General features: G+C 30.0%; 7 protein-coding genes and 3 long non-coding RNA genes across 17 annotated transcripts; 4 read left to right on the forward strand and 6 right to left on the reverse strand.

Annotated features, from left to right (window-relative positions):
- Positions 1-6,319: 6,319 nt before the first annotated feature.
- LOC114390663 (transcription factor TCP20-like) lies at positions 6,320-8,281 on the reverse strand. Its single transcript, XM_028351481.1, has 2 exons — positions 6,706-8,281; positions 6,320-6,596 (listed from the first exon to the last, which is right to left on the reverse strand). The coding sequence occupies exon 1, from the start codon at positions 7,987-7,989 to the stop codon at positions 6,952-6,954; it is 1,038 nt and encodes a 345-aa protein (XP_028207282.1). The 5' UTR covers positions 7,990-8,281; the 3' UTR covers positions 6,320-6,596; positions 6,706-6,951.
- Positions 8,282-29,237: 20,956 nt separating this feature from the next.
- LOC114389705 (probable metal-nicotianamine transporter YSL6) lies at positions 29,238-37,479 on the reverse strand. Its single transcript, XM_028350446.1, has 7 exons — positions 36,832-37,479; positions 35,310-35,482; positions 33,936-34,033; positions 33,579-33,716; positions 31,788-31,977; positions 31,020-31,146; positions 29,238-30,559 (listed from the first exon to the last, which is right to left on the reverse strand). The coding sequence occupies exons 1-7, from the start codon at positions 37,193-37,195 to the stop codon at positions 29,625-29,627; spliced, it is 2,025 nt and encodes a 674-aa protein (XP_028206247.1). The 5' UTR covers positions 37,196-37,479; the 3' UTR covers positions 29,238-29,624.
- Positions 37,480-46,838: 9,359 nt separating this feature from the next.
- Positions 46,839-57,896, reverse strand: LOC114391288. 6 transcript variants are annotated; one of them, XR_003662087.1, is made up of 8 exons: positions 57,679-57,855; positions 57,554-57,596; positions 57,333-57,434; positions 57,130-57,181; positions 56,878-57,011; positions 50,306-50,516; positions 48,472-48,552; positions 46,839-46,928 (listed from the first exon to the last, which is right to left on the reverse strand). It is a non-coding gene; the product is annotated as an uncharacterized LOC114391288 (long non-coding RNA). The 6 variants fall into 6 exon arrangements; XR_003662088.1 differs by lacking the exon at positions 46,839-46,928 and adding an exon at positions 53,134-54,561 and having other exon boundaries at positions 48,205-48,552; positions 57,679-57,896; XR_003662090.1 differs by lacking the exon at positions 46,839-46,928 and adding an exon at positions 50,948-51,071 and having other exon boundaries at positions 48,205-48,552; positions 57,679-57,857.
- Positions 51,988-55,584, forward strand: LOC114391287 (protein LAZY 1-like). The gene is made up of 5 exons (XM_028352374.1): positions 51,988-52,390; positions 52,470-52,536; positions 53,168-53,937; positions 54,299-54,584; positions 55,387-55,584. Exons 1-5 carry the CDS (start codon positions 52,385-52,387, stop codon positions 55,404-55,406), a joined length of 1,149 nt encoding a protein of 382 aa, XP_028208175.1. The 5' UTR covers positions 51,988-52,384; the 3' UTR covers positions 55,407-55,584.
- Positions 57,897-58,595: 699 nt separating the features above from the next.
- Positions 58,596-80,847, forward strand: LOC114391091 (WD repeat-containing protein 48 homolog). The gene is made up of 2 exons (XM_028352078.1): positions 58,596-58,700; positions 80,620-80,847. Exons 1-2 carry the CDS (start codon positions 58,596-58,598, stop codon positions 80,845-80,847), a joined length of 333 nt encoding a protein of 110 aa, XP_028207879.1.
- Positions 80,848-88,305: 7,458 nt separating this feature from the next.
- Positions 88,306-90,797, forward strand: LOC114389665 (probable WRKY transcription factor 75). The gene is made up of 2 exons (XM_028350392.1): positions 88,306-88,916; positions 90,348-90,797. Exons 1-2 carry the CDS (start codon positions 88,507-88,509, stop codon positions 90,523-90,525), a joined length of 588 nt encoding a protein of 195 aa, XP_028206193.1. The 5' UTR covers positions 88,306-88,506; the 3' UTR covers positions 90,526-90,797.
- Positions 90,798-107,842: 17,045 nt separating this feature from the next.
- On the forward strand, positions 107,843-111,772 carry LOC114390982 (teosinte glume architecture 1-like). Of its 3 annotated transcripts, none has more exons than XM_028351955.1 (4): positions 107,843-108,014; positions 108,475-108,900; positions 109,032-109,168; positions 110,904-111,772. In XM_028351955.1, exons 2-4 carry the CDS (start codon positions 108,539-108,541, stop codon positions 111,500-111,502), a joined length of 1,098 nt encoding a protein of 365 aa, XP_028207756.1. In that variant the 5' UTR covers positions 107,843-108,014; positions 108,475-108,538; the 3' UTR covers positions 111,503-111,772. The 3 variants fall into 3 exon arrangements, with proteins under 3 accessions (XP_028207756.1, XP_028207757.1, XP_028207755.1); XM_028351956.1 differs by lacking the exon at positions 107,843-108,014 and adding an exon at positions 108,067-108,174; XM_028351954.1 differs by lacking the exon at positions 107,843-108,014 and having other exon boundaries at positions 108,181-108,900.
- A 4,912-nt stretch (positions 111,773-116,684) lies between these two features.
- LOC114389406 lies at positions 116,685-120,709 on the reverse strand. The gene is made up of 2 exons (XM_028350074.1): positions 120,420-120,709; positions 116,685-116,954 (listed from the first exon to the last, which is right to left on the reverse strand). Exons 1-2 carry the CDS (start codon positions 120,569-120,571, stop codon positions 116,873-116,875), a joined length of 234 nt encoding a protein of 77 aa, XP_028205875.1. The 5' UTR covers positions 120,572-120,709; the 3' UTR covers positions 116,685-116,872.
- A 6,780-nt stretch (positions 120,710-127,489) lies between these two features.
- LOC114389183 lies at positions 127,490-127,913 on the reverse strand. The gene is made up of 2 exons (XR_003661717.1): positions 127,794-127,913; positions 127,490-127,658 (listed from the first exon to the last, which is right to left on the reverse strand). It is a non-coding gene; the product is annotated as an uncharacterized LOC114389183 (long non-coding RNA).
- Positions 127,914-140,035: 12,122 nt separating this feature from the next.
- LOC114389470 lies at positions 140,036-142,623 on the reverse strand. The gene is made up of 3 exons (XR_003661775.1): positions 142,502-142,623; positions 141,736-141,811; positions 140,036-140,519 (listed from the first exon to the last, which is right to left on the reverse strand). It is a non-coding gene; the product is annotated as an uncharacterized LOC114389470 (long non-coding RNA).
- Positions 142,624-144,179: the final 1,556 nt, after the last annotated feature.

The raw sequence follows: 144,179 nt of genomic DNA on the forward strand, positions 1-144,179 counted from the left end.
GTTTTTTAACCTTTTGGATTGATCATTTGAAAAACAAAACAGAAGTGTATGTTGAAATATAATTTTACATTTCAAATTGATCATTCCAAAAGGAAAAAATGGAAATGCAAGAAGTAATTGGGAAGTGCAAAAAGCAATAGTCTCAATTTTGCTGTATTTAGGTTAACTAAGAATGACCTAGGTAGAAATGTTCTTAATCCTCACATCTCAAGATGTTTCCCCGCATGCATAGGGATTCATGGTCGTAGTCAAATCCACGATGCCATTATCTCACCCACACAATCCTGATCACTTGTGGCCTTCCTATTGTAATGAATCAACAATAATTCTAAAAGTTAAAATTATTTAGTAAAGATACATAAATGATTTTATATTATATTTCTAATAACTCCTCTCACACCACATCAGAGTCCTTTAGACTTGAAGTGTGGGCAACTCACAAGCTACCATGCATGCATGTACTAAAATTTGACTTTTTTTATAAAAAAAAATGGGAAAAACAAAGGTTAAATTCTAAATCACTTAATTATAGAGGCTTGGATATTATGTTATGAATCAACAGTTCTAAAAGTTTAAGCTATTGGGTGAAAATAGATTAATGTTTTTATATCATACACTAGTATTTCTAATACATGACCATTAACCTGTAAGTATCCAACAATTATGAGGTAAAGGATTTCCAATCACTTAATTAACATTCTCATGAAAACCTTACTTGAATATCTGAGAGTCTTTGTAAGTACATCCACTTATCCACACTTTTTCCATCATCATCTCCATTGTAAATAAGTTCTCAACCATCAAGAATTTTATTCTTAATTTTTGTACTTATATCAACATGCAACATTAATTTAACAATGGAAGATAAAATTTGTAAATTTTTTAAAAGTTGGAGATAAAATGAAATCCTTAAAAAAAGATAAAATGGACTAAAATATTTTTTAAAGTAAAATTTGTGAAAAATAAAAAAAAAAAGATAAAAAGTGTCATTAAACTTTATTTCTATTTGATTTTCTAATAAATACCTTGAGTGTTGAGAACATCCATTAGCAAGATTCTTACGAAAATTGCAGAGAACGGTGAGAAAATGTGGTTAATGCAAACTACAATTTAGAATCATGATTGAGATTTTAAACATTTCATTCATATACCAATTAACGATGATTTAATTATTGGTTAACAAGGTGCCTCGTTGGTTATCAAACTAACACTTCTAGGCAATTGATTCTTAATTCGATAACCAACACGTATTCACACGGATGACTATTAATTTTCTCGTTGTTAATTGATGTATGGCAGGTGTCAATCTCATGTGTAACAAAACCAATAATAGAATCCCTTAGCGAGCAACCGTCACGAAAATTCTCTAACATTTAACGACTAGTTAAATAGCTGTAAATTGGGTGAAATTGTTTGCGGTTGGAACCTCTTCAATAATCTCTTTGAGGTGTATCTCCTCGCAGTCCTAACATATCATTGGTGTCTTGTCCTATAGTATTGAAAATGTCTTTCCGTTTTACCACATTTCGTTCAGAAAAAAGAAAACCTAAACCAATAATCTAGTTTCAAGTATCTTTTTTTTTTGTGCCTGGTCCTGTTCATGTTAGTGCTTCTGATTGACACATGGAATGAGAGAGAGATAAAAATTAAAAAACATCATCGGTTTCATTCCAAGCAGCATGCTTGTGTTTGTAGTCCAGCAGCAAAAACAGTGGTGAGCACTACTACTACTTTTTAACTTAATGCTGTAACTTCTTGTTCGCTTTTTGAGCGTGTGGAAATTAAATGATCTTCATTTTCACCACAATAATAATATAGCAGTTTCCTTTTAGATCAGTGGGTTTCACATGCTCTCAAAGTCGAACTCCACTCCACTCTAGCTCCATCTCTGTGCCATTGTTGGCTTTTCATTATATCCTCAACGCTGCATGTATTCTATACTGAATTTAAAGACGTGTCGCATTATGTTCAGAGATTGATATAGATGTTATCTTGTTACAATATTTGCAATTTTCAAACTTAATAATTCACTATGATCATGTGGTCTTTTTTTTTTTTTTCCTTCCCCCCACTTATTTGGTAAACCAATCATTTTTCAGAAGTGACAGATTAGTGGAACCTATAAGATAACATAGGATTGTTATCATTAGAATTTAGAGAATAAACCTAGGAATTTAATCCACGGAATTTTGTACATACCCTCCACTATAAGAACAAACTGAGTATTTTAAATTATGCCTAATTGTATATACTATAAAAAAAATAGAGAAAGATGATTGATATGTCCAATGAATTGCTTGATTTCCTTATCCTTAAGTTGCTCCATGTTTTTCTACCCAAAAATGGGAGAATTGCAGGACATGAGGGATTATATTAATATGCTTGTGTTAGATACAGATATGGCAAGATACAATGCAACCCACCCCATGCATGAAAGTGCATGAGTGTTTCAAAAGTTATGGGGCATTGGATGCCCCAATAAATGGGACATGAGAATATTGCAAGTTTTTTTTTTTGCAAGGGAATATTTTATTTCAGTTGAAATATGAAAATGATCGTGAACCAGAAAAATGAAATCAAATTCGATTTTGAATATCTTGTAAGATTCTGGGTCACTGTCAGACTCATACTTGATGTATCAACACATGAAATTAGATAGAGCGAGCTTTGGTCCAAATGCCCAATATGGCGATTTTTAGTATTAAAACAAATTGGCAAAAATATGCGTGTTTGTAAATTATTAATTTATTATTGTTGAAGATGAAGCACATACAATGCAGATCAGGGAGTGAGGAATTTTATCTGGGAGTAAACAACCACTTTTACTCCTAAAATTGGAAATTGGAAGGCGTTATTACATTAGTTCTTGAATTTTTTGTGTACCGGCGTTCTTGAATCAAAAACACATTTAAAAAGTCCTTAAAAATAAAAATCGATCATTATATTAGCTCAACATTAAAAAAAAAACTATAACTTAAACATATGTTCAGGAACCAAATTAATAACAAATAGTTAAATTTATAGACTTTGACATTTTCTTAATTTTAAAGACTAATGTCACAACGCCTTATAATTTCAAACTGTAAAGTGCTTGTTTACTCTGAATTCTGGTCATGGGAGAATAAGATCACAACAAGGGAGACACATTTAAAACGACGGCACGCCCAAAATAAAGAAACACCGTCAAAACTTAAACATCAAGTTCGGCAAACACTTTCTGTGCTGGCATGCAATGATATTGTCTGATGATTTTTTTATTTATTTTTGAATTTCCCCCTTTTCTCATATTGAATCTTCTCCATGAAGGATGGGTTTGCTATCCTCAAAAAATGATCAAGGTAAAGTATTTGTGTATAAAATTATTATATAATTTTAGGAAAGGGATTCACAAAAGTTCAAAATGTGATCTAGATGATTACATATGCCAAATTTTGGAAAAATAAAATATTCGTCAGTATGTAATTTTATAGTTGGCATATGCTTATATTTTAAGAATTTTATTATATGTTAAAGTGAAATTAAATGTTGGAATATTAACTAATTTTTAAATTATATGAAATATTATAAACTTAATATACTTAGTATGCGCTATTAATACAATGGTTGAAATATTGATAAGCTTTTCTCCCCTCCATAGGTATTTCTTTTTCAAAAACAAAATACTATCAGGTACTAAATATGTAAGCATCTTTACTAGCGAAGATTCAAATAAATATTGGTTTGTCACTTGTAAGAGACTAACTCTTTCCATTAAACCCAACCCTGTTGGTAATATTGATAGGCTTTACTAAAAAAAATCAAATAAAGTAGCTTAACACTTAATCTTAGAATAAGCAGATCCCACCTATTATACGAAAAACTCATTTTCAGATATTTCTTTCTCAGTTTTATGTATACAAAACAGATCTATACCGTTCTCGAAATGTAACTAAAAAAGCATTACCCCATTACAGGTTAAAACTTAGTAGCCTTAGTGATCCATGAGCATTTGGTTGGTAGCACAATATGGCTGGAGTAGTTTAGAAGGACTCATCTTAGGATGCAAAATGACAATTTAGAATGTGTAAGTGAAATTCTAATTCAGTCCTAGTAATCTTCAGTGGCTTCTAGCTGGCTCTTGGGATTACAATTTAGTATTTTTGTCAATTAGCCACTTTTGAATTGGGTCAATCCAGCATAAAGGTACTGAATTGAGAAATCTTGGGATTGAATTGATTGATGGGTACCTTTTTTCTTGTTTTCAAAAAGAAAAAAACTGTCCATGATGTGTTATTATTCAACAAAACAGGCTGTTCATTGGAAAAAATAATAAAAGAGTCGGTGGATGCATAAATGAAATGTAAAATAGAAGCAGCAAGGATTGGAGTGAGATGGCAAAGTCATGGCAGCGACTCATGGCCATGTTCAAGTTGACAAAATCAACATTGAAGACGTAAAGCCCCTCATGCCAATTTTTAAATTGCAACGAATTCAAATGACGGTGTTGGTTGAATAAATAACATCTAATTAGCCACTTCAAGAGAACAATTTGAAAATTCATAGATTGCACCCCAAAAGTGCTCACAGTCTAATACTTACAAGTTAAAAAAAAAAAAAAAAACTAGAAGAGATTCACACGTATTTTGTCAACATGGAGGGATGCCTCTAAAAATTGGCCTCACTAACCTTTCTTAAGTATAAAAATTGTAAGAAAGAGAAGGCCAAACTACCTATTACAAGGAATAATTATCACAGCCAAACCTTTTTCATGGAAATTGACAAAGAAGCTAAGATATATAGTAATACCATATAATGATCTATAATGAAAATTAGGTGTCATCCCCTCTCTTCTAAACTTCCAAGTTTTGTCCCCAATTAATATATTTCCACTACTGCTAGGCCTAATTATCATACCATGCAGAAAAAAGAGATGGAGAAGACTTAATAAATACAAATTCTTCATTTCTATCTAGTATTCTGATCATGTATAGGTGGCATAGCAAAAGTGCATATGTCCAAAGCTGACATTACTTATTCAACAAAATGAAGACCTATATTATTTATTTGCACCAAGCACAAACTGGTGTCATGTCATATACTGGCAACACCGCTTGAAGACTTGGAACACAAAACTCCACTTGCATTCAACAAGGTAAAGTGAGATCACAACTGCTCATGGCACATAGTGATGTCACATAAGCACTAGTTGGCATGAATTAGGCACCTTCTGGTGTCATGTAGTGATTTTAAAATTGGGATCTCAACAGCCAAAAATAAAAAGATGAGCTCATAGAAACTACCTTGCTATGGTTTTTAAAAAGCCATATGCAGATTTTGGCAGCTTGCCAGTAGTTTCAGGAGCCGCACTCTATCCTTAAAAACAAATTTGCTTGTGTAGCAAAGTATCACCTTCCCCAAGATAATTAATCCATTATGTATCAATCAGATCAACAATGATATCATTCATCTAACTATAAAATAATGATTTTTAATATACAATTAAGGCAGCCATGGTTTCGACTTCAACAGGGTTAACACATGGTTGAAAAATATACCTTATTACAATTTTATCTTGAGGAACATCAGGTTATTTAGGGTTTGAATCAATTAGTAGTGGTTAAAGGTTAAATAAGAGAATAGGATGATGCTCAAAAGTTCATGGCAGTCAAAAGTGAAGAATTTGGCAACCATACTTTTAGCAAAGATATAAGGGTCTTTCATTTTCCATGCTTCAAGGCAAATAAGAGAAAGACACTATTCTATGATCAATTATCTTAGACTCTTAGCCGCAAATAAATTTGTAGTTTAATTGGCATCCGTCTATGCCTCTAGATTTAAGTGTGATGTCGATTTGAGACGTTTAATCCTCTGCTAAGTAAGTCACTTTCCCCCCTCTCATATCGAATTGCTTGCACCTCCTAATATGTAACTAAAAATTATAGACCCTAAACCTCCACAGAAAGAAAATGGCAAAAGAATTTGGTTGATGCTGAAAGGAGGCTTAAATGTTAAAAGTTAAAGCAGTTGTATTTGATTATATTAAAGGCAATTCATGTAACTTCTCCAGCTAAGAGACCTTTAGCAAAAGTTCAGATGCAAAAATTTCAAGTGTAAACACTGCTAAATAAAGGAAATTTTAGTGCCTTTTATAATGAAGCAGAGCTTTAGATGTTAATACTTGAAATAAACAACTTTAGCTTCTTTAGAATTGCGTACCATTGTATTTGTATGAAGGTTGAAAAACAATTGTTTTTAAAAATGGAAAGATCCTCCCAAGTGATGAATTTTGAAGGAAAACAGAAAAGTTGTATGCTAAGAGATAGTAGTAAATCACAGATGATAAAGTACTAGTTGAAGGCTTCACAGATGTAACTCGCAAGTGCTGTTCCACACAAAGATTAAAATTTCCCAGATGACATAAAAGTACTAAATACCATATCCAATATGAAATTTAACAAATATGATTATGAAACTATATCTTCAAATTCACAAAACAAACCGATCAGCACTCCACCCTGACCTAGAGAAGAACAAAATAATCAACACACCTCTGAATTAAACAATAGTTTTTTAAGGCCAGACCAAAGCAGCCAAGCCATCTGGCCATGCAATTCCACCTGCAAGTTAACACCATCAAAACAACACACAATTATAACCCAAGAAAAACTTGCAAACCACAGATCAAAACTAAAAAAATCAACAACAAAAAAAGACTTATTGAAGAACCTGTATATGGAGACTTGAGTACTGGGGAGAAGAAACAATATGGGGGGGGTAAACCAAAGGGGTAAACCAAATCCAGCTTTCTATTGAATTCTCTGAGACACCTATTTTTTTTTTCCCTCACAGTCTCCCAATTATACAATACAAAAGCCATTGTAGAAACTAGAAACCTCAGCCAGCATCTAGACAATGATGCTACTTTCTTTTTCTTTTTCTTTCTTTCATCCAAATCCATAATTAAACACTCTACTACTGTCCTCCTGAGCCTTGAGAATCATCCTTAGCAGGAGTTTGCTGATGGTGTTGTTGCTGCTGATGATGCTGATGATGATGCTGATGCTGATGATGATGCACTCTACCAGCCTGATTCATCTGCTGATAAATCTGGTTCAAGGCCTGTTGATTCAACACCCCAATATGGCCATCCTGGGAAAGACCAAGCTCCAAGCCAGGCATATGCTGGGCCCCACCACCCCCACCTCCACCCAAAATTGAGGTGAAACTCATGTGACCCATCATGTTAGTGGCAGAAGTAGGCAAGTCAAAGCCAGGGAATGCAATTTTCTGAAGGTAATTGGAGCTCTCAGTGGCTAAGGTGGCATTAGATGGACCAGATGATGATGTTGTTGTTGTTGGTGTTGTTGTTGTTGGTGGTGTTTGAAATCCAAATCCACTGACATGAGGGGGCCATAGGCCTGCTGCTGTGGCCACACCCACACCCAAATGGGGTCTCCCCAAATTCCCCCCAACCATTTGCCAGCTGGCCCTACTACTACTCCCCCCTGACCCACCCAATTCATCAATCTTTTGTTGATGTTGGTGCAAGGATGATGAAAGAGAAGCAGCTTGTGGTGAGAGTGAGTTTCCAGCAGCAGCAAGAGCAGATGCTGGTATTGTGCCAGTCCCAGTGGCAGCTATGATGGATGGCTCAGCCTGCTGGAGGAGCCACTGGATGGTTTCCCCATCAGATTTGTGACCCAATTCCCTGGTCAACTGGAAGATTCTGGCTGCGCAGAGAGCAGGCATCCTTATCCTCCTTCCCCTGCCTTCAACCTTGGTGTGCCTGTCCTTGTTGGAACTCCTCTTTGGTGCCAACTGTTGCTGCTGTTTCTTGCTCTCTTCCTTGTTCTCAGCTACCACTATCTGGAAATCCTTCACCTCTGCAGGTTTGTTCTCTCCCATGTTGTTGTTGTTGGTATTCCCTTGTTGCTGTTGGGGGAGGCTGAGGAAGTTTGGTACCACCTCCTGTGATTGCTGTGGCTGCTGCTTTGAGCCCTTGGGATCCATCAACAGCACACACAAAGAAAGAAAGAAAAAAAATTAATAATAATAATTATAATAAGGGAAAGGAAATGATGGGTCCTCTTTGATTGAAGAAGGTGGTCTGAAAAGTCCTAAACTTTCGTGAGGCTTTCACTGTTTCTGGCAAGGATTGAGGGACAAAACCATAATAAAATATTGTAATCCCTATATGCCCCCCATGTCAAGTTTTTCACACCATGGTTTTGGTTTGGTTTGGTTTGGTTCTCTCTCTCTCCTTCCTCTCTTGTCCTTTCCCACCTCTTTCTCGGTGTGTAGTAGTAGTAGTGCGTTTTGACCAGCCAGATATGAATTTTGAAAGCAACTTTAACTGCCGGTTTCACCACCTTGGTGACTATAGGCAATAGACAATTCAGCTCCTTCATTATATCTTTCGTGTTCGTGCATCCCATAATTGCAACATTTCAATCTACCTATTCAACCTCCAACAAAAAAGAAAAAAAAAACTTAATTGCAATTTTAATTATCCCATTATATTCCAAATTCTTCTTACCATTTTAATTATATAATTTTAATTTATCGGTTATTTATTCTTCGATCTCCATTGGACAAAACCAATATCTAATTGAAAGTATATGCTATCAAACTTGAGACACAAAGAGATTGTATGCTCTTTAGTCTTCATTGGGTCAAGCACAATGGATCGAATCCATCGCATTGCCTAGTGGGTCGATTGTTAATTAACCCAACTCAACCTATCATGTAAGACTTGTTTTGTGTCATGAGCGTCCTATCTTATATCTCAAAATCAAGAGAATTTAATCTAATCAATCATGATCATATCTTATTCTCAATCCGGTCAAGGACAATGTAACACTCTCTTACATTGTTACATTGGTATTTTTGTTAAATATTAAACATCAAGTTAATAAATAATTTATAATTACTCAATTATAATGATAAAAGAATAAATCCGCTTGAAAAAAAAATAAGGAGATCAAAATTGAATTTTGACTACAATAAATGATAAATTAACAATAGAACAATATATTTTTGGAAAATTACAACTACCCAAGATGTAGATCATTCAATATGAAATTATAATAATTTAATTAGTTATTTTGGGTTTAAAATTAAATAAATGTAATTAAAGGTGGAACAAGGAAAAAACTAAAAAAATAATAAAAATATCTCATACAGGGGAAATCAATGGCACGAGGTCATTCATTTCACTCTAGTTGTCTAGGCCCCACTTCTTCAAGGACGTGTTACAAAAGAGAATAGAATCAAGAACAAAATTAAATAATGGGATCAGAAACCGTGAGTAATGGACACATTAAAGAGAGGTATGTTGTTGCAGTTTAGACACAAATTGAGGGGGAGGAGTGCATGACTTGTGTTGTGTTCAGTGACATAGATCCAAGGGGTGGGTCCTTGCCTCTTTAAATACTAAATACTACTACTGTTGTTGTTGCTTGCAGGGTATGTCCCAGTCCCATGTACAAGAATATCACTTCCTATGGACTTCCTAGTAAGACTTCTGTTGTGGTGAGCCCAGTTTCAGTTCAGACCAACAAAATGGGAAAAGAAAAAAAAAACAAATTAAAAAGAAATGTCCATTTGACATAAATTAAGTGGTGTGAGTTTTGTTTTGGAAAAGTGAAATCAGCATATTTTTAGATTCAATCGCGCGTTGTGCCAGTGTTTTGACTGCCAGTGAGGTGTGTTTTGTAACCTTCTATTTGTACTTCCCTTTTCCCGAAGAGTGTGTGTTTGTTCTCTTGCCAATATTGTTTTATGGCAATATCAATTGGTTTGAGAAAATAAAAATTATATTATCATCGTAAAGGAAAATAACTTCTGAAATATCAAATTCATGTTTTATTAGTAATTTTAAATTTTTTTATTGTTATAATGAAATTTTCAAAAAAAAAATTATTGATTACCATGCTCTATGTATTGTTATAATGAAATTTTTAAAAAATGATACATGTTTTCAATTTATTTTGAATTCAATTTAAGCCTTTACATGTATTTTCTTCGTTTCAAATTCAAACATCTTGTTTCGTAAAATTTATTTTTTCTACCCCCCTCCCCCCTCAAAATCCAAATCCTAAGTGTGAACAAGGGGTAACTCTTATTGGAGAATTAAAAATTAATTTCTTTCAAAACATGGAATTATATTGAAGTGAATTTCACTTTTTAGAGTTTTTTCGATATCTTTTTTTTATATATGATAAAAAATTGAACCTGATAAACATGTTTCAGACTTAATTAATAATGTTGAATTTTAAATAAATTCGGATTGGTCAAGAAAGCTAATTAATATTGGATATTTTTCTACATATATTTTCTATAAACTGTCAAGAGTTGTTGATTACATAGCATAGCATGGGTGCACCATTATAACAGAAATCAAATCCAATTAAAACAAATTGGCATGGATTGTGTGAGTTTAATTATGTCTACATGTTCCATAAATAAATTCATTTTTTCTTTTAAAAAAATAATTTGAAATTATCTTAAATATGATTTTTACACTAATTATAATAAAAGTTAATTAGTTTTAATTCTATTACAATAAATGATTGAATTATGGTATAACTTTTCTATACCATCGATATATTCTACTTATTATTTTTCTTCTTTTGTGCGTAATGGGATTCAATCGTCGTAATGGGATTGCATTGAAGCATTGATCATTATTGACAAACAATTAAATTGCATTGGATAAGTGATAAGGAGAATGCTTCATTGATTGGACAAACTTAGCAATTGATAGTGGCATGGTTTGGTTGGTGAAAGGTTATGGTGAGCTAGAACAATGACCCTTTTGGCTGGGATATTACTATTGCTATGCATGGTGGAGCTTTCAGGTGTTCAACAAAAATGGATTAGATTTTGGCAGATGCAGTGTGATGCAATTCTTGGACTGCACAGTGACTCACAAAATAGAGAATCGATGGATGATAGTTTTGGGACTGGGGGAACAGTCATAAATTGCGTTAGTAGCAAGTAAGGATAAAAATGGATTGGTCAGGTACAGTTCTACACTATTTGTTTGAGCTTGGTTTATTTTTTATTTTTTGATTAATGAAGAGAAGTAAAAAGCAGAATTATAAGTACATCTACGGTGCAGTTACACAGGGCAAAACATTATCTGGAAATTTTTTAGCAATGACACAATGGTGAAAGCTCTTTTCTTCGTAAGAATTTCATCGTAGACATTCACTTCCGGCACTGTAGATGATGCGAACCTCCCATTGGAGAGCCAAAAGTAACTCTCAATCATGTGGATAGTAGCTAAAGAGTTTGTCTCTACAATGATATGTCTAAACTCATTATTTGTTGTATGGTTCATCCCATTAAGAATAACAAAGAGCATAACATCCATGTTCGTAGTGTAAGCACAATAACCATAGAATTTGGAAAGCTTAGCTTGATTTATTTTTTAAATATTAGAATCAAAACTCTTTGGATAAATATCTTTATATGTATTTCTAGATAAAAAATTAAATTAAAAATATTTTTTTAAAAGATAAAATTAGTTGAACTTAGTGTTAAAAGCATTTTCTAATGTCATTCACACTATATAAACATATATATATATATGAGTGATCAAGACATAAACAACACAATAATAAAGAAAAGAAAACAATAATACTAAAATAACATTAAATAGATAGTGAAAATAATAGGTAAATTAGTACATCAAACTCAATAATTAAAGAGTATTTAATACATCAAACTCCTAATAATAGATAAATTAGTCTCTCATTGTCATGAGATGCATAAAAAAAATGAAAAATACAAGAAAAAGGGAAAAACCAAGGTACAAGATGAAAAATAATGAGAGAATGAGGGCTCGACCTCCACAACAAACCCCTTAGGTTGACCCCTTTGTCCCAAATGATAAATGTCTCAAATAGGGTGAGAATCACTCTGTCGTTTTCGCATAAAAGCACAACTTGCTAGCTACTCGTTGGGCGAATTCTCCTTAAATTCCAAAACTTTTCCATGCAAAACAGTTGCTCGTTGGGCTAGCAATACTAGTTGAACGAGCAACAATTAAATTCAATTCTTCCTTTGGTAGCAAGGTTTGCTCATTGAGCAAGCAATCTTCAAATTCAAAACCTTAGCTCCTCTTTCAAGTGCACTCAAACTCTGTAAAAATACATAAAAATCTAATAAAATTTCCTATAATTAACTATATGAAATTAAAAACCTGAAAGAGAGTAAATACTAATCAATTGGGATCAATGTAAGCAATAAATGAGACGAAAGATAGATAATTGTTGTGAAATTTAAGTAAAAATTAAGAATGCACAATAATTATCATCATGCACATAAAGTGTTAAACTTTTTTATACTATTATTTAATCACAAATTAATGCTGATATGACTTTTAAGATAATTATTGTAAAAGTCAACAAACTTAGTATATGTTATAGTTTGTGATTAAATGATAGTGTACAATTATTTTAAATTATTAGTGCAAAATCTTTTTTCTCTTAAAATTTAACATAATTCATTTCTCCTCGAAAGAGGAAGGTGCTTTAAAAAGAGGAAACATTGATATCATTATCAAATCTTAATTGCAAAAGGCTTAAAAATAAGGCTAAAATATATTTTAGGTCCATAATAAATTAGTATATTTTGTGTTTGTTTCCTGATAAATTTTTTCTTTGTTGAGTTTCTAATAAAATAATAATTTTATTTCTTGTCCTTGACATTTTTTTTAATCTTTGATAAATTAACTAATTTTGTGTTTGTTCTCTAACATTTTTTTTAATTTGTTATTAGTTCCTTTGAAAAATTATAATATTGCAAAAGCTATAATATTTTTTAGTCCATTTTTTTTTTCAAAATGGTCCCTAAAATGTTTTTCTAAGTGTTGATGGTAATCTTACATGCATGCTGATATGTCCTTAATTATGTGAGTCACACCAACACTTAAACAAAATTTAAGTAATGGCAAAGACCAAAACAAAAATTATAAAGATTAAAAAGAAAAAGAAATATATATATATATATATATATATATATATATATATATATATATATATATATATATATATATATATTATAGGATGAAAATGATGTTGATTAAGCTTGACTTTTTTTAAAGAAAACTTTCCTCCCTCTCAAATAGATGCAAATAATTTAATGGTATAATACTTTTTATACTTTTTTTAAGTTATTGTTTTTAGTTAAAAAATATTAACATCTTTAATAGTTCAATGAATTAATATAAAATCTCTAAACATATTTTTAATCAATTTTTTAAAGGCAAATAAATGGGCTCCTACCCAAATTCTATAAAGTATTTCTTGTTAAATGGTATCAACATTAACCAATGATCTGAAATCAATATCAACAAGTCATTCGTTTGAGTGGTATTAAATTTGATCAACTAAATAAATTCTCGAGTTTGAATTTTGTGGGTGAAAAAATATGATTAGGAGGAAAGAATCTCACTAAAAGTGACAAACCAAATTTTCAAATAAAAATTAGTCATCCACGAAGTCAGTGTGTGCTTCATTACAATAAAATGATAAAAAAATATAAAATCATTATTAAAAACATACATAAAAAGAATTAAATTACTTAGACAGTCATATTACACAAAAGTTATTTTCAAACCAAATAAAAAAAACAGTTATTTTAAAAAGAAATAGATAAAGTTCTTCTAGAACATTCTGTTACTTTGAAAAAATATACAGGACATAGGATAGGAGTAAACAATGATATAAAATACAATATGATGGATAAAGAGACAGAAGGTAATGCAAGCAAGGAAGCTACGAGGGGTGCACATTTGTCCATTGTCATGCGAAATTACATCACATGTTTGAGTGGAAGGCATGGCAATAACAGCTTCAAAATAGTGACAGGAAGATCCTATGAAAAAGTTGCACTATTTTTTAATTGAACTTCGAAAACGATATTCCATGTCCTCATTCCCATATTATAAAGTGTTAAATAGTAATACATATAATTGATTCATGGTGATCAAGGAATCGTGAGAAATGGTACGTACGTGTGGCAGGTTCCTCCTCGTGCATGATTTGTACGTTTATAATCCAATAATTGATCCATTTATCTAGGAATTTACTTCCTGCACCCCTGATGGACAAAACTACCCCTCATCTTGGTTGGATGGAGGGATGTTGTCATTCATTTGGGTTTTGGAGGTGTAGGAAGAAATTGCCATTTATATATGTTTTGTTGCCATGGGCTTAAGGCCCGATAAGTTTTCTTTTTCTCTTACTTTTTTGTACAAGGTATTTTTTATATGTTTTGCTTGATCCTACAACAAGAATACACTTTTGTTGAAGGGCGTGGCGAGTTACACAATGAAAGTGTATTTTCATTATGGGTCTTCGATAGATATACAATAAAAACACACTTTCAAAATGCAGAATTCATCACACACTACAACAAAAGTGTGTTTCTATTATGATTACATCCATATCATGATTTCATTTGTTGATCATAAAAAAAACTTGTGACAAAGTGCGTGCCTACTAAGTGAAGGGGAATGAGAACAAGGTGAAGGCAGAAGTGGAAAAGGGGAGGAGAAGAAGGTGAAGGGATGCAAGAAGGGGAATAGACGAGTGTGGGGGTGAGAAGAAGGATTGGGGTGCGGGGGAAAGTGATGGGGAAGAGGGTCGGGGGAAAGTGACTTATGGGAGTGTAGAGGTAAAACTTCGAGACAATGGTGTTTGGGACTTTAGGAAGTCCTTCTTTGTGTTTCTATTGACAAATCCTTACAACCCATATTTTGGTTTTGGAAAGTAAATTATACAATAAAGCATTATAACACTTTCAGAAAGTAGTTTACATAAGTATAATAATTTGAATACTTTCTAGAATTTAGTTTGTCCTCAACCTAGATTAATGGTTTGCTTATTGCAACACCATATTAATGGTCTTAGGTTCGAGTCATGGACAGATTCAAAATATAAAAAAATTTTAAAATTTAGTCTTTAGAAAGGGATAATTTTAAAAATAATAAAATAAAATTGCACAAGGAAGGTGCATTTAGTAAACAAGAGAGTGCATTTAGCAGTCCAAATATATTCCTTTCAACAATTTTTTGTTTCATATAGTAATAATAAAACTATAAACTTTTAACTCAAAGTGTTGATGTCCATGGTGTAAAACTCAACTGCATTCGTTTGAGTGAGAATGATTTATTTGATGAAAGAATTTATATTTAATTTTTATCGTGTGTAAAACTATTTGAGTCAATGATATCTAGTAAGTTGGAGGACACATGTATTCTTTAACCACAACAACAACAACGCCTTATCCCACTAGGTGGGGTCGGCTACATGGATCAACTTCCGCCATAATGTATTCGTTAACCCAAAATAAAAAAATAAGTCTTATACTTTTGTTCCAAAATTATAAAGCCATCACCTATAAAAATCAATGAATTACTAACTAAATTTAGTGATGTTATTTTTTTTCCTACTATTTATTTTATTTTATTGTAAAGAATAGGTTTTGGTTATCTCTCATGTTTGTATGTCTATAGGGAAGGAAACACTTGTGCAAACAAATTAGCTCATCATGGAACTTCGTCCTAAGTTCCCTTCCAATGGTAGGAATCTAAATACACTTCCAACTTACATGTTTTGCTAGCTTCTTCAATGGGTCTTGGCCTAGTTCCCCCGTTTATTCCTTTTGCTCATCTCAGTTTTCTCCCTTTTTAATGCATCGTGGGGTGTGTTGGTGACATGGATTTTGGGGGTGCCAACCAAGTTAGGATTTTCTATATATCCTCCCACTGTTTGCAACCTCAATTCATAAAAAGAAAAATTTAGCAATGAAATTTACAATTTAGTTATTAATATACAGTGGAGTAAAAAAAAATAGTAACAATTTTTTTTACAATTACATATAAATTATTTCCTTACTAATTTTAATTTTTCTTATAGTATAGACCCTTGCCTCAAAGTAACAATATGCATAAAGTTATTCAACGAGATTCACCTGTACATTTGATAAAGTTAGGTTACAAGTATTCATAAAATGGATATCGATAAACTAAATTTTAGTAGTTAAAATTCATACTTGGAATTGTAAGAAATTCATGATGTTCAGGTGCTAGCTAGAGATCGATGACTACAGCATCTGAAGGAGAGTAGACTCCTCTCCTTTAATTTATTTTACAGTACAATCTTTTTTTCATAAATATTAATTTTAATTTTGTTAAAAATATTACTTGAAGAGATTAATTTCCTTCCTCACTTTTTTTTTCCTCTTAAGACCAATCTTATATCTCAACATACATACATGTATGTACTTAATCTGATACATAAATTATCAAATTGTTATCATAGAAGTAATGAAATATTCCTCTTTTCTTGTTAAATGTTTATTTAATCTGGTATATTAATTTCCTCTTTTTAGTTTGAACAAATTGTGTTTGTCTAATATAATCTTAACGTGAAAGTTTTAAAGCTTATCAAGCCTCATTTGATTCTTAATTATATACAAGAATTTATTAACAGAAATTCCAATAATTGGTCCAAAGTTACTTTAATCATCAAATTTCAAAAGTATAAACAAGCTGATATATATATATATATATATATACAAAAGGGGAAGAGAATTAGTTGATTAGGTAATCTCTTTGCAAAACTAAATAAATAAATAAAACCATGCTATGTTAAAAACAATAATTTCCAAGCTTTCTCAAAGGTTATGAAACTCTTGAGGAAGAAAACAATCAATACAGTCAAATGATCCTCTCAATGTGATGGAAAAATATACATCACATATATGTTATATCATAGTGGGGGGCTAACGTTCCCTTACACATCTCTTGCTATTATTCGATGAACTAGATTACCTAGCTTTGGGTTACTTTTAAAAATCATGAATAGAAACCTATAGAAGTTCTTCTTCAATGATTTTTTAGCGTGTTTCAAAAGGGAGAATAAGCGTACTCTTTTTTTCTTTAAAATTTTATTAACCCTAAGTACATTGGTTAAAAAAACTAATAAATAAAAAGTGTTTCATTAATGATTACAATAAAAATACATTAAATATTACACTTTAATTTATATATTCTTATTTATAATTTTACTTAAATAAATAAATTTTATTTTGAATGTCTAATATATATTTTTTCGTTGTTTTGAGTCATCATATATTAAAATATTTTATTTTGAGTCTCTTTTGTTAGTTAAGTAATGAGATAATATCATCACAATCATTGATAATGTTGAAAAAAAATCAATTTATAAGATAACACATAATTAATTAACTAATAATAATAATTCAAAACAAAAATTTAATATATCCAAACTCAAAACAATAAAAAAAATATTTATAAAACCCAAAACAAAATTCAATTATTAGGTAGGTTACACATATTTAAAAGCCTTATAATTTCTTAATTAATATCCTTGTAGTATCAATCAGTATTCTTCTTAATTATTGAATCTAAAATTTTAGCTTGTGTGCTTTGATGTTGAATGATCAATTCCTCATCAGTTTGTGTGTGATAATAATAATGGTAGGTGTGGCTACTAGATGTGTGTTGGTGATTGCATTGCGGGTCACATGTGTCTCCCACCATGCAGACAAGGGAGCTGAGGCCCCTCTTTCAAAACTAGTAGCTGTTGAAATTTCATGCCCATTATCACAAGAGTTCAAATTTTGAATGGGAAAAGATCTTCCTTTTTCCGCTGGGTTTTCTATCTTTTGCTTTGATCTCTTCCTTTTTCATTTTTTAATTTTTATTCTTTTCATTTTTATTATGAGACTCACTTCCATATGGGATAAGCTTGAATCTAAGTTTGTCTTAATCACTTTAGTCATGATTGATGATTAATTATCATCTTCCGTCGTTTATAAGAATTAAAATTTTGGTATAGGAAGCATTGGAAGGAAAAATCTTATATAGGAATGTTATATCCACCGTGTAGGGGAATATTTTTTTTTATATCTTAAAAATCATAAAAACAATAATTTTTAATTAGTAAATAGTATAAAACTTGTGTTATCATTAAACTCATATAATAAAAAAATGAAATTTAAATATTTTATTTATATTTTTTTTGCTGAGTTTTATTTATAAATCATTATGTAGTTAATTTAGATTACTTAAATATAAATTATTAAAAATAAATTTACATAATTTGATAATTATATTTATGTAATTTTACTTAAATAGATATTACTAGAAATAATCTTTATATAAATATATTATTCAAAATAAATAAATAAAAGTTATATAACAATTTTATAAATATAATGAAAGATATCATAAAATTATAAATAAAAATATATAATAGTAAATGTTCAATTTAGATCGTATTAGATTAATTTCTAAAATCAAATCTAAAATCGAATCCAATTATTTTCTTATTTGTTTGACTCACTTCATTTAAACTTTTATTTTCTGAACTAGTTTTTTACTAGTAGATTAGATTATTTATGAACAACCTTAATCTAAAACCAGTATTGGCGTACAAACTTCAGAACTCGTGCTTATGACTTTTTGATTTTTGAGGTAACTCGTGCTTGTGACTAATTAACGCTTATCTATTAATAACATGCATTTTCTTGTGACTAATTTTTTTAACCAATTCTCATATATTTACTATTATCTGAGTATTGCATCACCCAACTAAAAGTATAATACGTAATATTGCATACATTAGATTAAAGATAAAATATCAAACCTTATCTGAACTCCAATAATATTGTCAGAATCTCTAACTTAGTTGTTGTTTTTGAAAAGAGGGACCTCATAATTATTCTCGTATCCGGTGGCCATCTATCTTATATCTTTTGCTTTCAATGTTCAATTTTGATATTTTTTAAGGTTAAATTATGTTTTTGTGCATCTTTTTATTGACATTATTTAATTTATTATTTTTTTATATTTTTTAAATGTCTAATTTAGAATGTGTTTAATTAAATATTTTAATTAATTTTTTTACTAACTGAAAAAATTATTTGATTATTTGATAAATAAGTTTTTTTTTATTAATTTCTAATATTTTTTGAAATATTATTTAAAGTAATATTTTTTTAAATACTAGCTTCTAAATTTTTTATTTATTTTTTTATCCATAAATATTTATTAGATTTTTTAATCTTTTCTATTTAGGTAAATTTTTATAAATTTATCTTTTATGTAATTTTATATTCATTTACTTTAACAAATAATTTTACTAAACATTTATAATTCAATAAAATAATTTTTGAACTTTTAACTATCAGATAGTTTTTTAATTTCTGACTAATTTTTCAACTAATTTTACTAAAAATAATCATAATCCTCTAAGTTAAAAAAAAAATCAATGTTATCCTTTCATACGATTTCATTAATATAGTTAGCGCCAATTTAAATAACGGTGTCTAATTAAAAAAATTAAATAAAGGTACAATGCTTTTTTATAAAAAAATTAGAGGATCAAATGAACATTTTAAAAATAGAGAAATAAAATTAAATAATATAGATTAAAAGAACAATATAACTTTTTATTTATTACCTTTTCATTTAACTAATTTATTATTTTCTATAATTTATAAATATTTGAATTTTCTTTTACCTATTTAATATTTACTTTTATTACATAAACCCTTCTTCTTCTCCTTTTGTGACCATTTTATTATTTTATATTTTTTGATAAAATATATTTGAGTCCTTTAAAAATTTGAAAAGTATTAATTTTATTTCTATAAAAAAAATATATTTATGTTGATCACAAATGATAATTCGTCTTGTCATGATAAAGGACTAGATCTTCCCCTTTTTAGGTTCAATTTTCTTATGGAATTATCACTTGGGATAAAAAAGATATATTTTATTTTTACATAGACTAAATTATATAATACAAAATTTTTTTATATAAATAAAAATAATATTTTTTAAATTTTATAATGATTCCAAACATATTTTGCCATATATTTTTTTTCTATTCCAAGTAAAAAAAAATGTTGTTTCTCATGATCATATTGTTAAGCTAATTACATTTTTTAATCTTTTTCAATTTTAAGCATTGTTTTAAAAATTTGATTGAATCAGTTGGTTCAACCAATTTGTCTAGAAACTAATCTGGTGATTGATCAAACCACTAACGGGTAAGAATCCGTCAAACCGATCAAAATTAAAATTGATAAAAAAACTAAAATAATTTAAAAAAAAACATTTTAATTTAATCTAAAATAATTTTAAAATAAATAAGACATTTATTTAAAGATTACACATAGTTATAATTTTTTTAATTATTATTCAATTCTATTCCTTTATATTTAAAATATTCAATTTGATTATCCAATTAAAAAATATGTTCAATGTTGTCCTTATGATCTCATAATTGCATTAATGTCACTAGTGTTAAATTGGACAAAAATACAACATTGAATTTTTTAAAAAAATAAGGATCAAATTGAATATATTGAAATTAAAAAATTAAATCAAATAAAAAAAAATTTCGTACCCCATTGTCAAGAAGCTCTTCACTATGCGAAGGTATGGGGAAGGATAAATAAAAAGGGATAAGAAAATATTTTTGAAAATAATATGTATCGAATACAAAGGTTTTCATTGACTTTAGCAATCTAAAGGTTTTCTCTCTCTTACACTTTCTTTGTACGTGGTACTAACTATGTCACAAATCTTAATTAGCTAACTATAATTTGAAGAACTGAAGGACAAAGAATTACAATAGTATAAAATATTCAATAACTCAAACTTATAAAATAGAAAAGGCAGGTATAAATGCATTCCATCATCATGAAAATTTATCGCCGTAATATAATTTGAGATAACCCACTATAAATGGTTGGGTTGTGTTGATCAATCCGTCACAAATGTGTTGAAAACGAATCTTATGGAAGTTAATGGGTTTACTATCCAAGATGTCACAATCTAATTGACAAATTTTCTAATTGTGACTTTGGGTTGGCTTAATGGTATTGGATTTTCTATTCGCAAAGAGAATCCAACATTATAATGGCAATGAAAATACTCAAGAACTAGATTCTCAAATTAAGTTAAATAACAAAAATGTCATTGTTTTGCTGAATGACTGATAAGTGTCTTATGGGTATATTGAATTAAGATTTTAAAAGATTTTTTTTTTATAAAAAATCTTATATTATTTAATTAGAATTTTTAAATGATATAAATAAGTTTTGTGGTATTTTATTAAGATTTTTAGAATTTTTTAAGGATTATAACAAAATTGATGGTATTCAATTATGAATTTTTTATAATTTTAAAAAAATTGATATTAAAATATATAAACTTCAATGAATTATTTTTTAAGATAAATTTCATGTGATTTTTTGGGATAAAATATTTATCAAATAATCTCACTCAAACCGTTGAAATTTCATTAAATTCTTTACAATTGCCTAAAAGTACTATTCTTTAATTCAATATGTGTTATATATATTTTTCATATTTTTTGAGACAAAAAAATATCAAATATACTTATTCCCTTTGCACTTATCTTTTTTATAATTTAAATTAATATTTGTCTTATGTATCAAGACTAATCATATTTTTCTTACATGGACTATCCCTACCACATGTTCAATACAATATTTTTGTGACTGTTATCTTTAATTTTGTCTTCCCAATAACTTACTAACTTGATATTTTTTTTATACCAAGTATATACTTATTATTGTACCTTATTTAAACATGTTATTGAATTTATTATTAAATAATTATATAATTGAATTTTTTTTAGAAAAATAATGTATAATTTGACATCTATCGTTCAAATTCAAAAGTAAAAATCAGAAGATGTTATTGCAAGAATGATTAATATTAAAGAACCTAAAATTAGAATAAAATTTAGTGTTGATTTTACTTTTTTTTTTTCTAAATCCAAATCTCATTATTTTTTATTAATTTTTTTCACTAACTCTTATAATTTTAAATATACTTTTAACAATTGATAAAGTTCTTTTAAATCTTATACATCTATAAAGTATTTTCAAATCCTTTAAATTCTTATGATATAAATTCATTAAAATTTAAACTATCATAAAAGTCTCTAAGATAAATCTAATAAGTTATAAAATTTTTACATCATTTTTAAAATTCACTTAACTTTTTTATACTAATATAATATTTTAAAATCCTAATTGAATTCATCCTTAATTACCGCCTTCTATTTTTCCTTTTCCTATCCATTCCTGTGAGAAACTGCAAAACCCTTTTCGGTTTTCACTCCCATGATAAAACATCCAAAAAGGTGATTCCAGTAGCAAACAGCAGTTGCTTTACAGCAAAAATAGCCAATCAATTTTCATGAATAGCTCATAAGGAATTCCATTAATGATTGACTTTTTGTTTCTTTGAAATAACTTTATGAGTTTAATAAATCTTTTTTATTCAATGATCATAGATAAGATCTATGCAATTTTACGGCGATATAATTTTAAAAAAAATCTACTTGTCCTCACTCCTCACAAAAGATTTTTTTTTAAAAAAAATCTACTTATCCTCACTCCTCACAAAAGACATGACCCATTTACTACAATAACCTAAGGCTTCAAGATACCCAAAGTCCTTAAAAAGTTGCACTGTTAATAAATTTCAAAACGTTGACTTAAATTATATTGACGAGGGTTACAATGTCTTTCATGTGATTTATGGTGCACCACAATATGTATTCCTCGGATTAATCTCACATTCTTACGGTGCACCCTTTATAGCATATACTTTTTTCCTACCAAATTTGCATAGCCACTTTCGTCTTCCGATTTTTTATGATCTTTGACTTTACGGTTTTCATGTTCTCCTTTCCTCACTTTTGTTCCATAGACACAATTTAGTGATTTTTAAAATTAATTACTATAATCAATTATTTTATTTTTAAAATCAATGTAAATATTTCAATTTTAAAATGATTTATAATAATTTATAAGCTCATATTTCATATAATAATATCTCATTATCTTTTCTATTATAGATAAAAATATTAAAAATTTATTTTTTATCCGAAATAAAGGTATCTATAAATAAATCTCATTCCTATTTCAACTTCAGTTATTTAACATTATATTCTCATAATAAAATATCATCATCTCTTTCCAAAAGATAATGACCAACTCACAAAATTACAAAAATATCATTTTAAAAAATTACCAATATATTTATTCATGCACAAGGACATAAACACACTTACAAGAAAATAACACAAGGTAACATCAATGTTTAAGTATATATATACTTTCCGTCACTCAAATTTTTCTTTACTACTCTTATTCAAATTTGAAAGCAATTTAACTTATGGATATATTATAATATAATTCATTATGGACCAAAAGCAGCTAGACATATACCTTGCATGCAATTCAAAGGAAAAATAACTTCTAGATGGAGTTATTTTTATTTTTCTAAATATGATCTTGTGAACAAAACAAAAAAACAATAAGCACCGTCAACTAAATTCTCGATGAAATTTAATGAAAAAGTCAGATTTATATCAAGAATACCAAAACACACATGCTTCAAGGCCTCTTGACACAAATAGTTAGAGTATTTTTATTATCTTTCTTCTTCTCTATCATTTGCCTCAGTAGAATTTTTCTATTTTCTTTATTTTTTTCAATCCTTGAACAATTCACTAATATAAAAAAAATTGTTTATGTTTGTGATTCTAGGAATAGAAACTGTCTATGCTTAAGCTTGGTACCTAATTTGAATTTTATTTAACCAACCTTTCTTTATCTTTTTATTTATTATCTTTACTTATTATTATTTAAAATGAATATAATTAACCATTTCTTTATTTTTTTTTCTAAAGGCTTACGTGAATTGTTCAATTACAGGCATTTCAAATTTAGCCATTTTTTTAATTCCTATTATTATTTATATTATCTTTAACCAATCAAATATATTATACTATCAACATTTTTTCAAAAATTATAACAATCTAATTTATTAAAACAATTTCATCTATTTTTTTTCTTTATTAAGAAATATATTTAAATAATTTTTATCTAAATAATTATTGGATAGATTTTGGAATGTTACAAGTGGGTAACTGCTCATCCCTTCTTGCATGTTGTTCTTGTTCTCTTGGCTGACCAAACTGAGGTAAACAAAGATAGTCCTTTGGGGTTGAGAAAGGAAGTTTTTGTTGAATTTGGGGTGTTTGGCTTTGCATCCCTGGGATGTCGCACAACTTCCTTATGGAATCACTTTTGTGTATACGTACAATTTTTGCCTGGGTGGAGATGGAGACCGATGATAAGGAGGCGTTGCACGACACCAATAATGAATGACAAAGACTAAGGGAATAAGGGAAGGGGATGAGGAGAGAGTTGAAGAAGGATAATACAATGTTGAGGGTTCAGATGGATAAAAATGGTGCATCATATAGACTACCTATAAAGGTGGTTCGAGTAGCATTCATCTAAATTATTATTAGGAAAATGTTATATATAGATACATATGAATATTCACATTTTAATAAATTTATATTCTATTTGTTACATTTAATAAATATATAATATTTAATAGTATTATTAAATTTAACTATACAATTATTTAATAAATGCAATAATCGTATTATTCTATTTATTACATTTAATGAATATATTACGCTAGAACTGTTCTCGCTTAAGCTAAAGTGCGTTTCGCCAAATCGCGACCCTCACGATTCTGCTTATCTATGGCCTCCTAACTTGTCCTAACATTCAAGATCAAACCTACAACACTTCCACTCAAGCTACTTGTGAGAATTCTTGGTGTTGGCTGTGGTCCCTTCCCATACCAAAAAAGATTTGTTTCTTTTTCTGGCTCGCTCTCCATGGAGCCATTCCAACTAACCATTTTCTTTGTTTTTGTCATCTTTCTCTAGACCCTTCTTTGCGATACAATCAAGTCTTCATTGTTATCCTCCCCTAATGCCCCCATCTAGCATTCTTGTTCAATGATGGGCTCCTCCTGAAGGGACTGTCAAAGTCAACACAAATGGTAGTTCTTTCAGGAATCCGGGTGCTTCAGGTTTTGGTGTCATTATTTGTGATGATCAAGGGCAATGAATCAAACGGTTTTCTGGTTCATGTGGCTTTACATTGGATCTTGGGTTCAAGAACATCATATGTGAGACTGATTCTCTTTCTTACATAGAGCTTATTTTGAAAGACAAGCAAAGCTTTCATCCCCATCATGCTCTTATTCGATGTGTCAGAGATTTGGTGGCCTTAGATTGGAATATCACTTTCAAGCACACTTTCAGAGAAGCAAACCAATGTGCAAATTGGCTGGCCAAAGATGGAGGTTCTTCATCCTCTACTTGTTGAGTTTGGGATACTTGTCCCCTACAACTCTCGGAATGTATTTAGCTGATGCCCTAGGAATCTATTTGTTAGATTCTAAATGTTTTCGTTGTCTTTAATTTCCTTCCACTGATAAAAAAAACCCTATAACACTTCTACATCAAAACCTAACTCTCAAACATGCATAAACACCCCCAATAAAGCTTAATCTATCCCAAAAATCATCAAAATCCCAACTCAGGGCTTGAAAGGGGCAAAAAGGGGAAAAGAGGTTCCAAGCACAAAATAGAGAACAAAGAAAGGTGAAACGGGAGCACTCCCATTAGGGGTCTAAGATCTGAGCTCTAGGCATTGGGTCTTTGATCTTTGCTCCATTTTATGCAATAGTAACAATAGACCAAAAACGGAATATCAAACATAGAGGGGACCATTTGTGTTCTCAAATAATCAATTTAGCAACAATTAGACAGTTTGAGTTTTATAAAATTAAGAAAGATTGTTTTGATCATTTTACTCTTTAACGAAAAGAAGAATAAAAGCAAAAGAACTTTGTGAGAAACTAATAATTGCCAAATATGCTTTAATTTTAAACATGATATGAGACGATTATCTAGCATTTTTGATACATTGAGCCTTGTTTTAATTCAAAATTATGATAGATTAGGAATTATCGTTTAAGCATGACTTGTTGTGCGCTTAAGCGAGGAGAGACAAAAGCTGAAATTTTTTAAGGCCTAGCTTAAGCAAGCACAGTTCACGCTTAAGCAAGGAAGTCGTGTTAGACCCAAGTCCATAAAAGTTTATAAAAACCTAGTGGGTGATTGAAGAGAGATCTCAATACGAATTGAAGCAGCTGTTCTGTGAAAGAGAGAAGATTATTTCTAGGCTTTTAGCTTGTTATTCATTACACTTTGTATGAATTCTTTCAAGGTTGGAACGATTTACCTAATTTCATGTAATTCTCCTTTTTAATACAATTGTTTATGTGTGTATTATTCTTCTTATATTCTTAATGTCTGTTCTAGATTGATCACCATTGCTTGATCATAGAAACCGCTAATTTAGTTGACAAACACTTTTTTGGTCCCTGAAACTGAGAAGAGTACATAATTAGGATTGTCGCTAGACATAGGTCAATACCAATTAGGCTCCATTAATTCTTAATCGATAACGCTAATTATTTAGATTAATTTGCCAAGACATTAGGGTTAAAATATATTTATGAATTGGGAATAATATGCATGAATGATTAGATTAATTGTGGTTATTAGATTGAAATAAGGAAAACCAAGTTCAACCCCAATTGTTCAAACCCCATAATTCTCAAAACAACATTGTGATCAATACTACTACTTCATTTCAATTTACTATTATTATTACAATTGCTGTTTATTTATTTTATTGTTCATTGGCCTTGAAATTGTTCCAGACAATCCTTTGAGAAAATAATTTTACAAAACCTTAGTTGTTTGATTAGAATTGCCTAGATAAACACTAGTCCTTTGGAAAACGACCCAAATGAAAGTCATGTTACTATTTCGAAGCTTGTTGTTTCACTTGACCATGTGGAAAATCCTTAACAAGAACAATTATAAAGAAAAACCTAGGATTATGAATTCGCGCATGCCCCTTTTCCCCCAATTTAATTCCAATAAACCCTTAATTAAATCACTCATTATTATTCTCCTAATTTAATTACTAGCCTTTGACCTAGGTCTAATAATGCTCATTATTCTAAATCAATATTCAACTGATCTAGAAATATTGATTTAGGTTTAGGGATAAATTCTTAATTTGCAGCCCCCAGGTATGATTACCAATCAAGTTAATCCACTAGAAACTTGATCATGCATGTTGGTGCAAAATAATCTCTTTCTAGGTCAATTAGCCACACACAGATGATCAATACAATGTAATCAAGAAGGTTTAAGACTGATCAAATCCAAATATAACAATAAAGAATGAGAAAAAAGATTTAATTGAATAACATCGAGGTATTTATTGAAATAAAAAAGGTACATGAGATTTGACTGCATCATATCCTAAACCAAAAGGGACTAGTCACTCATGTCACGAAAAAGTTAGAAATCATAAAGAAAGACATGAAACCAACACAAGAAAGAGAAATCCTTACAAGATCTGACCCTTTTTGTGATCTCCATGCTCCTTCGTAGCCATAAGTGCTCTCACGGTGCTCTTCTCCCTTGAAAATCTCAAAATCACGAATCACAAGAAAAATATAAGGACTTCTTTTTAAAATCCACTATTTATAAGGAAGATTTAAGTGTGTGCCAATGCCCCACAAACCACGACCATGGTGAAAAGAGTATGTCCATCATAAGAGAAATTCATAAAAATCAATAGTTAGCCATGGTCGACCACGACCATGATCAAGTCAATATGATCATGGTCAGGTGCCAATATCTCCATTTAAGTCAAAATATCCAATTTTTGTCTCTTTTTTCACTCTTTAGCTCCTAAGTACCCGTGTTGCTTAAACTAGCAACCAAACATGAGTTTTGTTAATAAGATATATCAAGAATGTAAGATTATGGCTAAAAAATCATAACTAAACACGGTCAAATACTAGTTTATCATTCTATTATCTTGATCTTATCAATTCTTAATTTAAGATATTATTATTCTTAATGCCTAAGGGTATATTTTAATTAATTAAATATAAATATTATGTCATAAAAGAGATCTTCACTTGTATTTATTTCTAATGTTAGTAATTTAGAGATATTATACTCGATGTTACATATCAAAATACAAGTCAATGAAAAATGCAAGAAGAGAACAAAACAAACCAAGTTGAATATACTTAATTCCAAAATGAGAAATGCTATTAAAATACTATCTAAACAATTTTTTTTACTATTAGTTATTTTTTAAATGACAAAATCAATATTGACATAATTCAATAAAGGACATAATTTTATTTTTTAAATAAATTTCAATCAATAATAAAGGGTATAAACCTTAAAAGAAGAGTGTATAATAACATCGTGTTTTATAATACATGTTTTTAAGAAACTCTTTATTATTGACTGATATTTATTAAAAATCCTAAAATTAGCATTTCTCATTTTGGAAATAATTATATGCAGTTTGGTTTCCTTTTTGTCACGTTCTTGCGTTTTGCTCCGTAGCGTCGAGTAAAAATCCTAATTTTTCATATCTCTCAGCCTCTGTAAAGATTGACAATGAAAGCCTTTCTCTTTATGACTATAAAACTGCAAAAATATTTTTTTTAATGAAATTAGTGGTCTAAAAGGAAGGATAAGAAAATGTGTTCATAACTGTTGTTGTTGTAATTCAGTCATTTAAAATATGCTCAATAGGAAAATAAAAAAAATAAAAATAAATGTGTTCATAATTTTGCATTAAATTAAAGCCATAAAATGTAAATCCAAAATGTGAGAAATCAAAAGTTAATATATACAGCTTATCGTTGGACATGGATATCGAGTGAGAAAATTTGACACACCTTGCTTCCAAACACGCATTTAGTGCTCATGGCGTGCAAAGATATGACAAATTAACCTATGGAATGAGGATTTATGATATGTATGATAGGAAGGAAAAAAAATAGAGAAAAAAATACAGATAATCTTGATATATTTTTTTTGTTTGGATTAATAGAAAGTGAAAAGAAAAGTTAGTTTATAAAAATATTTTTTTTTTTCCATTCACTTTCCTTCCAATTCAAATTTCAATTTTTTTTGTTTCCTCTCCCCTCTCTTTCCCTCATTCCAAACATAGGTTTATTAGTTCAGCCCTAATGGATATAGATATTCTCCACAAATATTTGCACAAGCCTAATAAGTAAGACAATATATGTTAAGCATTTTCAATTTAAGATTAATAATTTAGTAATGGATGATTCTTATTGTACCTTTTTTTCTTCACACCTATTTTCTTGTTCGTTATTTTATCCAAAATACCACCTATTTTAAAACATACTATTAGTGTAATCATCACAAACATTAACAATCTTACCCTACATAATATAACTCATTATTTGATGAATACAAATAATTTTTACACAGTCAATGCATTCTAATTTAACTTCTTAAACATACATTACTTTGGTTTTGAACTGAGACAACTTTAAGAAAAGAATGTGGAATACATTAATGCACCAAAAGGAAAATGGGATCAAGGTACCCCCTTCCCTCTTGGTGCTTTTCTTCTGTTTTCGGGTTCCCCTGAGACAGTTAAGGAACTGAACGATATCCCTAAATATTTAGGGACACATGCAAAGAGAAACAGAGGAAATGAAATGCCAGATATTGCCTGTGATGCTTACATCCCATATATTTACAGACACAAGGCAAATAAATAAACATTGCAGTTTTAAAGACAACTTAAAGTTGCTGGTTTCAGCTACTTGTGGAAGGGCCAAAGTACATACAGATGGGGGGATCAATCCTCATAATAGAAAGGATTGCAGAAGGAATTGTCCATATCCCGTCACCGCATATCAGTCCAGAAGCAACTGCTCCAGCATAGTCTTCTGCATCCTTTCTGTTCAACCTCTCCCATACAAACAATATCACAGTTCCAACAAACATATCAACTGCAAAGTAAGCACCAATGTAAAATGGAACTGCCATTGCCATTGGGATAGGTATGTACTGTGAGAATTTCTTAGGAGTCACATCCCTTAGAAGGTTGATAGCCAGGGCAGCCGCAAAGAAACCACCGCACATTTCAAGGCAGTACTTTGGAAGCTCTGAGAATCCCTGAACACCGAGTATGGCCATTTCCCTGAATATAACGGCATATGGTGCTTTGTAAGGGCCATCAGGTGAGCCAACATCAAAGGCAGTCCAAAACATCCAGAATGTGAGAGGAGCGATTACACAACCCATGGCTGTTCCAATCAATTGGCTCACAAACATGGACTTTGCCGATGAGAGGGTCAGGTAACCAGTCTTGAAATCTTGCATGAGATCAGCAGCAGTTGCGACGATTGACATCATCACAGCACAGGCTGCTACCCCTGCTATTACACCACCGTTTTGGCCTACTGCTGCAGCAATGATGAAAAGACCAATCTTCCCATAAGTGGATGCCAGACTCCAGTCTGTGAGGCCAGTACCGTAAGAGTTGCAGAAGGCAAGGGCAGGGGCGAGGATGTAAGAGCACAGAACCAAGTACCATTTGAGAGGAGGGAAGATAATTGGTATTGTTGCTATGGATATCGCAGCCAAGCCCACATATCCAGAAGCTGCAAACCAGGTGGGTATCCTGTCCTTCAAAAATACTTCTTCCCTCTTCTTTTCTTCTGATTGCAGTTGAGAATTCTCATCATCTGAAAACATGAACATGAAAATAGTTGACTTCTATAAATTATACACTTGCACTCAGATCCAGACCTGGCCAGGGCAGACAAGAGATGCAGATCTGAGTTATGGTTCCCTGTCATTGTCTATTGATGAAATCATGCTTATATGTGGTTTTACTAATAACCAGATGACAGATAAAACTATACAACATGGATTCATTTTCAAATAATAATGAATTATTGTGATGGCTAATTATTTGACTATGGATGGGGGAGAAAAATAGCAGTACTGAAGGTTAACATCAATGTATAATACCACTAGTTTCAATAGATGACTCTGGGAGTAGATAATCAAATATGATTTTCAGAAGATAATTAACTCCATTCAGTTCAGTCGTTTTCCACAATGCAACCAATTCTTTATTATCCATAGCCAAGATGCCGTACAGATCAAGATTCAATGTCACTATGAAAGTAACTAACTCACCTTGAACCTCTGTCACAACAGGAAGCTGTTTGGAGCTTGTCCTCCACATTTCCCTAATGGTTATCAGTATAATCTTTATCAGATTGTAAATACCATCCCCTAAAATCAGGGCAATAGATATGAATACCTGCACAAAACATTATATGTAACAAAAAAGCTTTACACAAAATTATAACAGAATAAAGCAACTAATCAATGAATATAAGAAATTATTAGAAGTACTTCACAAGAAAAAATGGCTTTGGATAAAGGATGTAAAGTTAAACTGATCAGACATGCAAACCTTTTTAAGAAATTAAAGCTTTTGAAAAACCCTAATTAAAGTTCAGGCTGGCTCAGCATGTTTCAGAGCAAATAAGGAAAAACTTATCTAGTCAAAACAATGACCACTACATAGAAAACAAAAACATGTACTGTGCTGAGTAAAATTTAAAACTGGAATGTTGATAACCATCTAATATTCCCCATTGTATGTAATTGACTATTTTCTTTTGTACTTGAAAGTTAAGATGCATAGAAGATAAATATCATGCATTACGTTTGATAGTTTAAATTGATAAATTGTAAGTGGCTCAAGCTTGGTTCTCCAGTTATGAGTAATCAAGACTTTCCAGCGTCAATTTCAAATTTACACTTGCACTTCAGATAAAAAACATCAAGGCATTGTTTTCTTTTATTCTTGGAATAGAGCTTCAAGTAGAGATCACAAGCACTGTTTTCATGAAGATACATAAGCGATGTCCTGCACGTATATTTGGTTAGCCATACCTTGTATCCATAAAGACCTTTGAAATCATTGCTACCAAGGTCAGCTGGATACCAGTCGCCAGCATGCTCAGAGACAAAAGGCCACAGAAAGCCCCATGATATAATAGCTCCAAGGAGAACAGAACAATTGACTAGGTGAGGACAGATAAGACCACATCCAACATAGGTTGGACTGAAGTCAAAATAGAATCTGCATAAAAGGGAAGAAGGCATGTTGCTATGTTAGTATCTAGACAATTACTTGAGTACTCAGAACCCTCCACATTCATTCCCCAGCATAGCAGTTACCAGTTAAGAATAAAATGTTAATCACTTATTTGATAACTATTAAAAAAAATTGAGAAGCTATTAATGAAAAAATATTTGTTTTAAGCTGCGTCATGAGGGGCAGTTAAGACTTAAGAAACACAAACCACCGCAAAGTAAAACCTAAAACATTTGTTAAAAAATTAAGAAAAATGATTAGGTTATTCGGGGAAGTTGTTGCCTCTTATAGTGTAATATCACCGTCAGTAAAGGTACAAGTGTCATAGTATAATTATATTATCACAATAAATAGACAATAGAGATGCTAGCCTTAATATATTATGCATGTCAGTCATTTATTTGTGTTATCTATTACATTGTACCCGAGGCTGATTAATAAAACTTTAACCAGTGCTGGAACAAGTGTTCAGGAGAGCCACAGCCAATCAATCAATAGCAGCAAGACCACAACACTAGAACTCTACAAACTAAAGGCTAAATTGCAAACCTAGAATGCAATTTCATTAGTCTATTTCTTTTTATCAATCCATTTGAGAAAATAGTCCACAGATTAATGTAATTATGCTCGTTTATATTAAAAGTATTTTTAACTTCTTAACTTGTGGCCACTTTCTCTATCTCTTTTTTTTCCTCTGAATTCAAAAAAAAAAAAAACAGCGAATTAACCAGTCTATGACAAGCCTAGGCATTGTCCAAAGTGTGTGTGTGTGTGCACCCCAGTGCAACTTTGGGTCAGTTGATATTTTCCTTAGTCTGTCATTACTACCTGCAATTATTCTCAAGCAATCATGCAGTTCCAGAAATTCAACTCACATATTAGTAGTTAAGGGTTAAGTTTATTATAGATCATAAATAGCACTAGTTGAAGCTTCTGACACAACCCCATTAGTTCATAAGAAGGTATTGGTATTCATAATCATAATTGAGTTTTGGCATTTCCCAAGTACAGGGAGATATTCAACTAACATGTTTGTAAAATGGAAGTTAAGGGTAGAGTTTATAGAAACAACTAGTTGAAGTTTGTGACACTACCCCATTAGTTTCTTAAGAAGATATAGGTATTCATAATCATGATTGAATTCTGGTATTTCCCAAGTACAGGGAGATATCCATCATGTGGTAAAGCATCTTTTTTATTTATTGAGTTCACTAAGTTGCAAGTTATAGACTTATAGTTTGTCACTAGCTCATGGACATCTATGAAATCCAAAAAGTTCCTGCTTGTAGTGTACCTTATGGCACAAGTGAAATCATAGAAATGACACTCACAAATATAAATACAAAAGTAGATCTATCTATGCTTTTCAAAAAACATTTATCACTTGTTGTTCACTATCTTCTCTTAATAGCAACATACTGCCTTAGGCCTATGTACAATGTAACTCTCAGACTGCCATAATAATCATTAGGTCTCATTAAACAGTATACATATGTGATACCCAAGAACAGCTTCTACATAATTTAAGGTGAGTGAGAAGTGAATTCAGCTAAATGTGAAGAAAATCAAAATTACAAGAGCCTTACGTGTTCTTAAATAGTGTCAAACCAAAGCTAGGGAAGTTGTCAAACCCACATGAATCCCCAATACCACTGAAGAACCACTTAAAGCAACTCCAGCAGAAACTTATGCTTAGATACTTCCCAAGCTGCCGAACTTGGTTCCTGTAAGATTCTCATAGGCAATAAATTAATAAATATTAAAAGGAAAGCAAATAGACACAAAATAATCTATGCATAAAAAAGTTAAGAGGGATTAAAAGGTTTAAGGTGTTTCCACAATGCTTTGATTAATAAGTAGAAAGGTTCGTGAACAATGTGTGCAATCAGTACTGGAATGAAAGATATAAAAATCTACAAATTAACATAATTTGTAATGTATACCCAGCAAGTTCTGCTCCAGTTTTTGTATGGAAACTGTTGATTAGCATTGCTGTAGCTGTCCCACTGGGATATGTAAGCTTATAATCCAAGACCATAACCTGAAATTGCATTCATGGATATCAGGATACAGTGGCAAGGGAAATGATATATCAAATAGGCAACAGATGGAAGTAAAGAGGCTCCAGCTACAGCTACATAGAGAAAGAGTAGAAAAGCCATAACCAAAATTTGCACCCCCTGTCTCCCTCCAGTTCCACTCTTATTATATTCACTTTTCTCATTATAGATGTACTACTAAATTGACACCATTTGATTTTTGTGGGATAAAAACCATTTGAAAAGTTGAGGGCATTAAATTAAATAATTCCTCTTTAAATAAACTTTTCTATTTAGTTTCTAACATGGACAGTCATATATTTACACAAACTTTATATCCCTCTCAACAGAGAAATCATTCATATCTTTGTGACTTTGCAACAAAATAAATAAATATTCATATAATTTGCACTACATATATGACTCCTTCAAAGTTTGTGCTTTCAGTCAAAGCAACAAAATCAACAGGATGATGGAAGCATTATTTTTAGTACATGGGAAAATAATACATCCTCTAAAAAGCTTTCGTATAGTTTTGACAAAAAATAAATAAATAAGCTTTTGATAGAATGTCAAACATTCGGCAATAAAATCACAAACATGGAAATTGATGAAGAAGGTACACTCATCATATCAATAGTTCAAAAAATAGTCAAAATTCCAAAAACCAAAGAACAATTGCTATAATGATTGACAGATCAAAGTTTGACCATGCTTTATCATTTGATCTCCACCAGATTACAAGAGACAAAATTCCTGCATTTCTTATTTCATTCTCCTGCTCGTGTTATATGATATCTCCTCTTATTTCATTCTCCAATGCACCTTTCAATGTCAACAAACTGCTAGAGGATGCTATATTCTTAATCTGGACGTGGCTAAGAAACTTGGAGAAAGATTTTACTATTCACTTTAATCAATGGTCGAGCCAAATCCGACAAGGTTTTATATATCAGTGGAGGGTAGTTTTTGCTTGCATTTCTAGCAGCTGTACTACTTATGTAGCCATAATATGGTTCCTAAACAAACTATATTAGTTTCTCTAAGGAACCATGTGTATGGTATCCTACCTATGTACATAGTACCTCTGGTACTTCTTTCTCATTCATATATATATATATATATATATATATATATATATATATATATATATATATATATATAATTATCTTTTGCTGATAAAAAAAAAATTCCATATGATAAAAAAGAAAAGGAAAAAAAAGAAAGAAATAGAATTCTAGAAAATCTAACACAATAATAACAAACCAAATAGATTACCTTACGAAGTGGCACAAGACTAAAAAGTCCAAGGAAACTGACAACAAACATGAAACCCATCATCCAACCCAAGCCAGGGTTTTTAACATCTTCAGCTCTATTACCAGGGTAATCAGGGCCTATGAGTTCATATGTTCTCTGATCCATGGCAATCAAGGATGAACCAAACCCCCCTGTCAACAACATCACAGTTTGCACGTTAGAGAAATTTATGTGAAAAAATCTCACTAATATAAGTAGCAACTTTCATGACCAAGGGATTTTAACATAAACCAGATTGCTTAACTAGAATTGAGACAGCAATAGAACAACAGAAAATCATGTCTAACAAAGTATTTTTACCTTGTACAATTAAGTAAATAACCACATTTCATTTCAACATTCACTACTTATTTTTTTTTCCCTTTGGCAGAGAGATTTTATCAGTGTTATAAAGCTTTTCAATAGATTTCATTACTAAGGTAATTAAATTAGATGAATTTGAACACAAATGAAATCTTGTTAGTTTATTATTACTATTATTCTGTTATGGTATAAGCCAAAGGTATCTTCTACGGAAAACAATCCTATTTAAGTCAGGTAACTATGGGAATAAAGGTCTTCCTCGAGGGTATTTAACGTAGTTGTATATCCAAAATACAATTTCAAGACCCCTGATTAAATTGAAACAACATTATGCCAGTTGATCCACGCTATTGATGGTAGTTTATTACTATTCTAAGAAAATAAAACTAAAAACATACAAATTAAATCTTCTAGAGTGCAGAAGGAAGCTATGTTCATTTCCTACTCCATAGTCAATTCACCTTATCTCTTCCACAAAACTCTCAAAGCCTTTAACCTTCACAAAACCAACTCCAAGCTGAGACATATCTTCCAACAAAGCACCACCAAGCTCATGCAGCACATAACACGTAAAGAAGACAGAAACACATCCAAATAGTAGAAAACAAACAAAGTCAACTTTTTTCAAGATTCGTGAAGTTCTAAGGTGAATTCAACAGCAACAAATCCACAGAAATTTCCCATCAAGGATTCACTTTCCAATCTTGATATTGCAGTAAAATTATGGACAAAGACTCTAAAAAGCCTTGACGATGTGGCAAATGTTAGTTTGTTAGCTTTTTGTTAGAAATGTCAGTTGGCGAGACTCAAACCCGTGACATCACCCCCCTCCCTTCTTCCTTCACCCTTCCTCAACCACTAAACCAACCTTATATCTCCCTTAATTGTTAATGTTAGCTTTTTAGTTTTTGTTAGTAGGAAGGATTCAAACCCATGACTTCTTCCTCCCTTTCTCCTTTCAACCACCAAGGCTTAACAATTGAATCCAAAACAATCAAGCAAGTAACTAATAGAGAGAGATGGGTTGGGTGGTTAAGGGAGAAGGGAAGATGGGAAAGGTCGCAGGTTCCATCCCCTTCGCTAACAAAAACTAACATTCTAACAAACTAACATTTTCCCATAAAAAAAAAAAAACTAATAGAGAGAGAGAGAGAGAGAGAGAGAGAGAGAGAGGTACCACTGAAGGCAAGGCCATAGCAAGCAACAACACAGGTCTGAATAACAGTGTTCTCTTGCCTAGTAAAGGGTTTGGTGAAAAAACCCATCTTGGTCAAGAACCCGGTCCAGGTCCTGACAAAGAAGAACCCCAACAAGCCAGCAGCCACATTAAGAGAAGGAATGATCCCAACGGTGAGGTTCAGCTTGTGGGTGATGATGCAGAACAAGGTCCCCAACACAGCACTCACCACCAACCCTCTTATTGTTATCTGCTCCTTCCATTCCGGAACCTCCTCGCGCAAATACTCCTCCTTTTCCTCGTTCCCGTGAGAATCCACGAGCAAGGGTTCAGAAATATCCACCGATGAGGTCTCTGTGCCCATTTTCGTGACCCCGAGAGGAACAAAGAGAGAGATTCGGGTTTTCCTGTTTTTCGTGAATCAGAATAATTATAACAGTATTTTGTGGATTCGGATGTGAACAAACAATGATTGGGTTGTCTTTGTTATGGGAAGGGGAATGGTATCTGGGGATTGATTTTGGCAGGGTTGGATTGATGTGTTCTTCTGGTTTTGCTCAGAGAGCAGTGACAGCAGGGACACGCAACTTGTTCAGATTAATCTTGGGACTCTAACCCAACACCCTGTCGGTCATATCATATTGCTTAGATTATTTATTGAACCAACTTGTTTACTAAAATTTCTAGTTCCTAGTCACAACATAAATTAAGGTTTTGGGGTGACGTCAGTCTCCAATTTTTTATTTTAAAATACATTTTCAAAATCAAAATGTGTTCATTAAAATTGGAGTTAGAGTTGGTTTTTTTATCATTTTGAAACACTTTTGAGATAATTTTCAAAATAAAAAAAAGAGAGATTTTATCCTTTCCTTTTATGTTTTGTCTATATGACACTTCTCATCCCTTCTCTTTATTTACGTTCTTTTCAATAAGGTGTCAATATTATCAGTTGTCGATGTCGAGATTACTTGCGAAGGACTTTCTCTTATCGTTGTCAGAGAATCTTTCGTTCGCACCATCTATCTCTTTCTGACAGTAGAATTAGGCGTCTCGTCTGCATGGTTGGATTTCTTGCTGAAGGTGGATCAACACGATGCTCCACCAGAGTGGAGGATCCCTCCTCAACAATTGCAGGTGAAGAAGAGTCAAACCATGGTCGCAAAACTCTTAATATCATGGCCTCACTTTCGGTGTATGTGATTTTGTGTGCAAAAGATGTGTGATTTTGTTAAAGGGAAACTTTGTAACACCCTGACGACAAATCACACTAGAAAGAAAGATCCAGAGATTATGCAGATTTAAGATTATGCAGTTAAGGATGACTTAAATGAATTAATTGATATTACCTATACTATCAAGACATATCTACTTTTTGATAATCTATCACTTAAGAACTTCATAGTTAAGCGTGTTTGACTTGGAATAATTATGAGATAAGTGACTTTTTATGAAGTTTTCCTGGAAAACATGTGAGTAAGGACAAAGTATACTCAAAAGTCTCGTGTTGGTTGTGGGGACAATTAATAATCCTGGAAGTAGTTGAAGCAGGTTTTTGAGGCCACGAAAAGGGCTACATACGAAAGATTCTCACGAGTGAAAGATTCTAACCAATGAGAAAGTTGAGTGAAGTATCACTATGTGAAACGTTGTAAAGTGTGAGTCATTGAGAATTCAACAATCACGACTATTAAAAGCTCCATGAGATCCACAACAAGTGGTGGTGCAGTTTTGGGTCCTGGGGTGGTGACGCAATTTCTGGTGGTACAGGGTGACGACACAACGATGATGGTGGTCAGGGAGGTGGGTGGTGCAATGATGTGGCAGCACGGTTCTAGTGGTGCAAGGTGGGCCTAATGCACAAATTTGGTTTGGGGTTGGTGGGAGGGCGCCACGGGTGAGTAGCAAATCCGGATCTGCACGAAACCAACATTACTCAAGTTGAATTTGATTGAAATGGTTGGTCGGTTTCGGGCTTTAGGTGGGATGAAGTGAAAATCTTGGTTAATAATGGATATGTTGGGCAGGTGTGGGTAGAAAAAATCAAACTCGTTGTAACCCGCACTCGACCGTGTTAGAAAGATAAAGACTACTTGCACGCATAATGAGCATTGTGCCATTGTGTCATAGTTGTATTCACAATCACATTTACCCAAGTTGAGTATTACTCTCTCTACTCCTCCATCGTTCAATTTGTTTTCCTTTCCTCTCCATCTTCCCCTTTCATCTTCGTGTTTCCCCCTTCATCGTCTTGCTTCCCCTTCATTGTCCAGCTTCATGCCATAAAGTGTAAACTTACTTTAGAGAGAAGGAAAAGCTATCACATTCTCTATCTTTCTATGTGTCAATGTTGAGTGACACCCTCATCGTACTTTCCAGGACCAACATCTTTTCGTTTCCAATAGCATGACTGGTGTTGTTCTTTAACGCGTTGGCAACTACGGGATGCACGTTTGAATGTCCAATATCTAGTTCTTCATCTTTGATTTCTAATTCCTTTTGTATTCTTCTTTTTCATCACCGTGTTTCTGATTTCAATGCCAACCTTCAATTTGTCTTTGTTGTCTTCAACCCGTTTCTATCCAGTGGACTAAGCCCATGAACCAAAAAATCCGAACCCGTCGTACCCAAAGCTTCTCACGGTCAGATTTGGGCCAAACCTTAGCATGTTTGGTTATGGTCAGATCAACCATTTTGGGTTTGAATCCAACCAATGCTCAGCCCTAGAAGGCACGACACATGCGTCAGAGAGAGAGGAGGTAAATGGCAGATTAAAGAAAAAGATAGAATTTAGGGTTTAATTTTTTAAAAACTAAAAAAATGTTTTAAACTGAAAATTCAAATTTAAAATTGGGTTTAATTTTTTAGGAATTCAAAACTACAAAGTAAAAAATCACCTCGAACGGGCCTAAGATTTTTAATTTGTATGGAGGAGCTACAATTTTTTTCTTATAATAATACATAAGTATAAATTATTTATCCTTTAAAAAAGTATAAATTACTTATTATAAGTTTAAAATATAATTTATATATTTAAAAATAGATTAAATTACACAAAAATGCTCTGACAAGGTTGTGTCCTAGACCCAAAATAGTTTCAACATTTCATTCCACAGACATCATTTGACTGTCTTTCTCTCTCTAACTGGTGGAGTGTGCCTACGTTGAAGGTTGCAAGGGTTTGGCAGTGGCAGTGCCCATCTCGACGATCTACTCTCGGTATGTAAAGGTATTGATTTTCGAGATCAATTTTTCCTGTAATATGAATCAGAAAAAAGGTTCTCTTGTTGTCGCAACTCGCTAGTTGTTCGAGGAGAGGTCGACGACGACACCAGAAAGGGAAGATGGCGACACCATAGTGGTCTTAATCTCAAAAACTTGTTGAAGCCTAAACGCAATGAAGGACCCCTGTTTCAAATTTTTAAAGTTAAATTAAATTCATTAACTAAAATTAAATCTGAAACGTTGATAAATTTTAATACACGTGTCTGTTATAGCTTTCAAGGAATGGCCAGAATTTGAACGCCTAAATAACCTATAGGTGGTTGGTCAACCCATGGAATATGCTTGCTTATTGAATGAGTTGATCTTAGGTTGGCCTTAGCTCACGGAACTTTGTGGGGTTTTTTTTTCTGTCTTTATGAATATGAAAAACATTTGAAATTTGTCTCTATAAGTTTTTTTATATATTTTTTTCCCACAAAATAAAAATGAGATATTTTTTTTGGTTCCGATTGATACAAGTTACAATATATTTGTGTCTGGTAATTGTGTACCAAATTTAGTTCATTAACTAATCAAACATCGACACGAGTTAAATTTCTAACCTAATCTCTCTCTTTCTTTTTGTGCATCATCACCACCACGACAAACTCCTCCATAACATACTCCCACCACCACCCTACATGCAACCCATCCAAACCATCATCACTCTCATTCACCTATTTTTTTACTACACGCTGCCACCTATCTCCCCTCTCTCCAGTGTGCCCCACCGCCCTGGAGGACCCACCAAATTCGTGTACGCACCCACCCATGTCCTCCTTCATGCACAACCTTTCTAGCCTCAGATATGTGCGTTGTGCCCTCCCACCATCAAGATCACATCATTGAGACACCCCACGTCCTTGACCACCACCGTCGTTACGCCACCACCCTGCATCACTGATCGTGCAACTGCGCCGCCACCCCAATAAATGCTTGCGACCACCCTTGGTGCAGTCTGTGTTGTGCGCGACCCTAACCCCAATGTGACTCAAATTTTATGGAAAAGGGGTTTGATTCATGGATTTTAGTTTGTGTTGTTTTTAGGTTTGATTGCTGGTCAGGGAGTGAGGTGGTGTGTGTTGTTCAATTGTCGGGTTTAGGTTTGATGAGGAACTTTAAACTGGTTATAATTATAAGCAATATAGAATAATGTTTTACACATATGCTATAATTGTAAGACTTAAATATATTTTTGGTTCCTGATATATATCAATTTTTTTGCATCTAGTCTCTAATAAATTTTTCCTTCAAACTAGATCCCTAATATTTTAAAAGTTTTCCTTCAAACTAGATCCCTAATATTTTAAAATTTTTGTCCGAGGTCGCTGCTATTTGTTGGAATCCGTTATCTACTTACCTAGCTGTTAACCGGATAGTAAGCATGCGGTGTGTTGTGCCACATGTAATCTTTGTTTGAGTCGGATTACACGTGGGATTTTTTTTTATAAAAAATGATGTCATTCTTCTCCTTCTTCTCCATCGTCTCCATAGTAATAACAACCACCTTCCTTTGTCACTTTGACCTCTGGGTCCTCGCCTACTAGAAGGTTTCCATCGACGACACCAGCTCCTACACCCCCACTCCTCCCTCAAGGACCTCCTTGCCCTATGCAATGCCGACCTCGATGCAAAATTCAAGTGGGGCTTGTCACATGCTTTTCCACGAACGAAACGTGCGCGTTCTGGAGTTGGAAGTATGAGACTTCGAAGGCAAAGACTACAACGTAGATCGAGGAGATCAGGGCACGAAACAAATAATATGGATCCCTGTAGCGACAAATATTGTGGCTCAAGAAAAAAATTGGCTTTTGCAGAGCCAATGGAAGTCCTAAACTCATTCGTGTGTCTTTTACCTATTAGGCTAAAGTAAGAGCTAGAAAGCATCAACGGTACTAGACATTTATTACACAACAATATAACCTCAGCCAATATGGAGGAAGAAGATGATGTTTGTTGTGGCTTGGAGAATGGGAAGAGATAAAGCGCATAGAGGCGACAGAAGCCACCGAGCATGAGGACCACGAATCATGGTTGTTGCTCCCTGCAGCCAATGTCTGCCCACTGCTTTGTGCAGATCAGTTCCTAGAGCCTCTCATCCCGTGTCGTCTTGTGCCACTACTTGTTCAGGCACCCTGACATCACCAGTGTCCACGCATCCACGTGCTTCAACACCTCGAACATAAAGTTGTTGTCAAAATGCGCTTGCCCCTCCATGTTGTTGTCATTTTCCACCGCCTTCACCTTCTTTTTCATCTTCATGTCCTTGACATCGCCATCGCTCATTGATGGTGACAATGGAGGCTTCATCACTGAGATCATTGAACGCAAATGCAAGCACCCTTTTGTTGTTTGGGTCTGGCGGTGTCAGAAAGTTAGGTGCTTGGTTTGTGACATCGGTGGTTGTTCCTATTGTGGAGAAGAAGGAGAAGAACAAAGTCATCTTTACTTCTTTTTTTAAAAAAAAAATTCCTATGTATAATCCCACTCAGACAAAGATTACACATGACACCACACGTCGCATGTCTATGTGTTCGATTAACGACCACGTAAGCAGATAATGGATTTCAACTAATGGCAGGGACCTCGAACAAAACTTTTAAAATGTCAGGAACTCGATTTGAAGGAAAAATTTATTAGGGATCAAATGCAAAAAACATGTATATATCAAGGACCAAAAATATATTTAAACCTAATTATAATCGATATAAAAAGTTGAAAAAAAACTAGCGCTTTCCACTTAGTGTACATGTAGGTTCGAAAGCGGGTTTGGGTTACTCAAACTTATGTTCAAGTAAAAAAATAACATTTTTAATTTGTGGAGACGAAAAAACATATCAAAATTTTTGCAAAGACAGACTCTAAACATTTCCATATTTACGAGGACGAAAAACATATTGTATCCTTATTTACATAAACTTTTTGGCTCTAGTATTTGTTTCTTATACTCTCATTGTTGAATCTTGTACCTCTTGTTATAATCCAAAAAAATCCATTTCGAAATGAACATTCTGAAATATAATGGAAGGTACAAGATTCAAATAAGAGAGTAAAAAAATTCAAATGCCTTTTGGCTCTGAGAGCATTTTTTTGGCTTGGTCCATGTTGACCTAGGTTAAGTGGATTGAGTTAGGCCATTTTCATATCAAGAATTGTTAGGTGCACCCAGCACAATTTCTTGTGCACCCAACATTTTAAGTGAAGTGGTGAAATTGTCTTTCACTTAAAATTTTAAAAAGCTTTCCCTCTTCCTACGATATGCTATTGTGCTTCCCTTTTTCGTTCATGCCTCCATTTGTGCATTGCCACCAGCCACCGCCATCGCCATCGCCTTCATCAAAAGTCCATCTTTTCCACTCCTTGATTGAAAATGGGATTGCATAGCCGATATATGTATTGAAAATCCATATTATGCATTTCGTATGCATTATACGTATTCCCAATTCGTATAATTTTTTTAATTTATTAATCAATAAAATAATAATTGAATAAATTATTATTATTTTAAAATAAATTAATATTTTTTGTTGTTATAATATTTATTTAATAAATACATATTGTTGTATATTTTTAATAAGTATTTATTTAATTAGTTATATTTGTTTTTTGAAGTTGGTTTTTAATAATTAATTAATTCAATAGTTAATTAATTTACGAATTTTGTTTATTTAAAAATGAATGTATAAATATTATTTTTATTTATTTATTTTTAAAATGTAATTAATTTAATTATATTTGATATTTAAAATAATTTTTATAAATTTTTTAAATATAAAAAATTACAATTTTTTATAAGTGTATATTGTACAATTTAGTTAAACAAGAAAATTTAATATTGTATATGAAATTTTTTTTATTGATATAGTCCTATAAATATTATTACACTAATAGTATTAAATATTTATATAAATAATGCTTGGAAGTATAAAATTAAAATTTTTTCGTTTGTTTATAAATATTTAAAAGTACTCAAATACTAATTTGTAAAAAAATAAATAGTCATTTATTAGAAATAAAAAACAAGCTTGTACTTAGATTTTCTTCATATATTTTAGTTTACCAGAATTAGTGATGTGAAGTCTACAAATTTTAAAAAAGAATTTTTGTATTGATTAATGAATATATAAAAGTATTAACAAAGTTATTTAAAAAATAATATAATATTTATTTATGAATTATTAAATACTAATTTATTAAATTTTTTAAATCAAATTTATTTATTATTCAATTTTTTAGTTAGTTTATGAAACTCAATTATTATTTGAACGATGACATTAATTAATTGTTATTGCTGTTTAAATTTATAGATTATGATCAGAACCAGAGGATTGCATCGTGCTTTGGGCATAGTTATAGGAAGAACCTTAGGGACACAAGTTAGTTGTGATGCGAAAGAAGCCCCTCAGCGTCGAAGGCCGATAACATCTGCACGTGGACAACGGGCAGCTGCAATTATTGCTGAGGATGTTGAGCATGTAAATAATTCAACTAACGAGGTTCATGAGCAAGCTTAAGAGCCAATTACTGATGATGTACGTGTTGATGCCCAAGGTTTTCCAGGCGAACCCCATGATACATCAATTTTGATAGATTATGTTTATCATGTGATAGCCACAGTTTGGGTAGGAGAGATAATTATTACTTGAATTATATAATATTTGAATAACTATTTTTCATTTAACCTGAAGTAACCAATTTAATTTTTTTCAGGAATGTCTTGAGTTGAAGTTGTCCTCTTATGGGAGAAAGGTACAAAAATTTGGAAGGCCTACACCAGATTGATGGCATAGTGGTGCCACAGGATTAAGTCCTCTGATTGCATGTTTCTTGGACACTGGAGGCAGAGGACTTATATCTGCTTTTGGGAGAAGTGGCACATTGTTTAGACGTTCTCCCTCTAAATAGGCAAAAACAGCTGAAAATGTCATCCCTATTGGTGTCACACCTACAATGTCAATAATGGCAACATGTACCTGTTTGTTTTGTAGGTACTATCTATGAGAAATATATCACGTACAACATCTTCATCCTTCAATCTATGTCAATGAATATACGAATCTTGTTCAAAAAGCTTCATTAGTTGTTGCATTTCAGTATTATTGGCTTTTATAGAAGAACGATATGCATATCTTGCATTGTATACTTACTGAATTATTGTAGAATTGTTGGCATTGTATTCCTTCAATTTTAGAAGAATATTTCTTAATTTGACCATTGACTTTTGTTGGACAAGTTGCCTCAATAACTTAAGAGGGGGTGAATTAAGTTTCAAAATTTCTCACTAACAAACTTTAACCCTTTTTTAAATGATAGACTCATAATGCAGAAGAAGAAGCAACAATCAATTTAATAATGTTCTTTAAACGTGCGACAAAATTGATTGCAATGAAATAAATAAGATAAGGGAAGAGAGAAATGCAAATTCGATTTATACTGGTTTGATCACTTCCTGTGCCTATGTCCAGTCCTCAAGCAACCCACTTGAGATTTTTCACTATCTCTGTAAATCATTTACAGACTTTGAACACACCTTGGGATCCTCATCTTTGTGTTCAAGATTCTCCAAGAAACAACCCATCTCTTGATTACAAGTCGCACAATCCAAGAGACAATCAATTTCTTGATTACAATTGTCTTTCTGAGATGAACAGAAAGATTTCTCTCTTTTAGAGTGGATGATACAAATTGAAAATCCTAGAATAATTTCTCTCTTTTAGAGATGATGATACATTTTGAAGTTCCTAGGTGAATTCTCAATAGATTTACAAGTATTTGCCCAAGAGTTGTTGAGAGAGCATTTGGCAATTAAGTTTTTTGTGAATAACTCTCTCTTACTTTTTGAAGTCAGATACATATATATATAAGTCCATCGTGCCTTTTCAAAATGGTTTAAAGATATGTGTCTTTTCAAAAAGATTTTTATGAAATTCTTCACTAGTAATCAATTACAGATTTCTGGTAATTAATTACACAGTTATATTTTGAAGGGTCATGACTTTTCAAATTGAATTTTAGGAGTTCCGTTACTGGTAATCAATTACACATCAATAACAATCGATTACATGATTCAAAATTCAAATTTAAAATCTTTTTTTAAAAGTTGATTTTCAAAATTGTCTTCTGGTAATTGATTACATTACCAGAGCCTTGGATGTTGGAAACAATGTATTTTGAGGAAAAAGCTTGATTAGCCAATGGAATTGTTTGAGGCCTTATATTTTTCTTGATTTTGTTTGCTTGACCTTGAATTAATCTTGAAGCAATGTTTAACCTTTAAATGTTTGTTGAAGCAACCTTGTATTAATATTTAAAACAATGATTAACCTTTGAATGTTTATTGAAGCAACCTTGTTCGATTCTACTTTGGCATCATCAAAATCCTGTATTCATAGATTCACATTCTCCCCCTTTTTGATGATGACAATCATTATCAAGTGAATTCTTTTTGGCATCATCAAAACCTGCATTATTCACATCAAAACGACTAAAATAAAATATAATTGTAAATTATTTAAAAATAAATATCACTTTCAAACTATAAAAAAAGTTACAAATTAAAAAAATATACGTATTTAAACATATTATAAAGAATAAAATTAATTATATTAAAAAAAACAATAAAACAAATTTTAAAATAATTTTTAAGAAAAAAATATAACTTTCCATATGAACCTTACGGATTGTCAATCTGTATGCTTCTTATGTTATACGGATTGCAAATTCGTATAAAACTATATTGAAGTTGCAAAAGAAAATCAACATACCTCTACCGGTAACAACCACACCAACCACCATCACAACCACCATTTACCAACGAACCACTATAACCAATGCGCCTTGACCAAAACGAACACAAGAATGAATGAGCACCTCTCACGAGAATGTAAGCAAAGAAAAAAATGGATGGTGCATGAAGAAGGAAAAGAAAGAAGAAGTGAGCAGGGGTAATTTTGGAATTTAAAAAAATTGCTAGGTGTACAACAAATATACTGGGTGCACAAAGAAATTCCCCTAATCATGGCTTTAGCTTCTATTAAAATGAAATTATCCAAAAGCTTTGAATGGATATTATATGTGAACGAAACACTTTGTACCAAAGACTCAATTTTACTTTTAAAAATTAAAATCTGACACACCTATTAATTCTTAAGGTATGCTTGACCTTTTTTTTTACTCAAAATTTTGAAGTTAAAAATAAAAACTTAAAAAATGAATAAAAGTTGCAAAGCAAATTTCATTTTCTTAAGCTGAAAAGATTTTTTTAAAACCAAAAGTTGTTCGATAAATTCTTTAAAGACTTTTGCTTTATTTAAATTTTTTTATTTCATCCAATGAAAAAATATATTTATAAAAGAAAAATATTTTTGTAAAATTAATTAACTTACATAAAATTATTTTTATAATATAAAAAAGTAAATATTAAATTACAAATTATAAATTTTTTTTATAAAAGGTCAAAATTCATTATTCTATAAAATTTTATTTTTAATTGTAATTCACAAATGATATATAATATTAATTTAATCGAATAAACTCTCACTGAGGGTGGTCACGTGGCAGCCTCGTTCAAGTTTATGAGACATTTTGATCCAAATCAATCAAAGTTAATCAATTTGTGTGGATCACTTAAAAAGTCATGAGTTATTTTAAAAGAAACTCATGACTTTGTGTGTTTAGATCTTGACCATTCAAAATAAGATCTAATGATCTAGTTTTGTTCCTCTCACATAAAAAAGGACATCTCTCTAGGAATGTGCTATCTTGTTTGGAATAAAACTTGAGACAATTCCAATCATAGTACAACAACACAATAATTTAGTAAAAAAATAAATATGACAAAATGAAAAGTTAAATGGGGCAGTACCAGTGTTGCTTAGAAAGAGAAAATTATTGACACCATTATAATAAATATTTGAAAAGTAGTCTCTCTTGCATATAAAGCAATTGTACAATAGGACAACTATTGCACTCCATGCATTACATGAAAACTTAACATTTATTTTGTCCTACAATCTTTAGTCACAACATTGGTCTTCTTTGAAACATTATATAAAGGAGTTAATTATTGATTATGGATAATTGAATAATATAGTGCTACACTTTTACAGAGATAAAAAAAAACATTTTTCAATAATTTTTCTTCATTCTAAACTTTTTTTGGGGATCCTTAATGTACTTATTTCTTAATACTTTGCATAGTCAAGAGATTGTTCCTAAAGTATCATTGTATATCTATATATCTTTTAGAAAGCATTAATTGTATTTGGAATAAGTCTAAAGAGATTTGTGTGAAGAATACTTGAATACAAGGAAATTGTTTTGTAGTCTTGGTGCATAGGGAAAAATCCTTGTGTATTAAGGACTGAATGTAATTCTCACCATTAGAGAATGAGTCGAAACAATTCCTCTTTGTGCACTTCCACCTTCCATCTCCTTTTGAGTTTCTAGTCTTGGGATTGCCTAGCAAAAAAAATTTCAAAGTATTTTTAACTCAATAATTTAAAAATTGTGTTTAGACCACCAAATACATAGATCAACTAGCGTGAAATTGTTATATCTTAACCAATAATCTCGATTTTGAATCCTGGGTAACTACGTTAAATACTTGGAGAGAAAACTTGTACCCATAGTGGTCTTATTTGACTTGAACATGATTGTCCCTAGTGGAGGATACATGTGATCTAGAACAACAAAAAAATTGTGTTTGAATATATCATATGAAATTCTAGACAACCCCCTTTTAAGACTTCAAGTCATTTAAACTTACTTCTAAATGATATTTGAACATTTGTTTTGAAGAAAAGCTTATTTTCTACAAAACTTTAGAAGAACAATTAAATTCTCCCTCCTATATGTTCAACTAATACAAGGAATTGACAATTTGACATCAAAGTTTGTAACAAAATCACATTACATATGTCGTGCTCATGCTTTAGGATTGATAGCAATAAGCATCAATTCAATTCGTGTGAAAAAAGATTCAACTTTAAAAGAAGATAAGAGATCAACTTACTCCAAAGAGTTGCTCTTCATTCTTACTATTCATTTTCTTGGAATCTAATAATAAAATTAGTGACTTATTACCACCATTAAATTTCAAGAAAATAAATGATAAGAAAGATGAGTAATTTTAAAAGAATACTCTTGAAGTAAGTTTATTCCTCCTCTTAAAAGAAATAGTGGTACCTTTTTACTATAGTAGTATAAATAACCTACAAACACTAGTAGGAAAAAAATAGCCGTATTAACTTGATAATTAATTCCACATTCAAAGCCTTTATCTCAAGCAATAATTTCCATTCCAAAAAAGGGGAAAGAGTTGTAGTTGAAAGAAGCTATTATTCAGTGGTTGTTAGAAAGACTAAGTTAGGTCATTATGTCAACCACATCCAATTTCCTTAATCGCATGGAACTCACATGGTCAGCATCTATCCTTTATATGGGTTACACCTATACCCTGCACCGTCTAAGAAGTGACCCATAATTCTGAGGACTTAGTGTTTGTTTTGGACATTACTTTTTGAATGGCTGATATGGCTTTGTCCTTACAAGCAAATCATGTAAATCCTCCAAATGTGGCAACTTTCATGTTAATCTGCCCGCGTGTTGCTAAACTTGAAGATGCCATAGCACCAAAAAGTTAAGCTCATTAGTGGGGTTTGTTTGAATCTCCTATAAGCCTATCTGACTTCTTAATAATTGGACTAGGACTTGGGACACATTCCCCTGTTGAAACATAGTGAATTTATGTCGTGATGCCAATCAATTGTTTCTAAAATGGGAATGTCCTCAAAGTTAGTCAAGTATTACGCCTTGTTGCACATGCAGAGTAAATAGAATATATTGGTTGTGTAAACCACTTGAAGGAAAAAATCAAGCACCAAAAGTTAAACAAGATTTGAAACCATATTCCGAGAAGCAGGTAAGCATATGACAAACAAATGCAGTTGATCCTGCAAGTGTGATGCTGACACTGCACACTTTTTATCAACCAATCCAAAAGGAGAATATATTTGGAATGACACATCAAAAGTAAGCCAGTCTTCTGTAGTGTACTATGTTGCCGAAAATTATTGGTTTATGCCTCAAAAATTGATTAGAAAGAAAGGTCCATCTTGAACCAAAGATGTTCTAATTAAGTATGTTCAATATATGGAGCTAATTCAATTACAAATTACCATCTAAGGAGAAACAATAGCTTAGGCATGTTTACCTTTGAAAGAGCCGCAACAATTATTTGTCCCTATGCAAAGAAAAGTACTCACAGTTACTGCAGCACATTCATGTATATCTTATAAATGAACATTGCTTAATAGTGTTCACGCCTGAGCTTTACTACAGCTTTCCCCTGGGAAATATTACTCCCATCGCTTTCTAGGCATGATGTTGAACCTTCAGGAACAGCAATTATCTCCTGCAACATGCTGTACGACAATAAAGGAAGTTCAGAAGGCATAACTACAATGAAAAATGGCTCAGACATAAATCCTAAAAGATTGAACCAAGGATATCATCAAACGGGAAGTGTTCCTTGATTAGTTGATTTAGAAAGATGCATGAAGTCAAGTTACATCAAGCAAAGTGCTGGGTGAGGGATTAACATCCCTTCCATGATCTCGTTCCCAAGTGTAAAACTGCAACGGGAAGAGGACCAAATCCATGATCCCTTAAAATCACATGGCAAACCATACAAACATTATTTTCCCTTTTCTAGAAGACTTTAACTTCACTTTTAACCAATCTGCAATGTGCTTTGGTGGAAGTGTGAGGAACTAGAAAGGTACGAAGAGTTTTATCTACAATTACCAGTGAGACATCACAGATAAAGTTTATAACAATTCAAAATTAACATAACTATAGTCAAAGAGCTTTTAGCTCAGTTGGCATTGGTCTTGATGTGATAATGATTGAAGGTTGGTCTTTCACTTGGCCATCTACCCCCCTTCTTTACCGAGGTACTTGCACCTCCTATCTAGTATCTACATAAAGATAACAACAACAATAACAACAATGATGTCGATAATAATAATATAAACACTTTAATATATTAGCATAAAACTTTCAGGCACATCCATCACCAAAAAGAGATTTCTTAATGCTTTAAGCACATCCAGTCCAGAAGCTTCGCACCCTAGCCTTGCAAAGAATAAAGTCTACCATTCTAATTCTAACTAACATTAGATGTGTCCACTCAAGTTCTCAAGGTTCACATAACACAGTGTCCGACAATTCAAAAAACTGTATTGGGAAAAACCCAAATCCCACATTGGCTAGAGATAAGGCCAATATAAAGTATATAAGTGAGGGGTAACCCTCATTCTTTGAACTAGCTTTTGGGGTTGAGTTAGGCCCAAACCCACATTCTTAAATGGTATCAAAGTCTATCCTAGATCCATTAAATGGGCCATCCACCATGTCATCCATACACCAAGCCCAAAAGTGCTAGGCGTGAGGGGGTGTATTGGAAAAAATCTAAGTCTCACATTGGCTAGAGATAAGGCCAATATAGATTATATAAGTGGGGGCAACCCTTACCGTTTGATCTAGCTTTTGGCGTTGAGTTAGGCCCAAACCCACATTCTCAAAAAACTGGGACTAGATTTTATAAGTTAAACTTAAGAAAAAGTTTATCAGTTAACAGTGAATACTTAAAGAAATATGGTTTGCACTTTGCACATGTAAAGTACAGAAAGTATTAACCGTTTGGTAGTAGGACTTCTGAATTGAACAGCAGTCTTTCCAACGATAGCACATCACAAAAAGCATGCCCGACTACTGCAAATTTAAATTTTCACTAATTGCTTCTGATTTCCTGAACAGATGGTTGTATATTATTAGGTATATTTGTATAGAGTATATTTTTCTGCAACAGTTAGAGTGCTTTAGCTGCATCATTCAAAATTGACAGTGTCTGGAATCAAAGATTATTTACATCCGAGAGTGATCTAACTCCATTAAGTTCATACAGAGACAAAAATATAGACATAGCATTTTGAAAAGAATAGCCAACCAATTCACAATTCACCCTCATGATTAGATTTTGAAAAGAATAGCCAACCACATTGTTGTATCTATCTAATTGTTTTTCTCTATGCACACATCTAACTTAGACTCTTCTAATATAAATCTACTTCCAACTCGTAATGAATCACAAAGAAAAGGTCTTTTGCCTTTTCACTTTATCCATCATATCCTCCCAATCCTAGAGATCTTTTTTCTTGCACATATATATCTGCCAGCATAATCAGTTAACTAAGAAATATTTGGTTATCAAACAAGAAAAGAGATCAAAATGAAGGTGAGTCTAAACTCTGCCCAATGACAATGAAAAATTTCTTCCAGTCCTTCAACTTCATCCCTGCCTTTCCTTATTGCAGCTATTTCAATGGGTGCATCGAAAACTTCGGCAGAATAGTATAGATCCTTTCAAGGGTTTCACACTTGGTATTGAGCTGTCCTTACTAACTTATCTCTTAGAATCCAATATTTCCTCTCTTTTTTCTTAATGGGAGTGAATGAAAATGGAACAGAAGGTTGGCAATGTAAATGGTCTTTAAGGAACTCAGTGAAGGCTAAAAACTGCCACCAGTCACACCTAGACACAACTAAATTGTGCAACTGACTGACTGGTTACTGTCAATCAATGCAATAGCACAATATGCGTATTACATTGATTTTTCTGAGCTCTAGATTCTGAATAAAAATCTAACCAAAATGTTAAGACTTTGGCTAAATTAAACATAAGGTGTTTTGCACTCTAGGCTTTTTAAACAGATCAAGACCACTACTGTGCTTGAAACATCTGCATGTAACTTTAACAGTTTGGCTGCAACCACTAACCTAATCTGCAGATAGAAAAATTGCACTTATATCACTCTCGAGGACCAGTGTCCACATTTAATTCATCTGATTATTGTCGTTTTTTTCTCATGTTCTGTATTCCTCTTTCCAGAGTACAAGGAGAGTAATAGCAAGAAATCAATGTTTCACTGAGTTATGTAGCATGTATTATGTATATCTATCATTAAATGATAATCTCACCAGTTTAGTAATTTCTTTTGGACTCCAATTTCAGGAAACCCTTGTACTTGCCTTACAGTGCAGCCAACACTTGACAATCAATACTCCCAGACAAAGCCAAGCTTCAGCTCCATAAATCAACCCAGTTTCTCAAAGCCACACCATCAGGAAAATCAAACATCTTACTCTGGGTTGGTCGACAGCAGAGAAGATAAGCCTCAAGAAGAAACACCTGCAATAGTCGCTGAGCTCTTTGAAGGTTTTCTAACAATTGGAACTCTTGGTGCAGAAACAGTCACCAATGAACCAGGAACACCAACATTTGCTATGCCTTCAGAAAACATAACATTGAGAAGTGAAGAGGTGACAGAAAATGAACTGAAGCTCATAAGTTATGAGCTTGAGAAATTTCTTGAGGCTGAAAAAGAAGAAAGTTCGTATGATTCATCAGGAAGAAACAGCTATGTTAGCATTATCACACTTTGTGGAAAGGAAATAGATGGACCCAAAGCTGAAGATTACAGAAACAAAGATGACTGTCCACTGCAAGGATATTTACTGGGGTCCTCATTTGAACTTCCAGAAACAAAACAAGAAAGGAAAGAAAGAGCATCACTTGCTGAGCTACTTTATAAGATAAAGGCAACAAGTCAAGATTGTATAGAGACAGGAATACAAGGAGAAACACAAGTCAAGAGAACTACTAAGTCTTCTGCCATGCATATTATGAGAAAGATATTGAAAAGGGTCCACAGTTCTTCAAAAAGCTGTAACACTTCCAGGGATGATGCTGATTCTGCTTCAACCAATAAAAAACTCCACAAGGTTGGTCTCTATTACTAGACCTTCTGAACCACATTTAACACCAAATCCCTTGGTTGTTGTATCACCCACTTTGATTATTACCTTATCATCTTAGCAACATATGGCCAATGAAAATCGAAACGTGTGTTTGTTTCTTTAGTCACACTGGAAATAATCTTAAAAAGGATGAAGCCAAACACAACCTACACAAACCAGATTGTGAGAATCACCTGCTTCTCAGATTTATTAGCCAAATATTATCGACGAGATAATAACATAAATTTATTGAGTGCTTGTTTTCAATACGAATGTCTTGAAAATATAGTGAATATTAACTATCATCTTATAATAAATTATTTAGTCCGTTCATCTGGATATGCAGGTTCTACGTATGTTTCACAGAAAAGTCTATCCTGAAAGCCCTGTAGATGGAAACGATTGCATTCAATCCCACAAAGGTAAGATAAAAAATGTCCCTCATGAATGCCTCCAGGAATATGATGATGGGAAGTTCACAAACCCAGACAAAGGCAAAAGATTTTATTCAGATACCAAATCAAGAAAGTGGTCCCAACACTGTATGACCAATTGGAACCCACCACAGCATGGGCTAATTTGCAGTAGCTCAACTGGAAACAATGAGCACTGGATCAAAACAGATGCAAAGTGTAAGTACTACATACATCTAGTTAGAATGCAATTCCTTTCACACACACACAAATTTTATAAATATCTTCCATTAGCATTATTTCAAGTATTCATAAAAAGTCTTATCTCAACAACACAGAATATATAGTACATATTGCAAAAATAAAGGAATGCCATGTTAATCCTATGATACCTTTGACGCATGTATATAAGACAAGAAAAGAGAGAGAGAGAGACAGAGAGAGAGAGAGAAAACCAAGGGAGTGTTGAATATTATTGTGCAACTGAGAGAGAAAAGGAAACTGTTAAATAAGAAGTGGGTGAGAAATTGTGGGGAGGCATAACAGAATTTTGGAGAGCGATTTGGTTGCTTAAGCCAGGGATGGCAGAGTCCGTGTGTCAGCTCTGATTGTATTCTCTTCTGCAGCATTTTTCTGCATTTCCTCTAAAGTGAATACTTTCAGCATTATTTCCAATTACTGTTCCCCAACAACTATTTACTTATCCAAAATATAAATTACATTAGAAATTTTTGTGCTTGGATACTTACAAAGATAAAAAGGATCTACCATCACTCCTCTTTCCCACCGCCTTTACACTGACCAGGACCCTACCAAACTAACAAATTATTCCCAAATACCCTATCAACAAGTATTGAGTAAAATGTTTTATAAGATGTAACATAACGCCAATCTGAAACTAATCCTCAGCAGGTTTCTAGATTTCAATGCAAATTAATATATCATGAATTATCATAATATGTGCGCCACTGAATTATAATTAGACTATTTATGTACTCATTAATGATTTTTGGCATTGTAGATTTGGTGCTGGAGCTGTAGCAACTTAAGTTAATCAGTACTAAAGTCATGATGAATTGAGCCTCTATAAGAGAGACTTGTCAAAACTAGTATTGGTAATTTGATATTATGATTATGTTATGCCTGTACTTGAAGTGATCATGTATTCAATAAATCTGTGAGTTTTGTGAAAGCTTAATAAATAGACATGTTTGGTTTACTTTTACTAGTCAGTTATAAATGCTTGAGAATCATTTTTGCTTCACAACTCAAGACCAACCCTAATTAAGGAGTTTGTTCAGCATTCAGCACAAATAATGTCAGCTGTCAAACTTGTTGAAGGTGAAATGGTGAATGTATCAATATCACTACTTTTAATTGTCATAGAAGAGTAGAGCACAAATGAAAATGAACAAATCACCCACAACAAAAGATATGCATCATTAACCACCAGAATTTGTTATCACTTATCAGGTCAATACAAACATTCTCCTCACTAGGGTTTAAGAGAGCATGCAACTGACCCTCTGATAGACCTTAATTGTAGCCTTAGGTTGGGTGTTTAGTTCCATGTTACCTTGATATATGACTTAAATAGAGCTTATAAAGTTAGGGTAATTCTCACCTTACAAGCCATTTTTGCGGGGTTGAAGCCCAAATTCTAAGAAAAAGACAAGAAGATGGTGAGCCAGTAAGTTAGTAATGTTGCTGCCTTGTGATCTAGGGGTCATGGATTCATGGTTCTTCTAGTTACAGAAAAAGCCTTTGTCCATTATTAGATTTTAGCTTAAAACCGATTGGTACTGAGTGAAGTTATCCAATAGATACATAAGTTGCACCTTAAAAACTGAGGCAGGCGGTGTGAGATTTCTTAACACAACCCCCTCCACAGATGCCTGCCAGAATAGGCGAGCCTACTAGAATAGGCAAGAACTAAGATGGGTTATAGGCTTTGATACCGTGTTAGATTTCAGCTAAAACCAATTGGCACTAGGTGAAGTTGCCCAACAAATATATAAGATACATCCCAAGAACTGAGGCAGGTAATGTGGAACTTCCTAACATATATAGGGGTGAGATTATGCAAATCTGACCCTCCCCAAGTCCCACAATGGTTGGAGCTACATGCATTGGGCAACCCATTTAGAAAGACAAGAAAGAAAGTAGAGACATATGGACGATAAGAAATTCTCCACAACAGACTAGAGAAGGACATCGAAAGTAGAAAAACAATAAAGAACATACATAAACGAAAGGTTCTGCAATCCCTCCACAAATATGGCAAAAAATTCAAGAGAAAGTCCATGTGCTAAACACCAACAAGAAGCTTGAAAAAAGAAAAACACATCTATCTCATAACAAAGGCTGACAGAAACCTGTCTTGAAAGCAAAACCAAGTCCCTCTTTGATCCTTCTTGATCCTCAAAATAATCAACAGAAATTGAATAAAACTCTGAGGGCACAACCATTTCACCAAAAACACAAAAGAACTGCAATTAGTTAATATTCGCACCTCTCGGGAAACTGGAAGACAATACCAACCCTTTCCGGCACCAAGGGCTCTGGAGGTTGACTCGGATTTCCATCACTCCCATATTTTTGGATGTGAATACATACCGAGGTTGGTTTGCTTATTCCTGCAAGAAGCTAAATGGAGAAATGCGAGCCCATTTGATGAGTGATAACAATAACCCAACTAGAAAAGCATCATGCACGAATATTCAAGAAAACCAGATTCACTAAATGGATAAAAAAAAAGTATGACCTGCAATAGAGTTGTTTTTCCACTTCCACTCTGTCCGAAAATTAGACCAAAACTGTTGCAATTGATAGAAATAAGCTGCCATAGATATCCAAAAAAGAACTAGCTAGGAAGATATATTATTGACAAAATTCATACTCAGAACAAATGACAATTGAAGTTATTAACACGATGAAATAAAGACACACACACAAACACTTAAGTACCTCTTCTCTGGAAGTGAAAAACTAACTGAATTCAGAAGTCTAAGCTGAGTCCCCGGGGCTTGAGCAAAAATATTACAATTATTTTAGTACATACATACATTCCTGAAATTTCCACCATATATAACATAAAGCAGCAATAAAGAAAGTAGCTAAATGTGAAACAAGACGTTAAAGCAAAATCAAAATGAATGGACAGTGTAAGTCGAGAGGAGCGTGCGTACTTCGAAAGAGGAGTAATTACAGTTGATTCTGGGAAGCTTGAACCTGCAATCGCGAGTATGGTTCAGCGTGGGTCAGAACAAAATGAAATTGAGGAGAGGAGAGTGAGAGGGAGAAAGAAACACACGATGTGGTAGAAGGGGAAAGCGGTGGTGGTTGGAGGAAGCGCAACCCAATCGGTGGCTTTAAAGCGGTGTATGTCGTCATACACGGTGGCTCCGGGTGGGTTCCGGGTTCAGCTACGGCTAACCGGCAGGGTGGGGTGATGGGAATATCTGCTTCAAACTACAGAAATTTTAACGACCGGAAGGGTAAAATATATTTTTATTTTCTCTAATTTTAGAATTAATTTTAGTTTTTATTTTTATAAATGGTCTTTCTCCATTCTCATTATTTATTGATGATATAATGTAGATGTATATGTTGATGTTTGAATTTAAATACATATTATATTATCACTAAATAATGATAGAGATTTTTTAAAAACATTTAAAATATATAAAACTAATAAAAAAACTTTAGATGACAAAAATTAAATTTAACTATTTTTATAAAAATTAAAATATATTTAAATTTTAAAAAACATTTCTTGAAAAATTTTAAGTTGTTTACAAATTGAGAGAAAAAGGAAAAAATGAGAAATAAATAATTAATTTGATTGATAATGAAATGTGATAAGATGAAATATAAAGAGAAAATGAAATTGTTGATTGAGTGTTTGAAATTTTTGGTTGTCAAAAACTATAATCACTCTTAAATCAAAACGTGAAATACAAAGGCTTAAAACCCATGATAGTCTATGGGATGTAACAAAGTTGAATACAATTCTTCCTTATGGGGGTGTGTGATCATATAAAAGCTATGATTCCTCCCAAACTAGCAAGACCGAAATATGAGGTGGTGTGGAAAGGCGATGTAAATGGTAAATTCTCTCTAGCATAAGCTTAACACAATGTCACGGGGCTCAATAATGACTAGGATCCTTTGTATAATGTCATCTGGAAGTGGAGGAGACCAGAAAGAATCCAAATTCATATGTGGAAAATGGCCAAGGGGGCTTTGTTTACTAATGTGCAAAGGTTCAAGAGGAAGCTCTGTGATGATAATAATTGCACCCAGTGCAATAATAGCAGTGAAAGTATTAGCCATGTTTGTAGAGAGTGCAAGGTGGCATGAGCAATTTGGAATGTCATTTCGAGCAATTCTTTGTCTGGTCAGCTTTTTACTACAAATATTTGGGAGTGGCTGCTGGAGAATTTTAATCCTGGGAAGGATCCCCATAACCATTGGGCACTGACTTTTGGCGTGACCTTGTCCATGCTTTGGAGAAATAGAAATGAATTCATATTTGAAATCAAGAGGCAAGATGTGGGGAGTCTGATATTCGAAATTTCGAATTCAGTCAACCAAATTGTTGCTTGCTGAGGAGCAGAGTTGAAGGTTGCAGGGAGTATTCACAACAATGCAGGTCAGGAGCTTATAGCTTGGAATCATCCTTCAGTGGAAAGCAATAAACAAAATTGTGACGTGTAGTAGATAAAAATGGCATGACAACTTGTGGGGGAGTGTTAAGAGACCATATTGGGATGATAGTGTTGGGTTTTTCTTTCAATATTGGTGCATGTTCCATTACCTAAGCTGAAGGTTGGACGATTATCATTGGCATGCAAGTAGCATGGGAGAGGGGCTTCAAGGATTTGTTCATTGAATCCGACTCAACCACAATAATTTCTCTTATCAATGATGGGTGTTCATCTGATCATGCTTTTAATCATGTGGTAGAAGCTATAAAGGATTTTGCTAGGAAAGACGACATTACGAATGGAGTCATATCCTTAGAGAAGCCAGCATGTGGTTGATGCTTTGGCAAAGTATGGTCTCTCCATTAATGAGGGTGTCAAAATTTTCGATTTTGTTCCATCTTTCTTGTATGGCCCTATTATGGCTGATATTTCAAGAACCTTGTTCCCATGTGGTTTTTAATCAAATTTTCTCTCCTGGGGTGTTTTAGCCCCATGGCAGCCACACAAAAAAAAAATACAAAGGTTTAAACATATTTTTAATCTCTCGAATGTAAGTCATTTTTGTTTTTGTCCTCCAAAGTTAAATTTACTTGTTTAGTTTTTGGAATTCGAAAAATACTTTTAACCGCTAGAATTTAATTTTCAATTTAAATTTTAAAACCTTAACAAAGAGTTTGTTTCCATTATGAGATCACACACTACTATTTCATTTTCTTGGAGCAAGTGCACTCACCAAGATCAAGAAAAAGATTCTCTATTAACACCAAGATCCTTGTGACTAGATAGTCAATTGCTCTCTCCCTTAGGTTTAAATCCCTTTTGATGTGCACACACTACTCACCATCCTTGGAAAATGACCTTTCACAGAGCAACGTCAACAAAGACTAGTAAGAGATAGTCATTCTAGAGAGAAAAAAAGAACAACAAAAGAAGAGAATGAAGGATAAACACAATTGATTAGGCTCTTGTGTGATTGATATAGACACATGAAGGAACTTGTGTTGCTTTGAACCATGCGTTGTGATGATTCTCCCACCATCGCTTCTCTGATTTTGAAAAAAAAAATCTTATGAAACTTTCTCACATTTTCATTGTAACTTGGATTTGAATTTCCTATTTTTCGATTTGAATTTTGCTGGTTATTGGTTGCATTGTTATTCAATTTGATATTTCTGAGAGCCTAAGGGGGATTTGAGATTTATTTTGGGTAAACACTCATTTTAGTCCTTCAATCGATGACATATAAGTTCCTGAAAGATAGAAAAATAAAATTTATTCCCTGAATGTGGAAAAATGCTGACAAATTATTTTTGTCATTAACTTTTCTCCGTTATCCCTAACATTAATGCTTATGTGGAAACTCGGGACTAAAATGTCATGAGAAAGAATGTCACTTAGGTTGTTAACTCGACAAGACTAATTTGTTGGTATGTAAGTTTTGCTTTTTTACTTGTTTGGTTTTTTTTTTATTTTCTCTTTCTCTCTTTCTTTTCCTAAATTACCTTTCTTTCTATAATATGTAGAAGCAAATAATACAAGAATGGAGGTTGAATTGTCTTTTAGAAATTTAGTTTTTCTTAAACTTGTAAAACACTTTTATTGTTTGATGAATATAAATCGATCAAACAATGAGAAAAACAGTTTTCTTTAAAAAGAAGATGTAAGATCTGAAAACAAATTCAAAAATCCTTTGTCAGTTAAACAAGAAAGCATACAAAGAATTTATACTAGTTCATCTCAAATTCAAGACTACATCCAATTCTTGGCAACCATCAAGTTTCCACTAACTTATCAAACATACAAGTATTGTTTACTATCACTTCTAGTTCTTACACTTGCCAGCTCTAACCCAAGCATGATTTAAAACCAGTATTCTTTGTCCTACCAAATCATTGTTGGCTCTAAACAAATCAACAAGATTTGTTGGAAGATTGCTCACTAACTAAAGTATGATCGTCTAACAAACAGATACATTACTTATCACTTATAGTATTTTCTCTCAAGATATACAAGGTGTTTTGAGAGCTTTTTATCTTTACAAGAATTCATAGAAAGTTTTTACAATAAAGAATGAAATAATTATTCGCGTAGATGATTCATATATTGTTTCTTCAAAACTCCTTCTATATATAATTTTCATCTTCAAGTATTTGTTGTCTTTCAATGGTTGGATTTTTCACTTTGTTTTTTGTCTAAGGTCTTGAGTCTAGTGAAGCATTTAATGGTTGCATTAAATGCATGTCCCTTCTTTATACAAAGTTTATGATGATAGCACAACATTAAATGCACATCTCTTCTTCATGCAAAATCCATGTTGATATGACGACGTGTCTTGTACTTCTGTAAGAAAGTCACTTCTTTTATCATAATAGGTCTGCAATAACAAAGGACGCATTTTGATGAGGATTAGTGTCTTCTAGATTGTGAACTTCTTTTATTCTTCATAAGACTTTAGCAGATCCTAAGAGAATTTTTTGCATGAAAAATCTCAAACATAGATATTAAATAAATGTCTTAAATACAATACTTAAATACTATATCAGACGTCTTATAAGTGCATCGTCTGAAAACTTCAAACGCACAAAGATAGATCATGCTCTGATAGCATATCAAACACAACTTTTGTCATTTGTATTTATTTGCATATAATCAAAATAATTAGGAGTCTTAATTCATTTTTAAGGCATAAATGTCTTTTGAATTAACACAATGCATTCCAGACCAAGTGCACCATTAGCATTGCGACCATTCCAAACCACGAGGAGCAGAGAACCACTATTATGGTTTCTTGACCAATTTCCACCACTACGATGATATCAACATCGAAATAACAACGACGATGACACCACCACAACCACTCAACCTCGGAGATGGTATCATGGAAAGTCTCGTGAAGCATGACTTGCATCCTATTTCACCTACAACATAAGTTTGTACAAATCCCTTTCGCATAAGATCAAAAAAACATATTAAAACACTAGCAAAAAGGATGATTTTGGCGATTTGAATTTGAGAAAGACACAGTGAAAAGGGTTTGCTTGTGTATAATTGCTAGTAAAATCTCACACAGTCTCATCCTTCTCGTTATTTTCCCCAATTCCATACCTTCACCCTTATTTCAAACCGCTTCCTACCAACATCATTGCTCGGAGGATTCGATTCACACCATTTCATACTTCATTGTCCCCGCTTCCTTCTATGATGATTTCTCTTTGTGCATTGAAAAGCCTCAATGAGAGGTGGAGCGGTGTTGCAATGGCGATGAAGAGCTTTGAGAAGTTTCTACCCTTAACAACAATTCCTTGGTGCCTATCTCCTTGGCTGCAAACACCCATGACCTCTTTGGCTTTCAACCGCACTGATAGGATGTGGTTGATGTGCCAGAAGTATTGTCGGACTTGAAGGATTTGATGTCATCGACATGGCTAAAGTTGTTGTCATCATTGTAGAAGTTGAGGGTCTCACAAGGATTTCATAACAGATGAGTGCGAGGAAGGAAAGATGAAAGAAAGGGTAATTGAGGAAAGGCATAAAGGGAAAAAAAATCCAACCATTGGTTTACAATTGATAAAAAGAAATTAGTTAATCCATATTTTGATGACAAATTGGTTCTGCAACCAATGTGACATTCTTTTCCCATGTCATTTGAGTCCTCAATAGCCATGTAAGCACTCACATTAAATATAATGGATGAAACTAACGACATGACTAATTTATTGTCATTTTTGCATATTTGAAGAGGGATTGATATGTCACTGAATTATATTTTTGGGAACGAAATTTGGTATTTATCCTTTATCTTTCTTACAATTTGTGACAGTTTATAACCTCTATAAATTGAACTTTAAAATATAAATTATAAAACCAAATTCTGAGATAAAAATTTGTTGAAAATAATAAATTCAATATTTTATGTTTGACTCACACTAATGCCATATAGAAAGAAAGGCTAAAAATATCATCGATCAAATTTGAAGGACTAATGAAACAAACTTTAATATGAAGGACTAAAAAATCATATTCCAATTTAAAGGACTAAAAATAAATTTAAATCAAATATAAATAATAGTTGGTTAGTGTAATTTAGTGATTAATGTTGTATGAATTTATTCTCAAAACTTAAGGTTTAATTTGGCCATCTATTCAACTTCGTTTAATTTAGTAAATGCATGACCCATCAAATAAGATAAAATAAAATAATTCAGGTCTTATTAAAGATTTTATAAAATATGTCCTAGTTTAACTAAAATATTCAATATTTAAATTGTACTTTAATTATACTTTAAAAAGGTCTTTTGAATTGTCCGACCGAGTAATAGGTTATGCCTTGAAATTTTGCATTTGATGCATTATAGATCATCGACAAAATAAGCACTTACACCTTTCAAGTGTGGCATTTAAGGGTTGTGAATTGTCCCATCAAGCAATCACCTATGTCTTTTAAGCTCGACGCTCGGGGTTGTGACTATTCGGTCGATAAAAAAATTGCGTACGCCAAACCAAGAAAAGGCTTTTATCAAGTCCAACATTTTCATGGATATGTGATATGCCGACCATCTAGTCTGGTTTTACACTTTCTTTCATCCATACACCTTGCCCCCAACAAAAGCCTCTTCCCCTATGCCTTAGCAGCATGCTACAGCAAACACCCAACAAAAGCCATTTCCCCCAAAGCCTCTCTCTCTCTCTCTCTCTCTCTCATTGTATAGTTGCATTGTACTTATATTATTTTTGGTAGACGATGTTTCTGGGCATCTCTCGGGATCTTTAGACCATATTGGATATGAGGAAAGTGACTCCTAGCATCAAGTTTTATGAGGATATAAAACAGGTACTGAGGCAGACACAAAGAAGGGTCAAAAGCATGCACACAACGGAGGAGGAAAACTTGTTGATGATTAGTGTTTTGAATTTAGTTATATATTTTGTATTTTATTTTTCTTACTGTTGTATTTTGTTATTGAATGTTGCGTTGTGTATCTATGATGAATTTAGTATAATTTCTTCTATATTCTCATACCATCTATGTTTATTAAGTTACTTTTAAAAAATAGTTTACCAAATTGTTTTAATTCAACTCCTTTAAAAATAAAAATGAATATAAAATTAAAAAGTAATATTTTTTTCTCAATTGTACAATGGAAACAAGTTTTCCTTTGCAAAAGAATATCACAGTTTCCAATGTGAGGTCAACATAAATAATACCAACTCCTAGGACAGTTAAATAGCAATGAGGGAGTTTCAATAACAAGGTTCATTGTTGGGTTAGCGGCAAGCTCACTGGGCTAACCCAATATGCTAGTTTTGGACGGTACTTTCTATTTACACCTCTAGTGCTAAGTACACCCTCATCCTCCTTTTTATATTTTAACTATCCATTGCACCATTTTTTCCTTATACGGTGTAATTTACGGTTATTAATTATATATATGTTTTGGATATATTGAGAAACAAACATTTCCCTGTGAAACATCCATGTGTTGGATGGGCAGAGGACAATGATATTAATTAACTGCATTATACAAACACCTAATCAAAGATAAATTTATATATATGACATATCATACAAGATAAAGATAACATATGAAAGTGAGATGATTAAATCTTAACCGTATAATCAAACATAAATGGTCAAAATTTAATATTATGTTATTACATAAAAAGTCATGTGACTTTTTGACATTAAATTTCAATCCTTCATATATGATTATATGGTTCAAATTTAATCATTTTATTCTAATATAAAATGTTTTCTCTCGTTATATATAGTTGGTGTCTAAATTGTATTTAAATTTTTTTATTTGATACTTGTGAAGTAGGATTTTTATATGAACATACTCAATGTCTTCTGTTATATTAACATGGCATTTTAACATTTTCTTCTTCTTTGTGATTTGGTTTGCACAAGTCAAATTAGCTTTTTGCGAGTGTAAATTATGGCGATGGCCGGGGGATTAAGCATGATTTAACGTTTGATTAGGATGTTGCGCGTCTTAATCCTACCTCTGGAATATTTATGGATCCCCACCTAACATCTGGTACTGGTTTACTTAGGCATATATATTTGGTCACCAAAAGCTTAACTATAGTCCATATACAAATATAGATCGGCTTAAGTTTAGTTAACTACTATTTACTATCTTTCATCAGACTTTACCATTATGAAAGTAGCTAGCCAATGTAAGCTGATATATCTAAGTGGTTACAAATTTAGAGTTAACTCTTTTTTATTTATATTTAACGGAACTCTTATATTTTCTATGAATGAGTTTGTTTCTTCTAGAAATGATTAAAATTATGCTTAGTGGAAAATCCTCCTCAGGTAAATCTCTTGACATACATGTCTTATTTGAGTAGATTTCACCGGATAACTTACTTACAGTTTAGGTATATGTGCAAAAATCCTTAGAAATATTGGAAGTGTTTATCAGTTCTACCATTTTTCTTCACACACACACACGAAAAAGTATATATAAAGCTAGGATATCTAATACGGTTGCTAAACATGAGATTCCCCCTTATATTTTTGGTGTAATTTATGTCTAAACTGAAAGAAAAGTTACATGTAATTAAGTATTACCTCCGTCCTTATGTAATGAGGCGTACTTTTTTTTCAAAAAAAAAAAAATTGCATATGAATTAAGAAAGTTGGTTATCTTTGTTAATAATTTTTATTATTTTTCAAGATTACCTTTAAGATTATTGAACTCATATAATCTCACTCATTTTTTTAACTACTTTTAACCTAAATTATTGATAAATATTAATTATTTTCTCCGATTCTCATGAACAACTTGAAGTTAATATCACATTCATTTATGTAATTTGTTCATAATTTATTGATTGAAATCTCCTTATATTTGACTTCTCGTAATTCTCCAATAATTAATCCTTAAAAATACTTTATATATATATATATATATATATATATGTATATATATATTGAGTATTTACAAACCCTAATTTTGTTCGGATTATTTTATTATGAAAACGAACGTTTTTTGGACGGTAATTCTAGAAAAAAAAAGGGCACTGTTTTCAATATATATAGGATTAATATATTCATTTATATACACATGGACAGCCTGTGGTCTTTATATAGAATAAACATAACGTCATATTACGTCATATTATATTGGTGCCGTTGTTCCTTGGCATTAAAACTCAGATGCTTGTAATTTTCCAACTTTGACTGGGGTTATCGCTAAAATTAACATTAATTTATAGTCAAATTTCTCCCCGTCGATGACTATTTCATGATTTTCATGGTTAGACATCAAAATGTCCACAATTATGATGATCCATGAATGCGTTGCTTACATATATATAACTCGTCTATATATATATATATCAGAGTTGCTATTTAGTACTATGAAAAAAATTGCGCAATATAATAAATGACGAAATAATTATTTGCTAAAAGCTATATGACTGCATAACCAATTAAACTGAAAGTTTTTTTTTTAACCAAGTAAAGTAAAAGTTTTGTTTCTACTAAAACGTTTACACATCATATTAGTTTTATTCTTGCTAACATTTTTGTACTGTTTATCATTTCTCTTTTTTTTCTTCCATTTTAGTAAATAATTTGAAGATTTTAATTATCCGTAAAATGCTTGAAAGATTTGGGAACAAAAGGTAAATTACACGTAAGATCAAGCTCCTATATGTCATATACTTCCTAACTACAATTATATAAACTTTTGCAAAATATAATAATCATAGTTAGCTACAAGAAATTGTTTTTTTAACCAAGAATGGTGATTTTATATTCAAATGTGTTTATAATATTGTAATTTTGTATAAGTTTTAAATTACGACAAATTTCTTTTTTTTATTATCCATGGCTTTGACAAATTATATGTGCTGCGAGTTAAATATATAATAAAAGTATCTTTTTGAAAAAACCGTATACAAAACATATAAAAATTCATAAGATTGGCTTAACAGTATAAGATTTTATTGTCTTCACATTCACATGTGGAGAAAAATCTATTTTATAGAAGAATCTATATTTAATTTTCATCATATATATATATATATATATATATATATATATATATATATATATATATATATATATATATATATATATAATTCTCTTAAACATGTAATAACACTAGAGACAAAATTAGTCTCATACCCAATAGGTTTAAAATGTTCTCTCACCAAAATCCAAACAAAAAGAATAACACAAATTTATTATCAATTTCGAAGAATTTTCATTAAACCTTTATAAATATAATTATTTTTTGAGAGACCGTGAATATCTAGAAAGTAGAAACTAATTTAGACAATATATGACTCAAGTATATATTGGTAAATCTAAACGAAATTATTCTAGTATATATATATATATATATATATATATATATATATATATATATATATATATATATATATATATATACATATTATTAGTTTAAAGTATATTTAATAAAAAAAATTATCTTATTGATTACTACATTATATCATTGAATAAAATGACATAATAAAATAGTTAAATCTTATATTAAATGTCTGTGTCCAAATATTTTTATTGAAAATATATATAAAATTAAAATTTATCCTTTTTAGTACATATGAATGTTACATCTTAATCAATAAAAAAAACATAGCAAATTAAATTTAAAATATAAGATAAATTTTCCTTTTACATATATTGACCTGGAGGCTAGAAGACAAGAACACCCAACACATGGTCAAAAGCACAGTTTCTTTTTAACAAATGGTCAAAAGCAGGGAGTATTCAGCAATGGAAAAACTGGTTTAATTTTCAAAGCTTACCACTAAGTCCGTACAAGGCTAATTACCAAACCAACACACTAAAAAACAATAGTTTGGTACGGTTCTAACAAAATGGAAAACATTGAATTTTTTTTCTTAACATTATTGATAAAAAGATGTTTTTGTGGAAACTAATAATTAATTTTTATTGGAGGTCATGAACATACATAAAATAAATATTTTTTTTAATATAATTTATTTCATACTTAAAAATTAATTAAAATTTAAATTATAAATGACTTGATTAAGAAATACAAGTCATCAATGCTTGTACTAATAGCTATTTATTAATAGTATGAAAAACATTTAATATAACTTGCAAAAGAAACACTCCCTCAAAAATTCAATTCCACCCTGAATGGTGGCATGCACACAGAACGCGAGGGGAGAAAAAGTGAACCATGCAAGGAAATTATAATTGTTCTTAATTTTGATGCCTTGGAATTTTCCAATCTCTTACGTAAGATTGGTGACAAATTCGGAGAAACTCGATTGTGATGTTTGAAAAGAAAAAATTGATGGGGTGTTAGGAATAATCATATATAGAGGATAATTGGGTCTTTTGTCACCTACAAAACTAGAAGAAGAAGAAGAACGTGGCAGCATCATGTGTTGTGACCATGCAACATTAATTTGACGTTTCAAATGAGTTTGAATAATCTTGCATAGTTTGAATTGAAAGCCTGTTTTTCAAAATTGTATTATGAGAGGAAGAAGAATAAGAGGCTGCGCGAACCTAACTCTCCTATTTGAATTTTAATCTCTGCCTCTCTGTTTTTCAAACTTCAAATCCACATGCTTCTCTTGTCCTTATCACCCCCCCACGTACTGTTTGCATCAACATGTGTGTGGGTCACTTACATAGGGCAAATCTTGCCATAACTTTTAATGCATCTTCCATTCCTACGAAGATAACAAGATCAATTTGAAAAAGATTTAAGATTAGGAATTATGTAGTTATAAGAATTTTATGAGACAAATGTTGCCATAACTTTTATTGCATCTTCCATTTCAGATTATTGAATATAATACGATACGTAAATTATTATAAATTTTTTACATTTATTTTCAATTCTTACGAATGAAACATACAGAAATACACACATGTACATGAGTGTATCAAGTGATAATAATTTTTTGTTTGACCGATAAAAAATGTGAGAATGATTTTCATTTTAAAAAATGTGAAAACTTTAAATTTCACCATACAATTATATATGACGGTCAAAATTAAAAGTTATTTAGGAATTATGATCATTTTTAAAAAAAAGAGTACTTTTTTAAAACTTTAACTATTTAACTAAAATTTAGTATAAATAGGTAGGTTTATATTTGTAATTTTTATTTATCATAATATGAAATGGTCTGATTAGATAAACTTCATGTCTATTTGTAGTTGTCTTAATATAATATATTCGTTTGTGGTTGTCAAAGAAAACATTGCAAGGAAATTAATTATTTAGTGAAAAAGATTGGAAAATTTTACCGTGGGCCCTTTTCGCCAATTCTTGACCAGTCTATGCTATGTTTGGCTTTTGTGAGTTAATGACAGATTTTAGTCACGCTCAATAACGAGTCAGCGTGTTCTAAAAGTATTCTTCAAACATGACCTCTCAAAGGAAGAAACCTCTAACCTCTCATTTATGTGTTTTCACTATTTTACACGTTACAAATCGGGCTTCAAATTGTTTAAAAAAGTTATGAGTGGTAAAAATATATGTTGTTGCAGCCACTGCGACCGAGTTGCTGTTACACAAACATTTAATTTTTTTGATAGTTGGAGATTGTGTAACGCAATTTGAAACCTGCATATTTTTTTATTGATAGAAATCGACGAAAATAGATCTCCAGCACCCACTTATTGACTAAATGAGCTACATTCATTTTGTTAACATTTCACTTTATAGTAATATATTCAATCGCTAGCTATCTTAACAACATAATTGGTCTCAAATTTAATACAAAATAAATTATTATTTTTACTGCCAAAATAATTTTTCAAAAAAACTTCTTTTGACAAAAATAATATTTACAAATTTTATTAATAATATTTTAATATAATTCAATACATCCAATAATGCATTATTTTTTTAGTATTTATTTCGGTACCTTTAGTAAAGAGAAAAAAAGGTCTGGGTCAAAAATTCACTCAAACTTAGTGTAAGGGTGTGTATTGAATTGCAATTTTAAAGAATTTAAAAGATTTTTTTTATATAAAAAAGTTGTGTAGTATTCAACCAGAATTTTTAAATGGTATAAATGAGCATTGTGATATTCAATTCAGATTTTTAGGATTTCTAAGGAGTGTAACAAAATTCAATGATATTCGAATAACTGACAAAAAATAATATTTTTCAAGATGTTTGTGTCATATATGTTTATCTTATTATTTTGGAACAAAAAAATGTTAAATATACTCTTTGTTTTTGTACTTTTTTGTTTGTTTTTAAATTAAATTAATGTTTATCTTATGTGTCAAGGCTAATCATGTTTTTCTTACATGGTCTATGTCCACAACATGCTAGACACAATATTTTTGTGACTGTTATATTTAATTTTATCATCTCCATAACTTAGTAATTCTCCTCCAAGTTTTTCACCGTCATCACTCTCTTTTAGTATATGTTTATTATTGCATCCAAATTAAACATGTTATTATATTTATTATTAAATAATTATAGTAATTGAAAAAAATCAAAAAAATATATTAATTTTAAATCTATTGTTCAAATCCAAAAACGAGAATGAGAAGATACTATTAGAAGAAGGGTTAGTATAAGAGGATCTAACACTAAACAATTTGACTATTAAAAGATTAAAAATTATATTGGTTTTAATTTTTTTTATCCAAACCTCATTATTTTGTTATTACGTTTTTCAGTAACTCTAGTAATTTTGAATTCTATAAAGTCATTTTAAATCTTTTAAATTCTAATGATATAAATTTATTAAAATCTAAATTATCATAAAAATCTTATAAAAAATCTGATAAATTATAACATTCTTACATAATCTTTAAAATCTACAAGATATTTTTATGTTAATATAATCTTTTAAAATCGTAATTCAATAGGTCTCTTAAATTCATTTTGAGAGTAACACTTTCTTTTCACTTCATCCTCTTTTGAAATTTTCAACTATTGAGTTTCAAATTAAAAAAAGTCATAGTGATTTCATATTTTAAGAATTGTTGAAATAATTAAGCTATAAATAAAAGACAAGATTTGATGTGTATAGTGTATACACACATGCAATATTCAAAACCAAAAGACTTTATTATTCTTTTACAAGAATAAAAAGAATTAATCTTTAATTCAATGTCTAGTATCATTATTATTATATATTTTCATCAAAATACTTTTTTATATATCATACTATTTTTTTATGAAATTTAATCTCTATATTCATTTCAATGTCATTTTTTTTTATTTGAGTTCAAAGTAAAAATCACAATTAAATAGTTTTCTCTATTTTTTAAATGAGTAATAAAACTTAAATAATTTACAAAAATATCTATGTATATATACATATTTTTAAATTGCATAGACTTAATAACAAATAACACCACATACTATGATGAAAATTTATCATCTAATCATTTAAGTTAATTTTTTTCAAGAAAATAAGAACTTAAGAGGGGCCTAAGGCTGTTGCCTCACTCGCCTAGTGACTTCCGGAACCTTGAATCTTACAAATATATTTTACTAATAAAATAAGAGTTAAATTTTCATGCAATGTTAGTATAAAAAAATTATATTGTCAACCAGCTAAAAATTATCTTAATTAAGTAAGATTTATAAAATAATTATTATAAATTTAATAATTTTATCATATGTAATAGTTTATGATTGAATGATAGTATAAAAAAATTATATGTGTATTTAAATTAAATTCATAAAATAATATGATGAAAATGCATGCATATTTTTATAGGCAATGTTATTACAGTTTACTTTTAATATATTATAAGGGTAAATATTTTTATCATGCCAATTAATATATTTGAAATAATCTTAAATATAATTTTAAATTAATTATTATAAAAATAAACAACTTTAAATAATAATCAATATATGCATTGTTGTGTAGAGATTTTCTTACATTAATGTCATTTAATTACAAACTATATTCTATGATAAGTTCATTAATTTTTATAATACTTATTTTATTCTCATAAGGATGTAGATTCGATTCTTGTTATCAATGTGAGAATTTTATTAATGAATAATTTGTAAACACATTTTGAGCTTTGAGACTTAATTAAATTTTTTAATAATTGAGAAATCTAATTGAATTTTTAATTATAATTAAGTCTAAATAATATTCAAATAACTACTAAATCAACACAATAAAGAATTATATTTGTAACGACTTATTTCCAATGGCAATTGAGTTGTTAACAAAGATAGACATTTGGTATATAGTGACATTTGATTGTCATTTCCTATAATTTTGTCAATATATGACTAGTAGCGTAGGAAAAATTATACTTATCCCAATAACAAAACTTGTTACGGCAAAAAGTGTTTTTTTTAATTTATTTTCATGTCAATGTATTTGTTGTCATAGAGAAAAGTAGTACTTCTTAATGTCAACAACATTCACTATCGTTGTGAATTTTATTTTTTTTATGCCAACACACGTGTTGTTGTTGAGAAAAATACTATTTAATGCCAATAGAATTCGCAGTCACGGTGAAAGATTGCTTTTCTATGCCAACACATCTGTTGTCGCTGAGAAAAACACTACTTAACGCCAACAACGTTCAAAAGGTGCTTCTCTATGCCAATTCATCTAATGCCATCGGAAACAAATGTTTTTCTTTGCAAACAAGTTTGGTGTGGCTGGAAAATGCATGGTGCTTTTCAGTGCCAATGTGTGTCTAATGTCATCGGGAAAAAGTATCTTTTTATGCCAGCGACATTTAATGTTACTAGAAAATGCTAAAGTTTTATATTTTTTTTTGGTAATATTAACCAATTCAAAATATATCCTAATAACATTATTTAATGCAGGAAAAACTATAAATAAATTGTTACTTAGAAAAAACATAATGTAAAACTTACCCTAATTACATATAATTTTTATTATTATTTATGATACTTGCATGTGAATAACTTATTTTGATTGAGATACAAATAGAAGTAAAAAAAAAAATATGGAAAGGAAGGAAGAAAGTGTTTGAAAATAGAAGCTAGAATCTATCCCGTTAAATAAATTTAAAGATTTGGATGACAAAGATAAGTTTTATCTAAAGAGATAAGAAGTTATTTAAATAAAAATAAGAGGTGGGGTTTGAGAAAATAGAAAATAGATATCTAAAACTTCATATTATAGACTTAAAACATTACTTACTTTAGACATTGTCTGACTAACAATATTTTTAATCCACTATATAAAATAGTTTTATGCAATCATTAAAATGATAATATCATCCAAATTAATTTTGTGGCTATCACTAAATGCCTTTGATCCTAACAGGGCCTTCAAGGAGAAGTGATCGAATCTAACCAATCTCTGTCTGTATTTATCAATTATTGAGCATATGCTTAATTTGATTAGTATATTCAAAGTTCTTTTATACTATCATCATTAATTTATGCTAGTTATTTTTATCTAATCTAATCTAAGTTAACTATTTTACAAATGAGACCACTCAACAGAAAGTGGACATGGACCAAGTCTTTTGTGCCACATGTATCAAAGAAATAGGTTGAAAAGTTTGTAGATTCACGTTCCTCACATACTTATGTTAAATTTAAAAGTTCTATCAATTATTTATAATTTTATTGTCCATCAATTTGTATTTGTCATGAATTTTAGGCACCTTATTACTTATTAGGTGAGGCTAAGTCCACTTCAGTTAGCCTTAAATTAAAAGGTTCTATCATTTTTTTTTCACAATAAAAAATGGCACTAGCTTTAAACACGACAAATTCAAAGTAGCAATCAGCTAGCACAATATCTTTAGTGTGGGTAAAGGCTCTGCAGGTAGGAAAAGAATGATGTATGTATCTATATAGACTTTAACAAAATGATTGAGTATATACGAAAGTTAAGGTTAAAAAATTTTAATACTATTTAAGTTTAATTTTTAACAAAAATAATTATTAATTAAACTTTATTTATTTTTTAATCAAACTTCAAATTAGTCAAAATCTTTTTTCCAAATAAATCAAAGGAATAATATATATATATACTTTAGTTCTAGGTGATACCAAAGATCCTCCTACCTGACTCACGAGCCAAGGGCTTCAATGAAATTCTCACAACACAATTAAAGAGATCAGTCAACAAAGCGTGAGAAGTTAAGACAATGCGTGAAGTCTAAGCCTCTAAGTAGATGGGGCGTTAGTTTCAAGAAATTCTTGACCAGATGGAACAAAACATTTACTAGTGTTTCAATAGTACTACTAGAGTTGTTGCCACTCACTTAATTTCAAATATGATATCGGAATAACATTTTCATGAATATTATTTTTAACAATATAATCAATTTTGTGAAACAAACACACACACATATATATAAAAGTCAAAAAACATTTATATCTTTCATTATTTATAAAATTTCTTTAGATAAGTGATAATCACACACCATGAATAAAATATTTGTAATAATAGAATAAAATAGAAGTCTGAGTGTCGAGTCTATAAAAACTTTGTTTGTACTTAAGTATGTGAATATATAATTTTCAAGAAATAAATAAATTGGTTTAAAAGATTGTGAAGAAAACAGAAATAAATTGACAGAAAACTAATTTAAATTAAACAAGAGAAAAAAACATAAAAGAGAATTAATTAATTAAAACAAAAAAGATGAGAGAAGTCAATATTATTGTAGAAGTTAATTCAGAGAATGAGAATGTTTGGGGCTTAGCCTACGAGAGTTACTTTTGATGTCATGTTAATGATTTTTCTCTATTTTTGTTTATTTCAATTTTCACATGAATCTACTTATATACTCTAACCATGATCCTTCAAGTGAAAGAGCCTAATTTATTTATTTTTTCTCTCAAATCCCTTTAAGAGGTAAAACAGTTAAATTACATTAAGAATAGAGATGTATAACAAACTAAACAAAATCAATCTATCCCTAGTGATGAATTATTTAGATATCATTTTCCAATTCTATTAGAGAATGACGCTTCCCAATGCTACCCCTAAAACTTACCATGCAAATGGGTGATCAAGCCACAAACAATAAAATTAAGCACATGAAAGGATAATGAAAAAGTAAAATTCATAAATAGATAAGCTCCCAACAAAAAAGGTTTAGTCTTTCATTGTCATAAGAGGTTTTACAATTGCAAGAGAATAATATTTAGAAAAGGGGAAATTTAGAAAGGGAATTGAGGAAAAGAATGACTCCTAATGATTGTTTCTCCTGCTCTTGATCTTTGTCTTCTGTAAAGAATTATGTTCTTTGAATTTTCTCTATGTTTTTTTCCTTCTTCTCTCTCTTTCTTTTATAGGTGCAGTTCAGCTTGATTTTCACACAACCTTAATGCTAAGCGCGATTGTCACACTTAGCGAGTATGATCGTATTCTCGTGCTTAGCACGTGACTTGCACTAAGCGTGCCTTCATGTTCTAGACTTCTCCATACTTTCTGGCACTAAGCGTGTTTTTTCCGCTAAGCGATTGCATCGTGTTGAGCGAGTAGCTTCAGATATTCAATTTTGCTTCTTTGAGTTTTACTTTATTTTTCTGCAGCATTTATTCTCCAAGCACTGTAGATTTACAAAATTTTGACATTTTCCGCACAAAAACTCAAATGATGTTAAAATTCTAATTATTCACATTATAAAGAAGAAATAAGAAAGAAAAATTAAAAATTCCTACATAATTTAATCTCAAAATATACCTATACACAGTGATTATCATTGACCCAAATAAAAAAAAGACATTTGTGTCTTAAAGACAAATCAAGACTCCTAATTATTTTGATGAGAAACAAATAAATACAAATGTTAAAAGTTGTGTATGATATGCTATCAGGTCGTGAATTGTATATATGCATTTGTATTTTCAGACGGTACATTCATAAAATGATCTGACATAATATTTAAGTAACACGATTAAGGTTTTCATTTAATATTCTATGTCTGAGATTCTTTTGTGTAGAAAATATTCTCCTAAGATCAGTCAAAGTCCTATAAAGAATAAATGAAATCCATAATCTAGAAGACGTCGATCCTTATCAAAAGGTGCACTCTATTGTTGCATATCTGCTATGATGAAAGAAGTGACTTCCCTGGTAAAATATAAAACACGCTAGCCTATTGACAAGGACTTTGCATGAAGAAGAAACATGCATTTAATGCAGGCATTAAATACTCCAACAGACTCAAGACTTTAGACGAATATGAGAGTGAAGAATCCAACCATTGTTAGACTACATATACTTGAAATGAATGTTATATATAGAAGAAGCTTTGAAGAAACAAGACACAAATCATATACACAAACATATTCTTTCATTCTTTCTTATAAATCTTTCTATAAATCCTTGTATAGATATTAAGCTCTCAAAACACTTTGTATATTTTGAGATAAAAGACTAAAAGTATTGAGTGATTTATTCGTCTATAAAACGATCACAAACTTAGTCAGTGTGCAAACTTCTAACAAATTTTGTTTATTTGTTTAGAGCCAACAATGACTTAGTAGAACAAAAAATATTGGATTTAAGTTAAGCTTAGGGTAGAGCTTGCATGAGGCTTGTAACTTTGACGGTTAGTGAAAACTTGATGGGTTGTCAAAAACTAGACACAATATTTGATTTGAGACAAACCAATATAATTTTTCGTGTGCCTTCTTTGATTGCTTAAACTAACAAAGTGTATAAATTTGTTTATAGATCTTACATCTTGTTTTGTTTTACAAAAAAAATTGTTCTTCGCATTGTTTTATAAATTTTTTATCAAAACTTCTTTATTTGTTTTTAAGTTTATCTGCATCAAGCGATAAACGTGTTTTTAGTTTTAGAAAAAGTTTTAAATTTCTAAAAATACAGTTAAATCCCCTTCTTATGTTATTTGTGTTTATATTTATTTATTTATTTTGACAATAGTTGATATCATGATTAAGGATACAAATTGATGTTCGGATTGGTAATGTTTAATATTTGGTAAAAAAAAATAAGTATTTTTTAAAAAAATATCTAGTATGTAATGATAAATTTTGAAAATCCATTGCAAACACTCATTACAGATAATCTTTAGGACTTCTAATTTGTATTTAGACTCATGGCATACCTTATGGTATTTAGTGCATGAATAAGTGCAATGGAACCACTAACTCTATTCCATTATAAATACCTTTTTTATCTTTGGTTCCACCCTTTGATGTGAACCCACGAGATATAAAGACCTCAGAATCTACAAGTAAATTTGATGTTTTACCCCCATTAAGAAAGAAGACTGCGACTCTTTAGTTAGGTAAGAACTTTGGTGTATTGAATTCAAGTCAAGATGGATAGTTTCATAGTACTTGTTCTTTTTTATTTTATTACTATTGATAATTTAGTTTAACCTTTTTTTATATTAATATGTCCTTGTGAGAATCTTGAATTTGAGTTAGAGTACTCCTTATAATATGTTTATCAATAATTTTTTTCTTATATAAAAAAGGCTTTGGTGTAGATCAACCATAACCTGTTGCTTAGTAAAGCAAGAACATTGATATATTACCGCCTTTTGTATTTTATCGAAGCATAAAAACGTGGAGGCAAAGATATATAGGAAAAAAAATGCGCATTAATTCAATGATGTCTTATAGCCACAAACCTTGATATAGTATTCCAAATAAGAAAAAAACTTCTCAAACAAATATATTGTAAAATGAAACCTAAAATATAAAAAGATTAACCAATAAGTTGGTAATCCGAATGATACAGAACTCAATCTTCTTACATTAGATTTGAGTTGTGCCTGAAAAAAATATGCATAAAAAAATATCACATTAAAAGTGATTAATCAAATTCTTCATCAAAAATTAATTAATAATAAAATAGATAAATATTTTGATACTAATGTCATGATAAAAAAAAAAAAAACTCTATTAACAATTAATGTTGACAATTAAGTTCACGGGGTCATAAGGAATAAAGAAAACTTGACTTTCATATAATTTTTTTCTTTAAAAAAATCATACCAATTTTGCTTAAGTAGCAAGTTCAATCTTATTTATGTATGATTTGTAATATCTAAGTAAAAATGAAACTAAAAAAAATTAAATACCAATAATACCTACTTGTAATCTTACTTGAATAAATTCAAATAAAATCCTTAAAATCTTAATCAGATTTTTAAATAGAATCTATAAAATCTCAACTAGATTTTAAAATAAATATATAAAAATACTAATCAGAATTTGATAAAATCTTAATCAAATATTAAAATAATCCTAACAAAATTATTAAATAAAAAATATAAAATAGTAATAAAACTAATGCCTAAATGTATATAAATTATAAAAGTATTGATAATATTTTTATAAAATCTTCATAAAATACGTTGTAAAGAGTATGTATGTTGGTACCACTTCTTTTAAGAGGCCGCATTTTTTAATTTATATTTTTTTTAGGTGAAGCAAGGTATCCTTGTCCCTTCTAAGGTATTGAGATTCATTTAAAAAATTAAATTCTAACCAGGTATTTTTTTATTATGCATAGGTTAGATATTGGACGCATAACAATTTGTTTAAGAGATAAAATTATTAATCAAACATGTCACACCATGTTTTGATTATTTTTTTATACAAAAAAAATTAATATTTTAGTTTATTAATCATAAATATTTCCCTCTCAACAAAATTTATTTCATCCATGAATCAATCAGAATTCAAATCATAAATTATTTGATTAAGAAATATAAATCATTATAATTTGTGTTAATCATTATTGTTAGAGCATATGCAAAGAGACTGTTTTCGGATTCGAACCTATGACCAACAAGTTACCAAGACAAAACTTTACCGCTGCACCATATATATATATATATATATATATATATATATATATATATGAAATGAAAAACGAGATAAACTGGTTTCAGTTTCAGTAGATCATACTCCCGTTTTACAATCATGGATCAAGGACTAGTTTTTACGACATCTGGAACTCGTGTTTCACTCATGATGACTAAAACTGTGGACGCCATGAAATTCCAAAAAAGTCAATGTCCGTGGTTCTGGAGTGACTTTCTCGTGAAAACCCTAGATTTATGATTGTTAATTTGAGCATGAATGTGCATATATACATACATATCCACTTGTCAAACAAGCTAGTCCCACCATAGTTTAATAAATTTGAAGAAAATACTCGCTCACTCACGTTAAGCAGTATTCGCTGATATTCTAAATATTAGGCAAAGCCTATAAAAAAGCAAATGGAAAGCTACTTGACGGCTAGCTACTAGTTAATGGTTTTGAACAAAAGTCAATTTCTTTTTAATTTTAAATAAATGATCAATTTAGTTCCGAATTTATATCTTATTGTTAGTTTAGTCTCTAAAATTAAGAAAACTCAGATAACTTCCTAAAATTATTAGGAGTTCATTTAAGTTCCTGAATTTTTTTTTTATTATTTTGATTCCTATACTCATTATCATCGTCACTTAAGTCCTCATATTGGAGACCAAAGTGAAAAAATATTAATTTTAGGAACTAAAATATAATATTAAATAATTTCAAGAACTTTTTTTAGTTTTTCTTAATTTTAGAAACTAAAAAGATAATGAGATGCAAGAACTATATTGATTATTTACTCATTAATTTTAAAGATTCTTAGTAAACATTTAAAGGATAACAAAACAAATATCAGAAACTGCGTGTTTCTTTATTCTCTTTATATATATAACTAGTACTGTACCCAAAAATATAACTAGTAATTTTGTGGCACATACTCAATTATTACTGTTAATAATAAGAAATTAACAATTGTAACAGGGAAGATATCACACTCTTTGTATCGGTGAGTACTTCTGCTAATAATCTTCTTTAACAAATTTCTTTGTTGGATCAAAGGATGTTTTTATTTTTATTTGTAAATCAAATATAAATATAAAAAATTTATAATAATTCAGACACCTTATTCAATCAATTGAATTAGACTCTAGATAAAAGGTGGGATCAGCAGGAAAGTTATTTAAATAATAATAAATAAATAAAAATAGAACAAAACGATTATACTCAATGTGAAAAGTTGAAAAGTACTTAGTTGTGGATTTAAATTTAATATTTGGTAAATATTATATTGAGGCACAGTAGGAGTCTATTTTTTCTATACTTTGAGCCTCAATTCACTTGTTTCCCTTTATATATATATAACTATTTTTTTTAATGTTAGGCATATGTGCCACATAGTATAGTAAGAGATTAAGCATATGTGCCTCAATTCTCCATTTTTTATTTATTTTTATGCTTAAATATGGGATTTTTTATGTTAGGCATATCATATGTGTCCCAATTCTCCATATTTTATTGGATTATATCAATATGTTGCATTAATCTATGAATAAAAAAGTCATAATAATATTCTATACATATTTCAGTGTTAATATTACGGGAATTTTTTTAGGCATAATTATGTTTTGAAACCCTTAATTTAGAGGTGGTTTTCTCATTTTGAGTTTTCAAATTTTTAAAAATAACAATTAATTTTTAGTTTTAGTTTCAAAAAAAATTTAAATCAGGTTTTAAAATATGATTAGTTTTAAATAAACTCATTTTAAAAGTTTCATATTGTATTAAAGATAGTTTAAAAATGTCTTGTGTGGTGATAACGACAATAATGATGATAATGATATCAACAACAACGATAGAAATATCAATAGTGACAATGAAGCTGACATTGGTGGTTGTGACAATGGAACTAGTGTCGACAATGATGATGTGGTGGTGGTGGCAGCCAATGATGGTGACATTGACAGTGATGGAGGCGATATTAGTGATGATGATGGTGGAGATGGTGACAACAAGTGGTAGCAATGGTAGTTGTGGGGACGGTGACAAAGGTGGTGTTGTTGGTAGCAATAGTAGTAGTAATAACAATATTGATGACAATGATTGTGGCATTAAGTGGTGGCGATGGTGATGATTGTGATAATATTAATGATGGTGGTGATGATAATGATGATAGTAGTGACACTAATGGTGGTAATAATGTTGGTGATGTCGGTGACAATGATGACAGTAGTGATGATGGTGGTGGTGGTGGTGACAATTAGTTATGGCGGTGACAACGATAGAGATGGTGGCAGCGATGTGGTAGTGACAACGACATAAGTGATATTGGTGGTGGTGACGATGACATGGTAATAGTGATAGTGGTGGTGATAGTTGTGCCAGTTGTGACAGTGGTGACAACAAAAAATGTCATTATTAAATGTGAGAAATGTGTGTTTTTTTTAACTAAAAACCAAATTCATGATTTTTTTTTTGGTTTTGAAAATGAGTATAAAAAGTTTAAAAAATGATTTAAAAATTATTTCAGCTCTATTTTTGCTAAACATGTTTTGTTTTAAAATTTGTATTTGAAACCCAAAAATAAAAAACTCACAACCACCCCCAAAGCAGCCTTAAGGAAGTATGTTATTTTGTTCTCCAAATGAAAATTTACATTTTTAGTTCTTCAAATTAAAAAAAAATATTGTTTTTAGTCCCCTTGTTAGAATTCAAGGGACTAAAAGATTTAAACTTTTATTTGATAGAAGGATTAAAAATAACATTTTTTGAATTTGAGAAACTAAAATATACAATTTTTTATATGGGGACTAACAAATTAGACCGCTACTCTAAGTAACTAAAAACATAATTAAGTTTTTTAGGCTAAAATATATTTTTCATCCCTATAAATATCAAAATATTCGGTATCTGTCCCAACAAAATTTCAAATATATTTTTCATCTTCGCAAAATATAAATGTGTCATATTTTGGCTCAAAGTTGGATTTGAGTGATCTGATTCTATGTGTTAATGTTAGATAGTTAACATGTCAAATTCTAATTGACACGTGATAATGATCTAGCATTGACATGTAGGATTGAATTTCCTGAATTCAGTTTCAAGACAAAATATCATATATTTACATTTTGCGATGATGAAAAACATACTCAAAATTTCGTATGAACGAATCTCGAACATTTTGATATTTATAGGAAAAAAAACATATTTTTGATGTTTTTTTATAAGTAATATTACCATATCGTAGCCATTAGCCTCTTGTACGTCATACTGTACATATAAATGATATCAATTTGATATAATTAGTGAGATTATAAATTACTCCATTCTTTTACACATAAATTTGTCAAACATGTCGAAAACTATAAAATGCTGGAAAAGATTCTCATTAATTCAATATAATTGTCAACTAAAAACAATATTTGACCAATGGGATAGATAGTTAATTGATTTAATTGCAATGTTTTAAGAAAGTTTAATGCGCTAAATACATACACAATTGCTAAGATATGTAATACGTCAAATTAAAGTACATAAATAGCAAGAGGTGGAAAAAGTTTGAGTGTAGAATAAGGTTTTGCTACTCAGAAAAAAAAAAGGTTTTGTTTAAATAGACACGAGGCTTGTTTAAAAAAAAAATCAAGACTTAAATTTGATCTTTTATATCATCTATCATTAGTTTTTTAGGCAAGATCATATATTTTTGTCAGCTTTTTACCAAGATATGTAATATTTTTAATTGAATCTCTTGTGTGTTATGTATATTTTTTCTTTGAGGATGATTCTCATCACCTCTTTTTATCTTAAGCCTGATGACAAACAGAATTCGCAACGCAATTTATGCATGGCTCAATTTTTTTAACGGTTTTGTCGAATGATATTTTTTGTTATCATTTTATATAGTTTTAGGTCTCTTTTCAAAAAGAAAAAAGTTGCATTCTATTTGTCATGTTTTTCTTTGGAATGCTAAGTATCATCTATTTAGATTATGTGTAACAATGTTGTGTTTTTAGGATATCCTTTGACTTCACTGTTCTTTCGGAATTGATAAAAATCAGATCATGGATGTGATACAAGGATAAGAGAACAGTATTATTCAATGCTCTTTTTTATATTATTGGTTTTCTTATCATTGTAGTTTGTCAGTATTTATTATCTACTTTTTGTTTATAATAATGTTGTACCTATCTTTAAATAGATTATTCGACTAATTAATTGGGAAAAATGTATGTAAAACTAAATATAAACTATGAAAACTAAAATGATGCTACTTAATACATGAGACAAAGATAAAAATAGGAGGAAAAGAATTTATAAAAGCAAAGTCTAACTAGAGTTTATGATCAATCTAATCCGACTTTCATATGACAACTTATTTAAAAATGAGACTGCTAAATATGGTATAAATTTATCCTTCAATAACTTATAGATTTCACTTTTTTATGTAGGTCAATATATGCTTAATAAATAAAAAGTAAGTAAATATATGATTTTTATACACTAAAAACATTTAGAATATATATATATATATATATATATTAATACTAACTAAAATATTATTTAGGTTAAATATATTTTTAATTATTATAAATATAATAATTTTTTATATTATTTTTTCAATTTTTTATTAATGCGATCATCATAAATTAAATTTTTTAAATGATTTGATTATTATTTAATAATGATGTGATGTATTTAGACATGTAACATCATTTTACTCTCATGGAATGTAACATTATATATAATTGTATGTTATGTGACATCGTTACTAAATAATAATGAGATATTCTAAAAATTCAAAATAACCTTTCTAATTTTATAAATAGTATGATTTTTATCGACAAAAAGAATATATATATATATATATATATATATATATGATTGAGTATAAGTAATACCCATCCAAAATTCAGATTTACAAATACCAACTCCTCATCCGAAGGTCATAATAAACAAATTAATTCTAATAAAGGTTATAACATAAATATAAAATACTAATTAATAACCTTTTGCATCATAGAACCCCACCTTAATAATCTCTGTCAGCACAAACTTTGGTACACGTTATAGTTTTAGTAGCAGCCCTCCCATTGTGCTTTCTCCCATCCACCAAATCCCATCACCCCACTTAACACACCACATATATAAAGAGGATATTCACTTAAATTATTAAGCTTGTTTTTTTTATTATTCATAAATGATAAGTATTAGTTGTTAATTTTTGTTAGTATATAAAAAACTTTGAAATTATGAATTTTTTTCTTTTCCTGTTTTTCACTAAATCAATTTTATAACTTCTTAATCTATTTCTTAAACCTAGTAGACTTTTTAAATAACAAAAAAGTGATAATTTTAACCAAATTAATAAATTTTTATTGAAAACCTTGCCTTAACTTATTTCATAAAGAAGCTTACAATTAAGGATATAATGTAATATTTAAATTGCAAAAATATAAATGATTAGAACTACTCATTTTAGTTGAGAAATATGACTCGATCGAGTACATATATGTTCAATCATGTAAAACGTTTTACTTCTCATTATCAATTTCATAACGTTGTGTTTGATTTCACAGATGAAAATAATACATGGAGAAAGAAAATAATTTTATATGTTTGGTGGGAAAAAATGAGGAGAAAAAAATTTAAAAATAATGGGTCTTGTTTGTACTCTTTCTTATTTATTTTCATTCATCTCTTTATCTTTCCTCATCTTTTTTATATTTTCTCTTCAACCAAAAACTTTACTTATCACTTTATTTCTTACTTATTTGTACTTTGTTTTTTTATTTCAATCTATTATATTTTTCTCATCTCTACTAAATAAAGTTTAACTCTTTTTGTCCTGTTTCTTGCGGGGATTATCATGAGTCTTTACAAGGAAAAAAATGTGAAGCGTAGAAATTACCAATTTGACGAAAATATCTAATTGTCCTTCTATTGGCTGTCAAGTTCGTAATTTCTGGAATCAAATCAAACATACGAACCAAATCAATTACAGTATTCTATTTTTTTTTCTAGGATTTGAGAGATTTTCCTCCTCTTAGCAATTATATTGTAATTGATATTCTAAATTCAAGGGTTATTATTAAAAATATATATATATGATAAATTTATGATTTTTTTCACATTTTATAAATTAGCAATTTAAAAATTATATATGTTACTAATTCAATGACCTCAATATGGACCTCTCAAATCAATTGATTTAATTTATTCAAACTTTTTATTCCTTTAAATCGAACTGAAGTACCGAACAGACCCATAGACAATAAGAAAATAAAAATAAAAAGGAATTTAAGTGCCGAAAATTTATATATTTATTTAATAAAATAATAGGTACTTATGTACAATATATATAAAAATAAAATGAAAGTAAAAACCCATGTACACCAATACATCGTAAAATTAACAACCACTCAAGAGATTCAATTATGTCTATAAATACAGAATGCATAATTCATACACCATTCAGCTAATATATAAACAAGGGCCTTTATTGGACTTAATTAGTTATAAACCATCTCCAAGACAACCTTTATCCTGCAAACTTGCACGAAAGATAAATTGCGTGAAAGGAAATTGAAGAAATTTTTTAAACTTGCATTAATTTACGGGAAGAAATTAAGCGTACTCGCAATGTAATGTACATGAAAATATATTAATAGATATGAAAAACTCAAGATTAACAATCGACAAATGAACTTGAAATAAACAAATTTGATTTATTGGCTACTTCTACAATACATGATCACACACACACGGGCACAATGCAATAGTGTACGTAATTCAACTGCCAGTAAGTAGCTAAAGATAATTAATTAGTATACCACCAACACCAAGGGTAATTGCTGCTTAACTTTATCAAATGATTCTTGAGTTATTGAATCATGTATTAAAAAAACTGTTTATCTATTGTCATGGATTCTTCTTATCAATATTTGTATTCGCACACGCTTCTCTTTGTTTGAACATTTTATTCTTCCTTTGTTGACTGACGTAATTACACACATGCAAACAAATATTTTAAGTTGCTCCATATATATGTATGTATGCATGCATGGCTTACATAAATATTGAGTACATGAGAATTCGGTGTGAAATTTTATGTGGCCTCAGCTTTTGCATTCTCATTAATTATTGGTTTTACTTGATAAACTTCACATGGAAGCTTCTGATTAAAGAGATTCTCAACAACAAGCAAATATTTCATTATGGTAAATACATATTATACATGGTCGCTATAATTATTTTAATTTTTAACTAAGTCACTAAATTGTTGTTTAATTTGCAAATGACCACATGGGTGAAAATAATAATACCGCCTCAACATTTGTTTAGTTTATCGGATGATCTTAAAGTGCTCAGTTGCAAACAAAAAAGAGTATATCGATTAAAATAAATTAAAAATCAATACAACTTATAACAAATAACATCAAAATTCATTTAAACCCATACACAAATAAAAAGTTCACACCTATAACACATTATTAAAATTACAATTTTACCAAAAAAAAATATTACAATTATCAATGAAAAGAAGTTAATACATGAATGTTATTACATACGACTTTAGTTGTATTCTTTTATATCCGTTCTTTTCTTTATTTTATATAGTAACATGTTATTTATTTATTGATTTTATTGATAATTAATTTATCAAAAAATCTAACTGATAATTTTTTTAAATTATATTTTTTTTCACCCACAAGTTCCAACTTAAGATAAGAGAATCTGAATCCAATATTACTTTGGTAATGTTTTTTGGTTACATAAAAATAGCAAAATATCTATATCTTTCATTTAATGTTCATCCACCTAGCTAAATGACTTGAGTTAAATCTAGATGAACTCCTATACATATAGTGGAGGCAACCTTCAGATTTTCTAGAGTTGGCGCAATTATCGATTCGTCTAGCTGCTAGTTATTTCATGGAAGCTGCGATGTTCAAAACTTTACACCCACCCATTCTTCCTCGCTGACCAAAAACTTTAATTATTTCATTAAATTACTTGTCTTAAACACGTGTGAACTGTGACCATAACCTAGAATTTTTTTAAAAGTCCAAATAGAACTGATTCTATTCTTGGCCGACTACCACGAACAAAACAAAAACCACAACTTTCACTAACGATGACCAATTTCCGTCACCTGCAGAGATTTGAAATCTCAATTAATTTATTCACTTTATCTTACTAATCCCACTGGCCACTACGCAGACACATTCTTCCTCTTACATGAATTCAAACCACATATGTTTTCTTTCTCAGTGTTATTATTCGAAAATTAAATAAACTGATGACATCATATATATATATATATAATTATTTTATTTCATTTATATATCTTGTATACACAAATTTGTATAAAATAATTCAAAAAAAAGGGACAACAATATACGTGCTAATAAAGTACTCCAATAATTTTTGTAAAATTTATTTTGAGAAAATATGGTGTGTTTATTAATTTTTTGTAAAACACTACAAAATCACAAGGGAGTAATATTTTTGAGAAAATATAATAGTTTTATATAATCATGCAATAAATAATTTCTATAAATGGTATGTTTATTATTTATTATAAAAATTATTTTAAAAGTCATTTTTTTATGATTTTTTATTGATTGTCAATGTAAAAATCTTTTTAGACTATCAATACATAATAATCAAACTCAATATTTATTGGTTTTTAATTTTTTTCATCAAAGCTTATTTGAATACAAAAATATGAAATGAAGAAATTATTTTATTAATTTTTTTTGTACACAAGTTTCTCGAAAATACTTCTCCAAAATTCTAAGCTCCGACTAAAAGAAAATACTACGGGCGTGCTGGCAAAATTATATTTTAATTTAGTAGCTGATTTGTTTATCAAATCAACGTTTTTTTAATTGAGAAACAGTAATTAAATAGAACAGGTGATTTGATTTTCTCTTATTTACACGCACATATATTGAAATTCCAAACGATAGATAATCTAGATATCCAATTGGCTATATATGCTATAATTATCTGAAATCTGAAATACTACTATACAACAAACAAACAATTAATACACAGTAATGTCTTTTTCCTAATGATGGAGCCGCCTCCACAATTCCACCTTAGACTCCCCCTCTTAATACTCCAATTAATCTACGCTGCTGATCATAATAAATAAAACTCAATTTTCACGACACTCACTCTTGGAGAATTTTCGTGCTGTTTACGACACCATGGCCACTATATACTGTGTTACAATTTTCTTTCTTTATTTCATACCACCTTAAGATCTTAAATTCTTTAATGGTATCAAAAATATTTTTACAAGTTTCAATTTTTTATTTAATTATAAAACTAATTTTTAATTTAGTTCAAATTCAAATCTCTTCCACAAATTTAATTTAACGCGTATTATCAATTAATTTACACTAATTAAATATATACTGTGTTCCTATATGTTAATGCTATGTATTTATATATATTCCTTTGGACTTTCTTTTCTCTTTCCTCGATTCGGCGTATGTATCCCTTATATTGGCCACGTTAACATTAAGCGTCGCCCCCACCATTTATATTTGCTCTCAATCTTTTTTACCACTTCCATTTTTCTTTTCCAAAACCTCTTCATACACACACCTTCTTTTTCTTTTTTCTTTCTATATATAGTAACAAACAAAATTGGAGTAGGGTTTGATTTCGATGGAGAATTATTCTATGTTGTTCCCTATTTCCAATTCCTCGAGCTACCCAATTTCAACGAGTGGTGTTGGAAGCTCTCAAATCGGCTATAATGGTCAAAGCTCCAATGCGTTTCTTGGTCTAAGGCCTAGTAATGAATTATTAGGTAGTGATGATCATGACAACGGAGGCGAAGGTGGTGGTGATGGAGATGGCAACATGTTAATGTCTCAGATAAGTGGTGGTAGTAATACTAATGTGAGTGATGAGTTAGGTGGTTCCGGAAATAGTAACAATAAAAAGAAAGGAGAGAAGAAGGTTAAAAAGCCTAGATATGCTTTTCAAACTAGGAGCCAGGTTGATATTCTTGATGATGGTTATCGATGGAGGAAGTATGGCCAAAAAGCTGTTAAAAACAACAAATTTCCAAGGTTAGTAGTTTCAACTTTATTTCATGTTGGTGTTGTTTTCTTAGTTTGATTGAAGAAAAGATAAGTTGAAATTCGATAGATACAAAAGACTTTATAATAATTCATACACTTTATTAAATCAATTGAATTAGATTTTCTTAATTGATTTCATGTTGTTGCTGTAGTTTAGTTTTCTCTTTTGCTGCTGCTTCTTCATCTCTAGCTTGTTTAATTTCTTTTTTTCTTTTTTCTTATGGCAGCGACGCCTGCTAAGTTTGACTTGAAAAATTGATACGTGTGTAAATTGTACTAAGTATATATATGACAAGACCCCACCATGGTTCTTATCACTTTGAATTTTGAATTAATTAAGAAGAATAGAAACAAACGAGGTTAATTCTTGTTGAGTGCATACTGGGCAATAATCAATATTTGAAAACACTGTTCTAGTTGCGCAGTTTTGCTTTCATTCAATTGTTTTTGTTTGTTTTGGATCAATATTTTCTAAAGGGGAAATGAAAGTTATTTATTATTTGATCTTCTTTTTGTGCTCTTTGTTGCCGCGGTTTTCTTCTTCATTCCTATATATCATTTTCTCTACCTGTCTTTTCTTCGGTCAAATCAAAAGAAAATGAATAGAAGAAGAACCAAATTAACCTGTGTATGCATCCCTGCGTGCAATCAATCAATCAATATATATATATATATATATATATATATATATATATATATATATATATATATATATATATATATATATATAATAACTCGATAATTGAAAGAGAAATTGTACTTATACATTATGCTTGTATAGTTTTCTGTATAACAAAGAGAGATAGAAGAATAAAAGGATAAAATAAGATGAGTGATGTGATGAAGAAAGATAAAAGTAGCAATATTAAAGAAAATAATGCCATAATAATTCATATAATTCTTCTAATTAATTAAAGGGGTTCATAAGAGATAACTGGATATATGCAAATGCTAAGTTCCTTTAAATTTTCTGGAAACTATTGTTTTTTATTTATAAATCCAGTCCAAAGTCGAATAAACTACATGGTGGATGAAATCATCAACAAATCTATAAACTTTCGTCTGCATATGCAGAATATCTAGACGATGATCTTGTCATAGCAGCATATCTGATTTTCCCCCAACATTAGGATAATTTGTGTTTTTTCATTAATTGCCTCAATCTCTTGCATTCAAAACTGAAACTGAATGATTCCATTATGTATTTCAAGGCTATAGTCTGTAATTCACACGACCTTGTTGGTTGTTCAATGTCAAAAACAAGTTTTGAACTGGAATTATGCTTATGATATTAGTTATTCAATTAATCCAGCGAATTAATTACCAACAAAAATTCTCATTCTTCTTCATCTAGGTAGTTATATTAATTAATATGTAGTGAAATACATGAACTGATTAAACAAATGTGATGATTTACAGGAGCTACTACAGGTGCACGCATCAAGGGTGCAATGTGAAGAAGCAAGTGCAACGGCTAACCAAAGACGAAGGGGTAGTGGTGACCACTTATGAGGGAGTGCACACACACCCAATTGAAAAGACAACAGATAACTTTGAGCACATTTTGAGTCAGATGAAAATATACACTCCCTTTTAAACCTTCTTCTCCACAAACAGTGTACCTCAATTGGGAACTACTTGTAGTACTTTTGTTCCCCCCTTTGATACAAAAATAAAACTGTGTCAATAGAAGTAATTAAGATCTAGTTTATTGCATAAACTCTTCTTAGACAATCTTCTTTCTTTCTTTCCATTTGTTTTTTTTAAAAAAAAATTGGATTATTATTAGGTTATGTAAATTCAGCTGTCAAGTTCAGTACTGCTGAGAATATATACAGGTGAATATCCTTTAACTTATTATTCCTTTTATTGTGGTGGTTATTAATTATTATGTAATTGGAATACAAGCTTGTAGAAAATTTAACTCTGACTATGTGCATTGAGGAGGTTGAGATCAAATTTAAAATCTAAGAAGCTAACTTATTTTTTTACTAAATAAAACAAGTCCTGACGGTGCAGGATCTGATCAATGACAGTGAAAGAATTTCTGTTAAATTCAATGTATATTGGGCACACGTTTGCCTTTATTCATAATTTTCAAAATTATCGACAGTACTATTTTCAGGAAAAAAGCCATAGTACGGTAGCCTAGAAGCCATAGTACGTACTATTTTCAATGCATATTTCACGTATATTATTGACCAAATTCTAGCAGTTGCATAGCAAACCAAATGTACAAAAAAGAGAGTTAGTTTTACAATATATATATGTATATATATGTATGTATAATCGAACTTTTGAAAAATAGTTTGCAATTTTAGAATATGATAATAACGTTTTAAGTCATGCTATATATACCAAAATTATTGGTCTCATGATTCCCTTGTTATTTTATGAACCTTTATTTCTTTCTCAATTATATAGTTTATGTATGCGAAGATTTACCAACACTATCTAATAAACCCAGCTGGATTCAGATTTTCTGTCAGAAATTGAAATTATATTCGTAATATTGTAATTTTAAGAATGATAATTAACTTCTATTATGTTTACTACTGTGTGTTACGTCTATGCGAATACTCATTGCGTTTTTGTTCATATACAGTGAAAAAAAATATTATCATGACTTTAAAAGTTACTAGCATATTCTTTCTAGAAGTTAATTGTTTATGAATCGTTCGAGTTATTGATGTAAAGAATGCAAATACAATAGAACATGCATGTGATCGCAAAGGAAGAAGAAAAAGAAAGAGTATAAAGGGAGATGAAGAGATTCAGCTTTATGCAAAGTTTGAGTTACAAAAGAAATAAAGTAAAAATATAAAAACAACAAATAATAAAACAAAACTATCCTCACATATAAGTGAAATAACAATAATACACATACTATTTAACAATTGATATAATAATCGCGTATCTAATTACTCCTGTCAATCTCATAAATGCCATTTTTTTATAATATGTTACGTATTTGTAACGACAAAGTTGGGAATGTTGCCCATCTGAATGTTGGCCTCGAATGAGATGCCATGTTTGAGAATGTTGCTTGAGCAACAAAAGCAAAGAAAATTTGCATCTCTGCAAAATGTTTTGAAAGGACTTTGCAAGCTTAAGAATGTTCGTGTGTGTCTAGTTTAACGTTTTGAATAATAGATCCACTTCCAATCTGAAACGTGTATATACATAGCTTTTACGTTTTTATATTAATTTGACTCAAAAATTGGAAAGTATGTGCACTTAGGGTGTGTTTAGCCCAGCTTATTTCCAGTTTTTTTTTTCTCCATAAAAGGAGAAGTTGGGTCAAACAATATTTATCCAAAAGTTCCTAAATTTTAAGTAGCTTATCGTATAGTATAAACTTGATAAAGAATAGCTTTTATAAAAAGCTCCATAGAGCAACTTATTGCTGGCTTATGCGGAGCTTCTTATGCCGCGACTCACCTTCAATTCATGCAGTTGGTTGTTTTCCTCATATTTTCTAACAAAACTCTCAATTTGCTTATCATTTTTCTTGTGCTGTGCTTCCTTTGCCAAGACACCTGACTCATGATTGATTGATTTTATTCCCACGAGAATCTTGTCCCTTTTTTTTCTATTTTTTTAATCAAACAAAACCTAAAACAATGATCAAAATACGGTATAAAAAAATCATTATAATAAATTTTTATTATTTTTCTATTAAAGAATATTAATTAAAGAAATTTTTGGAATGTAATAAAATTAAAAACTTTACATACTTGTACTTTAATATTTTTATTATCATTAAATAAGTTTATGTAAATTCAATTAATTTTTCATCATATTTTTTATTTTTAATATAAATATATTCATTTTACTAATATTATTTTTTAAAAATTTATCAAACAACTTTCAGCTTTAAAAAAACTTTAAGATAAAAAACTGAAATTTGACAAATAATTTATATTTATTTTTTAAGCTCTAATTTTTAAATTTAATTTAAAAGTAACTTTTAAACAAAAAAAAATCCGAGTCAGATACACCCTAATTAATAGGTGAATCCAAAGTCCAAACACACGGTTCATCTACACATCATGAGTGGTGAATTTGAATTCTTACACCTGAAAGAATGTAAATCTAACATCGACTATTTCACAAGAGCGTTGTTGATTATTAATGAACTAAAGTAATGTTAAAATTTTGATGATGTGCATGGCGTCGAGAAAATAATATTTGTTTGCTAGATTAAAAAATTTATCTTCTTGTTTAATAGTCCTACATGTTTCTCTATAGCAAAAGATTTTAAAGACTCAACTTGGAGATCGACCATGATCGTGACCATTGATGAGTTTGAAAGATCTTTGAAATCTTGTGAAGAAGAAATTGAAGAAGAGCAACACAAACCCAAGACCAAGCTCTTTGATAGTTGGCTAAGAGCAATAGCCTATTATTAGTTTACAAGGAAGACATCATTTTTTTTTTCCTATTTAACATGCCATGAAATTATAAATCTTATTTCACTAATATTAGAAGTACTCTCATCTAGAAGCATATATAAGCACAGTTTACACCGAATTAATTAAATGGACCGTAGCTAACAAAGTTGTTTCGTGCAAAATGTAATGGGGCTAAACACGAATTAATTAAAATCAAAATCAAGACCAAGACATTACCTTGACGAGGTCCAAGGTACGAAACATACAATCAAATGGACCAAATAACAAAAGACCATATTAACATCCAAATCTTTTTTATCTTTTTCCCTTTCTACCAAACTCTATGTTTGAAAAAAAAAAAAAACCTTGTTATCTAAAGTCACCATTGTTTGAATTCCCAGCAAGCATACACTCCAACCCAAACCTAAACATTGAAGTTACAAGCTAAGTAAAAATAAATGAATATATAGTGGGCTATTCGTCAGCTTCGAACATAAATCCCAGAGATTGATTGGCCATGAGAAGTGAGCATGCATGTTTCTCCTTCATAGATTTTGTTTAGTTGACACTCTCTATCAAAGAATGGCTCCCAATGCAAGCAAGGTTATCAAATAAAGATTTGAATCCCCAATCGTTGAGCAAATTTTTGAATTATATGAATCATAATTTTCTTCCAATTATAAGATTGAGAGAACGTAAAATTACTTCAAATATACCATAGTATTCAATGTAAATTTTTTTAATTAGAAATAGATAAAAGATAACATGACTAGAAGTCTTATAAAATAAAATTGTTAGTTATATTTGAGTTTGTAAAGCCTTTATTTCATAATAATGAAAACGAAACAATTAAATAGTCAAACAGAATACATCCATTGAATGGATGAGTAACAAATAAAATCGTGGAATGATCGAATAACATAAGTTAAAAAGTGTCTTTTCATTTAAACTTAAATATGACTTTTCAAAAATAAGTTCCACGAGAATTGGTGACTGAAAAATTAAAAAATAGAAAAATAACAAATCATGTTATTCGTATCGATGATAATAATTGTACAGATTCAATCACGTATTGTAAAATATAAAATTATTTAAGATTATTCATCTTATGATATAAATTGGTAAGTAACCAAATTATATTGAATCATTAAATTCGAATTGTGAATCGTAAGAGTTTTATAACTATGCTCCCAAATAAAAACCACAACGTTTGTTGAAGGAATTGAATTCCAAATCTCCATGAACAATGCATCTCCAACAATCTGATTTGGCTATTTAATCAAATACAAATAATGTAGAAGAAAATTATATGTAGTTATATTTTATATAGGCCTTAGCTCCATCTCCCATCATCATCCTTACCAAATTTCAGTTTGCAAAATTCTGAGTATTATACTCTTCAGTTTTGCCACTTCTTCCAACCAATGATCACTACCAAAGGTCTAAAGTTATCAACAAATTAAAGCATTATGATCTTCAGAAATATAATAGAATCTATATTAAATTTTCTGCAAAGCTTAGCATTTCCAACCCAAAAAAGCTTTCAAAACGAAGACCCTTCTTCCATCACCAATTTGCTTTCTCAATCCTGATCAACTAAATTAACCATCCCACCGGATCAATTCTACTCTTTCGATGCTACAATGGTCACTCCAACACATACAAGGAAGAGGTTCATGTCATGAAGTAAGTGATAATCATGATTAGAATAAAAAAAATGATAAATCTAATATTCAATTTTATATACTAAGGGGTACAAGAGGTGGTACCCCAACCCTTAACAAAATATTTAAACATGTCAGCCATGTATATACCCGAATACATAAATTATAACACAAACTTTCCAATCCATACACTCTAATCTTCCAAACCCAAATATCAAAAGCAACAATGCCGACAACCCTGTCCCATGTAAGGCCACATCTCTCACTGAACTGATGAGTCCCTATCAAACCCTAAGTCAAATCTCATTGTCAATAAGCTTAAACGCACTTCACCACCACCCAATCCAAGCCACCGTATCACCCACCGCATGAAAAACCATTTCCTGCAAGCGTCTTCATCAAATCACCACTAACTTTGTGCAGTCCTTCACCTCTGTCGTGTGCGTGATTACAATGTTGTCGTTGTGTGGTGGTCGCATTCCACTCTATATGGGTGTTTTGGATCGATGAGGGGAAGGCAATGAAGGAGGGTGGTGGTGGTCTTGGGCTTGGTAGAGGTCCCATGTTGGTTGATGGGGAGCTGGAGGTGTTGCGCAGGGGAGGGAAAGGGGTGTCGACCATCATCTAAAGAAGGGTAGTTTTGTCATTTAGTTATTATTGTGGGATGTAGAAAGCAAAATAGAGGTGCAGGAAGTAATGTCCTATGGTTCGGCATCTCAAGAATGTATGTGGGCTAGTTAAAAAAATATATATGTGGACTTAGCATGTAAGGAGATAGCCCATCAAGTAAGATTAGGTCTAGAATAAGCCCAAATAAAAATAAGTTTAGACCAAGCAATAACGTGTTAAACAATCTAAAGAAAGACGAAAGGTGATTGCTACTTACTTTCTCCTTTTTTAATAATATATTTTTATAATATTGTTTTTCAAAAGGCCTTCTTTCTGGAAATTAAGTTTGGGAAACTAATATTCAGAAGATATTGGAATCGTCGTCCTATACATAGTCGTGTTGGGCTTCAACTTTCGCCATGGAATCGCGAAGTTTGCCGCCTACAATATCTAAAGGAGAACTCAGAGTGATTGACGTTGATTCCATACTGATACGTTTTATATATTAATATACTTAATATACTATCTTAAGACTTGAAGAAAGGATGTTTGTACTAACAAGTTTTTCACCCTATTTGAATAACTAGTATATTATGAAATGTGTTTCCCACCTTATTTTACAAAAATAAGTTCTTTTTCCTATGCTATCGAGTCATTATCATACCGCTATGTTTAGTTCTTATATAGTAGAAATCTTACATTGACTAATAATATGAATAAAATACTATATAAATAAGAAATAACGTTACAAGTTAATTTTATAAAATTAAATTAGATTTAGTATCATTATATATAAAATTCTTAGATGGATAACTCATTTTTAAATTTGTCCCGATTTTTCTTAAACTGATACATACAACAAATTAATTAATAAAATCATAATCTGAAATGAAATTAACACAGTATGTCATGATTGATAGATAACTGAATTTCTTAAACACGTGATCATTAGGGAGTGTTAGAATTTTCTTATGAATTTATGTGAGCTATAATTAATTGTAATATTTTTTTTCAAAAATAGATTAATATTATCATTCATTTGATGATACTTAAATTCATTAATAATGTGATTAATTGTTCACGGATTTAGACACTTAATCAGTATGAAAAATAATATGGATTAATCACTAAGTTTATAATAGGAAGTGACTAATGTTAATAAATAATGAGACTAAATTTTCTTTTTGATCATGACATTCAATTGTGCTCTAGGATTTGTTCTATTAACAATCTTAGAATAGCTTATGATTATGCAAATGAATATTTGACTTCTCGACTTGAAGGATATGTGTAATGCACACAATACTAATACATTTAATCATGTCTTCAATTTCTCTTATAACTTAAACTCAATTGTATGTAGTATAAATTTTATTTGATTTGATGTGTGGGGGACACTACAAATTTGATATTCAATTCCCGCTTTGAAATCTTAATTAGATACTACTATTTGGTTTGTGTAACATCATCTAGAAATAAAAGTAGCTAGGCTTCTGGTTTCTCTCATATATAAACCATTAACACTCAAGAAAGTGGGTCGGATAATAAATTTAATTAACCGATGCCAAATTAAGGAAAAAGTAAACTTTCCTGCTGCCTTGTAACTTGATTAAAAATAGTAGGAGTGACTATATTTGGGAATATGACATATTCAAGTTAAAGTGAAAAACTTTTTGAAGCATATTGTTTACCGCCACATTTATATTTAATATTAGTATATATTCAGTATATGATGATTTTGCTTTAAAAATGAAAGTGGATCCTTATCAGATAAGAACTGTCGGTTCCCACTATTCTGCAAACACTCATATTAGAGAATACAGCGTCTCTGAGTCAAGGAATAAGACCCGGATATTTATTTTATATGATAAATTATATGATGAAGACCGTCTTTTATCATACACTTGATAAATATATAGGAGCTTAATTTTAAAATGAAATGTTTAATATCTAACTAGTGGTTTCATAGACAACTTATTTTAATCAGTTTTCTTAAATATTACATCACATACTTGACACCGGTAACTTATTAAAGTAAACGTTTATCCATAAGACCATAACTAACATATGTATGTATAAAACTTGTGCTTGATGATTGATGAACTAGTCATGTTACATTCGTTATAATATATTAATTAGAAACAATGTGCGGATAGCATAAACTACCTGTAATTTGAGTGAGTCATGACATGGTGAATGATGCCATTTCTATGTGTTAAATATCGTATTTAAATACGTTCACGTACTCAAATAAGTTATTGCTTTTTGATAGATTTGTTGGGGTTGTATTGTATGAGGAAAATCCAGTCTCTCAGTTCCTTAAAATGATAAAATGCCTTTGATATTGCGAGATTTTTTTAACATATGTGGTCAACGAGATTAGAATTCACGATCGTGAATATTTTTTAAAAATCTTGTCTATAAGACTCTAAACTGTGACACTATTATCACATCAACCATCAAATTAACCAAGACAATCAAGCATCAAACTGAAATCTTGAGAGATTGAATCTGTGTAGATAAGTTTATCCCGAAATATTTTTACAAAATAAAAATAAGAAGAAGAAAAAGATTATTTTTTTAAGTTAAAATTAGTTTATACATAAGTTAAAAATTAATCATCTTAAAGAAGTTATACATAAAAGCTTCTATAAATTAGCTTGATTTTAGATAGTCGACTCATCATCTAGGTCATCAAAAGAGTTACACAAGTTTCATGACTTCTTCATGTTTATATTTGATATCAAAGCAATAAAGTATAGGACTTTGATATCAATTGTTAGAAATAATAACACATGAAAACATAAATTAAGAGGAAGTGAATTGGTTTCAAATCGATTTTAGACCCAAATGAAAAATTTTCGCAATTAGCTTCCTTAATTTAATTCAGTTGAATCAAGGGATTTATGTGTATTACAAATACCTTTTGATTTCTTAAACACAATTAAAGATTTACGCAATGATACCAAACAAATATAAAAAAAAACCAAAATTAAGAAACTTAAGCAAGAAGAAATTACAAGATAAGGGTTAGAGATCGAAAAGATACAAACTAATGGTTTGATTTCAAAGAAATTTATATTCAAGTTATCCACAGTAATCTTATTTGGATATTTGCACTATATTTTGACAACCAAACCTACATGCACATGCAATCTCATATACAACAACCCTTGAAAAACTATCAAAAATTACAAACTTACATGTAAAAACCCATTATATGAACACAATTCAGTAACACACTTAATATATACAAAATTTAATCACAAATTAAGGAAATATTTCACATGAGTGAAAGATTTAAAAATTAAAAAATACTTATCATGCAATACCAATTTCTCTTCATGATTCCATGCAAAGATTCATTGATTCTCAATATAAAAAGAAGTTTATCATCATAATAGGATCAAAAGGATGATAACACTCAAAGTTTCTAAGATTCTCTCAATTAATGAAAAACACAATAAAAATATGAGAATGTGTCACACATGAGCTCCTTTGAAAAATTCATTTTATAGCATCAGAACAAATATATAAAAGCTAATTTTAACTTATGTAAGTCAATTTGTATAAACTTATTTGTTAGAAAAACTATTTTTTAAAATAAATTAAACAATTTTATGTTTTTGATGTATTTGTTTAAATTATTTTTATTAAAAATATAATATTCTGCTTATTTTAAATAATAAATCTGCTTATGAAAAAAATTAATTTCTGAAAAAACTTTTTTTTTTAATTTTAAATAAACTGGTCCTATATCATGTTTTTCTTATATATTTTATTTTTCTAGAATTGCATCCGGAAAAGTTTATTCAAATGACCTATACATGTATAGGTCTTTGGCGATAAACACAAGAACTGAGATTTTGGATACTGCATTCATTCTACAAGTATAACTACATTTGCATTCTTGCAGAGCTCGCGAAAGCCCTAACACATGCAACTGCCAAGAAAAGCTTTCTAGATGTTTCTGAAAAAGCTAAGCGGTGCCCATTTTGGCTTCTTCCTTTAAAACTTAAATCTGTGTTTGAAGTTTGAACGCAAAAGCTAGAAATCTGAAGTTGATTCAATGTGAAACAATCTTGAAAGAATCCACTAGCACCCCTTGGCCCTTACCTATAGGATCTGGAGGTGTTTGTTTTAACGGAATTGTACTGAATTTCCAGAAATATAGAGATGGAAATATTTTTTATTTTATTTTGTTAGAATGTAATAAAATAATATTACTAGATATAATTCATTACGAGGAATTTATACTACACATATTTCTTCATCTTCATATTTTCATGTAAAAGGAGGAGAATCTTATATTTTTAAAAAAATCATTTTTCTCTTATTCTCTTATTTATTATTTTTGTTTTCAAATTAAAATAAATTTAAAAATATTCCTAGAAATTAAAAGTAATTACCAAACATCTTTGATGATGGAAATAACATTCACAATAATAATATTTCCATCAATATTATTTTCCGAAATATAATCAAATCCATCAAATAAATGCTCCCTAATAGTTATATCCAATTTAAAAATTAATATTACTTGATCTTGTACATTTATGATAAATTATTAATATTTAAAATATTTGTAATTTATTTTTATAAATTATTAAAATAAGGCTTAATACTTAATTTGCTTCTCTATTCGATTTAATATGATATTTTAATTTTTTTAATTAGATCTTACAATTTTAAAAAAATACATCAATCAATTTAATCCTTTGCGTAAAATTGGAATAATGCCGTCAAGCTACAAGTGCTCGGAGTTTTAAAATACCAATTGTGGTGGTTTTTAATCTTTCTATATTTTTTTATGTTTTTAAATTAAAAAAATAATAAAATAAATAAGATTAAATAACTGATGGGATAGCCATCAGGGTCAACTTTTCAAATTAAAAAACATAAAAACTTGATGGCAACTTCTTCAGATGAGATTATATTCTCATGTTTGTTATATATATATATATATATATATATATATATATATATATATATATATATATATATATATATATATATATATATATATATATATATATATATAATATAATTCATTTTAAGATTTCATATTACACATTTTTTTCATCTTTTTATTCTCATAAAGGATGGCATTCTCAGAAATTATAAATATTTATCAAATATTTTTTATTAAAATAACATTTTTAATAATAATATTCCCTAAAATATTATTTCTTAAAATATAATCATGAAACCAACGTTCACTTAGAGATAATTTCGGGAGTGGTCGGCGATGCAGTATTTTTCCACTTCCCCGCGTTAAAATCCACCAAGATAATGCTTGCTTACACATATTGTTTAAAGTTTATTGGTAATCATAGAAAGTGGGTTATGTAAAATTAATTAGAGAAACAAGTCAACAACTCAATTTATTGTGCAGCCTCTTAAGAAATAAAAACAACTAGCAAAAGGCCAAAGTAAGTGGATAAAATATAGTTAGAGAGAAGGTGAGTGAAAAATAAATGATATACTTGGATAAATTTATACTTAAACATTCTTCTTAATATTATTTTAACTTTTTTTCCTCAATGATTGATCATATTGTGCTTTTTATATTGCATCTAGTTTATGCGGGTATATTTAACTGCATTATACAGTGGTAGGTTTTGAGCATATGCGCTTAGATATTTATTTTATAAGTGTACACGGGGAGTCAAGCTCGAATATCGGTGGAGTATATATTTATTTTATAAGAGAATAAGTATATTTTTTTATTTAAAAGGATATTTATTATAAGAAAATAAAATAATATTTTTCCTAATTATACAATCCATGAGAGAGACTGAGATTAAGGATCTAATTTTCACCTTTATAAGAGGATTTATCACAATCATGCAAACTAACTTCAATTTAATCTATAATATTTTCTCTTACCTCTATATTTTACTAAAGTGAGCACTAGAATGTTTTTGGAGGTACCCCTCACTGTCCGATCATGGAAGAACATCACCGTGAGGAGGTTTTCTCAAATTTTGTAAAAAATTATAAATAAATTAAAATAAAAGAAATGTGAGTTCTTTGTGGAGATATTTTATGCAACGGACATAATCTTGTTTTAGTTCTTATTTCAACTGACATAATATTATTTATTTGATTTTAAAAAAAATTGGAGTACAAGAGCTCACTTCAAATATATAAAAATTAAAAGAAGAAAGGAACAAAAACATGGGAGACTAAACTAAAATCCATGACAAACTGCATAAACCCCTAAATAGGAAGAGTATTCATCTTACATACAAACTCTTCCTTAAAAAAAAGAGAAACTAAATCCCACCAAGTACAGTCAACCTTTGAGATTGTGCCAAAGTTAACTAATTTATCTGCAACTGTTTCCTTCTCTATAGACATGACAGTAAATAAAACTAAAACCTTTACAAAGAGTTAATGCATTAATTTCCCGAGACTTCTAATCTTGCAAGGAACCATATTGTGATTCTTGATGGCCAAAATAGTTAATTGGGACTCACCCTCCAGCCACAAATTTGTCCAACCTTTGTTGCTAACAATTTTCAGAGCAAGCATAACAGCGAAATAGGGGGAAAAAAAGAAGCTTATTGAATACCGAAGTAGATCAAAAAGCATCCAAGAATGGCGCCACTAGAGTCATGAAAAATCCTTTCGCTGCCTGCGTGACCAGGTGAGCCATCCGTGTTACACTTAATAGTGCCACAGTTAGGAGGAATCCAACAAACTCTAATGGGAATTTTTATTTTATTTTGGAGATGCCAAAGTCTTTAAGGATTTGAGATTCTTTCATGGAATGAGCCATTTGACCTTTTAACAAATTACTTGAAATAGTTGTAGGCATTTAGCTGAAGTAACTAAAGAGAAAGTCGTTCTCAAGCTGACAATAGCATTTTTAAAACGCGCCTTTGATTTCTACAAAACCGGATTACCCGATTATTAGTAATTGCAGCAAGGATTACATCATGAAGTTGGCTACTCCATCATCCCCTTTTTATAACATAAAAGATGGAAGAGGTAGATCGCAGGTCCAAAGTAGATTGTAGAGTATTATGAAGCCAATTCCAAATAGCACCAAAAAGCTACATTGAAGGAATGAGTGATCTTACAACTCATAATTGTAGTTATGCAACCTCGAGTATGAAGATTTTCATCTGTCGACATCTTATGATGAAAAAGTCGTCAGATCAAGAAGGATTTAGAAGGAGGAATAGATTGCCCTAATTCAAAGCAGGACCTAGTGGGGAAAAAACTAAGTCGCTTTTTTCAAAGAGAAATCACCATCTTCTTCAGGAAGCCAAATTGGGAGATTTTTTGTTCCTTCCTGAATGCAATTTTTTTGAACAATATTAGCTAAGTTAGGCATCTTTTGAAGAATGAAAGGTAGAATATTCCAAGTGTTATTTTCCCAAAAATGATACACAAAAGCTTGGAGACTATCAGTAAGAGATAAATGCAGGTTTCTAACTTCAGCAATAGATTTGTTCGAGAAATTGACTTTGCTGCATGAGCCAATCAACCAACCCGTGTCTGAGAAGACATGCATGATATAAGTGGTGTTTAATAGCTAGCCACAAAGATGATTTTTTTGTAGTAAGAAATCAGGCTATTAGATATGACGAACCTAGCACGAAGAAATGCAACCCATTGGTCCTTAGAGTGGACAAAGTTTCAACATAGCTTGAGAGTGGCAGCTTCATTGATAGCCACAGTTGATTTAAGCCCAAGTCCTCCCTAGAGAGTTGGAAAGAAAACTTTTTTATAGGCAACATTGACAATTTTGCGGGTGTGAATGCCCTAGACCAATGCTTTGGGCCAAGCATATATGCGGAAACTATTGAGGATCATCCCATTTATCACCTAGTTAATCAGTTGAACCCTTTCCATTATAGACAGAAGAGATCCCTTCAAGGAAGCAAGCTTATGTTTAATTTTGTCCGCTACTGGTTTCAACAGAGAAGCTTAGATTTATTTGAATTTGACTTGATATAAACTCAATAATATTTGAGAGAGAATCAACATGATCCAATTTGTTAATATAGGATGCACTTGTTTTGCTAAATTTCATATTGTAAAACACAAAAATATTTATCTATTTTTTATTTTAAATTATAGTTAATGGATAACACAAAATAAGAGAAATAGAACTCAACAAAAAATTAATATTTTGTAACTTTTTCTAAGTTACATGACAACTTTTTTGTCTATCCCTCAAAATACTCACAAACAAAAAAAGTTCCCATTTTCTTTCCCAATTCCCACTCTCTCGCTCCCCACGTCTCTCTCTCCATTATCTTTTTTTTTTTTTTTTCTCTTTTCAAGATCGAATGGGTATTCCAAAAAATTGAATTGTTTTAATTTTGTTTTACTGCGTGCATTTCTTTCCAAATGATAGTTATTGATTTTCTTCAAACCAATTTGTTTTTTTTTAAGAATACAAAGGAGAAAACAAAACAATTAAAAGCAAAGTAACACTAATTTAGCCTAGGAAATTATACTCCTGCAACACTGACAAAGAGGAGCAAGGACTTTGCAAATATTTGCAAGGTGTCCTCCATAGCCTCACCTATCTTGACCGTCAAATCTACACAGTGGTTTCTTTGCGCAATGATTATATATAAAAATTTTAATAATTATTATTTTAATATTATATAGGATACTATAGTAATTTTGATATTATTGTATTTGTGTTGTGTACTGTTCATCAAAAAAATGCACATAACAAAAAGTTGTTTTAAACTTTAAACATTTTTCATGTCTTGGTTTCTTTGTTTTGTACTCTTTTTTTTGAATCCGAGTATTTTTTATCGAGAGTCAATGATTAATCTCTTAAGATACGGAGATCCAAGAAATTTATCTCTCCCAAAATATATACCATGCTTACAAGGGATAATGTTTTCCGTGAATTATGTCCCACCATGTTCATTTTTTATTTTGTACATTGATGTGTTTCAAACACGCTCATAATATATCAATCTTAATATTATATAAAATTAATAATAAAATTAAAGAATTGTAAAATTAAAACAATTTAGTTAACCTTAAAGTCCTTATAAATTTTTTTAAATCTTTTTGTTCTATACTAAATTTTTCGTTTCATTCTTGTCATATGATAATCTTTTTGCATGTGATCTATGCCCTCAGTTTGTAAGTGTTAAATGATATTACTAATGGAGGTCCAACTCAATGTTGCCTTGTCTAATGACTCATAATGTTTTTCCAAGTAAACAAATAGGGGTAGAAACTAAACTCAAATAAATTATAGGGAGAAAAAAGGGAAAATAAACATTCCAAGGAAAAAAAATAGAGAAAAAATATACGAGGATTAACTTATTTTAACAGATGAGATTTAGTGTAAGTGTTAAGACTTACATCTGGTGTAAATAGATCCTATAATGCAAAAAAAAATATTTTCTTACAAATTTTAAGATTAATACTTTTTTTTCAAAATTAAAGAAAGATAGAATCATGAGTGCAATGTTAAACAATGGAAATTGAAACTTTTGGATAAAGACAAACCATAGGGGAAGATAATTTGTATTAAAAAAAGGATAATGCAGTCTTTTTATATATTATTAGATTTAACTACGAAGCGCTACAAGTTTAAAGAATAATGTTAGGAGAAAATCTTCACCTCATTAGAGGCAATCTACTCCCAAGAACCCCTTCCCAACTTCACTTGATAATAGAAGGCTTGAAAATATTAAGGATTTCGTGACAAAATCAATTAAATACATTAACCTAGAAGAAGAAATCAAAGCAGGATAGGAACAAAATATCACAAAGTGATGAAGCATGGGATCTAGAACAAAATTTGTTGATAACATTCAAGCACAAATCACGGGATTCACCCATAGACATTTCACACCCTTCATCACTTAAGAATAACTATCATATATAGACTATGAGAGAATAGTTAAAATAGGCCATAAAAAGACCTTGGGTATACTCTCTAGTTTCTACACTCTTGACCTCATCTTGTAGATACTAACTTGAGCGACGAAATGCTATAGGTAGATCATCAAAGTTCAGCTCGTGTAGACCAAAAGGATATTTCATCCAAATATTTCTCCCTCTTTGGACTGGTTCTAAATAAGAAAAATAGTCAATATTTTTTTTTTCAATTATTTAAAATCTACCTTAAGTTATGCAAAATTCGTTGCAAATGTAAACGAGTTCATTTTAAACACCCGTGATAAAGCATCAAGAATATTGTATACGCTAAAGCCATAAACAAGATGTTTATTTTATAAATGAAACAAACATTATTTAATTAGTGTCTCAATTGTTATTGTTAAACTAAATCGATAGCTTAACAAAATACATAAGTGATTTAATAGGTGACAACATTTTACGGTGAAGTCCACCAAAAAAGACAATTTACGGTGAAGTCAAGTTAATTTTAAAATTAAAGTCAACTGGGTCACAACATACTGCTTGGGGAAATTTATTTACTCTTTTTTTTTTCAGATTCGGTAAATTCAATTTATTTAGTATACAGCCCACTCCGGCATTTGTCTTTTTCCTTCCAACTATCACTTGTTTATTTCTATTTTTAGAGTAGGCATATACCATTTGTCTTTTTGGAAACTAAAAATAATTAGCATTTATTTATCATATAGTTACACACACACACAAGACTTGTATATTATGAAATTGCTTTATTACAATTCCATTTGCAATATTTATTTTCGGTAAAGAAACTTTCAAAGAGATTACATAAGAAGAAAGTGGGGAATCAACATTTATTCGTTATCTTAAACCAGCACCAAAATCAAAAGGTATACCAATTAACCAATCCAAGAGTATGCACTAATCATTTCAGATGAGAGGAGACATTGGTGTTCAATTAAGCTTAACGTGAGTGAGTCTATTCAAGTCCAATTCTATATAATTTTTTTAATATTATGTTTAATTTTTATAAATAAATAAAAAATTCCAATTCTACCTTACACACAACTCAAAGTAGTAACAATAACTCACAACTGGCTTAGCTGCCACGCAGTCACTCTCTATGTCTCTTTTGTCGTTCATACTTTTTCATTTGTTACTGTTGTTAATTATCTGGAAAGTTGCATGCACAGTCCAAAGTTGCAGTCACTTTCTCCACCTTACTATTTCCATTTGCCCACAACCACTATTCATCCTAGATGCATTCTTTTGAGGAGTGTTAACTCATTCTAAAATTATTGATTAAAAATATAAAATTACAAGTAGAATTTACAAAATAAAAGTGAGATTTATTAAATTTATATTTTTAATAAATTCCTTTAAAAAATAAATTTTAATAAATAATAAAAATATTTTTAAAAGAATATATAAAGAAATATATTTTTAAAGTTTATATTTCTATCATTGTAAAATAAATATTGTATAAAAGTCTACGTGATTTAAATTTAAGGAATTCTTGAGGTCTTTAGACTCTTTGAAAAGAAATGGTAGGTATTTAGATTCAATGCTTATAAAAATACTTATAAATTATTTTGATCAATAAAATTTTCATATTCATATTGACAATGCATTCAAATTCATATTTTATAAGACGGATAAATAAAAACAAGTTTATCTTTATCTTTATGCAATATAAAATTTTGATCGAATTATTTATTTAAACTTAAACTTGACCTGTATATGACCCTAAATATATGGGACAAGAGGGTCAATCCAATATTTTAACATAATATATCAATATAAACATTATTTATAGGTAAATCGTAGAATAAAAGAAATATAAACTTAAATTAAGGTATATTTTATAATAAATAATATCATTATGAATACAATATCAGGTTAAACAAAATATATAATTGTTCAAAAAAAATATACCTTTTAAAAATTGAAACAACTCAATATAATTTGAATTCATCCTAAAAAATTTACCGAATCTATTTTTTTTATTGACCATAATATTGATATAAAAAAATTATCATTGTAAATAAGTTGTGATTAATTTCGGTTAGGAATCATAAGCGCACAGGCTAAAAGTGGGAATTCTCTTTAATTTTAAAACTCAAAATCATTCAAATTAACTTAAACATCCTTTATTACCATCTATACTCCTATTTCTATCATTACTTTAACCAAGAATGACCTAAAAAAAAGGAAGTCAAAATGAAAGCAGAGGGGAACTTGCTGCCGGTAAGAAAAAACAGGGTAAAAAACAAAAGGAAAAAGAAAAAGAAAAGTGTTTTGCATAATTTTTTTTTGTTGAGTAAAGGTAATTGGTTCCTATTGATTCAGTTTCTGCCTCTTACTCCACATCTAGAGCTCAATGAATTATTAGTTGGTGACCTACTTTTTTACTCGAACAAGTTCTTTCTCCTCTCAGAGAGAAACATCAAAATGGGGCTTGCACCTTCTATGCCCATTTTCTTGGAGGCTTTATCCGCAGCTATCAGAATTTAAGAGATTCAAGATTAGTACATAACTATGTGTGTTAGGTGAAGCTTCTTTCTTATTTTATCATTATTATTTTTTTATGTGAAAGACTTGTGTTTTCTTTTTTTTTTTTGTTCTCTTACAGAAAACAACAAAAGTTCTTGAATTGACATTAATTTCTTTTCAACCCCTTTGAGGGCCAAGTTGCTTTGAGGGGATGAGGTGACGTTCATGTCTATAATCTTTCAGGATATCTTCCAATATCCATTTCTTTTTTATTTATTTTCTTTCAATTTTGATGCAATCTTCTTTAAAAATTGATGCATTTATTATTTTGGCTTCCTCTCAGAACCCAATTCTGATTTCCCTCTTGTGTGTTGAATTGATTGATCTCCCCTTTATCCTGTTTTTTGGTTCCCAACAAGTCAAAGTCTTCTTCAGCTTCTTTGTGGTGAAAAACAACACAAAGGGGATTCAATTTCAAATTCAAGTTCTGATTCCTGTGTTGAGTGCCTTACACAGGTTTAGGTTTGGCTTTGGCATCTTAAAAGGGACATAAAGCAAACCATAGTTTTGTTGGTTGGTTATGGATTGGGATGGGAAAGAGTTTGCTTGGGATCCACGTGGGTTGGAGCTGGCTAATGGTGAAGGCCAGAAGAGTGAAGCAGCTTCAGTGGATTTGAGGCTTGGTGAGGAAAAAACAGCCCCAGATGTTGTTGCTAAGGACACAAAAGACTCAAAAACCGTGTCATCGCCATCCGGGTCGTCGAAAAGATCCCGCCTTCAGAATGGATTACAGAACATGTGTTGTTCTGTTGATGGATGCAATTCTGATCTCAGTGATTGCAGAGAGTATCATAGGCGCCATAGGGTCTGCGAAAAGCACTCCAAAACCCCGGTTGTGATGGTGGGGGGGAAACAACAGAGGTTCTGCCAGCAATGCAGCAGGTAGGGATTGGAGTTTGGTTATGTGTGTGTTGGAGATTTGGGGATTGGAATTTGTTCCATTCTGTTGTTTGGTTAGATACTTGATGTGTTTTGTGACATGGGCGGTGCCAATTGTTGTTGTTGTTGTGTAGGTTTCATTCGCTTGGGGAGTTTGATGAGGTTAAGAGGAGTTGTAGGAAACGGCTTGACGGGCATAACAGGCGCCGGAGGAAACCTCAGCCACCCTCTCTTTTCATGGCTGCTGAGAAGTTCATGTACAATTACAAAGGTAGGTTTGTGTCAAGATAGTTTTTTTTTTTTTTTTTGTCTATTATTGTTAAATTGGATCTCAATTGTGTGAAAAGATAACCCCCAATTGGAAAGAAACAAGTAAACCCTGTCACCAAACAATGCCCCCTTTATAGTTTTAAGCTTGCTAGTGATATGAAGCTGTGTGAATTAGAATTAGAACTTTGCTTAAGATTATTTCAAATTTTTATAGTAAATTGAATTCTAAGCCAAGATTAGAATTAGCCATAACTATTTGGATTGATGTCATGATAAAGCTGAGTGATTATCTATCTTGACTTTTACTAGAAACTTAGTGTTGGAATATGAATTTAGGTTATACATGCTTCCCATTTGGTTCAATTGTACATTCTGTCTGTTGAAGGGAAAAAAAGATATGTAGAAGAGGATTTCTATTTCTCAAAACTTTTGATATAAGAGTAGAGACATTTGTTTATACAATAGTTGGGGTGACCGTTAGGCTACCAATCTAATGCTTCCATAGCAATATTCAATGCTTTGAGCTACTTTCAAAAATTAAATGCTAAGTGCATGACATTTCATAAAACAAGAAGTGACTCTTAATTCTATATGCATGACTAGTAAATACAAAATGCTAATTAGTTCCTCAAAGGCATTAGTTAAGGAATTAAAAGTAGAAATGCACTATGAGAAAGTGTAACATTTAATGTTACAATGTACTATCCCACTATGACTTCCAATAAAAATCTTTTATTTATTGATGAGTAATGTTTATTCTCCAAATTTTCTTACAAATCCTCATAATACTTTATAAAGAAGGTATTAACTGAAACAGTGAATGCATTTAATGTATTCGAAGCATAAAAAACATTCAATACTTGCCATGCAAAGCAAGTAAGAGGATTGGTTGGAGAATGTTGTAGGAAGATTTAGAATTGGACCAAACTTAGATGCAGTTTCGTAGGTGCTTTTGGTGTTGTTCTGCAGTTAGAATTGAAGTTTCACTCTGGTAATTTGCATAATAAAGGTTTGCATTAAAAGTCAACATATTATGAAGGTGAAACTCTAATTTTGACTGGATTTTTTGTTTACAACGGTAGCACTGAGGTTAGAATCTAAGACCTCATACAAACTATCTAAAGTCCGTGCCACTAGGCAAACCCTAGTGGGTTACCAAAAGAATCTATTGAATTGCATTTAAATTTTGACCTTCAGAATTATTATTTATTGATTCCTTAGGGTTCTATGAATATTTGTTAACTAGACCTTTAATTAAATTATGAGTAATATTATATTTTCCTACAAATCCCCCTACTATCTGGTAAAGAAAGGATTAAATGAAAAAGTAAATGCATTTAATGTCTTTCTTGAAAATATAAAATGCATTCAATACATACCATAGAAGGGAAGTAGCAGGTTGTTGTTGAAGGATTTAAAATTATTCTTAAATTATTGGTTTTAGACTGATGTTAAAGATACAAAAGTGAATTTTTTAGGGGAAAATAAAACATTTATTACATTTGAAATACCTAAACATAAGTCATTTATTTCCTTTCTTTCCCAGTAACAACTGCCTATTTTTGTATCTTTAGCATCAACCCTATGGGCTGATGAGGGCTAATATTAACAAATCTGCTAAAATAGTCTAACAGTCTTTGCTAATAGTTACTGCTAAAATCTATTTTTTCTTATCATTATTTCTTGTCTTCCACAGTGATTAATATGCACTTTTGCACTTCCTTTCTACAATTTAGGACCTAGAATCCTACACTTTGGTAGCCCTGAGGCTTATGCCAACCCTATTATGAGAGACATGTGGCCTGCTGCTGCCAAAACTGGAGCTGAATCTGGTCATGATTCTCCTCGACTTTTATACAGAATTGACAAGCATAAGCAAGATAAGGGACATCCTCTTTGGCAAGAAAATGACCCTAAAGTAGGCAGTGGTGATGAAGCAATGCCGGGAACTCCCATTTGTCAGCCTATTCATGGCACCATCGCCCCATCAATGGGTGGAAAGAGCAACCGAAAGCTCTCTACAGATGCAAAACCTGGATCCTTTGACTCAGGTTGTGCTCTCTATCTTCTGTCAACACTTCAATCACAAAGTCCAGAGTTGAGTATGGTGCAATCTAGCATCACCTGCCCTGTGCAATCTCCATCAGGATCTGTGCATTTTGATGCTGTGAATGAGTATGCATGCTCAGAAACGGAAAGAGATAAGCCTAGTGGTCAAGTATTGGTTTTCGATGCAAAAACAACCAACCTTCATTACAACGGAATGCTGCAAATGGATCTCGATGGATTTGTTGAAAATGAGGACCCACTAGCACTTCCTTTCTTGTGGGAGTAGGTAGCTAACTAAGTGGTTATGTCTTTGTTGGGAAATTATGGATTCAAAACCTTGTGTGTGTACTGTGTACTCCAATGATTAAAGCTTAAACTTGTTGAAGCTTTCAATAAGGGTCCTTTGTTGCTGTCAATCTTGTTGTGGTAGCACAATTGATTATGCTGCGGAGGATGAAATGGATTGTATGCGAACTATGTTCTTTCAGTTGTCATGAGATCAGTTTGAACAGTTCAGAAGTTATTTTCTTTGATGAAAGATTTTTAATTTCATTGAGATTTTGCTTCATGATTAGATAAATTACCCATGATAGATAATCCCACCTAATAAGACAAGGCTTGATTGTTTTTATTTTGATTGAGCCTATCATTTTAATCAACAATTTGAACTTGAGCAGATAGAAGTGTATATTAGTTTAAGTCGATTTATTAATTAGTGTTTGACTTAAGCAAGATGGTTATTACCTACCTTTGATATATTAAAACACAATAAAGAGGTTTTGGGAGTGGGGATAATTGAAATGTTACAAATTGCGTGCTTAAGATAGAAGAGACTAGAGAAGCAGCATGAAATCCACGAGGAAATGAAATATCTAGACCTTCATACTATGCATTAATTGCTTGGATATTATTGACCAAAGAAGTAATATGCACGAAAAAATCAACCAAGTTGAAGTAGGGTCAACACCTTTTTTTGTGTTGGGTGGATGAAAGGTGGCAAATGGTGTCCACTTTTAGAAAGAAATCAGAACCAGATGGCCATTCAAATAGCCTTTGTCTCCTTAACATGATGGAGTTTGAAGAAAAGTTAGTGGTAACACTGTATGTCCAATAACAGTGGTGTTTTGAATTCACAAAATAATTCCAGCTCTTTTATCTCCTCTGAAGTGCCTTTGAATCATCCCTCACTATTCTTTAAAGTCACTCTAAATATATTCACAGCATGTCTTAATTTTTCCTTGATGAGTCTGGAAAACAGGATGCTGCAAGCTAGGACAAGGACCAACAGCTAGAAAATGGATGATTTGACATATTTCACTCTCATGCCTGTCTGAATTGTAATGTTTCATTTTGCTTTATATATGTGGCCAGCAATCATTGTTGCTGGGAGCAGGATCTGCATTGGCTATTGTAGCTTCCAGCAATACAGGTTATAATTAATGAGTAGTTGTCTAAGAGAGAGAAAAAATATCATTATTAACTGTAACACCAAAATTATTTTATAGTTTACTTTTTAAAAAATATATTTTATAGTCTTTGGTTGTTTGCTTCAAGATTAGATGGCTGAAGGTGATTAGATTAGTTCGAATCGAATTGTTAAATTTCTTATAAAAAATACTAAAATGTTCCAAACCAAGTAACATTGATCAGTTTTAATTAAAATATTCATTATACTCGAAACAATCCGACTCGTGATCAATCTTAATTTCCAAGAATATAAATTATTCACATTTATTATTTTACTTATTCTCACGGTGAAAGATATCTTACATTTTTATGAAAATAGAAATTATTTCTACGATTACTTATCTGCACTCCGATTTTCCATATATTTTTCCACTTTTATTTTACAATTTCTTAAAAACTCATGGAAATAGAACTCATTTTCTATATTAACTATTTATCTTTACTTTATTCTTCCACGTTTTTTTTCAATTTTTTAATTAAATAAATTTTATTTTTTAAAATTACTAAATGTCAATCAAATATATTTATGAAAATAATATTTTCAAACATAATATTTCTAGAAATGTGATTTCTAAAAATGTATGAGTGCTAATAATATATTATTTAACATATTTTATCAATGGTTATAATTTATTGAAAATTATAAATTATGTGAGTCTTATAAAGTAAAAATTAAGACCCACAAAATATGTTTTTTTTAATAAATTTCAATCGATAATAAAATATGTTTAAAAGAATATATTAAAACAAATAGTGTAATATTAGTTTCAAGATTTAATATTTTATTAAGAAATACTAGATACAGACTCCTTCTCCTAACTTGCAGTATTGTTAAGTCACTCTAATGTTTCAAGGTATAATTTTTTTTTATCGATTTTTTATTGGTTAAAATTTATTGAAAAATATAAATTTGTGAGTCCTATTTTTTACTTAATGAGTGTCTCTCTTGTGAAAAAGAGTTAACGAGTTTCTCTACTAATTTTATAATTTTTAATTAATTAATATATATTAAAAAAACTAACACTTACTTTTAAAATTATTACGAAAGAAGAGAATAACCATTGTCATTTGCTTCTATTATGTCGTGGCTAAAATACGAAAGACTAGTTGTCTTTATCTATTTGTTTCTTTCTTTCTTTCTTTGGAACAATGTTAGTTAGGTTCTCTATTCAGGGGGTAAGAGTGACCACAAAAAGGGAAATAATGATTAAAGTGTCCTATATATTTTTTTTTTTTCAAATTTCAATCAATTTGGTCAAATTAACAGTTGTTATTAACTTATGTCAACTTTTTTATATAGATTGACATAGACTTATCCTTCGTTTACGACCTCACAATAGTCAATACTAAGAGAGAAACAAGAAACCGATAAAAAAAAAATTACAGTTTTTCTTTTCGATAATTAAAACTTTTTTTTTTAATATCAGGATTAACACTGTTTAATTATATGTAGATAGGGGGCGAAACTAGCCTATTTTACTTGGGAAGATAGAGAGAAATATTCACTTTTTAAGTAATCGAATTAACTATATATAATAATCACGTGCACTGTAAATTTTAAAATCCCCGTCAATTACAATGATCCTTTGGAACATTTTTTTAAAATGACCTACTACAATTCTTAACATTGTTAAAATTTGTGCTTCTAATAATTAATTTTATGAAAAAATATCCTATGCATTTGAAAATAACAGATAATTAAAACCGATCAAATTTAATGTTTACGTAAAAATATAATGCCCTCGAATTAATAATTATCATATTATTTAATAAATTCAACATGCCATATAATTATTGATATAATCAAACCATTAACTAATGAGTGCAACATTAAAATTAAACTAAAACACAGTCCTGTTCCGACAATAAAGTCACAATAAGTATAGATTAGAACGTATGAATAATTGAAAGCATATTCCCATTCCTATTTGGTCATATTCAAAAAGTCAAGACCTATCCAATTAGAGCTAGATAAAATCTCCATGTCCTTCTCATGTCCAAATGACGCATTTTTTAATCCTAGACGTAAACAAATCGGTTACATAATTGCATACTCCCTTTGTCTCATTATAACAACATTTCAACTCATTCACCTCCCTTAAAAAAATTAATTTAATTACTTACATTCATTAAAAAAATAATTAATTTAATTATTTATATTATATATGTTAATTATTTGTATTATCATTTTAAAATTATTTTTTTATCTCTCTATTCACTTAATTGTTTATCATTAATGTTTGAAAAAATAATAATTAATGCCTTTAGAAATTAAAAAAGTATCTTATAAAAAAAACAATTTTTAAAAAGAAAAATCTTATCATTAGATCCAGAGAAAATACATTTTGTAAGCGGGTTTACTAAAGCCTCCATGCCACGGAGGTTGAACAATTTATCAAGACGTGAACCAACAATAGAAAAAAATTAAGACCACCAACTTAATGATGTTAAGTATGGGACACAACCTAACCCACTCATAAAACAGCATGCAAGGATAAAGGATGGTCAAAGATAGGGAAATTACAACCACAAAAAGATTGGGAAAAAAAAGTTATAAAAATACATTATGGGTAGGTTTGAAACAAATGTAAATGATAAAAATGAACTCAACACATCACAGGATATATATATATAAACAAATCCATGCCAAGGGGTCGTAACTCACGTGGTAAAATGGTGGGAATTGTGATCTCCAACTCAGCCTATTTTCCTTTCCTTAGGTCCTTGTATTGCATAAATCAATTCTCAAATCCTAACACTATTCCTAACCCATAAGCCAATAAATAATAACCATAAGCCCTAAACCCATTACATAAGTCAACAAGTCTATTTACAATTCATCACCATCTACTGACTTTTCTCCAAAATTCAGTAGAATCCTTGAATTTTATGGGGAGGTTGATCACTTTCCATTTGAGCCCACAAATAAAAAATTTTCTTTTCAAAATAGTTACTTTGAAGAAAAAATTAAATAGAATGAAGACATCTCAAGAATCATAAAGGTTAAACTCTGTTATGTCCCTGTATGAGAAAATTCAAAATAGGTCCAAATAGTATATTTTCTTAACAATGTCTCTATGGTTTCAATTCAATAATAAAACAATTAGGCCTCTAATTTTTATCATAAATAATTAGGACCTCATTAAAAAATTTAAACAAAAAACCTATTTTAATTTTTCTATATAAAAAAAACACGCACAAACCTACATAGATATAACAAGAGAACAGATGGATTTGACTTCTGCTCCCCATCGATCAAACGTTGAATTATAACTACATTACATAGATTGAGTCGAAATTAAACAGCGATATGAATAATTTGATTGATATATAATTTTATAGATATAATAAGACTAAACTGTATTTTGTTTTACCCCCAATGTTTCACAATGTCACAAATAGTCTACCAAATGCTTTTTTTTCACGAATTTTGCCCCCCACTTAAAAAGTCATCACAATTATGATATTTTGTGACAACTTTTCTTTGAAAACGTCACAATTAAGATTATTTTGTGATGATTTTTTCATTAATTGTGACAGTTTTTTTTACTTGGGAGCAAAATTCACAATGTTTTGCAAATTAGGAGGAAAAATATTTTGAGAGCAAAATTCACGATATTTTAAAACTTTAGGAACACAAAGTGCAATTAAGCCTATAATCAATGTAAAAAAATGGCCAGAGAGGATTTGCGGGTTGACCCAAATCACTAAAGAGCTTGTCTCAAATCTTTGTCATCACCCCCACCCCCATTCTACCATAGCAAAAGAAAAATAGAGGATAAAATAAGACATAAATTTAGATATGGGCCAGAGAAAAAAGATTTTCCTTAAACAATCTGAGCTTTCAGTTAAAATATAAATCACCTTGCAGTAGTGGCAAAAAAAGTTGCAATCCAAAGTGAACATTTTGAAGTCCAAGAAAAGTTACAGCCAAATAGTTCTCAGCAGTCAAATCATGCATAATATGCAAAAAAAAAAAAAAAAAAAACTGGAATGCGGTATAACCAAAATTGTCATCCGTCATATTATTGCTAAATATATATGTACTAATACAAGGGTCATTCAAGAGTAATATGAACAGACAGTGATCAAGAATTCATTCTAGTAAAGACACAAAAACATGTATCCATTCAAAAACAATAAGAGAAACACAATTACTGCAGTAACATCTGCATCACCTGTATAAACATTAATGTTTTTTGTCCTCCTTAGGAATGTCTTTCGGAGGAACCTTTGATTCAAATTCTTTGGGAGTGGACTTTTCCATTGTCCTGAAAGATGGCACAAAAATCTATGAATTTATCTACTTAAAACATAAGCATCATGATGCCCTTACTAGCGCAACTAGATTATTTTATTAGGCAAAGTGCATGGGATTATTTCTAAGATTTCTCTAACCTTAAGAAGATTAACAAAATACACACAAAACACGGGTGAGAATACATTCAAATATCCAATTCTCAGTAAGGAAGAGTTTATAACAGTAAATTTTATGGTAACATTTCAATAATCCAAGTGGGGCATAAATTTCAATCAGCACAAACATCTCTGTCAGTTTAGCATTCCATTTTCATTATAACATAAAATCTGCATATTTCACTGAATCATAAACCAATAAATATTAGATAACTTGTCTATGGGCCCAGTAGCTAATCCATTGATCAATCCTCTTATCATATCCACTTCAAGGGGGGTTTACAATCTGGTCAGTTTAGTCAGGGATAGCTCTGCCCGGCCAGCATCAGTCATTGGTTACAGATAGTGACCCTTAGCCCAAATAACACCAGTATATAATCAAAATGCACATAAATAATCATGTGACTGTGCATTGAGACTATATCTCCAAGGACCAAAAAGTCTGCCCTTCTCAATTCTTGCAATGCATGACTCAACCCTCATTCCATTACTCATCAAACACATCTTGACATTTTACAATTCATCAAAAGTAACTTGTCAAACATGGCAATGTAAGTATCCACATATACCAAAATGAATAACTCATTCAAGCAAACACATGCCTCTCATATTAAATGGGAATCATCCCAAGCAGGTTCTTTCATTAATATTAAAACATCACATTCTAGTGTGTGTGTGTGTGTGTAAATATAATTAACCCAAGGCATGCTAGTTGGGGATCTATTATAAAAAATTCTATTTTTCTTATTTGAAATTTCTTCTACATCTTAAAATAATAGGATATGGGGTATCCTTTTGTTATAATATGGATGAAACACTATGGGGTTCTTTGAATAAGATCTAATTTCATACTCTTCCTGAAAAGCATGTGCAAAGTCTTTGCCTTCCATTTTAGGTTATTCCACTTTAATCTTACCGAATTTATACAAAATAGAGCCTTTAAAACAATAAGTCAACATGTGTACACTGCAATCAACTCAAGGATCCTAGATCCTCTTTGAAATTCCACACATAATCCAATAGGAAAAATTATTCAAACAAATCAACACCAGTCCAGTAGAGGTCAAATGGGCAAATTCACATAAAATTTGTAATTTTTTTCATGAGAAAATAAAATAAACAGTGTACACAAATCAAGCTCCAAATCCTCCCTCAAATCTGTGCACCATGTTGCATAAGCTCCACATACAGGAAACAATTACACTAAAGAAGGACACAACACATACAATTAGATTTTCTATATTCAAGTCCCATAAGAAAACTAAAAGAAAACACAGCAGAGAAAAATAGCAACTAATGCAATTATCTTTTAGTCTTTAAGAACTAAGTTTTAAGGATCTTAAAGCCTGGGAAATTTTCTGCTGAACCTAGAAAATTTACTCAACCACAAACTCTTCAGAGAATAAAGAATATCCTCCCCCTACTGCTGCATCTATAATCACTCACAGTCTGGGTGTTCCTGTTCCTATCTGCACTAACCATGTCCTTACTCCTTATAATTAAGCACCTCAATTTTTTTCTTCACCTCTCATTTTGCAATTCCTAGTTCCATCCTTCAACAAAGCCAAGAAAATGAGGGAAGAGACCACCCCCCCCAAAAAAAAGGCATCCTCCCCAATAAAAAACTGCAGCACCTTCCCCACCAGAGATGAAGCCAAACCAACAAACTCAAACCCTTTGTTCTTACTGATAAAAAAAAGTTTGGAAAACATGGCTACAGATCTTGATCTCCTACAGTTAATTTTTAAACTGCTCAAATCTCAACCCTTCAACATATTTGATCCTCTTTATAAATTACAATAAATAAAGGGGGAGACCATGCCAGAAACATAAAAAAAAGCTAAAAATAACCATCACCAACTTGGCTAAATAACATTTCATGAGAAACAGAGGATCTTTCATTACTTTCACCATCCTCTTTTCTTATATTTCACTATGATTTATCAATAAAATAATAAAAGTACACCAAGTCTCACATCTTATTATCTTGAAATTAGTAAGAACTAGAAATAATTCTAAATTACAGCGGAATGATTAAACACATTCCTACAGTCAGTGACTCACCAACATAAAAATTGATGCATATCACCCAAAACAACTTTTGGCAGCATACCGATCACAAGACTAAAGCATCCTGCATCCCTTACAAGACTACCTTATACTATACATATAAAGTGAAACAATACTTCACTTGTGTTCTTCTCATCAACCCCTTGCAGGTTGGAGAGAGGGAAGATAAAAAAAGAAAAAGAACAAAAATCAGCTATCTTCAGCCCAACATAAGCTACATAAATCTATCCAACAATACAGACTTTTCAAGTGCTACACAGTACATGTTACATACACTAGTTACAAGCTCTAATTGCATGCATGTAAACAGAAATTTAGTGCAAAAAAACAAGTGCCTTGCACAGCATTACCAGGTTCACAGTGCACTCTGATAAGTGGTACAAATATTGGTACACAGTGCGTCAATGTGCAAAGTATGCAGCACATTTGGGGTATACTTAGCTAGTACTATATTGGGGTTCATAGTAAGTTTTTGTGCTTGCCTCACAATCCAGTTTCAGAGGCCTATGAACAAAGATAAAGAATCACAATCCAGGGGCTTCTTTCTCTCGGATTCTCACACCCATTACAACCGGAAAATGAAATCTACAGCGCTATGAAGACACGTTGAAAAATGAAAATCTATAACAATTACAAGCACCTGAGACATCATCACAATCTAAAATCATCATTATCATCATTTGCAGAGAACAAATGGGAGTTCCAACTTGCCATCAGTTCCACTCTCTTTTTGACCTCTCTAGGGTCGCACTAACCTCACCCAAAGGCACACATACTAACCCACAAGCTCGCATTTTTTCAAAAGAGCAAAACTTACATTCAGTTTTATAGGTGTGGTACGTGTTGTTCTCCAATTAGAATTAAAGTTTTATCTTGGTAATTTGCAAAAAAAAAAAAAAAAGTGTGCATTAAAAGATTATGCATATTAACAAAGTGAAACTCTAATTCTAATTGTACAACAGCACCAATAGAAATGCATGTAAGTTTTATCCTTTTCAAAACCCAAGCACCTTAAATCATTTAATCAAAGGTTTCACTCCTCCAAAACCCACCTTCCCATTATTCTCCAATGTACAAAACTCAAGAAAAAAACAATAACTAAAAACGGATCAAGCCGTGAACAAGAAAAAGCGAAATGACCCAGAACACAAAATTCAAACTTTTACACAAAAAATAAGAGAAAGAGAGAGAGAGAGAGAGAGAGAGAGAGAGAGAGAGAGAGATGATTAGTTAGTAAAGGGGGAACCCACTTGGATGTAGCGGCGGTTTCTTCTTCGAGCCAGTTGCGAATGTGCTTGACGTTACGCCGGAAGACGGAGGCAGATTGTCTGACGTCACTCCTAAGGAGAAGAACGACGGCGCTTACACCCGCCACCGTCAGCACGAAATTCGTCAGCCCCATGATGCCTTCGCTTCACACTCAGCACGGCGATCCGCTGGTAAGGGTTCGGTGGGTTTTCTGATTTCTATGGGGGAATTGGTGTGGCTTTTACGACGCACAACTTAAGAACCAGAAATTTAACCTACACCAATAAAAGTTAGGGTGCGTTTGGTTTGTACTTAAATCAGCACACACAAACATACAAGTTACTCTTAGATAATTTTTTATTTATTTTTGCATATCATTTCATGAACAGTATGAATAATATAAGTAAAATAATATAAAATTCACTATAATATTAATATTAATTATCTAATATAGATAATACAAATAAAATAATATAAAATTTACTACAATGCTTAATATTAATTATTTTAATACATTTTATATTAAATTTAATATTTTTACAGAAATAAAAAAAAAAGAGAAATTAGAATAAAAAACCCAGTGTTTCCTTTTTTAAAATAATTACCTTGTTGAGTTATTATTTTTTAAAAATTATTAAAGAATAAAGAGATAGAAATAGGAAATGTGTTTTTTAATACATTGTACTTTGAAAAAAAATTATCCTATGATTTTCTGAGTAACAGAAGTTATAAATTTTGGCATGTCCTTTTTTAAATCAAATATGGAATAAAAGTATTCCAATATCATAATTTTTAATGAATCATTGAAATTAAGATTATTCACTCGATCCAATAATAACAAGATAAAAAGTAAAAATTTATCCCAAAATCATTATCATTTTGTTTTGGTTTAAATATTTTTTCACTGTATTTTAAAATTTTTTATTTTTGTTCTTATAATTTTTTTTTCATTTTTGTCGCTGTGTTTATTTTGTTTTTTAAAGCGCCAATAAAAAATATTTTGAATAGTAAAAAATATTATTTATAGCGTTTTAAGAACGAAAAATAAAATAAATACATCTTGCAATGAGTAGGATGAAAAAAAATTACAAGGACAAAAAAAGTATTTAAGGAGGGTGTATTGGATTGGGATTTTAAAAGATTATTTTAGTATAAAAAATTTGTAGATTTTAAAAATTATGTAGAAATGTTATGACTTGTAAGATTTCTTTATAAAATTTTTGTGATAGTTTGAATTTTAATGGATTTATATCATAAGAATTTAAAAGATTTTAAAGAATTTTATAAATTTACAAAATTTGAAAGGACTTTGTAACTTTTCAAAATTACAAGAATTAATAAAAAAAAGTAATAAAAAAATATGAGGTTTGGATAAAAAAAAGTAAAACTAATATAATTTTTTTAATATTTTAATAACTAAATTAATTCTAACTTTTGGTCCTCTTATACTAACCCTTTTTGTAATAACATCTTCTCATTATCGCTTTTGAATTTGAATAATAAATTTAAAATTATACATTGATTTTCTATTTTTTTCAATTACTATAATTATTTCATGATAAATCTAATGACATGATTAAATGTGATGCAATAGTAAACATACATTAGAAATGAATGATAAAGGTGAAAAATTTGTGCAAGAGTTACTAAGTAATGAGTTATCTCGAGGATAAAATTAAGACTCACAGTCACCAAAATATTATATGGAGTAGGTGATGAGCATGGTGAGCATAGTTAGTATAAGAAAAATATGATTAGCTTTGACACATAAGACAAACATTAATTCAATTTAAAAAACAAACAAAAAAGTACAAAGGGGAAGAAGATATTTGACATTTTTTGGTTCCAAAAGAATATGAGAAACATACATGACACAGATCTTAAAGAATATTATTTTTTAGCAGTTGTTTGGTACCTCTTTCAACTGAGTTTAGTAAAATCTTAAGGGATTATGTGAGATTGTTTGATAGGTGTTTTATACTAAAAAGTCATATGAAATCCATCCAAATTCATCTTAAAAAATAATGCATCAAAACTTATATACTTTTTAATACTAAAAGACTTTTTTTAAGTTATAAAAAATCTTAATTAAATATTACCGGATTTTCTTGCACTCCTTAAAAAATTTTAAAAATCTTAATTCAATATCACAAAATTTATTTACACCATTTAAAAATCCTAATTAAATACCACAAGACTTTTTTATAAGAAAAAAGTCTTTTAAAATCCTTTGAAATCCTAATCCAATACACCCCCTAAATCTTTTGTGTTTTTTTTTTGTGAATGAAACCTTTTGTTTTTTAATATATTATTGATTTTTTTTATTTATATATCTTATAATATTAATGATATGGATCAAATAAATAAATAAATAAATAAATTAATGATGATAAAGTTATCTTTGTAAAATCGTTATTATCTTTCATCTATTTATTTGTTTTACTTGATATGTATAAAACAACTTGTGACCACAATTATAATGGGACGAAATAAGTAAAACAAATATTTTTTTCATTTTTTAAAAAAAAACCTTAACTTTTATTTCTAATTTCTATAATTTATTTCTCGTTTTTATATTTTAGTTTGAATATTTTTTTAAAAAAAATCCTAAAATTCATTATTGTTTTGCTATTAGTTCTTCCTAATAAAAATTACAAACATTGGCTGACATGATTAATGATTATTGACATTAGTTAATGATATCAACAAGTATCATGTTAGCAAAAAAATATCATGTCATGAATGTTATATCAGTGGGAATTAAAATAAAAAATTAATAATTTATAAAAATTAAATAAAAATATATAATAACTAAAAACAAAAAAAATATAACCTATGAGGACTAAAAATAAAAATATATAATTTATAGGAATTAAAAATAAAAATATATATAGTTATAGACTAAAAGCAAGAACATATTTACTGGGATAAAAAAAATATTTATGATTTATATTAAGAATTGACTTGACCTATGTAAAGGATTCATTACCTTGAAAGCCTAGTTATGGGCCATGTCCTAAAGTATGACTCTTGATAGACTATTTGATAAACTAAGGTGGGCTTTGAAAATAACCAAGTCAAGCTTAAAAAGTGACTCATGATAGATACTAGATAGTTTTGGCCTTAAACTTTTTAGGTTAAATGTTACTTTTAATCTTTTATGTTTTAGTATTTTTTTCATTTTGTTAACATTAAATTTTAAAAGTTTTATTTTAGTATTTTTTTTATGTTTTTGAAGGGGTTTTTTTGTTCCTTTTTAGCTGAAAACTTAAATATGTTAATGGAAAAGTGTGACGCATTTGTTAACATTGATCGGGATGATGATGTGGCATGTTAATTGAAACAAGATCATTTTAAATTTGTCTCATTTTTGTCCTTTATATTTTTAAATGGTTCCATTTTGGTACTTAAAGTTTTTTTAAATGGTTTTATTCTACTTCATTAAGCTTGTGAAATGATACATTTTGGTCCTACCAATTATATATGATGTCAGAGTCTAGGGAATGTAATTAAAGATGTAATATATCTATTGTAAACTTCTCAATGACTCTCACACTACAACACTTCACATGATAACACTTCACTCAAATTCTCATTGGTTAGAATCATCCACCAATCAGAACCCTCTGTAGATAGTTCTTTCTAAGATATCAACAACCAGCTCTGACATCGCTTGATTGCTCTTAGGATCAATGACTATCCCCACAAATCAACATGAGACTTTTCAGCGTGTTTTATCCTCACTTAAACTTTTTAGGAAATCTCCTAGAAAGCAACCCATCTCATAACTACTCCAATTCAAACACACTTGATTGTGGAATTCTTAAGTGATAAACTATCAAAAAGTAGATACATCTTATTGATATAGGTAGTACCAATTAATTCTTTTAAGTTATCTTCAACTAAATAGTCTCATACCTGCACAGCCTCGAGATCTCTCTCATTCCGGTGTGGTTCATCTAGGGTGTTACATGTCCACTAGCTTATGCCTGGTTTGTTCTTAAACCACACCGTATTGAGAGAAATGTTTGCTCTAATATCATTTGTAACAATTTTGATTGTCAACTTCTTGGCAGCTCTCACACTACGATACTTCACACAATGATATTTCACTCAACTTTTTATTGGTTAGAACCCTTCACCAGTCAGAACCCTTCGTAGGTAATCATTTTCGAACCATTGACAACCAGCTCTGTTACTGCTAAATTGCTCTCAGGATCAATGACTATCCTCACAACCCAATACGAGACTTTTCAACATGTTTTGTCCTCAATCACACGCTTCCTGAGAAACTTTCTATAAGGTTACTCATCCTATAACTACTTTCAGTCAAGCAGGCTTCATTGTAAAGTTCTTAAGTGATAAACTATCGAAAAGTAGATACATCTTGTTGGTATATGTAGTACTAATTAAATTCTTTAAGTCATCATTAACTATACAGTTTCATACTTACACAACTTTAAGATCCCTCTTATTCTGGTGTGATTCATCTGGGGTGTTATAGAAGACATTTACCAAAATTGTGTTTCAGTTAGATGCCTTGGATTAAAATTAAACCATTTAAAACAAAGATGTTTTAATTAACATGTCATATAATCCAAATCAACGTTAATAAACATGTTACACTTTTCTATTAACATATTTAATGTTTTAGCCAAAAAGGACCAAAATAAAGTCCTTCGAAAACATAAATACTTAAAATAAGACTTTTAAAACTTAATGGACTAAAACAAAAAATACTCAAACATAAAAGATGAAAAGTAACATTTAACAACTTTTTAACAAGTCGAACTTATTTAAGTTAGTCAAGCATAATTCAATGAAAGATAATAAGATCCTTGTGTTATGATTTTTGGAGTTAGTAGTAGATAATATTGTGATGGTGATTTAAAGATTACAACATAAATTGGACCATGTAAATAAATAGATTTTAGCCTATGTTAAATCTTCAAAACAATTTCTCTTTATTTTTATAATTATGACTCAAGATTATAGTTATCTCAAACGTGTCTATGTCATATTTCCTTTGTGGAGGAGATACTTTTAGCCTCCATATCGATTGCTGAGTTATCACATTCCCTCATCTTCACTTTTTTGGTAGTTTTTTTCAACAAATCTTCTTTCTCATCAAACGACTTACACAAAGCACGCGAAACCCTAATACCCTCCATTCCAAATATTCTTTTAGTTAAGCTTATTTCCTCCCCGTTCTTCATTATAATATATTTTAAATTGATTTTCAACTTATTCTGAAGCATTTTTTTAACTGACTTTAAATAGGCTAAAACATTGTTTTAACCAATTGCGAGCCAGCATTTGATTATTTAAAATTTTGTACAAGTATGTTTACAACTAATATTTTAGCATGTGCAATCTATATGATAAATTTTTATTTTATATGACTAATTTTTTAATATATAAATACTTTTGAATCTATAAATTATATTATAATTAAAATTTGTCATAGTAAATAATTATAAACATATAAATTATATTTTAACTTAGAATAAATAATTTTTATTATGATATGAGGTTATATATTTTTAACTATTGATAAAAAAAATTTTAAAAAAATATTAAAATTGAATTTAGAAATAATTATGAAAAAGGGGATAAATTGAAAACGATACAAAAGGTTAAGAAAATTTCCTAAAATATTTTCATTTATGAAAAATTATTAAAAAATTATCTCATCTGAAAAACTCTCATGTAAAATAAATAGTTTAATTTAGAGAGAGAGAGAGATATATATCTAAATCAAGTCAAAAATACAAAGTCTAAATTAGTAAGAATTTAAATAAGATCACTAAATACATGAAAATCCTTCACTAATTTATTTACATTTATTACGTTCATTAATTTCTTATACGCATTTTTTTTACTGCAATTTTCGCATTGATTTCTTTTTTACGTTCATTAATTTGTTACACTCATCTTATCTATATTATATTTGATTTCTACTTCTAAACATATAAGAATTAATATCTGAAGTACATTTAAATTTAAATTTAGTCTGTTTATTATGAAATTTTTATTTAGGACCCGCATCTGGTATGACAATAATGAATGTGATTTGTCTACAATATACAAATAACTAAGAATCTAGTTAAGTTGTTTGAATTTAGTACATGAATTATAATAAATCTTTTAAAGAATATCTTTAATGTATTAAAAAATTTTCCAATATACGTATAAATACAGTACTACACGAGTCAATGACTGATAGTGTCATAATTCATGCCCTACAAACAATTTCACCAAATTAAAGGCAATTGAGAAGAATTGGTTGAGTACAAACATTAATCCTGCAAATGCACATGTGGTGGTGTTGAGCCTTTCTTTTCTCAATTTTATGGTCAACTTCTGCCAATGGACTCTATTCCTCCAATCTCTCGTACCATATTGAAAGGTAGGTGTTTGAGATCAAGCAAATCTGATAGTTCTAATTAATGAGTTTACATCACACGAGTCCTGCCGCTGAACTATTAATTTTAACTGAATAACAATAACCAACAACATATATTTAACTTGATAAACAAAAATAACTGAAACTTACAGGTTTAAAATTACACGACTAACTAGTATAATATTACACCACCACTAACCCATATAACACATTATATATGAATGATTTACGTACGTACATAAGACAATATAATTGTTAATTTGAATACCTATAACAAATATTGCTTTCTGAAAAACTTCTATCCCCGGCATTCATATATATATATATATATATATATATATATATATATATATATATATATATATATATATATATATATATATATATATATATATATATATCAAAGCAACAAAATTTACTGGTATGATTAATTATATATATATATATATATATACATCAAAGCAACAAAATTTACTGGTATGATTAATTTAAAGACAAATATAGCATATCTTATATATATATATAGTTAATAGTTTGAACATTTATAAGAGATGAATATGATATTGGCACGGCTCAATCAGATCAAAAAAGTTAACAAAATCTTTAAAAATTTTAATTTGATTGAGCCAAGCCAACATCAAATAATTATATTTCACTTATCCATAATAATCAAAAAAGAAAATGAATCTCATGCCATATATATATAATGATCATATATATAATCAAATATATAGTAACACACAACATCCTAGTTGCTTTGATGACATGCTTGGATGCACTTGCCGCTTCTTAATCCAACAGGCCGATCATGATTTCTGCAACGATTTTCAAATATCTGCTTTCATAGAAAACATAGAATGATATATAGAGACCAAGAAATGGCTACAAAAATAAAAATATACCACTAAGGTAAAGAAAGGGAGGCGAAAATTGTTGAGATGGTTTGGGAGCATCGAGTAAGAATATTTACCTTATATAGGGGAGAAGGTGTAAGTTGCTAGAGGGAACATCACATAAAATCACTTTTTTTTTTAATTGGATCAGATTGCTAAACAATTAGGGTTTGCCTCCCGTTAGAAACTCTGTGTTTTTTCTGTTGTACCTAATGTAGTTGGAAAGACAGCCAGATGGTCCCATATGTGTTCTTATATTTTAATTATTAATTTTCTAAAATTAAATCATTGTCATCACCTTCAATGTCATTATTGCATCATCAATTAATTATTTGTGTTACATGGTTCTTTTCACTTTATATTCATATTCACTACCTAAAATCTCACAGCTTCTTTTGCACGACACAGGTGGGTTTTGTACGTGGCTTTATCATTCTATGGTAGAAACCATTTGAATTTCTTCCAAATTAACACAAGAAAATCAATCAAACTATTCATATACTAATTAATGTGCGAGTACACAGTACAATGGGTGACATTATTTACATTCTATTTCCTTTATATCATTCTTATAACATTTATTTTTTAAGTAATAAAATAAGTTTAACATGTTTGGATGTATTTTTTCATTTTCCTTTTTCTAAACAAATAAGTGCTAAAGAAAAAATTAACAAAATAAGGATGTATATAAAAATCATTTCTAAACATAACAGGAGAAGCCACCTTTTATTTAGAGGCACGTTGAATTTTTTTTATGACACATGTGTATCAGGTGAGAGAACAATTAAGAAGAATGAGTAGTACTGGTTATATAATTAAAACTAATGGTTAAGATTATGTTTAAATAAATTAATCTTAATTACTCACATGTAAATGTATAATGAAAATATATTACCTAAAATGTATCTGTGTCTTTTTAATTAATTGTTTCCTTAAATAGTATATATAAATATTAGTAAAAGGGAGGATCTGCGGCTTTAGATTAGAGCGCAAAAAGGGTTTCTTGAAGAGGACGACATGATGACATGCACAGCCTCAATTCTCAATTGGCCTTCGAAAGGCATAAATCTTCATTCAACAGTCTTTAATTAGTGCATTTAATCAGGCCAGGTTCCTAATATGTGGCCCACTAAATAAGTTGTTCAATCAATTTTCTTTGACATGATTAAAATGACAATTGGATTTGGGCCTCTTTCTCTTAATAATACTACTATATGTAAAATGTTAATCAGTCTGTTGAGGTCATTAGTTAAACAATTTAAAAGAGAAAGATTTTTATTAAGATGTGTAAATCAAATTATGATATTTATGACAATTTTTTTTTTATTTTCTCTTATGATCTTCAAATCAAATATATTATCTTTTAATTTCTTAATTAATGTCCTAAGGACATCAATTAAAAAAGACTCATAATATAATATGATACTGTTAGACATAATTAAAAGAAAAATGTCAGTAATATATTTTTTAACACACTCTTCCTTATAAAAAACAATCTTTTAAATATATTTTTTATAATTGACTAAAATTTATTTAAAATAATTAAATTTTGAGTCTTACTTCTTATCTAATGAATCCCATTTATGATTTATGATTTATAGTTTTTAATAAATTTATACAAATGATAAGAAGTGTATTAAGATAAATGTGTTAGAAAATATCAGATCATATGATGCTATCATCCTTTAATTAGAATGTCGGGCCTTCATAATGAATTCCTAGGCCTGTTAAAACTTTAAATCCATTTGTGTGATTAATTGTTTCTTGGTCTCCCAAAACATGTACTGTCACATTCTAAAGAAAAATATGTATGTTTTTTTTTTTTTTTTTTGTCGAACAAATGAGTGTGAATTGCGATCTAATTTGGTGCCCACTAACATATGAATTGATAGTTTGGGATCCGATTTAGTATCATATACTAAAGAATAGATAGTTTGTGTAGTGAGATCGTGAGAATGGACACATAAATGGTCAACAGTGCTTATATTTGAAGCAATGTGCTGTTTTCCCCTCCAAGCTCTCTCGTTCTTTTTTATGTACATATTCATGACAAGGACCCATAGTTTTTTGATTGATTTGTAGTTAACCTGTCATAGTTAAAGAGAGAAAAAAAAAGGAACTCTAAGTGATCTTTAATTCGCATGCTCATCCCAGGTGGAATTAAAAAGGGCAATTTAATTAATTACATGAATTCAGAAATTATAAGTTTTCTCGAATCATTAGAAAAAAAAAACAATATGAAACGAATTAATGGTTTCCATAAAAAAATGTGACAAAACAAACCAGTTAATTGGATTTGAGATTTGAGTACGTGCACCAAGTTAACAGAAACAGAAAGAAAATTTATTCAACAATTACGTCCCATAAAATATAAAGGACGAGGAAATTCATATTCATACTAGAGGAGTTTTAGCAACATTTAATACATTTCTTTTAACACATATACACACTCTATGTTAAAATTTATTAAAAACTAAAAAAATAAGTAGCTTATTAAATAAGAGTAAGACCCACAAAAATTTGTATTTTTCAATGATAAAAATTGAGTTCAAGAGTGTGTGTTTCTAGCGTTTTTCTTTGCACTGTTATTCATTTTCTAAATTAATAACTGTATATGCTGTTAGGGTTGGTCACCTATTTGCATCATATCAAATATGAAGGGGGTGGGTAAATTTTTTTGGAGATCTCTACCAATGGGTTATACACCAATCACACACAAAAACTTAACAAGATATCCAACTCAAAACCCTAATTAAGACATTGGGTATATTGGTTCTTGCCATAACTTACATGTTTCTCAACAAGCTCATTTAATGTAAATCTTCTTGCCAATACTTCAATCCAACATTCACATTATTTGGTAAAAAACTGTTTGATAAAAAATGTTCCATATGAGATCGGTTAAAAATAATTCTTGTTGAGATTGCTTAAAAACAACCCCAATTGAGATTTTCTAAAACAATATTGGTCGAGATAGACAAAAAATAATCCTAGTCAAAATCAACCAGAAACAACATAAATTAAGGTTGGTCAAAAAATTTCATTGAGGTTAACCAAAAAATAACCTAACTAATCGAGATCAACCAAAATATAGTCTTTGAAGAGGTTAAGAATGCTAGTTGTCACTGAATTGAACATCCTATAAATGTATGAGGAGGCTTGAGAAGAAAGAGTACCTTTGTATTTGTGTTTGTGATTAGTGAAAATCCTATAAATGTAGAAACCGAATGCAACCCAAAGTTTATGTATGAGCCGATAGAATGTTTTGTGTATTTCTTCTTTTTTTATACTTCTTGTGTATGTGATTATTGCATATTTACTTTAGATTCTGAAAGATCATTAGATATGATAAAGGTAATATATTTTATACTTGAAAAGATTTTATACTCTCCAGCAACTCATAAAATTTTCTTTTTCAGTCATCTTAAATTACTTTCCTTTTAACTTGTCTAGATATTTGTTCTTTTTTTAATTGTGTACCTCTTTCAATCTACCCTCCTTTATCCTTTTCCTAAATTTTATTTTAATATTTGTTAAAATAAATGGTCAATATATAACCTTATATTATAATTTAAAATTCCCACTATATAAATTAGAATAGTTAATTTTCTTATAGGAAAAGTCATTTTAGGAGATACTATATTCTTTACCATAGCCTTTTTAAGATACATTTTTAGAAATTTTTCTTAACCTCATTTAATCTATCATTTACATCTTTATTTCTAAATTTAATTTCAATATATATTTTTTAAAATTATCAATAGTTAAAATAACCTTGTATAACAATATAAATTACTTATAATAAATCTAAAATATAATTTTTTGTTAAAATTATTTAGTTATTATGATATTTAATTATATTATAATTTGTTTATTCAAAATTATTATTTATTACAAATTTTCAAATATATAAACAAACATTTATCATATATATTATGCAGGTTGAAATACTAATTTAATTCTAAATAAAAATAAAATTGTGTAAAAAATATTTATTATGAATTTAGATTATAGTGTAATTTATATAATTATTTATTTAAAATTTATTTGTGTAAAAAAACATTTATCTTGTGTACAATGTAGAGGTTAAAATCCTAATTGATTGAAAACAGAGAATCGTGACAAAAACCAAGGACATGTTGGGAAAAGAAAAAGAAAACGAAGCAAAGATGTTTCTCAGAAAAAAGAATGCTGGGATTGTTGGGGTTATGAAGTTAGGGAGTGGGAATATTATATACAGGGAAGAGGGACTAATTAGGGGTTAGATGGACATCATAACTCATAAGATCACTTTTTTCCATAGGACCAAACCTGATAAATAAATAGATTGTGCATGTGGTTGGTAACTTTATGTTTCTTTGGTTATACCCAATGTAGTTGGAAGGACAACCAAAAGGTCCTATAATTCAAAATTGGTTGTGATTTTTAATTTTCAAGTACATAATCTACATCACCTTCGCTGTCATTGAGTGTGTTTACATGGCTCTTTGCCTCTTTTCACTTAATTTTTTGGACGTAGTCTTGTAGTGGTAAACGTGGGAACATAAAATTGTTCCAATCAAAATGGAAAATCAGTCAATTTGGTGAACACTTCAAAACTTCACATAATGGAGTGAACAAAATAGGAGAAGTAACTCTTCCCCCATTTTTCAGTTTAATGTTTTAAGTATCAAAGACTAGTGAAAGGCATAATTGAGATCAAACCCCCTTTAGTATTCGGGTGTAGGGGTGTGTGGATTCTTTTTTTTATGTTGAAATGAATTCGTTTAATGAAATAATAATTAATTTTAAAAATATATAAAATCTGTTTATGTAATAAAACTTTCAAGTTAACAATTTGATTAGAAAAAATTAAATTGCTGAAAAATTATTGAAAAGAATAATTTTACAAAAGTAATTTGATCTTTTCTCCTCTTCTTTTCTCTCTCTCAATATATAAATATATTTATTTTTTGTCATTATGATATTAGTGTAAAATATTTACTAACTTTATCGATAATTAATCTTTATTATGAAATCTCATTAACCATCTTTAGTGAGATTTCTATTCCAACTATATTTTTTTCATTTTTAATTAATATAAGTAGGGAAAGAGGGTGAAAGGTCTTTAAAACCTCAAATTTGTTATAACTTTATGAATTTGCTCTCAAGTTATTTAATAAAATTAAACATTTGATCGATAAAAGTGAATACTAAATTTGAACACCTATATTTCTAATACTGAATTACAAAATTGTATATTTTTAATTATATATTTATATAAAAAATATGTCAAGAAATCAAATTGTACTGATGTAATTTATATTACTATTGTACTATTCAATATCTTTTATTGGATACTTTTATCACAAAATTCATTATTATTAGATTAAAAGTTTTTTTCAAATAGATTGTAATATTCTTTTAAGAAAATATACTAAAATATCTTACTAGTGTTTAACTTTTTTTTATAAAATTTGGTACAGATAATCAAAATAATATATAATTATATATAATTTAAAGGTTGAATCAATAAATAATAATCATAATCAATGTAAAAAGCATTATCTACATCAGTTATACATAGAACTGATGTAGAAAGTTGAAAATAGCTAACACTTGAAAGCACCACTTAAGGGATTCCTCGTACTGCTGGACAAATGGATGTCATTACCATGTAAATTATTCTCATACTATACCTTAGTGAAAAAGTCATTTTTATGATTGTCTTTGGGCTTAGTTGCAATATTAAGGGAGTTGTTATTCTCACCTCCAAAATTTCTATTCACATCTCTTACCTTTTTAGATCATTTCAAAGGACAAAACTACCTCCATTGGTTGTTTCCCTACACCCCCACCCTCCTCCTTCTCTTCTCACTCTCTATCATTTGCTTCTCTTTCTCCTTCTCCATTTGCTTCACACCCTATCTCCTAGTTCGCTTATTTTACCCTTTTTTTGCTTCCACTGTCTTATTTCTTTGTCTTCTTAGCCTTGGTAAAAGGTGTATTTTTTGTGTGTTTGTTCAATGAAAATGTGATTTCATTGTGTATTGCCACACAGCAGAATCACATTTTCATTGAATGTCTGATAAAAGTGCACAACGAAAATACATTTCCATTATACACTTTTATTAGACACCCAATGAAAATACATTTCCATTATATTAATTATGGGGATGCAAAAAGTATAAAACAGAAACACATTTATCTCATATTAATGAGGGATGCAAAAAGTATGAAACAAAAACACATTTTCGTTAAACTAATGAAGGGTGCAAAAAATACAAAACATAAACACATTTTTGTTATATTAATGAGGGGTAAAAAAATAAAATAAAAAACAAAAAAAAATTATTCAATTGTACAATTTGGACAATGGAATCATATTTCCGTCAAAAAAGGTATTTTTGAAAAGAAATACTCAACAGGTAGGAGTGAAAATACCAATTGATAGGGTGAGAATAACAATTTTCCCAATGTGAAACATCTACATTACTAAGGCCCATAAACTAGTAAGCAAATATGTTGGCACAATACTTAAAATTCAACTATCTAACTACAAGCCCAACACTTCCCATTATTCAGGAAGACAAGAACTAGACCTAGGAGCTTATAGTTTCATGTTCTATTTCACTCCCGATGTGGGGTTTTTTCACCCTTCTCTCATGGTACTAATTCACTATCGGTTGACTAGGAGTATTTAGTCTTGCAAGGTGATCCTTGCTAATTCACACAGAATTCCACGTGTCCCTACTACTCAGGTCAAAGCATAAGCTAGTGATGCTTTTGGCTCCTAGACTTTCGCCATCTAGGGTGCAACATTTTCTGCTGCTTCGCCTAGTAGCATGACACTTGCATAACTCTCCCACAACCCTGTACTAGACTTTCACCATCTAGGGTGCAACATTGTCTGCTCCTTCACCTAGTAGCACGACACTTGTATAACTCTTCACAACTCCGTACTGGACACTTGCCAGTAAAGGTGCAACATGCTTTGCTGTTTCGCTTAACAGCACGACACTTGTATAACTCTCCCACAATTTGTACTGGACACTCGCCATCTAGGGTGTAACATTCTCTATTACTTTCACAACACTTGTATAACTCTCCCACAACTCCATTTTCACGGTTTAACGTAGAGAAGGTAGGATGGGCATGCAATTGGTTAGATCTAGTATGGATCGTACATGGACGGTAGTTGGACTAAGTGGCTCTCCTAGGGTTTCCTCATTTGGGATCCTAGGGAAGAGGATCAAGTTAGCCTTTGTGAACAACTTGATGCACTATCTTTCTTCAACCCTTTGAGCGAAATGTAACAAAAGGAAAAAGAATCCATGGACCAACCCCATTGTCTCCACCTCGTAGGAACTACGAGATCACCCCAAGGACGTGTGACTCAATCGAATCCAATTATATTGGGTTGGATTTTTAAGTGTTCGAATCAAACTTGACTCAATTCAATTATGACCCAATCATATACGGGTTGGGTAATGAGTTCTATTTTTTAAACTTAGCCAAACCCAACTTTACCCATATCATATAATTAATTTTTTTATTATATATAAATTAATTATTAAATATAAAACACATTAACTTTTAGTTCACATAATTTATTAAATTAAACCACCTATGATATTTTTTTAAGTTGTTGTTTTTAATCTTTGTTTTAATTTTATTTTATTTTTTCTCATGCTAATATAATATTTATTTTATATATAAAATAAAAATATTATATTAGCATTGAAATCATTAATTCTTTAGCCAAATATTATTATAATTTGGTCTCTTTTGAATGTATTTAGTTATTATATACTTATAAAGTTTTAGAAAAAAATTATTATTCTAAAAAAATTTATAAAATATTTTTTTAAATATTGAGATACGATTAACCCAATCCAACTCAATCCATTTATTTTTTGCCCTGAATTTAATATGTAAAAAATAAATTACAAACCTAACCCAAAAAATAAGTTTAACCAAATTCAATCCAACCCAATCCATAAACTAACAAACAACCTTCCTCCTGTCTGTATTAGACTTAATGAAGGCACATGATACAATCACAAAAATGTTATCAATAATGTGATTTGATATAGAGACACCCTTCACATCACACAGGAAATACTACCCTAACTCAAGGAATATAAGTGAGCCTAACGCAAGGAAATACTACCCTAACTCAAGGAATATAAGTGATTTGATATAGAAAAAAAAAACATTATTACTCGTAACCGTTTTATCTAGTCCAAATAAGATTTCTTTAATTAATAGATGAAACCTTTTCTTTTTTAAGGTTCTAGTAGACGATACCTCTTGTTAGTACTAAAAGAAATCCAAATAAAATGACATTTTGTAATTAAAAAATAGAGAATAAAAATAAAAATATTTTCTCAAACTAAATATCCTAAAGATTGTTAGTTAAGGTTAGTTTTAGTTGCAATACACATGCAAAATGCCACCAATAATGTTTAACAATCCAAACATGAAATTTTACAACTAAATCAAATTTAATTACTTTACGTCTTTTATATATATATATATATATATATATATATATATATATATATATATATATATATATATATATATAATTTCGTTTAATTGGCGAGATATTAATGTCTTGAGTAAAATTATGAACCAAAGAAAAGAACTCACTTGCAACTTTTTTTTAACAAGTTTAAATTATTTAAATTTTTTAATTAAGTTTCTAAATTTAAAAAAATTATAATTGAATATACTTAATCTTATAACTTCTTTTTTTTGTATTTGGGTCTCTTAAATTTTTAGGGCGGCAATAAATTATCATTTTTATGATATCAGTTCGCAAAAAAATTAACTCTTAAAACTTACATTTTTTTATTTTATTTTTGAGTCTTCTTAACATGAGTATAACCTTGAAAATTAATCATTGATAGAAATTTTAACTGATCATTTATAGTGAAATCTTTTTTTTTAATTACATTTTTTCTATCACTGAGACTCGAACCATAGAAACAAAATTTTGTTTCATCCGGATTAATGCCATTTTTTTATTATGATATATTGGTATAAAGTTGTCCCACTCGAAATAGTGATAAATCTTCGTGGAGGATCTTGAATGTACACAAGATGAGTATTTTTTTCTAATACAATTTATATTATCCAATGATCAACCAAGATTCAAATCCCATTGTGAACCTCTTGGTTAAAGGACACAAGTTGTCACCCTTTATGTCAATCATTGTTGATATTTTTTTCTTCTAGTTTAGAGACTTTGAGTATATTATTTTATATAAAAAATAGGAATCAAATAAAAAAATCTTAAATAATTTAGAGAAGTGTAGATTAATTTAACTTTTTCTTTTAACGCCCATAAATTTTAATATCAAACTTTGAATCACAAACTTAAAGAATTTAAACACCTCTTATTCGAACCAACCTCTAAATCAGATCTTAATAATTAGACTTCTTTTTACGACGAATAAAGTATGATTAGGTTGTTAATAATAAACTAACATATTATATGCTACTCGTACGAATATTAAGCAACTTAAACAACTATAGTCTTTTTTCATTTAAATGAGTTTCTGATGATTTTTTTTAAAAAAATAAGTCTATTCGACACCTTAGCATCTATTCCTATAATTAGCATTAGCATCGGTATGAGAATGACCTTATATTTCTCACCAAAAACAAATCCAACGTAAATGAATTTAGGAGAATGGTGTTTGAAACCGCAATGGATTTTAGTAGATAATATTCGGAGAGGTTTGAGGAATATCCTAGCTAGACTTTAGTTCTTTTCCCCCATATATAAAATAAGGTAGATCAATCTCATTCGAGAATCTTTTAAAAAATAAAACTTCAATAAGAATAATGTGCAACCTATCCTTAAGCTACAGGTGGTGGAGTGGAGCAATCATGTTCATATTCAATCATTGACACTCTTAGCAACAAGTTAAGCAAATCTCCGCCCTTGTTAGACAAAATCACTTGTTTTTCGGTCGGTTGGTGAAAAGAGATAACAACTATGTTAGAACACTACAAAAGAAACAAAATAGAAAAGGAAAAAGAGTAATAAGTCCTTTACTTTATATATATATATATAAACAGACACTTTTTTTTATAATGTATAAGCAGACACTTTAAAATTTAATTTTGTCTCAATTGATCTTTAAATTTTACTATTTTTTTTACAAATAAATACTACTAAACTTTTAATTTTATTCCAATTAGTATTTAAATTTACCATTTTTGTAAATACAGGGACTTTAATCTTTAATTTTAATCCAATTGATTCTTAATAATTATCCTTTTTACAAATAGTTTTTCTACCAAAAATTAGAATAAAAAAAACTAACCAGACAGGAAAACTCAATAATTTATTTATCTTAAATGTCAATTATTTATTAAATTTATTTGTTTATTATGTAACTACTCATATTTCATAAATTAAAAAGTAATAAACCTCATAAGATTAACATAGTAGTATAAAATTTTGTTATATTTACATGTAAAAGAATAATTTATTTAACGAAAAGAATAATATATTATAGATGAAATTAATTTTTCATCTAGTGGTTGAGAGATACTCGTGGGAAAAAGGGAAGAATGAATTGATATGCTAGAAAATATAAAGGGATTTCACTTTTTAATATAGGATTAGATTCTCTCGCCTTATTTTTTTTTTATTTTTTTTATTTTTGGTCATGGATTCTCTTGCACTTTATACAAAGGGAAAGCATCATAAAGGCCAGAAGCCTTCCCAACGTAAAGTCCAAGCAAGATCTAGTCTGTGTAGTAAATCCGTGAATAACTGAAATGGATATATTTTCTAAATTTCTTATGATGATATTACAGCAATAAAACAAATTTGAGGTAGGGTGTATTGTTTTTATTGAAGTCTTTATGCAGTAAAAAAAAAAAAACTTGAAGTGTTTATAATGATAATTGTAGGCGCATTTACTAGCTAATAAATTGTATCTTATCTTATACATTGACGAATATTTATATAAAAAAAAAGTTTTCGGTAAAAAAAACTTAAGGTTTAAAATATAAGTTTGAGTATTGAATTTTTTTTTTATGGAATTACATATGAATTATAAATTGGAAGCATTATTAATTAATTAAAATTGAAAATTATTAAATAAGTTAATATCAAAACTCACAAAACATGTATTATAATTTATAAATTAGGAAAACTTATCAGTGTATGAAAAAGGAGTACAGAGTGATGAGTTCAGAAAGCATGCAAAGGACAAGTGAATTTTTTTATACATAGTTATCTTAATAAATAAATTTAGTGTATTTTAAAATTTAAATTTTACACGTACATATATATGTAGATATATCTGGTGAGAATAGTTGTTATTTTAAAAGTATGAAAAGTTATATAGTAATCACATGATTAATTTAAAATATTATGTGTATTTATCTTTTTAAATTTGAGAATTTAAAAAATAAATTAAATATAAAAGGAGATAAATGAGAATTCTACTTTTAAAATAAAACTAATTATATTGAATAAAAATGAGACTTGAAACTGAAGAGTGAGTTTGGAAATAAATTATATAAATAAATTATTAATTGGATATAGTAAATTCAAATTCAAATTTATACTTGTAGAAAATAATTTATATTAGCAATCAAACAAGTTGAGATGAACTGAATTTAATATTTAAGGGATAAAAAAGATAAAATGCGGGATCTTTCACATAGGTGCAGAGAAATCACAAACGACACATTGAGAGTGAATTGAGAGGTATTGTTTGTACTCAAATTTAATATATAATACTTGATTAATATATTGTAATTTGTAAACTACGTATTTTTATTTAAAAATTAAATATTATATCCGAATTTTACCAAACAAAAGTATAAGATGAGCGAAACCATTTTTTCTTCCATCTCACTTCCATTTTTATTTTTTTTACATATCTCTCCTTATTTTTCATCACATCATTTATCACATTTATCAATTTATTTTTCTTCTTTTAATTCTCTTTATACATTTTCCTTTCACCCATACACTCTAAAGTTAAGGTGTACATTTAACTTTAATTTTCCCTTCTTTAATATACAAATAAAAGTAATTTCATTTTTTATAATAAAACTTAATTTTATTACAACAAATATTTTTCTCAATTTCAATGGTACAAAGTAATTACATAATCGCAAGTACAACCTTAACTGATATAATCCTGATTACCTGTCTACAATTTAATTGAATGCAAAGGAGTTTTTTTATTAGTAACAATTAAATATAATAATCTAAAATTTATAATATTCATACATCTTATTCTTATTCAACTAGTTAAATTAGATTTTCTTGATGAATGTCGGAGTTTACTTTGAGCAATAGTCGTCGAATTAAAACTCCTTCGATATATAGACATAGTTGTTTTTAGGAGCCCTTCCATAGACAATTGATATTTATGAGCAGTGAAAAGCTCAAAGTTAATTATCCTAGTAAGCAAGAAAGTGAAGGAATCCAAGCAATAATAACCAACTTGAATAGGTGAGATGTACGACTAGACAGTGAGTTGGAGTATCTTATCCTAGAATTCTAAACAATTAACTTTAAAACTCTTGTCTCATGCATGACCAATATTTTATGCAAGCCAGGTGGGCACGACAAGTTAGTTTACTCTTCTCAACCGTTGCTTGCTCCATCGTACAAAAGGTGAAGAAAGAATGCAATTGTATAAGGACACAAACACCAAATTAAGGTGAAATAATCAATAAAGTTTGGTCCCATGTCAACAATATTAGATGCCTCTCTAAGTCACTACTAGACACATACGGTCACGAGCACATTCAACCTGCATGCATATATGCATCCAACCCTGTTGCAATCAAACATGCATTATTATTTGTAGAATCTATCTCTAAATGGTTGGAGACCGATCAAACCCAAAAAGGTAGTTAGTTACTATTGTTAGAAGTACACACACGCACCAGGTACCTAAAATTATAAAAATGTTCCATATCTTTTGAGAACATATTCGAAATCAAGTACCTCCAAGAAACCCAAGGTATGAGTCATACGCAATTGAATTTCTTGAATACATAAAAATAGTTACAAGAAAATGATCTGCCCATAATTAATTGAGGACAGTTATGTGTTCTACAAAATTTTAAACGTATAATTGCAAAAGGTATAACGGATGAGTCACAATAGATAGGCATGATAATAAAAACTGAATCCAAGGATATTGGACTTCGCTTTGAGTTTGATGGGAAAAATCTAATTAAGGTTGTAATTGGGTTAGGATTTTTTTTTACTATATTTTTATAATTATTTATTTCATATTTTATTTTTTATAATTATTAAAAATATAGAATAATAAGAGATATAAAGTTAGTCCAACCATCAAGGAGGAGTGAACGGAGAAAGAAGGAGAAAGAGGTTATGTGTTTGAATCTCTCAATTAACATTTTTAACAAAAACTAACAAACTGACATTTATTGATAAAAAATATAGAATAATTATTTTAATAGTTAAATAAATAATATTATAATTATAATAAAATTAAAAATTATACATTTAACTAAAAATATAATTTAATTCCTAAATATGTTTACATTATTTATTCTTTATTAAATTATATATAATTTGATTAAACTAAAATGTAATAAATGCTTAAGAATTTGATAAATTCCTCTTACATGTACAGAAAATTATACAATTATGTCAATATTATATATTTTTTTTGACAAGGTATTCACAGAGAGACTAATCCCTTGAGGATGTTAGAAAAAAAAGAAGATTAATTAATTTTTAGGAAGTAGAATATCAGTTAAAAAAAATTTCTCTCCCCCACATATATTGTTCTATTCACATAACCTGAGTCTAAAAATTAAATTGATATGCTTAAAAGATTTAAACTATTTGTCATTTGTCACTTGTGTTACACTTTCTAAATTATATGCCAATAATGTTAATAAATAAAGTACGTTAGATATTTTATTATGATCATTATATAATTTTAATTGCATAAAATACATTTGCAAATTAAGCAGTAAATAACCAGTAATAATAATGACCATATCATAACATACCTCATATATATTATGGGCGGAGTATATTCCACACTATAACTTCAAAAGAATCTCATACATGTGAATATAAGATCTTCTACAAGAAAATCATCCTCATGTCACAATAAAGCAACTCTGATCGATAAGCAAGCTAATTAATCTTGTAAAATAAATTATAGACTTAATTTTACTTTTAATGTCTTTGGTAATAATTCAATTTTAATTGTATCAATTGGATCTCTATACATCACAAATGTGCCAATTTAGTCTTCTAGGTTTCAATTGACAACTTGAGCTCCAGTATTATAACTATGCAATTTTAGTCTTTCAAGTATATATATTAACAAGAATAATATTGATCTATTAAATTGTATAATTGCAATACCCAGGAGACATAATTAGTTCAATAAAACTTGAATGACTAAAATTACATAATTAAGATACATGAGAAATTTAATTAGCATAATATAAATTTGATGGACTAAAATTGTATAATTGCAATATCTGTGAGATTAAAAGTGCAATTAAACTTAAATTGTAATAATATATGTTTTTCTCATCTAACAAAATATCAAATTTTATCTAAAGATAAATTAAAACAAAAAAAAATAGTACTAACTATTGAATGAAGATAAGAATGAGGGTTGCATGGTTAGCACGGTGGGGCGTAATGCTGGTGTGAGGTAGAAACTACAATGGCATAGTGGACAGCCTACTCAAACATCACAGAGAGGGCTAGAGACAATGGCAATAAAAGAGAGACAAAGAAAGGACATGAGAGACTAACCTGATGCAGTGGTGGCAAGACATGCAGGATGCAACAGAAACAAAGGTGTGGTATATGGGGTGCACAAACGAAGAAGGGAAACAGAAAATTGAAGGGCAAAAGTGAAAAAGGGAGAGACAAGTGGCTCACTAATGTTTATAGCAGGGTGATGGAATGGAGGGTCATAAAAAATAGAAAAATGCTGAACACCGATATTATTATTGACACTTAATGAAAGACAAAAAAAGAAAAAAAATATAAATATAATATAGTTTATGATATGATAGGAAGAGAGTGATTGAGATAAAGAAGTATTGGAGATATATATATTTAGAATAATGAAATGTTTATAGATGTATCATTACTTTAAAAAAAATATGGTGGTGTGATGATAGGGGTATTTCTTTGATGTTTACATCTTGAGAGAGATGAAAAAAAAAGTAATTGATTTAATTAGTGTGATATAATATGATAGGAAGAAATTCAGAAAAAAAATAAAAAAACATTAATAAGATGTTTAAAATTTTTGAGTGTCCAAATAGAAGCATCCTTCTTAAAAGTGGTTATCGTTTCACACAAAATTCTAAATCTGTCACATAGGGTTGATTATAATTGACTTTGCATGAAATGCAACGTGACAGTTTTGAATGAGAGTATTTTGGTAATATTTTAAAAATTAATACAGACAATTATTTTATATATTGCACAATTTTTTTTAAATTAAATGAAATTTAAAAATATGTGAGAAAAATTATTTACAAGTACATAAGTGAGTTAATATATATACAATTCATAATTAATTCAGATAAAGTCTTTAAATAACAATTTGATAAATAAAACAAGTTATATATAAATTTGGGTACAGTTATTTAAAGAAAACAGATTATAAAATTAATTCATTTTTATATAAAATATACTCTTATTTGATCTAGATTTATAAAATTTATTCTAATTTAATATACAAGCTAGAGAGTAAATTTCATATATTGCAAGGCAAGTCTGGCTCGTGCTACAAACGAAAGCTCCCATGAACTGTTTAAAGTATTGAAAAGGACACCATTCTTATCCATCATCATCCACTATTATTATCTTGCTTTCTTCAGTCTTTTTGGAGATATGGTTTTAGCTTTCTGCTGCTGCTGCACAATCTGCTAATTCGTCGTGTTAATTAGCTAGTGGACCCAAAAATTGCTTAAATAGTCAAAATTTCCTAAATACACTGAAAACTAAAATTCTTAGGTTTCACGTATCGTGTTGAGGTGATGGTACATATATAATAATATACAATCAAAAAGCATCTTCTCGAAATTATACATAGCAGAAAAGCTTGGGTTTAGTGGATGAAGTATAAATCCCCCTCCTATGAAATCTGAACTATCAAGCATATAATGTGGAGCCCCGTATCCCTTTATGCAAAATCTTAAATTAAGCCTATCCCATTTTTCATATGTAAAAGCTAGCTTTTTTTTATATATTTTATTAACATATGTAACAGCTAGCTGTAAGTATGAGACAAAAGAAAAATATATTAATCCATAACATATTTTGTAGATAAGAAAAAGGTATAATTGGTTATGTGGATGTACTATGCAGCCTAACCTCGCAAGAAATTTTGTTCCACAGAGACAGAATCTGATCCCTTTCCAAGCTTTGGAAGGGCAGATTTTTCAAGCCAAAGTTTTTGTTTTAGATTCTTACT

This window comes from Glycine soja, chromosome 16 (genome assembly GCF_004193775.1).
Source record: "Glycine soja cultivar W05 chromosome 16, ASM419377v2, whole genome shotgun sequence".
NCBI lineage: Eukaryota > Viridiplantae > Streptophyta > Magnoliopsida > Fabales > Fabaceae > Glycine > Glycine soja.

Coding starts and splice junctions, on each gene's coding strand:
- LOC114390982 (XM_028351955.1), top strand. CDS start 108,539: ATGGATTGGGATGGGAAAGAGTTTGCTTGGGATCCACGTGGGTTGGAG. Junction 108,901..109,031: donor TTCTGCCAGCAATGCAGCAG/GTAGGGATTGGA, acceptor GTTGTTGTGTAG/GTTTCATTCGCTTGGGGAGT. Junction 109,169..110,903: donor GTTCATGTACAATTACAAAG/GTAGGTTTGTGT, acceptor TCTACAATTTAG/GACCTAGAATCCTACACTTT.
- LOC114389665 (XM_028350392.1), top strand. CDS start 88,507: ATGGAGAATTATTCTATGTTGTTCCCTATTTCCAATTCCTCGAGCTAC. Junction 88,917..90,347: donor AAAAACAACAAATTTCCAAG/GTTAGTAGTTTC, acceptor GATGATTTACAG/GAGCTACTACAGGTGCACGC.
- LOC114391091 (XM_028352078.1), top strand. CDS start 58,596: ATGGCCAAGGGGGCTTTGTTTACTAATGTGCAAAGGTTCAAGAGGAAG. Junction 58,701..80,619: donor GCAGTGAAAGTATTAGCCAT/GTTTGTAGAGAG, acceptor TATTAAAGATAG/TTTAAAAATGTCTTGTGTGG.
- LOC114389705 (XM_028350446.1), bottom strand. CDS start 37,195: ATGGGCACAGAGACCTCATCGGTGGATATTTCTGAACCCTTGCTCGTG. Junction 31,147..31,787: donor AAGGTCTTTATGGATACAAG/GTATGGCTAACC, acceptor TGTTTTGTGCAG/GTATTCATATCTATTGCCCT. Junction 30,560..31,019: donor TGTTGTGACAGAGGTTCAAG/GTGAGTTAGTTA, acceptor TCATGTTTTCAG/ATGATGAGAATTCTCAACTG.
- LOC114389406 (XM_028350074.1), bottom strand. CDS start 120,571: ATGGGGCTGACGAATTTCGTGCTGACGGTGGCGGGTGTAAGCGCCGTC. Junction 116,955..120,419: donor GAAACCGCCGCTACATCCAA/GTGGGTTCCCCC, acceptor GCCATCTTTCAG/GACAATGGAAAAGTCCACTC.
- LOC114390663 (XM_028351481.1), bottom strand. CDS start 7,989: ATGGATCCCAAGGGCTCAAAGCAGCAGCCACAGCAATCACAGGAGGTG.
- LOC114391287 (XM_028352374.1), top strand. Junction 52,537..53,167: donor TTTCAAGGGTTTCACACTTG/GTATTGAGCTGT, acceptor CTCCAATTTCAG/GAAACCCTTGTACTTGCCTT. Junction 53,938..54,298: donor CCAATAAAAAACTCCACAAG/GTTGGTCTCTAT, acceptor CTGGATATGCAG/GTTCTACGTATGTTTCACAG.